General features: G+C 44.6%; 1 protein-coding gene across 4 annotated transcripts; it reads right to left on the reverse strand.

The window, feature by feature from the left end:
• Window positions 1-56225: 56225 nt before the first annotated feature.
• On the reverse strand, window positions 56226-113886 carry ST3GAL5 (ST3 beta-galactoside alpha-2,3-sialyltransferase 5). 4 transcript variants are annotated; one of them, XM_075261188.1, is made up of 7 exons: window positions 113816-113886; window positions 93080-93207; window positions 72752-72857; window positions 66804-67147; window positions 63399-63585; window positions 62187-62345; window positions 56226-61083 (listed from the first exon to the last, which is right to left on the reverse strand). In XM_075261188.1, the coding sequence occupies exons 2-7, from the start codon at window positions 93121-93123 to the stop codon at window positions 60799-60801; spliced, it is 1125 nt and encodes a 374-aa protein (XP_075117289.1). In that variant the 5' UTR covers window positions 93124-93207; window positions 113816-113886; the 3' UTR covers window positions 56226-60798. The 4 variants fall into 4 exon arrangements, with proteins under 4 accessions (XP_075117289.1, XP_075117280.1, XP_075117298.1 ...); XM_075261179.1 differs by lacking the exon at window positions 113816-113886 and adding an exon at window positions 94385-94598; XM_075261197.1 differs by lacking the exon at window positions 113816-113886 and adding an exon at window positions 94060-94324.
• Between the last annotated feature and the right edge of the window lie 30293 nt (window positions 113887-144179).

The raw sequence follows: 144179 nt of genomic DNA on the forward strand, positions 1-144179 counted from the left end.
ATGCAAGGCTTTACCTTGTAATAGGTGCAGACTCCTTAGTAATGTCTGCCATGGCAATGCCCAGGAGAGTCTCGCCACGTGATCTGGACTATGCGCCATATATGCAGCTTTGTTTAACTATCTTCTCAATAGAAGACAAATGTAGCATAGACCTACATAAGGAGAGGAGATGAGATTGGGTCCCATTATGATGCTGGGTCTTGTTACCCAGAATGGAAGGACCCCGTGTTTGATTTTGTCCTCATGTCCCTTCTATGACCTAGTTGATCAATATGTGATCAGGGCTTGGTATCCATGGATTCTGGTGGTTGAAAAGGCTGTAGCATTCAGGTGAACATTGCGGCCTCTTCACTGTTTACAGAGTACATTGCATAGGGACCGATGAGTATGATGTCATCAGTACAAGGAAGAGGCCGCAGCAATGGTGAGCTAGTGCAAAGAGTCCATAAGTGGGCCCCATTACCACTACTTAGACATGCTGCCTGACCACCGCTTCATTCAGAATGGGGAACGAAGGTCCCTAGTTCTCTTGATCAGTGGGGATTCAGTGGTTGGACCAGCACCGATCTGCAAGTTATACCATCCTATGGATAGGGGATCATTTGCTTTTATGGGAAAACCCCATTAAGATGGTCCATCACACAATAAGATGTCCCTCCAGTCCTAATAAAGCAAATAGAATTGACATTGGGAACCCACCAGCACTGTCCTACTTAAAGGGGGCTCAGTGCAAGTGCACCATTTGCCCTATAGTTAAAGTGACCCTGGTCCTGGGTGTACAGATTATCGCTGTGCTGACAAGATTAATAACGTAAGTACCGTAAATAATTTCAGAGAATTCTGTTATTTGGTACGCCAAAATAGTAGATGCAAAAACTGTAACTTGCCCAACAATAACCCAAATTTTCAGTGAATTTTCAATCAAACTCATTGTTTTGATGCAAAAGTTATTCGTTCTGGAATGGGGAGACCAAATAATGTTCTTTTGTATACTAATAGGTAAACTTTTTTTCAGGATTGGATATGCCATTAATTAAACCCCTTCAATGGGATTGAACGAAGACATTCTCTATCGATAGGATAGGCTCTAGCCACGTGATCATAGGGATCCAACTACTAGAAGCCATACCAATCTCGATAATGGGACTCTGGTTCTCCTGACGGAGAGGCACAGTGAGCATTGGCCCTACCTCTCTATTCATTATAGGATAGCTGAGTACAGGGGTCTACTATACCCATAACCTCCATGCAGAGTGCTATCAGGAAGGGAGAACCTGAGCCCCATTCTTGGGATTGTACGGTTCCAAGTGGGTGGACCTCCACCGATCATGAAGTTATCTTGTATCCTATCAATACAGCATAACTTCATATCTTGGCACAATCTCTTTAATTTTATATACAGGGTGGCCATAATATAACCTCAGGTGTTTGGAGTCGTGTGCAGGCTGACCCAATGGACGGAACTGCCTGCAAATTTGTATGTGTGCTAATCAAGGTATGGGGAAACGGACGGCATGAAAAAAAAAAAAAAAACACCTTAAAAATCATCACCAACTGCTTCCTCGTGACAATGACACCCACATGACATTTGCATTAATGTTTCTGGCCAGAGTGGAAGTGGATACCAATTGGCCATGGAATATCCTGTGGAGTGACGAAGTGCATTTTTACCTGAATGGAACGGTCAACACACAGAACTGTCGCATATGGGCAACCGAAAACCTGCATGCGCTCGAGGGGGTTCCGCTGCCTTCGCTGAAGGTGACCATTTGGTGTGGGTTCATCTCATCGTTCATGATCGGACCGTCCTTTTTCGAAGATTTGGGCCCAACTGGGGTTGCCACCTGTTCCGTCACAGCAGCGAGGTATCGGACAATGCTGGAAACAGTGGCCGTTCCCCAACTCCAACAGCGGCAGTGTCTGCAGACGATCACCTTCATGCAGGATGGAGCCCCTCCTCACATTGCAAATCCTGTGAAAAACGCTCTTCGTGCACATTTTCCCGATGACAGGATTTTGAGCCGTTCATTCCCTACAGTGTGGCCACCGCGCTCTCCGGATCTCACTCTTTGTGATTTCTGGTTGTGGGGACACTTGAAGGAGCGTGTTTATCAGGGGAATGTCGAAACCCTGCCTGACCTCAAAGACCGCATCATGTTGGAAGTGCGCAGCATCTCACCAGAGATGTTACACACAAGCATCGAGCATGTTCTGCATAGGATGACCATGCTCACCATGCATGATGGCGGCCACATTGAACAGTCATGCTAGTTGGTGGTCCAAATGGGACATCCCCAAGTATCGACAGACGGGTTTTGCGCCACGTACTCACTGTACAGCACCACATTATCCCCTGGTGGGGAGTTTTCGTATACAATTTTTTTTTTTTTTTTTCATGCCGTCCGTTTCCCCATGCATTGATTAGCACACATACAAATTTTCAGGCAGTTCCGTCCATTGGGTCAGCCTGCACACGACGCCAAACACCTGAGGTTATATTATGGCCACCCTGTACATCGGGGGTGGAGGCCGCCTAATGTGACCAGGTCCATCATCAGCATCCCTGAACCAGGTAAGTCACTTTAATCTCCCTGGACAACCCCTTTAAGGGGTATGTACATCTTATGGCATATTGGATGCCAGCAGACCCAGGAGTGACAAGGAATTCAGGGACAGGTAAGTATCTGTCCATCTGGTCTGGGGTCTTTAGTTTAGGGTTAGTACAGTTTATGTTTCTAATCGGCTGCCATTTATGGTTGTCTGCCTAAAGACCAGTCTATACTGCCCATAGAAACCAATCCTATTAAAGCTCTCATTTTTCCAAGGCAGGTTTTAAAATGAAAGCTACAAGCTGATTGGTCGCAATGTCTATGAGCCTACTAAGGACCAGCTACCCATAGTAACCAATCAGATTGCAGCTCTCTTTTTTCCAAGGCAGGTTTTAAAATGAAAGCGGAAAACTGATTGGTTGCAATGTTTCTGAGGCTACTTAGGAACCAATAAAATTTCTGGTCTCGTTTTTTAGGTTTGCAAATGGAAGCCGCAACCTCATTGGTTATTACAGTAACGCCATTGCTTTTCCATGGCAACTGTTTCTATAAATCACGGCTATAATACGCTGATAAGTCACACAAAGACTCTGTTGGCCTAGCTCCCACACGTCTCTATTGATCATCCCCCCCCCCCGCACGATTTATGATCAGGGACGGCCGCTTATATGCAAGGACAATAAACCTTTCTGACTTTCACTAAATCATTTCCACTTGAGTACGTTGCCAGGCGGTTTTTATTTCTGGCCATTGTGGTAACGAAAAAAATGCAATACGGCGATGTTTTTGCTTCATTTGTCAGAAATAAAACAAAAAAAACAGATGTGGGAGCGTTTACGACGGCAGATAACCGGATTCCTCGCAGGGATCATTTCGATCAAAGTTACTGCAAAAACAAGGAAAATGCCGGAGATATCTGGCACGCTGCTCGGCCGGAAAAAGCGGCTTTTCGAGGTCTCAGGAATATAAGAACTTGGATAAGGTTCGGCGCTCCTCTACGATATACGTGGAAAAATATTTTTTGAAGGGAAAATTAAACCTTTCCTTGAAATCCTGATAAAGACATTAACCCCTCAATGCCTGCACTATTTCGGGCCTTAAAGGGGGTTTCCCACTAGAAGCATTTATCTCTGATCTACAGGACAGAGGATCTGACTAGTGGGATCTCCAACCATTAGGAGAATGGGGTGCGTATGGTCTCTGGCTGAGATGAAAGTGAAAAGAGTGACACTTGGCAAAGAATTGAAAGGGGGATGGAATTAGAGCAAATATAGCCACACCCATTTCCACTTTGACTCCACCCATTCTCATCCGTTTTCTTTGTGCCCCCACAAAGTGTAACGCCTCTACACTGTCCCTGACATGGTATGCCCCCACATTATAATGACCCCCCTCCAGCTTCTCCTTAATATAAATTCCACCGCCTGGTGTGTACACAGTATATTGTCCCCCTCCAGTTGCCACCACAGTATAAAGTCCCCCTCCAGTTGCCCCCACAGATTAATGTCCCCTACAGCTGCCTCTACAACATAAAGTATGTCTCCTGCTGTGCCCATAGTATGATGACAATCTCCCCATTCCATACCTCCCAACCGTCCCGATTTCCACGGGACACTCACGATTTCGGTGTCCTGTCCCGTGGTCCCGATCGCCGGGAGGTATGTCCCGATTTCAAAGGGTGGAGAACGGCATGACACTGGGGCAGATGAAGTGGGGAGAACGGCATGACACTGGAGCAGATGAAGGAGGAGAACAGCATGACACTGGGGCAGATGAAGGGGGGAGAACAGCATGACACTGGGGAAGATGAAGGGGGGGAGAACGGCATGACACTGAGGCAGATGAAGGGGGGAGAACAGCATGACACTGGAGCAGATGAAGGGGAGAGAACGGCATGACACTGGGGCAGATGGAGGGGGGGAGAACGGCATGACACTAGGGTAGATGAGGGGGGGAGAACGGCATGACACTGGGGCAGATGAAGGGGGGGAATGGCATGACACTGGAGCAGATGAAGCGGGGGGAGAATGGCATGACACTGGGGCTGATGAAGGGGGGAGAACGGCATGACACTGGGGCAGAGACAGGGGGACATGAAACTGGGGGATATGAAACTGGGGACAGAGATGGAGGGGGGACATGAAACTAGGGGCAGATGAAGGGTGTATATGAAACTGGGGGAGAGATGGAGAGGGGACATAATTTACGGGTGACTGTAGGAGGATTATACTGTGCGGGAGCACATGAAAAATGAATGAGAATGGGCGGGGTCAACATAAAAGTGGGCGGAGCCAAGTTTGTCACATTTTGTCCCTCTTTCTGCTTTTCAAAAGTTGGGAGGTATGCCATTCCCCTGCTGTTCTCTACTGTCTCTGCTCCCAGAGGCTTCAGGGAGCAGCAGTGGCGGATCCAGGGTTTGTGGGGCCCTGGGCAATTGACTTTGGCGGGGCCCTATGCGCGGGGCCCTATCTCTGTCCCCAGTTTCATGCCATTCTCCCCCTTTATCTGCCCACAGTTTCATGTCCCCCCCCCCCCGTCTCTGCCCCAGTGTCATGCCGTTCTCCCCCCTTCATCTGCCCCAATGTCATGCCATTCTCCCCCCTTCATCTGCCCCAGTGTCATGCCATTCTCCCCCCCTTCATCTGCCCCTGTGTCATGCCATTCTCCCCCCCTTCATCTGCCCCAGTGTCATGCCATCCCCCCCTTCATCTGCCCCAGTATCATGCCATTCTCCCCCCTTCATCTGCCTAAGTGTCATGCCGTTCTCCCCCCCTTCATTTGCCCCAGTGTCATGCCGTTCTCTCCCCCTTCATTTGCCCCAGTGTCATGCCGTTCTCGCCCCTTCATCTGCCCCAGTGTCATGCCGTTCTCCCCCCTTCATCTGCCTCAGTGTGATGCCATTCTCCACCCCCCCTTCATTTGCCACAGTGTCATGCTGTTCTCTCCCCCTACATCTGCCCCAGTGTCATGCCGTTCTCCCCCCCTTCATCTGCCCCAGTGTCATGCTGTTCTCCCCCTCCATCTGCCCCAGTGTCATGCCGTTCTCCCCCCTTCATCTGCCCCAGTGTCATGCTGTTCTCCCCTCCTCCATCTGCCCCAGTGTCGTGCTGTTCTCCCCCCCTCCATCTGCCCCAGTGTCATGCCGTTCTCCCCCCTCCATCTGCCCCAGTGTCATGCCGTTCTCCCCCCTCCATCTGCCCCAGTGTCATGCCGTTCTCCCCCCCTCCATCTGCCCCAGTGTCATGCCGTTCTCCCCCCCTCCATCTGCCCCAGTGTCATGCTGTTCTCCCCCCCTCCATCTGCCCCAATGTCATGCTGTTCTCCCCCCTCCATCTGCCCCAGTGTCATGCTGTTCTCCCCCCCTCCACCTACCCCAGTGTCATGCCGTTCTCCCCCCTCCATCTGCCCCAGTGTCATGCTGTTCTCCCCCCCCCCTCCATCTGCCCCAGTGTCATGCTGTTTCCCCCTCCCCTTCATTTGCCCCCCAGTTTCTTTGGGCCCCCTCCATCTCTGTCCCCAGTTTCATGCCATTCTCTCCCCACCACCTTCATGTTCTCCAGTGTCATGCCGTTCCCCCCCTCCCCTTCATTTGCCCCCCAGTTTCATGGGCCCCCTTCATTATGTTCCACAGTAATATTTAATACAAAACAAACACTTACACTCACCTTCCATCACTCACCTTCCATCGTTCCCCCGACGCTCCTCTCGCTCACTCCAGTGCAGTCACATACGCGATGCAGGAGCTGTGACCTCAGCTCCTGCTTAGCTGCGGCCCGGCTTGCGTGTGTAAGCGTGATGTGATGACGTCATCGTGCCTACACACGCAAGCCGGGCCGCAGCTTTAAAGCAGGAGCTTATCTCACAGCTCCTGCATCGCGTATGTATTCCAGCTCATCGGCGGACGGACGCCGATGAGCTGAAATCGTGACAGGCAAGTGCCGGGGGGCCCCCAGAGGCTCTGTGGGCCCCGGCATTTTGCCCGACTATGCCGACTCCGAGGCTGACCGGGACCATTTTGTTAGGGCCGGGCCGCGGGGCCCCGCTAAGCGCGGGGCCCCGGGCGGTTGCCCGGCTCGCCCGGCCCTGGATCCGCCCCTGGGGAGCAGAGACAGGGCCTGAATGGTGAAACAGGGAGCAGACAGCTCCCTGCTTCACCATTGTATTCGATTTATATTTTACCTAAAAAAAAGTGCAATACACCTGATATTAATCCTATAGTAACTAGCGATGAAGAGACATTCAGTTTTACTGTAGACTGTAAAGGAGATGCTTTCTTTAGACTAGTCTACAGTGTAATCTGTTTGGCCACTAGATGTCAGCACATGTATAGGGATAAATAGTGTAGTACAGTGTTAGCTTCATTCATATACACTCACCGGCCACTTTATTAGGTACACCTGTCCAACTGCTCGTTAACACTTAATTTCTAATCAGCCAATCACATGGCGGCAACTCAGTGCATTTAGGCATGTAGACATGGTCAAGACAATCTCCTGTAGTTCAAACCGAGCATCAGTATGGGGAAGAAAGGTGATTTGAGTGCCTTTGAACGTGGCATGGTTGTTGGTGCCAGAAGGGCTGGTCTGAGTATTTCAGAAACTGCTGATCTACTGGGATTTTCACGCACAACCATCTCTAGGGTTTACAGAGAATGGTCCGAAAAAGAAAAAACATCCAGTGAGCGGCAGTTCTGTGGGCGGAAATGCGTTGTTGATGCCAGAGGTCAGAGGAGAATGGCCAGACTGGTTCGAGCTGATAGAAAGGCAACAGTGACTCAAATAGCCACCCGTTACAACCAAGGTAGCCAGAAGAGCATCTCTGAACGCACAGTACGTCGAACTTTGAGGCAGATGGGCTACAGCAGCAGAAGACCACACCGGGTGCCACTCCTTTCAGCTAAGAACAGGAAACTGAGGCTACAATTTGCACAAGCTCATCGAAATTGGACAATTGAAGATTGGAAAAACGTTGCCTGGTCTGATGAGTCTCGATTTCTGCTGCGACATTCGGATGGTAGGGTCAGAATTTGGCGTCAACAACATGAAAGCATGGATCCATCCTGCCTTGTATCAACGGTTCAGGCTGGTGGTGGTGGTGTCATGGTGTGGGGAATATTTTCTTGGCACTCTTTGGGCCCCTTGGTACCAATTGAGCATCGTTGCAACGCCAAAGCCTACCTGAGTATTGTTGCTGACCATGTCCATCCCTTTATGACCACAATGTACCCAACATCTGATGGCTACTTTCAGCAGGATAATGCAATGCCATGTCATAAAGCTGGAATCATCTCAGACTGGTTTCTTGAACATGACAATGAGTTCACTGTACTCCAATGGCCTCCACAGTCACCAGATCTCAATCCAATAGAGGAGCATCTTTGGGATGTGGTGGAACGGGAGATTCGCATCATGGATGTGCAGCCGACAAATCTGCGGCAACTGTGTGATGCCATCATGTCAATATGGACCAAAATCTCTGAGGAATGCTTCCAGCACCTTGTTGAATCTATGCCACGAAGAATTGAGGCAGTTCTGAAGGCAAAAGGGGGTCCAACCCGTTACTAGCATGGTGTACCTAATAAAGTGGCCGGTGAGTGTATAATGGAAAGCCCTATAATTGGGGGACCTCCCAACAAAAATGTGTCATCCAAAGTGGTCTGGAATTACGGCTAAGCTCAATCAAGGTAAATGGTGCTGAGCTGTAATACCATTTTCAACCTGTGGTCAGGTGTGGCGCTGTTTTTAGTACAAAGCAGTCTTTGATTAAGACTTCTGTCTACATCTAACAAGCAGAAAGACAGACTTGAATGGATGAGACACCTGAGTTGCAATCCTAGTAAATACATACCCCGTACCACTGAAGTCAATGCCTTCATCTGACCACTAGGAGGCCCCGCGTAATATATGGATCTAGTCTTAGATGCAGTAATGAATGGCCCTGGAGACTGCGCTCCGTCAGACAGTGTGTGGCCTGTTCTCAGTTGGCTCTGGTAGCAGAAACCATGTAAACCACACATATCTGGAAGCGGTTCAACCCCTTACAATTTTTCAAATTGGATCTGGAGCCGTAGAGGAAATACTATGATTCCTCCATATACACAGCCCTGTCTGAGCAGGGGTCGGTTCCCATGGATATGCAACACAGCAAACACAAGTCTACATTTCATCCCTGGAGCAGGAGACAGCTATAGAAGAACCCTGTAACACTGGGGTATAAGACGTTACAGTATGGTGAGGGACGGGGGACCATGACCTTACTATAGCAGTTACTGCACACAGATACACTAACCAGACAATGGGGGGAGGGGGCATATAGGAAGACAAGTATTCCTACACCAGTTTTAATAAAGGTTGCAAATGGCACAAGACACATCTGAATTATCAAGAGATTCTGGATTCCCCAGAACTGACGTCTACACCAGTCCAAACTACCATAGGTTTCCTGTAAAATGGATGCCAATTGGACGTCAGCATGGACGGCATGTGGAGGATATCTGTGGGCCTTCCCTGACCTCCACAGACCCATACATTTCATAGTCTGAGCCAGAAAAGGTACAAGAACACGGCCTGTCCTTAGTTTTGACACCGGGCTTACAGATTCCTACACAGACCCATGATAATTCAAGATGGTGTATATGTGGCCATAACAAAAGAATGGGTCAGCACGCTATCTGTTAAAAAAATCAGACTGACAAAGAGCACGGTCATCTGCATGGGGACTTATACTAGGTTGGAGGACCAGAGCAACTGATATGCATACTTCCCAAATGTCCAGATTCGGGATTCTGTCCTTCGGTCCCAGTCGGTGGGAGGTGTGTCCCAGATTCAACTCATCCATGTACAGAGAGGGTGCAGATGAGTTGAATACAGTGGTGACGCAGGAGTGGACAGCACTTGCTTCTCCACTGTTCCCCAGCGTGCTTCGACTCCAGGAGCTGTAGGCGCGATGTGATGACGACACTCACATCGTGCCTGCAGCTCCCTCAATACTGTGAGACAAGAGACCTGAGACAGAGCAGCAGGGGAGCGAGGAGAGGTAAGTACTAGTGTTTTTTATGTTAAAAATTGACATTAATGTCCCCTTCTAATTGCCCCCAGTTTATTGTCCCCCTCCACTTGCCGCCACAGTTTAAATTTGCCGTGGCATGCTATACTGCCCGCATATTTTGTCCCTGTTTCTGCCTTTTGAAAGTTGGAAGGTATATGTGTAACATACAGAGCCTGATGGACCCCAAAAAATTTGGACTGGTTTTGGTCCCACTGCGTCCGTTATTGTAATGTCCTAGTACTGCTCGTCCCTTTCTCTTTAATAGTCCTTGCAGAACAAGATGGTATGGATATTTCCATATGAAGTAAAGACGTATCTCCCCATTCCTTCCTATATATTTAACTAGCTGGTACCCGCAACTTCATCTGTGGTGATTGTAGCAGTGGGTATATACAGGCGCGGGTAAGGTTTTCGTACTGTGTATAAGGTATGGGATATGAAATGTAACTTTGTATCTTGGTTTTGCTGTAATTCTGAGAATACGTGAGACTTTTGTGATGAATATAATTTGTATTTCAGCTGCTATACTGTGTTGGTATAAACTGTACATAGTGTCTTTGGGACAGAAATATTTCAGGTTAATATACTTCAATATACGACATTAATAGCAATTAACCCCATCATGTCCCTCACATTAACCCTTGTGTAAGAGTTACTGATATGTGAGAGACTTGGAGGTAATAGTTAAGTATCTTCATTATTAAGGTTTTTTATTAGTCCCTCCATATGTCTCACATATTAGTAACCTTTATATGGGGCACACAGGGGTTAATATGAGGAACATGATGGGGTTTATTCCTATCAATGTGAGGCACACAGGGGTTAATATGAGGGACATGATGGGGTTTATTCCTATTAATATGAGGCACACAGGGGTTAATATGAGGGACATGATGGGGTTTATTCCTATTAATGTGAGGTACATGGAGTTACTAAGAGTAAACTAATAACCCCAAATGCCTGACATTAATGAGAACAGTAATCCTATGTATCTGTGTGTTTTTCAGTTTCACTTTGCTAGAAGCTTCCTCTCCTCCTCAGGGACGTTTGCAGGGTACAGACGGCAGGAGCTATCACTATAGCAGGCACAGACCTGAGTGATTAAGCTCCACCCCCTGGGTTTCCTGCACCCCTCTCAAAGGGTAGTGTCCTTATGCTTGAGCTCTAGCAGAGCACTTAAGGGACTTCATTTAACTCTTGCAGGTCCTGTGCTGCTGGTGTGCCAGTGAAATATGGCAGGAGTGCCACTCTTGGCATGCTGACCTCTGCTGTAGAGGGTAATATGAATTTTGTGGCTTGCTATGGTCCAAAGTGTGTGAGATTGCAGAAATAGTGATGTGAGTTTGGGTTTTGTGGGGGTCCTGGGAAAAACGTATGTGCGCTATTGTGACGAAAAGTAGCCTATTGCGCAATCGAGTGTAGTGACTATGTTTGTGGAAAATTTCAGCCAAATCGGTCGAGCGGGTTTTGCGTGATTGAGGAACAAACATCTAAACATCCAAACACACAAACCCACAAACATCCAAACTCACAAACTTTCACCTTTATAATATTAATAGGATATATAGTTATATATTTATTTCACAAGAGCCAGCACACATGGGGGTCTATTAATTCACCATCTTGTGGATGTTTTGTGAACTGCACCTGCCTATACTTTTCATTTTAATTCATGTCTATGATTGCATCATCCTAGTGTGTTAAAGAGGACCTTTCATGGTTTGGGGCACAGGCAGTTCTATATACTGGTGGAAAGCTGACTGCGCTGAATTCAGCGCACTGTTGGCTTTCCCAATCTGTGCCCTGGGTAAAGAGCAATCGGTCCCGGTATAATATAACGGCTACCCCCGAGATCTGGTTGTCATTGTCAGGTACCACATGGGGGCAGGAAGTCAGGGACATCAAAAAGGCTTCATTCACATTTGGGATCAAGGGCCTTTTTACAAGTCGGCCACATCTGACATAGTACCTGTGACATCTGTCCTGGCCCTCCTGAGTGTTGCATTATGATTAGCAGGTTATATTAAAAAAAACAAACAAAAAAAACCAATAACCTATGGTGCCCACTGGACTCTGAACCGCAGAGCACCCTGGTGTGAACAAGGCCTGACAGTTAATGTCACTGCCAGGCAACTACACCATCTGAGTACAAACGGAAACTAAATATACTCAAGTATAAGCCGAATTTTTAAGCACAGTTTTTGTGCTGAAAAAGCCCCCCTCGACTTATACTCAAGTCAAGCAAAAAAAATTTTTTAATTTTTAATTTTTATTTTTTTTTTGGGGGGGGGGAGGGTCTATCACCAGCCACAATAGTAGTGTATAGAATCTCCCATAAAATAGTGGGAAAAAAAAAGCTTTAAAAAATATAATAAAATAAATAAATAAATATAATAAAGTTGTAAATCCCTCCTTTCCCTAGAATACATATAAAAGTAGTAAATGACTGTGACACACAAACACATTAGGTATCCCTGTGTCTGACAGTGCCCGGCCTACTGAATATAGGGGATCTGCAGTGCTCCTGTTCTGTCAGGAAGGGGTTAATAGGAGCACTGCAGATCCCCTATAGTCAGCCAGGCTGAATTCCAAGTGGGGGGGAAAAAAACAGTCCTCAAGCTCAGGGAAGGGGCAGACAGACAACCAAAACACCCCCTCCCCTTCCCCTTCCCCAGCAACTACTGCACCCAAAAACCATTTTAATTTTTGAAATTTTCCAGGAGCTGCTGCATTTCCCCCCTCGGCTTTTACTCGAGTCAATAAGTTTTCCCAGTTTTTTGTGGTAAAATTAGGGGGGGGGGGGGTCGGCTTATATTCGGGTCGGCTTATACTCGAGTATATACGGTAAGTTATCTCCAAAACAGAGCAGCCACAACTAAATACAAAAGTCTTGCAATTAACCCACTGCAAGACAAACACAGCAACACCTGTGTGCTCCCAGTTACTATACTGAGCTGCACCCACCTGCTGTTGCCTGGATCCTCTTGTCCACAGGTGGTGCAGTGAATCTTGCAAATGTGCAGACCAGTCGATAGGACTCAGAATACTAGAAGAGGTTTCTCACTAGCACTGGGCACATTAGAAAGATATTTGGAGATGAAATCTAAAAAAAAAAAAACACAAAAACAACAAACAAAATTTTATTTAAAAAAATTGTTATTTGTTTGGGGAGATCTGACAAAGTATATTAACCCATAACGTATATAAACCCATATAGAGGGATTAGGGGTGTCCTTGTGTCATTCTGTTAGTGGCTCCCACAATAGGGGAGATTTACTACTCTATGCCAGTTGTCACAACTGGTGTTTTTTGGGCCTCCCACACCAGCAGAGGGTTCATCTCATTTATGAGGAGGACCGCTGACTCAGGGCATATGAAGACTGGTGTTGAAAACGCTTACATTAGAGATGAGCGAACACTAAAATGTTCGAGGTTCGAAATTCGATTCGAACAGCCGCTCACTGTTCGAGTGTTCGAATGGGTTTCGAACCCCATTATAGTCTATGGGGAACATATACTCGTTAAGGGGGAAACCCAAATCCGTGTCTGGAGGGTCACCAAGTCCACTATGACACCCCAGGAAATGATACCAACACCCTGGAATGACACTGGGACAGCAGGGGAAGCATGTCTGGGGGCATAAAAGTCACTTTATTTCATGGAAATCCCTGTCAGTTTGCGATTTTCGCAAGCTAACTTTTCCCCATAGAAATGCATTGGCCAGTGCTGATTGGACAGAGTACGGAACTCGACCAATCAGCGCTGGCTCTGCTGGAGGAGGCGGAGTCTAAGATCTCTCCACACCAGTCTCCATTCAGGTCCGACCTTAGACTCCGCCTCCTCCGGCAGAGCCAGCGCTGATTGGCCAAAGGCTGGCCAATGCATTCCTATGCGAATGCAGAGACTTAGCAGTGCTGAGCCAGTTCTGCTCAACTACACATCTGATGCACACTCGGCACTGCTACATCAGATGTAGCAATCTGATGTAGCAGAGCCGAGGGTGCACTAGAACCCCTGTGCAAACTCAGTTCACGCTAATAGAATGCATTGGCCAGCGCTGATTGGCCAATGCATTCTATTAGCCCGATGAAGTAGAGCTGAATGTGTGTGCTAAGCACACACATTCAGCTCTACTTCATCGAGCTAATAGAATGCATTGGCCAGCGCTGATTGGCCAGAGTACGGAACTCGACCAATCAGCGCTGGCTCTGCTGGAGGAGGCAGAGTCTAAGATCGCTCCACACCAGTCTCCATTCTGGTCCAACCTTAGACTCCGCCTCCTCCAGCAGAGCCAGCGCTGATTGGCCGAATTCCGTACTCTGGCCAATCAGTGCTGGCCAATGCATTCTATTGGTGTGATGAAGCAGTGCTGAATGTGTGTGTTTAGCTCAACTACACCGGTGGAGTAGTTGAGCTAAGCACACAGATTCAGCTCTGCTTCAATCAGCGCTGGCCAATGCATTCTATTAGCTTGATGAAGCAGAGTGTGCACAAGGGTTCAAGTGCACCCTCGGCTCTGATGTAGCAGAGCCGAGGCTGCACAAGGGTTCAAGCGCACCCTCGGCTCTGATGTAGCAGAGCCGAGGGTGCACAAGGGTTCAAGTGCACCCTCGGCTCTGCTACATCAGAGCCGAGGGTGCGCTTGAACCCTTGTGCACACTTGGCTCTGCTACATCAGAGTTGATGGTGCGCTTGAACCCTTGTGCACACTCTGCTTCATCAAGCTAATAGAATGCATTGGCCAGCGCTGATTGAAGCAGAGCTGAATCTGTGTACTTAGCTCAACTACTCCACCGGTGTAGTTGAGCTAAACACACACATTCAGCACTGCTTCATCACGCCAATACAATGCATTAGCCAGTGCTGATTGGCCAGAGTACGGAATTCGGCCAATCAGCGTTGGCTCGGCTGGAGGAGGCGGAGTCTAAGGTCGGACCAGAATGGAGACTGGTGTGGAGCAATCTTAGACTCCGCCTCCTCCAGCAGAGCCAGCGCTGATTGGCTGAATTCCGTACTCTGGCCAATCAGCGCTGGCCAGTGCATTCTATTGGCGTGATGAAGCAGTGCTGAATGTGTGTGCTTAGCTCAACTACACCGGTGGAGTAGTTGAGCTAAGCACACAGATTCAGCTCTGCTTCAATCAGCACTGGCCAATGCATTCTATTGGCGTGATGAAGCAGTGCTGAATGTGTGTGTTTAGCTCAACTACGCCGGTGGAGTAGTTGAGCTAAGCACACAGATTCAGCTCTGCTTCAATCAGCACTGGCCAATGCATTCTATTGGCGTGATGAAGCAGTGCTGAATCTGTGTGTTTAGCTCAACTACGCCGGTGGAGTAGTTGAGCTAAGCACACAGATTCAGCTCTGCTTCAATCAGCACTGGCCAATGCATTCTATTGGCGTGATGAAGCAGTGCTGAATGTGTGTGTTTAGCTCAACTACGCCGGTGGAGTACTTGAGCTAAGCACACAGATTCAGCTCTGCTTCAATCAGCACTGGCCAATGCATTCTATTGGCGTGATGAAGCAGTGCTGAATGTGTGTGTTTAGCTCAACTACGCCGGTGGAGTAGTTGAGCTAAACACACACATTCAGCACTGCTTCATCACGCCAATAGAATGCACTGGCCAGCGCTGATTGGCCAGAGTACGGAATTCGGCCAATCAGCGCTGGCTCTGCTGGAGGAGGCGGAGTCTAAGGTCAGACCAGAATGGAGACTGGTGTGGAGCGATCTTAGACTCCGCCTCCTCCAGCAGAGCCAGCGTTGATTGGCCAAAGTACGGAATTCGGCCAATCAGCGCTGGCCAATGCATCCCTATGGGAAAAAGTTTATCTCACAAAAATCACAATTACACACCCGATAGAGCCCCAAAAAGTTATTTTTAATAACATTCCCCCCTAAATAAAGGTTATCCCTAGCTATCCCTGCCTGTACAGCTATCCCTGTCTCATAGTCACAAAGTTCACATTCTCATATGACCCGGATTTGAAATCCACTATTCGTCTAAAATGGAGGTCACCTGATTTCGGCAGCCAATGACTTTTTCCAATTTTTTTCAATGCCCCCGGTGTCGTAGTTCCTGTCCCACCTCCCCTGCGCTGTTATTGGTGCAAAAAAGGCGCCAGGGAAGGTGGGAGGGGAATCGAATTTTGGCGCACTTTACCACGCGGTGTTCGATTCGATTCAAACATGGCGAACAGCCTGATATCCGATCGAACATGTGTTCGATAGAACACTGTTCGCTCATCTCTAGCTTACATAAGTCTCTCCCAATGAAGTTGCAGAGTACAGAGGAATGGCTCTGGTTGTCTAACAAAAGGCCCAGGGCTGTGGTCAAAAACACCCGATATCTTATAGGCTTTCAAAATGGAAATGTAGAATAGTGACACCCGGCAACAAATCAATTTTCTGCTTTTATTTTCCGAAGGACCCCTGAAAAATGAGAGCTGGAATTTGCCGGAATACGATGGAAGGCGACGCCGCTGTTCTGTGGTAGCAGCTTCTGATATTTACCTCAACTACTTCAAACATTCTTTATAGTGGAATAGAAATGACCAAAGACAAAAATTATACATGTAAGATATCTGTAAAGCTGTCACTTTCACACAGACACATCCGCGCACACATACACACATCTGTGCATGCACACAGACACGCGCACACACATACAGTATATGCAAACACACATATGCACACACATAATACGCACGCACGCAAGCACACACACATACGCACACACGTATACACAAACACACACAAAACAAAAGTAAAAAAAAGAAACACTAACGTATATATACTAAAAAAGTGCTAAAAACCACAATTAGTCCTGCAAAAACCAGGATTTCATACAGTCGGCTCTCCATCTTTGCTTCTCTTTCCTTACTTTTCTCTTTCCTTCTTTCTCTTTTTTCTGGCACTTCATTTCCATATTTTTGATTCTTTCTCTTCCTTTCTTCTTTCTATCCATCTTTTTTATGGTTGTTTTTCTTTCCATATTTTCCATTTTTCTTTTACTTTCGATCTTTATTTCTTTCTTATTTTCCATACTTTTCTCTTCCTTCCTCCTTTCCTCTTCCTTCCTTCCTTCCTTCCTTCCTTCCTTCCTTCCTTCCTTCCTTCCTTCCTTCCTTCCTTCCTTCCTTCCTTCCTTCCTTCCTTCCTTCCTTCCTTCCTTCCTTCCTTCCTTCCTTCCTTCCTTCCTTCCTTCCTTCCTTCCTTCCTTCCTTCCTTCCTTCCTTCCTTCCTTCCTTCCCACAATTCTTGTATGTACAGTCCTCAGGCTGCATAGGTGTTTGCACGACTCTTCACCAGTAGATGGCAAGCTTACACTTCCATAGTTTTGTTTTCCTAACTTTTCTGGTCCCTTTTGGGACAGAAATACTGACTTGCCAATTAAATCCACATTATGATTAAAAAGACTTTATAACTGAGTCATGCATGATGTTAAGGATGCTGCCCTCTATAGGGTGGCGTACAGAATGCACTGTTCTCCTAATTACATCCTGGAGAATAGATTTGCATATTTTTTTACCCAGAATCCCTAGCGGAGCAGGAATGACTAGTAGGCAAACACTCTCCCTGATGTGTACGATTATCCCCTAACTTTTCTGGCACAGAGATTGCAGTTGTGGTGACCTGGATGGTAATGGTAACATTCAGACTAAGAATACATACAGTATAACTCGTATACACCCTGATCAGCCATAGCATTACACCATACTGACAGGTGAAGTCATTGAATATTATTCTTTTTTTGTTTATCTTTGTCTTTCTTTCCTTCTTTCTTCCTTCCTTTCTTTCCATAATTCATTCTTCCTTCCTTCCTATAATTCATTCATTCTTTCTTTCTCTTTATTTTTCTTTCTTTTCTTTCTTTCCTTTCTTTCCTTCCTTTCTTTCTCTTTCTTTCATTCTTTCTTTCTCTTTCTTTTTCTTTCTTTCTTTCTTTCTTTCCTTCATTTTCTTTCTTTCTTTCTTTCTTTCTTTCTTTCTTTCTTTCTTTCTTTCTTTCTTTCTTTCTTTCTTTCTTTCTTTCACTTTCTTTCATTCTTTCTTTCTTTCTTTCTTTCTTTCTTTCTTTCTTTCTCTTTCTTTCCTTCATTCTCTTTCTTTCTTTCTTTCTTTCCTTCATTCTCTTTCTTTCTTTCTTTCTTTCTTTCTTTCTTTCTTTCTTTCTTTCTTTCTTTTTCTTATATTTCATTTTGTTCACAATCACAATTCTTTCTCAACAGTCTTCATTCTACATGGGTTTTTGTACAAGTAAAGACCAGTAGATGGCGAGCTTACACTTCAATAACAATATTAGGCTGGGTTCACACTACCGCCGCTGTTCGCCCCGGGGTTTCCATTGTAAACCCCGGGGAAACTAGACAGGGGACGGCTTGCCGGCGGGCAGTTTAAAAACCCATTCATTTGAATTTGTTTGTAAAGGTGACCTCCGGTGTCCATATGCGGCCTCTCTACCGTTTTTTGTGTCCGTGCAAAAAAAAAAATGGTTTCCAGGCGAAGAAGCCGCATACGGACACTGGCGGTCACTTTTAAAAACCCATTGAAATGAATGGGTTTTTAACCGTCCCCTGTTCAGTTTCCCCAGGGTTTACAATGGAAACCCCGGGGCGAACAGCAGCGGTAGTGTGAACCCAGCCTTATCCTAAGTTTCCTGGTACAGAAATTGCAGTTGTTGTACAGATGGAAGGTAAAACGGTTATGATTACAACAATTACATATATGCTAGTATACACATAGCCATAACATTAACCCACACTGACAGGTGAAGTGACGTGAGCGCAATCCACTCTAAGTATAACCATGTTGAAGTCCAAATTTGTACAAATGTTATATGTAGAGGATCAGAGAAACACGCAGTCATAATGTGCAAGTATGTGACCAATATGGATTCTGGTCTTTAATGGTGGATAGTGAGGTTTTTATACACTGTAAGCCTGCTTATACATTGTATATGGAAGGAGCGATTAGTATAATTAACATAACATGATTGGCTATAAAATTGTAACATAAGTTTTAGCACAAAAACTATTGGATAAGGCCCAGACAAGAAGTTTTATCCCATTGAAGATAACAGTTTTCTGCAAAGGAGGAGGACAAGCTCTAGGCAGCGCCTGAGAAAGGAATGTAAGATGGAGACAGGCACAGGCTGCTCCTCCACAGTGAATTACATCGCTTGTGCAAGTGTAAGAATCTGAGCAAATAGCAATGACTAGATGACTGAGTCCGAGCATCTCCACAATGCCTTGTAAGGTGTTCCCATTATGCAGTGGTTAGTACCTACCATACAGGAAGTGGTCCAAGGAAGGCCTATCCATGATCTGCAAAAAGCACAGGGTATTGGGGAGCTGACTCTCAATCACAAAACACAAGGGACCCCCTCAAAACTATATAAATAAAACATAACTTTTATTACTCAATGTTAAAACTCAGAATTTTCTTAAAAGTACGAACAGTGCCCAAGCACTAATTGTGTGATATTAATTTTGTAACCAGAGTTTCCAGCTATCACCAGTCAATATTAGTCACTGACCCTACAAGCAACTTACATTCACTCAACACACCAACCCAACCTCATTAGGTATATATATTGCTAGCGTGTTGGATATACAAATCGAAGTGCATTAAGTCAGGTCTGTGTTAATCGCTTGCTGTTTAATCAATGCTGGGACAGGATAAAATCTTGTGGCAGAGTGGTATGAGGAATCAGCTCATAGGGTGAGATTACTTCACTTAATAGGTCTGGTCAGCCCCATTCATACACTCCATGAAAACCCCACGTGAAGTCCTTCACAATGACCCAGTCTCTCCTCCAACTAACAAAAACCACCTAGTCTGCCCTCTCCTGCCCTTGTTATCTAGTCATTACATCCCTCAACGCGTTTCACCGAATTGGATCATCAGCAGGGTATCTACTACTGCACAAAAAGGTAGCGATTATATGCGATATTGATGTGCGGTGAAAACCGCAGTTCCCGGGGCCTTAGAGGTAGACCCCGGTACCAGTGTAGGCTACACAGTGCCAGAGTATTGGCACCCCTGCAAATCTGTCAGATAATACTAGCTTTTTTGCATAAAGCCTACCCTTTTTTTGCAAAAAAAAAAGCGACCGAAACAGCGAGGCTTTTTTTTCAGCCCATTCACTTTATGGGAGGGGAAAACAGCCTGGCTGTTTTTGAAGCTGTTTTTACAAAAAAAAAACTCAGGACCAAAATAAGCCACACGTAATTTATTTGTGAACTAACCCTAAAAAATCTTTCAGAAGACTGATATCACTGACTACAGCAGACACCATGGCTATACCAAACAAGTCATCACAACTGGCAGCTTCCATTGCCAGCCTCCAGGGAGTAGCATGACATGTGCGGAGTCTTGTATACGGATATAAAATATGTATACTCCTGAGACAGTCCTAAGGACCTCATTTAGAATAAGTGACATCATCATGCAGGTTAGGGAGCGTTGACACTACCGTCGGTGACCGACAGGTAGTGTCCGCTCCTAGTGTCCGCTCAAAATCTGGCACGGACATTAGGAGCGGACACTAGCTGTGTCCGTGACACCTGTCATTTATTTAAATGGCGATCAGGTGCGTTCTTTTGCACTCCGTGCCCTTCCTTCACTGTCCGCAAGTGAAGATGTCCGACTTCTCAAGCAGACAGAAGAACCCTACATGCTGGGTTTTTCTGTCCGCTTGAGAAGTCAGACATCTTCACTTGCGGACAGGGAAGGACAGGTACGGAGTGCAAAAGAACGCACCCGATGCCCATTTAAATGAATGACAGGTGTCACGGACACAGCTAGTGTCCGCTCCTAATGTCCGTGCCAGATTTTGAGCGGACACTACCTGTCGGACACCGACGGTAGTGTGAACGCCCCCTTAGAGTCCCTGAATCCTTGGATGTTGAGTAGGTCTTTCTTAGGATAGGACTGATTCCTGACAAGGTTAGTCGTGTGGTAGTTGTGCCCTTGGCTTTTTCAGCGTTTACCTTAGTTTGTCCACCTTAGTATAGCAGGGGTGCAGGATATTGTCGCCACTATGTAGGACATGCGGACGATCGGACTAAAGTAAGCTACAAATAGGCTGCTGTGCTTGTTTCCGGAGCTTTTCCCCTTCAAGCATCTGATCATTACTGGATAGCTGCCCCCCATCACAGGTAAACCATCAAAATGCTGGCCCCGGAAAAACCCTAAAAACACCTTGAGCACAATACTTGTCAGAGCTAAAGAGAAGCTTTGCCCAAAACAAGTGTGTGAGTGTTTTGGATGGTGACATTGGGGGCATTTCTTTAGTTGTGGGTCTAAATACTGTAAAATTCTTATTGTAAATCATTACGAGGTTCACATTGCCATTCCAGCATGTAAGCCAATACACTAACGCTATAAAAATGATATGATATGCCATAAAGGACAGCTCAGACACTATTCACACCTCATGCTGATGAGAACTTAAGCCAAAAAGTCTTGGTTTCTTCTGACCACAGAATCTTGTTCGTCACAGTCTGAAGGTCATTTGGGTGCAGTTTTGTAGATGGACCTTCATGTGTCTGAGAAGAGGCTTCTTTCTGGCCACTAAGCCCATACTGGTTGAGTCCTGCAGTGATAGTTGACCTGGAAGTTTCTCCCATCTCCACAGAGGATCTTTGGAGGTCAAGTCAGAGTGACCATTGGGTTCTTCACCAAGACTCTTTTTCCACAATGAGTTTGATGGGGCGGACAGCTGCTGGTTGTTCCAAAATTCTTCCATCTAAGAATTATGGATACCATTGTGCTCTTGAGAACTTTCAGTGCAGCCAAAAAAATGTCCCTTTTTCTCTACAAGTGGTTCTTTCCTCCTCATGGCTTGGTTTTAGCTCTGATAAGCATTGTGCTATTATATAGACAGGAGGTGTCTTTCTATATCATGTCCGATCAACTAAATTTGCTACCAATCAAGGTATAGAAACATCTCAAAGATGGTCAAGAGAAAATGGAGGATCCCATAGCTAATCTTCAAGTGTCCAAATGTCACATCAAAGGGTCTGAATACTTATGTCCATGTGTAATTTTAGGTTTTCTTTTTTAATACATTTGGAAAAATTTCTAAAACTCTGTTTTCTCATTCTCATTATGAGGTATTGGGCGTAGATTGATGGGAAATATTACAATTTTTTTTTAGATTTTAACACAAAAAAAGTGAAAGATTTTCCAAATGCATTGTACAATGCACATGTACACATACGCTCAGGAGTGTAGCTATAGGGGGTGCAGGGGTAGCAGTTGCACCAAATGTCCTTCTACAACACAAAATATACCACTGGGGCCCAGAGCTTCAAATACACCTTTGTACATGCTATATAACTATTTGTTCACATAGACCTTTTCAGACGTACTTAAAGGGGTATTCCCACGTCCAATACTCACCAGTCTTCGCTGCTGTAAAATCTTCTTTCTTCCTGGTTTCTTGCGTCATTTGGTGGGCGGGGTTTCATATGCAACCTGCAGTTTAGCTCCGCCCCAAATTACGGTGTAATGTAGCGTGATCCTATGGGACGGCTGAAGGGCCTGTGATGTCATCAAAGGTACTCAAAGAACACTATAATGTCTCTGGCCGGTCTCTGTCATAATTAACACAATTGAATTAGCTAACCTGATAACTGGGAGAACAGAAGATGAGTTCAGAAATGAAAGCAGCTCCTCTCCCCTATCTGACAGCAGGGAGCTAGGTCACACGTGGTGCAGACACAGGAATAGCTAGATACACAGGCTCGCTCCCGTGCACTTAGCCCCTCCTCCCTCCCCCCTGAGAGCAGCAGATACATCACTTGACTTTTGAGCAGATAAGTCAAGGGCTGTGTCAACAATGAATTGAATAAAGTAAGATAGTGGACAAACAAAGCAGTTTTTCTGAAGCAGTGTATTTAGGAAAAGTCTTACATCCACATTAACAAGCAGTATAGATAGGATCCTCGTGATGGGACAACCCCTTTAAACACGATCACATGTTGGTAGAGATTTACCATAAGGGGGATTAAAAGTGAGTTTTGCTGGAGTCTGTGTTGCTGAGGAAAAGGGTCCAAGGATTAGAGGAGTGCGGAGATAATGCCACTGCTGTGTGAAGAGACCTGAAAGTGGATTCTACAATTTATAAGAGATTGTGCCACCATGTTGTGTGACTGGAAGTGTAACCATTTCACTAATGAAGTAAAGCGTGCCGCAAGCTACACATGTTAAACTACCACAGATCTGCTGACTCAGTATTACTCCTTACATCAAGGACACTTCAACTTTCACCAGCCTGGAGAACGGCTCCGGTATTGTGCCTCGGGAAACAACCATCATCTTACTCACCAGTGCATCCTCCTCATCACGGTGCTGCCCTAGGGCCCTAGAATGAGTATAAGGGTTGCAGTTGTGATGGTGCCCAGATACCAAGAGGGCCTATAGGTCACTTTCAGCGCACTAGGACTAAACTACTTTGATCTCCTTTCTGTTTTTTTCTGATGGCTGACAGTCTGTGCATTGTAAATTTATGGCCCCTTGCACATGGGAGCCAAAACTAAGCCTGTGCACCAGGGCCTGTGAGCCTATAGTTAGGCCACTGGCCTAGGGCTTATAGGAGGTTTTGATGGAAAAGTAGTAGCCACAGTGGCCAAAAAGAAGACCAGCTGGTATCTTGGGTGTACTACTATTTCTGTCACTAATACCACACATCTGTATCTAGGACGCTTCATAACCATTTTACCAAAATGTTATGCTAGTGACCAAAAAGATAGCGGAGCTGAGATTAAATCTAGTACTAGCTAAGCAATTGTAAAAGAGGAGAACATCTAAGAAGCTGGAGAGAAGCAATGTCTGAAAGCAAATCATGGAAGCTAATTGGTAATCCGACCTACAGCAAGCCCTGGCGGCTACAAAACAAATGTGCTGCACAGAGGTAGGCAAAATAACATAAATGAAAATGATTACTTCTGAGCTATGGAGGCCTCAAAGAATATTCAGACAGATATAGCTGCATTTCTGTATTCCTATATGATTGGAAAACCCTTTAACATAAACAATTAGACATTTTCCAACAAGATACTTCAAATTTGTGGATTTCATTGCTAGTCTGCGCTAATTGAAAAAAGCAAACTTCTGCTGTGGAAAATTTTAAACTTCCCCAAGCTTTGCAACAGAGAGTCTGAAATGCAAATATTTCACTTTGCAGAATTTTATTATAAGAGTTCTTGTGATCTACTTCCTTTTATTTGATGTGACTCATATAACTCCTCACCAGCAGCTGCTATTGTCTCATCCAGCCTTGATCTGTTTAAAGACGACCTTTCATGGATTTGGGTACAGGCAGTTCTATATACTGCTGGAAAGCCGACAATGCGCTGAATGCAGCGCACTGTCAGCTTCCCCGGTCTGTGCCCCGGGTAAAGCGCTATCAGTGCCGGTACTGTAACTCTTTACAGTCAGAAGGGCGTTCCTGACAGTCAGTCAGGTACGTCCTTCTCCACAGCAGCGCCTATCGCACTGCACAGTGTGAGCGGGGAGGAATGCCCCCTCCCCTCCTGATAATACTCATCTATGGACGAGCACTGTGAGCAGAGGGAGGGGGGCGTTCCTTCCTCACATTACTACGCCTGTGTGGTGTAGCATACCTCCCAACCGTCCCGATTTCCGCGGGACAGTCACGATTTGGGTGACATGTCCCGCGGTCCCGGTTGGAGGGAGGTATGTCCCGATTTCAACTCAGATCTGCGTCTGAGTTGAACACATATGCGGCTGAAGCAAGGAGCTGACACAGGTCAGCTCCTCACTTCGCCGCTGCCCGCCTCTCTCCCTGACACATGCGGCTGAAGGAAGGAGCTGACACAGGTGATGTGACACATCGCGTCTACAAGCCAGGAGCCGGCGGCAGCAGCGAAGCGAGGAGCTGACACAGGTCAGCTCCTCGCTTCAGCCGCATGTGTCAGCGAGAGAGACACGCAGCGGCGAAGCGAGGAGCTGACCTGTGTCAGCTCCTTCCTTCAGCCGCATGTGTCAGCGAGAGAGGCCGGCAGAAGGCGGCGAGGGAGCGGAGGAGAAGGTAAGTTTAATGTGGAGGTGAAACGTGAATCTGGGGGCAGATGAAGGAGAGGACGGCATGACACTGGGGGCAGAGATGGAGAGGACGGCATGACAATGGGGCAGAGATGTGGGGACATGAATCTGGGAGTAGAGATGGAGAGGACATGAATCTGGGGGCAGAGATGGGGGGACATGAATCTGGGGGCAGAGATGGGGGACATGAATCTGGGGGCAGAGATGGAGGGGACATGAATCTGGGGGCAGAGATGGGGGGAAATGAATCTGGGGCAGAGATGGAGAGGACATGAATCTGGGGGCAGAGATGGAGGGGACATGAATCTGGGGCAGAGATGGAGGACATGAATCTGGGGGCAGAGATGGAGGGGACATGAATCTGGGGGCAGAGATGGAGGGGACATGAATCTGGGGGCAGAGATGGAGGGGACATGAATCTGGGGGCAGAGATGGAGGGGACATGAATCTGGGGGCAGAGATGGAGGGACATGAATCTGGGGGCAGAGATGGAAGAGGGACATGAAACTGGGGGCAGATGAAGGAGTATATGAAACTGGGGGAGAGATAGAGGGGGGACATATAATTTACGGGTGACTGTAGGAGGATTATATTGTGTGCGGGCACATGAAAAATTAATGAGTGGGCGGAGTCAACACAAAAGTGGGCGGGGCTAAATTTGCCGCAGCGCGCCGCACATTTTGTCCCTCTTTCAGTTCTTCAAAAGTTGGGAGGTATGGGTGTAGTATATAGAGCAGGGGTGCTCACACTTTTTCAGTGTGTGAGCTACTTTATTAGCCTGTGGGCGGGGTCGGATCGGGCCTATGGGCGGGACTGTGGGTGGGGTGTGCGTGTCTGTGGGTGGGGCTGATCATGTGGGCGGGCGCGGGCGTATCGTGAGAGCAGGAGACAGCGGCGTTCTGTGGCCACCCAGGGTTTCCCCAGTGTCTGTCTGTTCACAGCGTAGGCTGGGGCTGCGGCAGCCCCGCCTGCCAGTGTCCGGAGATGACTCTCAGCCTGCACTGTGAACAGACAGACACCGGGGATCCCTGCACCCCGCGATCGACCCGTACGTCCTCTGCGATCTACCAGTAGATCGCGATCGACGTATTGGGTACCCCTCATATAGAGGATATGTTTCCTGATATGACCCATAATATATATTTGTTGGGCTTCGTTGATCCAACCACACACCATTCCCTCGCTCCACTAACTTTTTTCCAAAACGATGTGAACATTAAAAAATTCTAAAAAGGCATACCAGTAATTTTTGGTGCAAAGACTGTATGTATTAAAGATTTTGCCTTCTCTGCAATCATATTACCCTCCACACTGTGAACATGAAGGAGGGGGTACGATGGTGGAAATGCAGAATGTACAAGTGATTTATGACAATGGTTATTGAGGCTGATGTTTCCCAGCTTGTCTTCCCTCAGTGGTGATGAAAGGTGCCGGGGACTGAATAAATATAATATAATATAAATGCTTCTTGTCATTTCAACACGCTTGTAAATCGACCGTTCCTGCCTATAGGGATCCACCTCTAACACAGTGTTTGGACAAATGTTAAAGCCTGCAGATAGTGCTCTAACCTAGGCGGAAAAGCATGAACAAGTACAATGAAGTGAGACGTCATCTCCTGTCCAGAAGGGAATGTCTCCTGTATGTAATATTAGTTGTATTTATTAGATGTGAGTCTGTGTATAAGGAATAATGGGGCAGATTTGTCAAGGCCGGCGTATTGTACACCAGTTTTGATGATCCTTGCAATGGCGGAGGAGCTGTCATGAGTCAAATACATCCTGTACCAGACTGTGTGCAGAAAGCGCATCTTTATCAATATATGCAGCTTTGTAAGAACCAGCATGGAAATTTTACCTGCGAGTCTGTTGTGTTTTTCCCATAGTGGAGACAAAAATACAAAACCCTGTTTACATTTCAGGGTGCTTATCTGTGCTGCATATCCTTGATATAGCTGAGTCCGCAGCAGGATAAATCACATTTCTGTGTCACCTCCGCATATTCCTACCACCTCATGGCTTTCCCTCACCTATTGCTGGAGCTGTTCACCACCCACTCCCTACATCTAACATTGTCTCCTGCTGTATATAATTATAATGTGCCGTACCGTAATAACAGAATCCTGCCATGTCTTCTATAACCTTATACACGCACCTGACACAACTATAGAGCCATAAGGGGATGTATATAAGCTATAAGTGTTTGCTCCACCTGAATGCTGAGGCTCAATTATATGTAACATCAGCCAATGGCCAGAAGAAGCCTGGAGACCACTTAAAGGGATTCTACCATTAAAAAACTTTTTTTTCTAGGTAACATGTCGGAATAGCCTTTAGAAAGGCTATTCGTCTCCTACCTTTGGAAGTGTTCTCCGCCGCGCCGTTCGTTCGAAATACCGGTTTATAGCCTTTCTAAAGGCTATTCCAACGTGTTACCTAGAAAAAAAAAGTTTTTTAATGGTAGAATCCCTTTAACACCTCAAGGATGCCCAGGAATGGTGAGATTATGGTGATAACGTCCATCCTTAGGGAGAGACCACCTTTTCAGGTGTGTGGAGACTTATACAGCCATAGTTGCTCCACTGCAAGGGAACAAGGGAGGAATATGCAAATCTGTCTCCCAAGATGTAAACAGGGAGACAGTGCCTCTGTTATGCTGCCCTCTATGGGAAGCACCCTGAACATCATGCCCGACTTTCCCAGAAGTCTTTACTGCATAATGCGGGGTTATAAGAGACAGATTTGCATTTTCCTCCCAGGAATGGTGAGACAAGGAGAGTATAATAAAACTTAACATTTAATTATTATTAGAATAAAATTGTCCAAAAGGTATTATCTTACCCAAAAAATATAATAAAGATGGAACCGTCTTACCCAGGTTAGTAGAGAAAGTAGAACTAGGGATCTGCTGTCAGATGGGTGGTCAATGTCAACGTTGAGGAGGGAGACCAGATAATGTCCCTATAACATATCCTAAAAACCCCCAGCAGAATTGACCCCCGCCCTTACAAGGCCAGTCCCACAGCTCGGCCTAAAATGACCGTGGGGCAACAAATTCTCCCTTGACTGGGACAAGGTCTGAGGTCTAATGAGATCCTAAAGTATAATAATAGCACTTGTAGTTCATCCCGAACAAGCTCGGCAGGAAAGTAACCAGAGGACTGCACCTCACAAATATTCAACAAAAAAAATCCCATGAGGCTCATCCATCTGCACACAGTACAATAACCTATCTGATCTCCCATTCCAATCAACTTATTGGAGGAAGCTTTCTTTTGCAGCAAGATACCTCTCAGCCACAATCAAATTTGCTCTGAAATGTGTAAGAAGCCATAATAATTGTACTTAACATTCATTCTTACTGTCTTTTAGGTCTATTGACAGTCCTTAATCCTATCCTATCCTATCATATATATTTATTTATTTTTATTTTTTTTATGATTTTATTATAAATGCGAAAGTTTGGATATTTGTTACTCAATCACGCAAAACGGCTGAATGGATTTCGCTGATATTTCGCACATAGATAGATAGGAACCCCGATTAAAATATCTCTATTAGCGAGAGTATGCTGAATATACAGATTGTCTGTAATGTACAAGGATCTGTCCAGTCATTATAACTTAGGTATACCATATGTGTCCATTATCATGACCAACATGTCCATGAAAACCATATACATCTGACAACAGGAGATGACTAATGGCAGGAACATTATAAATAACTCATGTCTTCTATGTAACTGATGTAGCCTTCACCATGGGATATATACTGTACATTGATCATCCATCCCATTAAAACAAGATAAGTAAATAACATTGATTATCCAGATTACAATGGCGCCTGCCATGGGATATATTAGGTAGCAAATGATCGGTCAGTTCTTGAAGTTGATGTGTTGAAAGCATATGAAGGATATAAGCGACAAGGGTTAAATTGTGGTGGTGAGATGAATGGATCAAAGCAACAACAAGAGGAAGGTGTTGTTGAGTGTTCCCAATATGCAGTGCTCAAAAATTGTCCAAAGGAGGACTACTGGTGAACCAGCAATGGGATCTTGGGTGCCCAAAGCTCATTGATGCATCTGGTCTGAAGAGTTACTGTACCCCCCTCCCCCCCCCAAAAAAAAAAACAAAAACAAAACAAAACGTTACTATTGACTATGATCAAAATGAGTCCAAAAGCATTGCCATTGTGTGTGACCCTGTATATCTGCTGCTGTAGTTCCATCATTAGCAGCAAATTGTAAAAAATATGGAAAAAACAGAAATAAAAGGTGTTGTCCACATTACTTCAATTCACGTCAATTCCTTAAGACAATTAAAATATTTCTAATATATTTTGAGCTGTGTAAGCGTCTACACATTACTAGACCAGACCAGTCTCTTTCTTAGGACATAACTGGTTCAGTCTCATGTTATGTTTGTTAGGAATTGCCAGGACAGCAGTTCCCCAGTGCTGCAGATGAACCCTGGAGGAAGGGGCACAAGAGACAGCGAACCCCAAGCTGAAGCCCCCCACTGTCCCCTCCTGCCTGCCTAGTCCCATCTTATGTAACAGGCGGCAACTTGGAGACGATCCCTCCCATATACACGAAACACAAAATGCAGACAAGACAAATAACAACAAAGGGAGGTCAGCCAGACGAGGGTCCAGCAACGGTCGAGCAACGCAGCGCCAAAATCGATATCCAAAAGAGTAGCCAACAGGGAAAGCCAGAGGTCAAGAATCAGAACAAAAGAATAAACAGCGAGAGGAAAGCCAGCACGCACAAGGCAATAGCAAGCACCAGTGTGAATGTGAGCCAGGAATAAATAGGGCGGAAGAACAATGGGAGGTGGATTCCGAGAGGAATCTGATCCGGATTCGGGGGCGAAATCCTCCCCCAAATCCGCAGCAAATTCTTCCATGTAAATTGACCCTTATAACACAGCACATTCTCTCGTAAAAAATATAAAACACCTAGTTACTGTAGGCAGCTCTTATCTTGGTTTTGTTATGATGATGGCCATAAATCTTATCTCCGGCGCACCTTTTCTAGAGATGACCTGTATACACAGTATACACTTAGTTTTTACAGTAGTTTTATAAACAATACTGGAAGCTTGTAAAAAATGTAATATTATACAGAATATTATTTTACTGCCACATCCGACATAAGCACAGGAAGCAGCACTCCCCGGGACACTACTAACCGGCTCCAGAGAGGATCATCTTCCCTGTTCATGACCCCACGCTTTCTTTGAATTTTATTACTTGCCGTGTTGAAAATCTTACGCTAGGTTCACACTGCCGGCAGAAGAAGGAAAGCAGTCAGAGCGGGTCCGGCTGTGAGACGTGGTGAGTGTTTTATGCTCTCCGCCGCAATACTGTTTTTTTTAAATCGGACACAGAGTACTGCATATCCGACTCTGTGTCCGATTTTAAAAAAACGGTTTAGCGGCGGAGAGCATAAAACGCTCACCGCCGCTCACGGCCGGACATCTTTCAAACCCATTCAAATGAATAGGTATGAAAGAGTCCTGCAGGTTTCTGTCTCCTGCCTCTGTTTTGTGCAGGAAACGGAAACCTGCAGAACGGAGACTGGGCGCAGATGTGAACGAGCCCTTATTGCGCTTTTTATGTCTGGCATTTCAATGTCTTGGAGAAACAATTAAAGGGGTTTTCCAGGGTTAGAAAACATGGCTGCTTTTTTCAGATACAGCTCCCCTTCCTCCCTTTTCAGGAAGTGACATCACAATCATTGATCACATGGCCATGCCCAGCTCATGAATGGGAATGAGCTGTAGCATGGTCAGGTGATCAACAGATATGATGTCACTTCCTGAGAAGAGGAAGTGGAGCTGTATTTGTAAAGAAAGTAGCCATGTTTTCTAATCCTGGAAAACCCCTTTAATTGTTTCCCCTTCTGTTATGGCCATATTCATGTATAGGATATACCGTTTTGGGTTGTTGAGGATGGGTCTAGAAGATGTGATGTAGTTTATAGGTTTTTCGATTTACTTTGCTATACATATATTTTTTTATTTTACACATTGTGACTCACAAGATCATAAAAGACCTTTGGACATCATGAGTAATAGGTGAAATGCAGCCGAGACACTGCTTAGGCCGATCTTAGTCTGGCTAAGGCCTAGCAGCAACTGCCCACTAGGCGATCACGTGATCACAGGAAGAGGAAGCATCATGGCATTTTCCTTATAGGAGTATACACGGAGTGCTCCTCAGAAAGACAAGGAGGGTAATAAACCATCTGTCTTCTCTATGGAGAGACATTCCTGTGCTAGATCACCATCAGGAGGAATAGCTAGTGGGGCCATGATGGAGTATGCTCATTATTGTCCTGTTAATAGATAATCCAGAAAGCTTTGTATATCAGATACAGAGACAAGACTTTATAGGAAGCTACTTATCTATTAGATACAAGAAGATACAAATGACAATATGATTGTGTCTAAACTTACAATATAGATAGACTATAGTCAACATGGGAAGAATATGCAAATCTGTCTTCCATGATGTAATTAGGAAGTCAGGTGCCTCAGTATTGCAAACCAATAGAGGGCACTCACTGGAATGTGCAAGCCTGTCTTCTCTGATGTAATTAGGAAGACAGAATCTCAGTGATATGGCCCAATAAAGGCTGCTCCCTTTAATCCCCCTATAGTCAACGTGTAACTGATGTCTGGTGACCGCAGTGAAGGGAGAAGGCGGCTTCTTAAGAGTTTTGTGCATATTTTTTTATTTATACATTTTATCACATCTGTGTCAGAGTCAGAATTCAGAAACTCCGTTGCAGTGTCTGCCAAAAATCATAGGACAAAATGTCCTGCAGCTTCAACTTTTTTTGTCCAACAATTTCAGTTAAAAAGAACGGAGAACTAATGGGCCCCATTATAGTTAGTGGCATCCCTCGGGTTACATTGGTGTCTTCAACTTGTGTATGTAACATTACGGTGTTTCTATCATTAGTGAATATAGTGTTGGTGTATGTATCATGAGTATAGTATAGTGAAAATGTTTCTTCATGCCATCAAGACCAGATATACTGCCAAGGAAGGTTTATTGCTTCACATCTTCTTGAGCAGTCAGATGTAAGAGTCTGACCAGCCATAGACCTCGGTGGAGTATCTCTCTTTGTAAGGCACAAATGAAACCAGCCATTTACCAGCTTGTGTAAGATATGGGATGGGACGGGGCACTTTTGCAGGAACTTCACATTACAAAGGACTGGGAATACCTTGGAACTTGTCACATCTTGGACCCAGCAATTAAGCTGGGTGTGCCCAGTCCATCAGAGATCCTACAATCTCCATGGAACCAAAAGGACTCTAGGTTCCCTGTTTTATTCTGTTTTTCTCTTTTTATTTTAAAACTGTTATGCTTGTTTGCCATCTTATTTGTCTCTTTTTTATATATATATATATATATTGCGCTGAACCCTTTGAGTATTGAATTAGTAACGGTAGTTTGTCTGTGCTCTATGAGTTATTACCTTTTGAAGTGCGTTTGCTTCATGACACTAGCCTAACAATATGCCCACACATTTTTGCAAGCATAGAAATTTCCACAGAAGCCCATTAGGTCATAATACAAGGATATCCATATGGGCATAAACAAGGCACAGCCCCATTAACCATTGTTAGATTATGTTTCACTGCAGGGCGAAGAGGTTAAAGTTTCTTTCCTTCACCCTCCATATCCAATCACGTTCATGTCATCTCCACCTCAAAAACATCTCCAGAATACGCCCTTTTCTTACCAGAGATACACTAAAGACACTTATTGTCTCTCTGATTCATTCTCGCCTTGACTACTGTAACTCCTTACTAATCAGTCTTCCCCTCACTAAACTCTCCCCTCTACAATCTATTCTGAATGCAGCGGCCAGGCTCATCTATCAGGCTAGACACTACAGCGATGCCTCGGGTCTGTGCCAGTCACTACATTGGCTGCCTATTCACTATTGAATACAATATAAACTTATCCCCCTCATCCACAAGGCTCTCCATAATGCTGCACCTCCCTACATTTCCTCCCTCATCTCACTGCCAAACCCATGTTCTCCGTTCACTCAATGACCTAACACTTACATCCTCTAGAACCTCCCACGCTCGTATACAAGACTTCTCCCGAGCTGCACCACTTCTCTGGAATTCTCTACCCCTGACAATCAGATTAACACATAAGACTGACCCCCATAATCACAGGCTTCAAGAAGGCGCTGAAGACTCAGGAATTCAGGAAGGCCTACAACCTCCAATAACACTATCACCGCACCACCATCTGTACAGTCTCCCCCTCTCCTTCTGTCTCTACCCCCCTTCCCTCATAGATTGTAAGCCCTCGCGGGCAGGGCCCTCTACCCCACTGTGCCAGTCAGTCATTGTTAGTATTATATCTACCTGTATATTCTGTGTACTGTATGTAACCCCCAAATGTAAAGCACCATGGAATTAATGGTGCTATATAAATAAATAATAATAATAACTCCCAATTTCTACAGCTTCAAGTGCAAACTAAAGACACATCTTTTCAGACAGGCCTATCACAATTCCTAATGTAAACCCTTCCGTTCCGGAATTAGAATCCCTAAGACACACCCTCCTATGTTTACATTCCCATATTAACCCACACGGTATGATACCGTATTGGACTAACTTTATATGTCCAGGCACCATCTGCACATTAAAGGACACAACTCGCGATGGCTCATACAGTTTTATGTTGGTGTAATGGGAGCAACCTCTATTACAAAATTGTCTGACCACTGTATAAGCAATGCTACCTCTGATGTCGCCCCTGCTACCTCTTGTGTCACCCCCTCTACCTCATAGAGTGTAAGCTCTTGTGAGCAGGGCCCTCACTCCTATTGTGTGAATTGACTATTTTTTGTAATTTATCTATTTTGTCTGTATTTGAACCCTATAAATTGTACAGCGCTGCGGAATATGTTGGCACTATATAAATAAAATTTATTATTATTATAATCAAAGAAGTCTGATCGGTGAGGGTCTGACTACTTGGGACCCTGCTAGTCATGTAAATGGGGGTGCTGTGTCCCTTTCGAGTGGCAGCCGAAAACATTCTATTAGAACTCTATTAGAATGTCAGAGCTAGCCAAAGTATGTTCTCAGCTACAGTGTATTAAAAAGGGGTGGACACAAGACCTCCGTTCTCATGATCGGGGAGGGTCCATCAGACATATCTCCTACTATTTGCTGTAGTTTTCGTCATACTCTATAGGCATTGTATAATAGCCTGGTATCGAATGGAAGCAGCACCTCTCCCAGTAACTAATACACCAGAGTACAACGTACTGCATAATCTCAATGAGTTAGTCTATCTGATGGGTGATCCTATAATCTGAAACCTCCGTACACCCCTTACTTTTAAGGGAGTTTCACATTGAATTATGATTTCATAGTAGGGAACCACTAAGAGAATGGCGGTGCATTGAGCAGGGGTGGACTACAACCACAACCGTGTACAAGAGTGTGTCTAGATATCTTAGGACAATGACCAAAACTGATCAGGAAAAGAGACCCCACGTGTAAAAGTTTTGCACTAGGCCCACAACTGATGAATTTACAAACAGCATCCTAGATCTCAGCTTCCTACGCCCCTGTTCATATGGTTTGGATAAGAATGGAGTATTGGGGATTACTTCGGTCTCAGCTGAATATGTTCCATTGTGGATCACTCCATGTAAAAGAGATCATTCCATTTTGGACGGCGTTACGCTTAAAAGCAAATTAAAAATAGAGAAATGTTATTTCTAATCCCGTGTCAGCGACCGTAAGCCAGGTGTAGATACAAGACCAGTGTACCATGACTGCTCAACATGATGAAAGCTTTTAACAATGCCTATGCAAACAGATGGGGAACAGAGATGCATCTGCCTTTGCTTGCACCAGTAAGATCTCCTTTCTTGTCTCTTTGGCAGCGACTGGAGATGAATACATCCTCTGTGCCCAATAATCCTAGGACAGATATCTTATGGATGTCATCTTTGTCCGGTACTTAATACTCATCCTTTAATTCTATGATACATAAGAGAATGCCATATTGTCTGCTGATAGATTAGTGTATAGTGTATCTATGTGTACACAACAGTATGAAACACTAGAATTGTGTAAGACACACACAATATAATACGTCCTACCCATTCACTCCCAAGAAGACTTGTATGCCAGAGTCATCGGATGCCAACATTTTGTGTTTGTTATTACTGCAGGGTGACGTTCGGTTCCAAGAAAGCGATTTTTACCAAGATCTACCAGGTGAAAAGTTCTGTAATGTACATCAAACATGTGAAAACCATTTATTATGATCTTACTTCTATGCCGAGATATCATCACTAGAAGTTATAGGCCCAAAACCTGGGGCTGCACTACTGTGAGATTCAGATTACAAGTCCCCTTTGGATTTCTATCTAGCTATCAGAGGTGTAACTTGAACCTCATGGGTCCCGAAGTCGAGAGAAACACCTCCAAAGATTTGTTTAGTTGTTGGGACGGCCCCCTTCCCGCAAGACCACACCCATTTTGGGGATTAGCGATGTCCACTTATTGTGACGTGTTCATCAGAATGTACTTGTCACCGCTATTTTTGTGATATGACCAGATGATCGAGAGCTGCCCAGGCTGGTAGGCCAGTCAGATCTTCTGGGAGTCCAGGAGGTCTCCCCTGATTTTTCGGAACCTCCCAGACATTCCAAGAGAGATGGCAAATAAGGTCAAAGAAATACTTCTATGTCCAGGGCCACTTTACTTACAGGGCTGTACTTGGCCCCCTTAAGGTCCTCTGCACCCTACCATATGTCCACTATCCACACTATATAGTGGTTACAGTGGTCAACTTATGACTGGGCCCCTAAGTTAGGGGCCTTGTAGACCCCCTTGCCATACTACTGCTGTCTGCTTTATTGAATAGCAAGTATCTAAATGGGGGGCACTATTACCTATAGGGGAACTAATACCTGCAGCAGGCATAATTAGGCCACTATTACCTATGTGGGGGGGGGGACTATAAGAGACTATTACTTCTGTGGTGGAGAAAGTACTGTCTGTAGGGGAGCACTATTAGAGCACTGTTACCTATGCGAGGGGTGCTATCACTTAAGAGACATTGGTCACACAATGGGTGTCATGGCCAAAGTTGTCTTGAAGCCCAAGCCCTCTCCAAACTTGTCACACACCATGTCAATAGTGGCCAGTCTGTCATGTCGCAGTAAATATTGATAGCATGTAATTTTAAAGGGGCATTCCAGTTCATTTTTATTGATGACTTATCCTCAGGATCAGTGAGGAATTTGACACCCAGGACCCCCACCAATTTCCCAAACGGGGTGAGGACCATTTTGGAGCGCCCTTTGTGCTCCATTGAAGCCAACTACAAAATGTTGACAAGTTTGGCTTAGCTGTACTTAGAACTCCCATAGCAGTGAACAGAGGGCGCTGCGCATGCGCTGACACCTCTTTATGCCCCAGCTGCAGCCAGGGGGGAAGGGGACCACCATTCTGGAGACAGATATGCGTCCAACCTCTAGGACTCACACATCAGACTGTGGTTGAGAGTACCCCTTTAACAGACTGTGCAGCTCACCTAATTTGCCCCTTTTAGTGAGGTTGTAGCTGCTTCGTCTATTGTGTACTTTACGATGAATAAGTAAAAATAAAGTCGTATTATGGGATAATTATAGTTGTGGGAGATGACAGATTGTGCAATATAGTATTTATATATAAACAGGATGTAAAAAACACAAGACTGAGACAAAGGTTCTCCATTACTGGCGGCTATACACAAAACCTGTTCACCTAGTAGACTCATTGAGAGGAATTTATTAAGACTTGTTATTCTAAAGCCTTAATATCTTAATGGTTTCCCCTACAGGCACATGACTGGCAAGAATTACTTAGAGGTCCCGGCGGCTTAGGAATTCCAGCACATATCAGGAACTGGTATGGCCGCTTGCACAGTAAGTAAGCGGCCATTTTCTTGTGGCCTGTGGGCGTGTGCAGTTGGCTCTGCCCAAGGCCTGCAAGTTTCACCACCTGCGCTGGAAGAAGACGCGTGAAGATGACATTCCTGAAGATGGAGGCAGCGCTGGAGAATTCTCTGGCAGCATTAGGGACGCCCCCAGTGCTGTTTGACCGCCTGGGACCGCCCCCAGTGCTGCAAGAGAATCATTTGCATACCGACGAAAACCAGGATTTCTACAGGTAGGAGAAGACTAGCCTTTCTTAAGGCTATTCCTATGTGTCAACCAGAAACAAAGTGTTTTAATAATAGAATCCCTTTAAGACATCTTTGGGATATCGGTCTTGAAAAATTGGGTCATAATCTAGTTTTTTTACTACTTTTCCAGACTAAACTTACTAAAATATAACAATTTGGTTTTGCGTTACCATTAGAGATGAGCGAACACTAAAATGTTCGAGGTTCGAAATTCGATTCGAACAGCCGCTCAATGTTCGTGTGTTCGAACGGGTTTCGAACCCCATTATAGTCTATGGGGAACAGATACTCGTTAAGGGGGAAACCCAAATCCGTGTCTGGAGGGTCACCAAGTCCACTATGACACCCCAGGAAATGATGCCAACACCTCTGGAATGACACTGGGACAGCAGGGGAAGCATGTCTGGGGGCATCTAACACACCAAAGACCCTCTATTACCCCAACATCACTGCCTAACAACTACACACTTTCCACATTCAAAAAAACCTCTATCAAAGTGGGAAAATACCTGGAAACCTTCTTTACTCCCCAAATGGATGGACACAAACCCCAATTTAAGCTCAACAAACAGTAACAACCACCCCTTTAAATCACGTTCCCCATGACAACCACAAATGGAATAGGCAATGGGAATTCCAAAAGCCCTCACCCTTAACTGTCATTTTGAGTGTGTGTGTGTGTGTGTGTGTGTGTGTGTGTGTGTGTGTGTGTGTGTGTGTGTGTGTGATGTGGTAAGACCTTCCAAAATTCACTTTTCTAGCCCTTAACATGAGCCCTTCCAAACAAAGTTACATGACCTTAAGCTGAGCTACCAGCAGAGATTGAGGCCCTTGGCATGAGTAGAGCCTTGCACCAGCAGTGTTTTTGGCACTTAGGGTGAGTTGAGCCTTGTACCAGCGTGTGTCCCTTAACATCAGGCGGGCCCTAAGTTCTGCGCTTTGCACAAAAGTTCCACATTAACTAGGCTGAATGGTACAAAGATTAGTAGGCCCGAGAACCAGGAACAGGTCTTGCAATGGCTGTCGGATAACGCTTAAAGCACATTGTCCACCAGCCAGTCAGCCTCTACCTCCTCTTACCCAACAGTCTTGTTCTCCTTCCACCCAAAATTCCCAATCTTCCCAGAACAATAACCCCAACTGTCCCTGCTCCCCAGAGCTGTTCTCCCTTCCTTTGACTGTACCGCAACCTGCCCCTCCATTTCGCGATTCCACGGACCTAACAGACGAGTATCTGTGTCCAGATGCTCAAACACTAGAGTCTCCTCCATTCCATCTCCGGTCGATTTGGTGGCGGATGACCAGCAACCCACCCTCATCGACGACGATGAGACGCAGTTGCTGTCAGGGCAGCCAGTTGACATGCGCATTGTGCAGGAGGAGGAGGCGAGACAGGAGTTGGAAGAGGAGGTGGTGGACGACGAGGACACCGACCCCACCTGGACAAGGCAGATGTCAAGCTGGGAAAGTAGTGTGGATGTTGAGGCAGGTGCAGCACCAAAAAGGGTAGCTAGAGGCAGAGACATGTCCAGAGGCAGAGGTCAGCTGCTTTGCCGAAGCCAGGCCAGACCCGGAATGTCCGAAGATGTTCCCTTTTGTACCCAGCCCAGAAAAACTCCCCCATCGAGGGCACGTTTCTTGAAGGTGTAGAGTTTTTTCAAGGAATGCGCCGAGGACAGATATAGTGTCGTCTACACAATTTGCCTCTCGAAATCGAGTAGGGGCCCTGAGAAGAGCAACCTGTCCACCACTTCAATGCACCGTCATTTGGAATCCAAGCAATGGAATCAGTGGCAGGCAGCAACGGCAGGACAAACGTCGCCCGCCGTTCATGCCACTGCCTCTGCTCACAGTGCTGGCGATGCACTCCAGAGGACGAGCCAGGACATCACTTCATCTGCCTCCGCCACTTTGTTGACTTCTCCCTCATCCTCCCCTGTTTCTGTCTTATCTCCTTCTCCTGCACCATCAAAGGCACCATCAGGCGCTTCTTTGCAACAACCCACCATCTCTCAGACATTGGAGCGCCGGCAGAAATACACCGCTAACCACCCACCCACGCAAGCCTAGAACGCCAACATCGCTAAACTTCTGGCCCAGGAGAGGTTGGCGTTCCGGCTTGTTGAAACTCCCGCCTTCCCGGACCTGATGGCAACTGTGGCACCTCACTATGCCGTCCCTAGCCGTCTCAACTTCTCCCGGTGTGGCGTCCCCGCCTTGCACCAGCACGTGTCACTCAACATCAGGTGGGCCCTTAGTTCCGCGCTTTGCTGCAAGGTCCACTTGACCACCGACACTTGGACAAGCGCCTGTGGTCAGGGATGCTGCAGTGCTTATCTTTAATGACAGGCAGGGTGAATGTGGTGGAGTCTGTTCCCCGGGTGCAAACTGGGGTGGCCTATCTCCTCTCCCAGGCCAAAATTCATGGCAGGAGTAGACTGAAACCCTACGACGCTGCAACCTCCACCACAGCTACTAGCGGCAAACGCTAAAACACTGGTGTGGGGAGACGTCAGCAGGCGGTGCTGAAGCTCATCAGCTTGGGGGACAGACAGCACAGTGCCTCCGAGGTCAGGGATGCCATCCTGGCTGAGATGGCATTTTTTTTTCCCTGCTACACCTGGGGCCTGGCATTTTTACGCCTGTGATAATGGCTGGAACCTGGTAGCGGCTCTGGAGCTTGCCAGCCTCCAACACGTTCCATGTTTGGCCCACGTCTAACCTAGTGGTGCAAAGTTTTTTAAAAACATACCCAAATGTACCGAAGCTACTGTTGAAAATGCGGCGCTTGTGCGCCCACTTTTGCAAGTGCACAGGAGTCGCTGCTAGCCTAAAAACACTCTAGCAAGGCCTACATCTGTCCAAACACAGGCTGTTGTCCGTCATTCACACACGCTGAAACCCTACAATACCATATCTTGAGCAGGGTGTGTGAGCTGCACAGACCTTTGATGGAGTTCCATCTACAAAACCCAAGGGTTCCTCAAAGTCAGCAACCAAAGTTTCTGCACCATGAGTTTCCAGGGGTGGCAGAGTTATGGCTAGGGGAAGAGGCATGGATAGGGATGATGTCTAGGGGCAAAAGCAGTGTGGATGTGGAGGCAAGCTAAGCAGGAAAAACTGGGGGTACAAGCTAAGGCATGGACTGGGGTGATGTCTAGGGGCAAAAGCAGTGTGGATGTGGAGGCAAGCTAAGCAGGAAAAACTGGGGGTACAAGCTAAGGCATGGACTGGGGTGATGTCTAGGGGCAAAAGCAGTGTGGATGTGGAGGCAAGCTAAGCAGGAAAAACTGGGGGTACAAGCTAAGGCATGGACTGGGGTGATGTCTAGGGGCAAAAGCAGTGTGGATGTGGAGGCAAGCTAAGCAGGAAAAACTGGGGGTACAAGCTAAGGCATGGACTGGGGTGATGTCTAGGGGCAAAAGCAGTGTGGATGTGGAGGCAAGCTAAGCAGGAAAAACTGGGGGTACAAGCTAAGGCATGGACTGGGGTGATGTCTAGGGGCAAAAGCAGTGTGGATGTGGAGGCAAGCTAAGCAGGAAAAACTGGGGGTACAAGCTAAGGCATGGACTGGGGTGATGTCTAGGGGCAAAAGCAGTGTGGATGTGGAGGCAAGCAAAGCAGGGAAAATGGTGGCTAGAGGCAAAGGGATGTCCATAGGCAGCAAGGGCAAAGATGCAAAACTCTCCCGTTTCAAGAATTTTCCTGACTTGTTTCCCCACAAAACATTCCTGGGAGGAGGGCTGAAACACCACCCTCCTCCTCCTCCGCTGTTAGATTGACCCCAGCTACGAGCTGAAAACGCTGCAACACTGGTGTGGGGAGACGTCAGCAGGCTGGGCTGAAGCTCATCAGCTTGGGAGACGGACAGCACATTGCCTCTGAGGTCAGGGATGCCATCCTGGATGAGATGGCAATTTGTTTATCCCCGCTGCCCCTGGGGCCAGGCTTTTTTGTCTTGTTGGAGGGCTCTGGAGCTTGCCAGCCTCCAACACGTTCCATGCCTGGCCCACATGTTCAATGTAGTGGTGCAATGATTTTTAAAAACATACCCCAAATTAGCTGAGCTAAGGGTGAAAGTGCGGCACTTGGACACCCACTTTCCCAAGTCTACAGTACCTGGAGCTAGCCGCAATACACTCCAGCAAGGCCTACATCTGCCTGAAGCACCTACTGTTGTGCGAGGTCACCACACGCTCTAACCCTAGATACCCTATGTTCAGCAGGGTGTGTGAGCTGCAGAGACCTTTGATGGAGTACCAGCTACAAAACCCAAGGGTTCCTCAGAGTCAGCTCCCTCACTTTCTGCACCATGAGTTTCCATGGGTGGCAGACTTATGGCTAGAGGCACAGGCATGGATAGGGGTGATGTGTAGGGGCAAAAGCAGTGTGGATGTGGAGGCAAGCTAAGCAGCAAAAACTGGGGGTACAAGCAGCCGGTGACATCATCACTGACAAGCACAGCTGTCTGTCAGCTGACAGGCTGACTTTCACCAAAATGAACAGACAATGGATAGACTCATCATATACATGTCAGTTACATGACAAATTTAGTGCAATTTGCAAGTCCAAGATGGTTTGGAGATCTGCGGAGAGGAATCTCACCACCTCTTGCGGGTGCCATCATTTGGAAGGCAAGCCCTGGGCTCAGTGGGTGAGAGCAAGCGCAGGATAATCGTCGTTTGGCCTGGCGGCCACTGCCTCTTCCACTGTTGACAGGGCTGGCGCTGCAGTCCAGACCAGGAGCCAGGACACCTCCACATCTGCCTCTGACACTTTGGGGAGTTCACCCTTATCCTCACCTTTTCCTGCCATTTCTCCTTTTGCCCGCGCCATCATGCGCCTCTTCCCAGCAACTCCCCATCTCCCAAGCCTTTCATTTCATGCTAAAGTACAGCGCAACCCACCCACATGCCCAAGGCTTCAACGGCCTCATCTCAAGAAATCTGGCCCAGGAGATGTTGGAATCCCGGCTGGGGGACACTCTGCCCTTTTTGGGCAGAGTGTCTACTGCGCCACCGCACTGTGCCGTCCACACCAGCACTTTCCCCCAAACATGAGGCGGTCCCTAAATTCAGCGCTTAGCCCTAAAGTTCCATGTGACCAGTTACGAATGGACAAGTGCATGCGGACAGGGACGCTACCTTTCAATTTGGGCACAGTGGTTGAATGTAGTTGAGGCGTGGACCGGGTCGCAAAATGTGGTGGCCTGACTTGTCTCCCCACACAACATTCCTGGGAGGAGGGCTGAAACACCACCCTCCTCCGCTGTTAAATTGACCCCAGCTACGAGCTGGAAACGCTGCAACACTGGTGTGGGGAGACGTCAGCGGGCCGTGCTGAAGCTCATCAGCTTGGGGGCCAGACAGCACACTGCCTACAAAGTGAGTCATGCCATCCTCGATGAGACGGCAATGTGGTTTTTGCCACTGCACCTGGGCCCAGGCATGTTGTCATGTGTGATAATGGCCGTAACCTGGGATTGGCTCTGTAGCTTGGCAGCCTGCAACATATTCCATGCCTGGGCCACGTTTTTAACTCATTGCTGCTAATCTTTTGAAAAAGGTACCCCAATGTTCCTGAGCTACTGGTGAAAGTGTGGCGCTTGTGCGGATAGTTTTTAAAGTGTATAGTTGCCGCTGCTAGCCTCTATGCACTCCTACAACGCCTGTACCTGCTGGAACAACGGCTGTTGTGCGACGTCTCCACACTGCTGGCACTAAACATATCATGTGTTGAGCAGAGTGTGTGAGCAGCACAGACCTTTGATGTAGTTCCAACTCCAAAACCCTCGGGTTCGTCAAAGTCAACTCCCTCAGTTGCTCAACCATGAGTGGCCATGGGTGGCAGACTTATGTGAAATCCCATCCCATCCATTGCACTGGACACGAAACATTAGCATGCGCTCAGCACAACTTCGGATATGGCAGATGCGTTAAGCAGGGTGCAGGGTACAACACAGACCAGGCCCGAGCACCAGGAACAGGTGTTAGAAATACTGCAGCATCTGCCATTTCCTTCCAATTTTGGGGTTTTGGACCCGCCACCGACTTGTCTGGACCTAAGTGGGGATCATGAGACACAGTTGCCATCAAGGCAAGCTGTGGTCATGTGCGGTTTGCAGTAAGGGGGCAGTGCGCATTTGGAAGAGGAGTTGGTGGATGACGAGGCCACCGACCCCACATGGACAGGGGTGATGTCTAGGGGCTAAAGCAGTGTAGATGTAGAGGGAAGCTAAATCAACAAAAAACCTGGGTAGAAGCAAAGGCATAAACTGGGGTGATGTTTAGGGGTGAAAGCAGAGTAGATGTGGAGGGAAGCTAAGCAGCAAAAACAGTGGGTAGAAGCAAAGGCATGCAAAACTCTACCCTGTTGGAAGACTTATTCCTAGGTCTGGAACACGTTAATGGCCCCCCTGGACAAATTACTGCCACTCAGGGGCCTAGTGTCACCAGGAGGGACAAGTATAGGCGCATGTTGTGGGAATACCTGGCCGACACCAGCTCTGTCCTCTCCGATCCCTCTGTGCTCTACAGCCTAAACTTATTTTCTCATCTTTTTTTCTGAACTGCACATCTCTTGCCTGCTTCCTTTGGGATCTTACAAGTGGTGGTCCACTTCCACAGATGGTAACTTCAATAGACAGTGTAACGGGAGTAGGTGAGGGATCGCTGTCTTAACCACTTTTTGGCACAAAATTAACTTCCAAAGCCAAATATGGTGCAAGTATATGATGCAAGGACACCTACACACCTATCTCTGACACATTGGGGAGTTCACCCTCATGCACCCTTTTGGCCTGCACCATCATGCGCCTCTTCCCAGCCACTCCACATTTCCCAAGCTTTTCATTGCAGGCAGAAGTACAATACAACCCACCCCCATGCCCAAGCCTGTAACAGCCTCATCGATAAACTGCTGGCCCTGGAGATGTTGGTGTTTGTTTATGCTTCTGGAGACCCAGGCCTTCCGTCAGCAGATGGCAGCTGGGGCACCTCCCTATGCTGGGCCTAGCCGTTACTACTTCTCTTGGTGTGCTGTCTCTGCCTTGCGCCTGCATGTGTCCCATAACATCAGTCGGGCCCAGAGCTCTGCGCTTTGCTGCAAGGTCCACTTGACCACCGACACATGGACAAGCGCCTGTGGTCAGGGATGCTGCAGTGCTTATCTTTAATGACAGGCAGGGTGAATGTGGTGGAGTCTGTTCCCCGGGTGCAAACTGGGGTGGCCTATCTCCTCTCCCAGGCCAAAATTCATGGCAGGAGTAGACTGAAACCCTACGAAGCTGCAACCTCCACCCCAGCTACTAGCGGAAAACACTGTAACACTGGCATGGGGAGATGTCAGCAGGCCGTGCTGAAACTGATCAGCTTGGGGGACAGACAGCACAGTGCCTCCGAGGTCAGGGATGCCATCCTGGCTGAGATGGCATTTTTTTTTCCCTGCTACACCTGGGGCCTGGCATTTTTGCGCCTGTGATAATGGCTGGAACCTGGTAGCAGATCTGGAGCTTGCCAGACTCAAACACGGTCCACGCATGGCCCACATTTTCCAACTTGTTGGTGCCATGTTTCTTTGAAACCTACACCATTGTGCCTGATATACAGGTCAAAGTGGGGCCATTTTCGTAAGTGAGAACTAGCCTCTGCTAGGCAGAAAACATTCAGAGCACACTCCTCTCATCTTCGCACCGTTGGCTGGCGGAGGAAGACGAGGGGGTTGGAGTGGCATCTGATGTCCCTATCCCACACGAGGCTAGAGGGTGCACTTCAGTGCATCCCATTGCTTCACCACAAATGGTGTGAAGGGGAGTGGAAAATGGAGGAAATGGAGAGTGACCCTTACAGTTGGGGCCAGCAAAGGCATGCCAAGTAACACACTGGCACACATGGCTGACTTCATCTTGGGTTGCTTTTCAACACATATTTCACATCATGAAGAACAAATAATACTGGATTTTTTCAAGCCTCGAACCCCGGTCTAGGTCTAATGTCTGTTCCTTTCTTATATTAGGGGAGAGGGAAAAAAAATTACTTCAGTGATACGTTTAGCGTACATAGACTGACTATTAATGTGTATCCCACTTAGTGTTGTTAGGGTTACACACCGTCACAACCTGGCTAAAGCTTCTATAGCTGTTAATAAAGTCAACATAACTTTACGGTATCCAAAAAGACAGCTGGTACCGACAGAGAGCAAGACAAATGTCACCCAAAGCTGTGAGCTCTGAACACCCACAGTGACTTTGGCGTCATCATCATTATAAGGGAGCGGGTGGTAATAAATAACTTGGCAGTGCCTAAAACCCAAAAAGCTTATACAACTATATTTACATTAAGATACACAAATGAAACTTTTCAGTAGCATGTCATGAGACAAGCTGATAAGCTCTTCCTTTGTGCAGTGCTATTTGAAAGTTAAACGCTGCCTTTATTTTAATTCTGGAGAAGGTGCAGACATTAGATTTAGAACATGTTGTCTTCATTGTCCAAATCCTCTATATAGGTAACGTGTTTTTCGGGCCGAGCTGTCTGGGAACGAGCTGGTGCAGCACTGACAACCTGGGTGAATATGGCAAGAGCCTGAGATGTAGGGTGAATGAATCCCCAAATTATTTGTGGAATTCCCAGTGAGACAATGGCACTGTATACCAGTAGCAAAAATTGTGGGTGCACGTAACCCCCATATATTCTTTGAATTCCCAGTCAGACAATGGCACTACATACCAGTAGTAAAAATTGTGGGTGCACATAACCCCCATATATTCTTTGAATTCCCAGTCAGACAATGGCACTATATACCAGTATTAAAAATTGTGGGTGCACATAACCCCCATATATTCTTTGAATTCCCAGTCAGACAATGGCACTGTATACCAGTATTAAAAATTGTGGGTGCACATAACCCCCATATATTCTTTGAATTCCCAGTCAGACAATGGCACTGTATACCATTAGTAAAAATTGTGGGTGCACATAACCCCCATATATTCTTTGAATTCCCAGTCAGGCAATGGCACTGTATACCAGTATTAAAAATTGTGGGTGCACATAACCCCCATATATTCTTTGAATTCCCAGTCAGACAATGGCACTGCATACCAGTAGTAAAAATTGTGGGGTGCACATAACCCCCATATATTCTTTAAATTCCCAGTCAGACAATGGCACTGTATACCAGTATTAAAAATTGTGGGTGCACATAACCCCCATATATTCTTTGAATTCCCAGTCAGACAATGGCACTGTATACCAGTATTAAAAATTGTGGGTGCACATAACCCCCATATATTCTTTGAATTCCCAGTCAGACAATGGCACTGTATACCAGTAGTAAAAATTGTGGGTGCACATAACCCCCATATATTCTTTGAATTCCCAGTCAGACAATGGCACTGTATACCAGTATTAAAAATTGTGGGTGCACATAACCCCCATATATTCTTTGAATTCCCAGTCAGACAATGGCACTGTATACCAGTAGTAAAAATTGTGGGTGCACATAACCCCCATATATTCTTTGAATTCCCAGTCAGACAATGGCACTGTATACCAGTATTAAAAATTGTGGGTGCACATAACCCCCATATATTCTTTGAATTCCCAGTCAGACAATGGCACTGTATACCAGTATTAAAAATTGTGGGTGCACATAACCCCCATATATTCTTTGAATTCCCAGTCAGACAATGGCACTATATACCAGTATTAAAAATTGTGGGTGCACATAACCCCCATATATTCTTTGAATTCCCAGTCAGACAATGGCACTGTATACCAGTATTAAAAATTGTGGGTGCACATAACCCCCATATATTCTTTGAATTCCCAGTCAGACAATGGCACTGTATACCAGTATTAAAAATTGTGGGTGCACATAACCCCCATATATTCTTTGAATTCCCAGTCAGACAATGGCACTGTATACCATTAGTAAAAATTGTGGGTGCACATAACCCCCATATATTCTTTGAATTCCCAGTCAGGCAATGGCACTGTATACCAGTATTAAAAATTGTGGGTGCACATAACCCCCATATATTCTTTGAATTCCCAGTCAGACAATGGCACTGCATACCAGTAGTAAAAATTGTGGGGTGCACATAACCCCCATATATTCTTTAAATTCCCAGTCAGACAATGGCACTGTATACCAGTATTAAAAATTGTGGGTGCACATAACCCCCATATATTCTTTGAATTCCCAGTCAGACAATGGCACTGTATACCAGTATTAAAAATTGTGGGTGCACATAACCCCCATATATTCTTTGAATTCCCAGTCAGACAATGGCACTGTATACCAGTAGTAAAAATTGTGGGTGCACATAACCCCCATATATTCTTTGAATTCCCAGTCAGACAATGGCACTGTATACCAGTATTAAAAATTGTGGGTGCACATAACCCCCATATATTCTTTGAATTCCCAGTCAGACAATGGCACTGTATACCAGTAGTAAAAATTGTGGGTGCACATAACCCCCATATATTCTTTGAATTCCCAGTCAGACAATGGCACTGTATACCAGTATTAAAAATTGTGGGTGCACATAACCCCCATATATTCTTTGAATTCCCAGTCAGACAATGGCACTGTATACCAGTATTAAAAATTGTGGGTGCACATAACCCCCATATATTCTTTGAATTCCCAGTCAGACAATGGCACTGTATACCAGTAGTAAAAATTGTGGGTGCACATAACCCCCATATATTCTTTGAATTCCCAGTCAGACAATGGCACTATATACCAGTAGTAAAAATTGTGGGTGCACATAACCCCCATATATTCTTTGAATTCCCAGTCAGACAATGGCACTGTATACCAGTATTAAAAATTGTGGGTGCACATAACCCCCATATATTCTTTGAATTCCCAGTCAGACAATGGCACTGTATACCAGTATTAAAAATTGTGGGTGCACATAACCCCCATATATTCTTTGAATTCCCAGTCAGACAATGGCACTGTATACCAGTAGTAAAAATTGTGGGTGCACATAACCCCCATATATTCTTTGAATTCCCAGTCAGACAATGGCACTGTATACCAGTATTAAAAATTGTGGGTGCACATAACCCCCATATATTCTTTGAATTCCCAGTCAGACAATGGCACTGTATACCAGTAGTAAAAATTGTGGGTGCACATAACCCCCATATATTCTTTGAATTCCCAGTCAGACAATGGCACTGTATACCAGTATTAAAAATTGTGGGTGCACATAACCCCCATATATTCTTTGAATTCCCAGTCAGACAATGGCACTGTATACCAGTATTAAAAATTGTGGGTGCACATAACCCCCATATATTCTTTGAATTCCCAGTCAGACAATGGCACTGTATACCAGTAGTAAAAATTGTGGGTGCACATAACCCCCATATATTCTTTGAATTCCCAGTCAGACAATGGCACTGTATACCAGTATTAAAAATTGTGGGTGCACATAACCCCCATATATTCTTTGAATTCCCAGTCAGACAATGGCACTGTATACCAGTATTAAAAATTGTGGGTGCACATAACCCCCATATATTCTTTGAATTCCCAGTCAGACAATGGCACTGTATACCAGTATTAAAAATTGTGGGTGCACATAACCCCCATATATTCTTTGAATTCCCAGTCAGACAATGGCACTGTATACCAGTAGTAAAAATTGTGGGTGCACATAACCCCCATATATTCTTTGAATTCCCAGTCAGACAATGGCACTGTATACCAGTATTAAAAATTGTGGGTGCACATAACCCCCATATATTCTTTGAATTCCCAGTCAGACAATGGCACTATATACCAGTAGTAAAAATTGTGGGTGCACATAACCCCCATATATTCTTTGAATTCCCAGTCAGACAATGGCACTGTATACCAGTAGTAAAAATTGTGGGTGCACATAAACCCCATATATTCTTTGAATTCCCAGTCAGACAATGGCACTGTATACCAGTAGTAAAAATTGTGGGTGCACATAACCCCCATATATTCTTTGAATTCCCAGTCAGACAATGGCACTATATACCAGTAGTAAAAATTGTGGGTGCACATAACCCCCATATATTCTTTGAATTCCCAGTCAGACAATGGCACTGTATACCAGTATTAAAAATTGTGGGTGCACATAACCCCCATATATTCTTTGAATTCCCAGTCAGACAATGGCACTGTATACCAGTATTAAAAATTGTGGGTGCACATAACCCCCATATATTCTTTGAATTCCCAGTCAGACAATGGCACTGTATACCAGTAGTAAAAATTGTGGGTGCACATAACCCCAATATATTCTTTGAATTCCCAGTGAGACAATGGCACTGTATACCAGTAGTAAAAATTGTGGGTGCACATAACCCCCATATATTCTTTGAATTCCCAGTGAGACAATGGCACTGTATACCAGTATTAAAAATTGTGGGTGCACATAACCCCCATATATTCTTTGAATTCCCAGTCAGACAATGGCACTGTATACCAGTAGTAAAAATTGTGGGTGCACATAACCCCCATATATTCTTTGAATTCCCAGTGAGACAATGGCACTGTATACCAGTAGTAAAAATTGTGGGTGCACATAACCCCAATATATTCTATGAATTCCCAGTCAGACAATGGCACTGTATACCAGTAGTAAAAATTGTGGGTGCACATAACCCCCATATATTCTTTGAATTCCCAGTCAGACAATGGCACTATATACCAGTAGTAAAAATTGTGGGTGCACATAACCCCCATATATTCTTTGAATTCCCAGTCAGACAATGGCACTGTATACCAGTATTAAAAATTGTGGGTGCACATAACCCCCATATATTCTTTGAATTCCCAGTCAGACAATGGCACTGTATACCAGTATTAAAAATTGTGGGTGCACATAACCCCCATATATTCTTTGAATTCCCAGTCAGACAATGGCACTGTATACCAGTATTAAAAATTGTGGGTGCACATAACCCCCATATATTCTTTGAATTCCCAGTCAGACAATGGCACTGTATACCAGTAGTAAAAATTGTGGGTGCACATAACCCCCATATATTCTTTGAATTCCCAGTCAGACAATGGCACTGTATACCAGTATTAAAAATTGTGGGTGCACATAACCCCCATATATTCTTTGAATTCCCAGTCAGACAATGGCACTATATACCAGTAGTAAAAATTGTGGGTGCACATAACCCCCATATATTCTTTGAATTCCCAGTCAGACAATGGCACTGTATACCAGTAGTAAAAATTGTGGGTGCACATAACCCCCATATATTCTTTGAATTCCCAGTCAGACAATGGCACTATATACCAGTAGTAAAAATTGTGGGTGCACATAACCCCCATATATTCTTTGAATTCCCAGTCAGACAATGGCACTATATACCAGTAGTAAAAATTGTGGGTGCACATAAACCCCATATATTCTTTGAATTCCCAGTCAGACAATGGCACTATATACCAGTAGTAAAAATTGTGGGTGCACATAACCCCCATATATTCTTTGAATTCCCAGTCAGACAATGGCACTGTATACCAGTATTAAAAATTGTGGGTGCACATAACCCCCATATATTCTTTGAATTCCCAGTCAGACAATGGCACTGTATACCAGTATTAAAAATTGTGGGTGCACATAACCCCCATATATTCTTTGAATTCCCAGTCAGACAATGGCACTGTATACCAGTAGTAAAAATTGTGGGTGCACATAACCCCAATATATTCTTTGAATTCCCAGTGAGACAATGGCACTGTATACCAGTAGTAAAAATTGTGGGTGCACATAACCCCCATATATTCTTTGAATTCCCAGTGAGACAATGGCACTGTATACCAGTATTAAAAATTGTGGGTGCACATAACCCCCATATATTCTTTGAATTCCCAGTCAGACAATGGCACTGTATACCAGTAGTAAAAATTGTGGGTGCACATAACCCCCATATATTCTTTGAATTCCCAGTGAGACAATGGCACTGTATACCAGTAGTAAAAATTGTGGGTGCACATAACCCCAATATATTCTTTGAATTCCCAGTCAGACAATGGCACTGTATACCAGTAGTAAAAATTGTGGGTGCACATAACCCCCATATATTCTTTGAATTCCCAGTCAGACAATGGCACTATATACCAGTAGTAAAAATTGTGGGTGCACATAACCCCCATATATTCTTTGAATTCCCAGTCAGACAATGGCACTGTATACCAGTATTAAAAATTGTGGGTGCACATAACCCCCATATATTCTTTGAATTCCCAGTCAGACAATGGCACTGTATACCAGTAGTAAAAATTGTGGGTGCACATAACCCCCATATATTCTTTGAATTCCCAGTCAGACAATGGCACTGTATACCAGTATTAAAAATTGTGGGTGCACATAACCCCCATATATTCTTTGAATTCCCAGTCAGACAATGGCACTGTATACCAGTATTAAAAATTGTGGGTGCACGTAACCCCCATATATTCTTTGAATTCCCAGTGAGACAATGGCACTGTATACCAGTAGTAAAAATTGTGGGTGCACATAACCCCAATATATTCTTTGAATTCCCAGTCAGACAATGGCACTGTATACCAGTATTAAAAATTGTGGGTGCACATAACCCCCATATATTCTTTGAATTCCCAGTGAGACAATGGCACTGTATACCAGTAGTAAAAATTGTGGGTGCACATAACCCCAATATATTCTTTGAATTCCCAGTCAGACAATGGCACTGTATACCAGTATTAAAAATTGTGGGTGCACATAACCCCCATATATTCTTTGAATTCCCAGTCAGACAATGGCACTGTATACCAGTAGTAAAAATTGTGGGTGCACATAACCCCAATATATTCTTTGAATTCCCAGTCAGACAATGGCACTGTATACCAGTATTAAAAATTGTGGGTGCACATAACCCCCATATATTCTTTGAATTCCCAGTGAGACAATGGCACTGTATACCAGTAGTAAAAATTGTGGGTGCACATAACCCCCATATATTCTTTGAATTCCCAGTGAGACAATGGCACTGTATACCAGTATTAAAAATTGTGGGTGCACATAACCCCCATATATTCTTTGAATTCCCAGTCAGACAATGGCACTGTATACCAGTAGTAAAAATTGTGGGTGCACATAACCCCCATATATTCTTTGAATTCCCAGTCAGACAATGGCACTGTATACCAGTATTAAAAATTGTGGGTGCACATAACCCCCATATATTCTTTGAATTCCCAGTCAGACAATGGCACTGTATACCAGTAGTAAAAATTGTGGGTGCACATAACCCCCATATATTCTTTGAATTCCCAGTCAGACAATGGCACTGTATACCAGTATTAAAAATTGTGGGTGCACGTAACCCCCATATATTCTTTGAATTCCCAGTGAGACAATGGCACTGTATACCAGTAGTAAAAATTGTGGGTGCACATAACCCCCATATATTCTTTGAATTCCCAGTGAGACAATGGCACTGTATACCAGTAGTAAAAATTGTGGGTGCACATAACCCCCATATATTCTTTGAATTCCCAGTGAGACAATGGCACTGTATACCAGTAGTAAAAATTGTGGGTGCACATAACCCCAATATATTCTTTGAATTCCCAGTCAGACAATGGCACTGTATACCAGTATTAAAAATTGTGGGTGCACATAACCCCCATATATTCTTTGAATTCCCAGTGAGACAATGGCACTGTATAGCAGTAGCAAAAATTGTGGGTGCACGTCACCCCAATATATTCTTTGAATTCCCAGTCAGACAATGGCACTGTATACCAGTAGTAAAAATTGTGGGTGCACATAACCCCCATATATTCTTTAAATTCCCAGTCAGACAATGGCACTGTATACCAGTATTAAAAATTGTGGGTGCACATAACCCCAATATATTCTTTGAATTCCCAGTCAGACAATGGCACTGTATACCAGTATTAAAAATTGTGGGTGCACATAACCCCCATATATTCTTTGAATTCCCAGTGAGACAATGGCACTGTATACCAGTAGTAAAAATTGTGGGTGCACATAACCCCCATATATTCTTTGAATTCCCAGTGAGACAATGGCACTGTATACCAGTATTAAAAATTGTGGGTGCACATAACCCCCATATATTCTTTGAATTCCCAGTCAGACAATGGCACTGTATACCAGTAGTAAAAATTGTGGGTGCACATAACCCCCATATATTCTTTGAATTCCCAGTCAGACAATGGCACAGTATACCAGTATTAAAAATTGTGGGTGCACATAACCCCCATATATTCTTTGTATTCCCAGTCAGACAATGGCACTGTATACCAGTAGTAAAAATTGTGGGTGCACATAACCCCCATATATTCTTTGAATTCCCAGTCAGACAATGGCACTGTATACCAGTATTAAAAATTGTGGGTGCACATAACCCCCATATATTCTTTGAATTCCCAGTCAGACAATGGCACTGTATACCAGTAGTAAAAATTGTGGGTGCACATAACCCCCATATATTCTTTGAATTCCCAGTCAGACAATGGCACTGTATACCAGTAGTAAAAATTGTGGGTGCACATAACCCCCATATATTCTTTGAATTCCCAGTCAGACAATGGCACTGTATACCAGTATTAAAAATTGTGGGTGCACATAACCCCCATATATTCTTTGAATTCCCAGTGAGACAATGGCACTGTATACCAGTAGTAAAAATTGTGGGTGCACATAACCCCCATATATTCTTTGAATTCCCAGTCAGACAATGGCACTGTATACCAGTATTAAAAATTGTGGGTGCACTTAACCCCCATATATTCTTTGAATTCCCAGTCAGACAATGGCACTGTATACCAGTAGTAAAAATTGTGGGTGCACATAACCCCAATATATTCTTTGAATTCCCAGTCAGACAATGGCACTGTATACCAGTATTAAAAATTGTGGGTGCACATAACCCCCATATATTCTTTGAATTCCCAGTGAGACAATGGCACTGTATACCAGTAGTAAAAATTGTGGGTGCACATAACCCCAATATATTCTTTGAATTCCCAGTCAGACAATGGCACTGTATACCAGTATTAAAAATTGTGGGTGCACATAACCCCCATATATTCTTTGAATTCCCAGTGAGACAATGGCACTGTATACCAGTAGTAAAAATTGTGGGTGCACATAACCCCCGTATATTCTTTGAATTCCCAGTCAGACAATGGCACTGTATACCAGTAGTAAAAATTGTGGGTGCACATAACCCCAATATATTCTTTGAATTCCCAGTCAGACAATGGCACTGTATACCAGTATTAAAAATTGTGGGTGCACATAACCCCAATATATTCTTTGAATTCCCAGTCAGACAATGGCACTGTATACCAGTATTAAAAATTGTGGGTGCACATAACCCCCATATATTCTTTGAATTCCCAGTCAGACAATGGCACTGTATAGCAGTAGCAAAAATTGTGGGTGCACGTCACCCCAATATATTCTTTGAATTCCCAGTCAGACAATGGCACTATATACCAGTAGCAAAAATTGTGGGTGTATATAGCCCCAATTCTATTGCTAGGGGACTTGCAGGGTATTTCTGAGGTGAAGGTGGGGGGGGGGCACACCGTTGGAACGGGGATTTGGGGTGTATATATGGGGTATACGGGAATACACTGTCAGTGTGTTCCATTCAGGATCCTGGGAAAGCTGGGTTGCGGCGATTGAGCCCGTCAGTGCCACGTTACACTGACAAGCTTCTCCCTGGAATTGAAGTTATATGTAAGCCCAATATATTCTTTGAATTCCCAGTGAGACAATGGCACTATATGGCAGTAGCAAAAATAGTGGGTGTATATAGCCCCAATTCTATTGCTAGGGGACTTGCAGGGTATTTCTGGGGTGAAGGTGGGGGGGCACACCGTTGGAACGGGTATCGGGGGTATATATCGGGTATAGGGGAATACACTGACAGTGTATTCCATTCAGGATCCTGGGAAAGCTGGGTTGCGGCGATTGAGCCCGTCAGTGCCACGTTACACTGACAAGCTTCTCCCTGGAATTTAGCTCTTACAAGAGCTGTTGGTTGTCTTCTCCTTCCTATCCTAGCCTGTCCCTGCCTACCCAGAATCTAAGCCCTAGCTAGCTGGACGGAAACCTCCGTCCTCGGTGAATTGCAAGCTCAGAATGACGCGAAGCTGGGCGGCGCTGTTCTTTTAAATTAGAGGTCACATGTTTTCGGCAGCCAATGGGTTTTGCCTACTTTTTTCAATGCCCCCAGTGTCGTAGTTCCTGTCCCACCTACCCTGCGCTGTTATTGGAGCAAAAAAGGCGCCAGGGAAGGTGGGAGGGGAATCGAGTAATGGCGCACTTTACCACGCGGTGTTCGATTCGATTCGAACATGCCGAACAGCCTAATATCCGATCGAACATGAGTTCGATAGAACACTGTTCGCTCATCTCTAGTTACCATACATTTTTGTAATTCTGTGATGTTTTCATACAATTATATGGTGCATAAAACTTTTTGATAACTTTTTAGATTCTGGCATAGCTTCTGAGTAGGGCCATCTGGCAAATTTGGCCGCTATCATGTCACCCTGCGATTCCTTCACTCAAGTTACTGAATGAATGGCGTTGCATTGCAACCCTGAGGGTGCCGCAACTGTTGCCAAAAAGTTGAGCCACCCTAGTCACAATGTGACTCCATTCACTGACAGGACTAAAGAGTTGCAGGGTGACCTGACTATCTTTGGTCACGGTGTAGCCCTAGCAGGGGTGTAACTTGGAAGGGTGAAGTTGCATTGGGGCCCAGGGAAGCAATCGCATTAGTATTGAGATTGCAGCTTCCATCTGACCCATAAGCCAAGGACACGCACAGATTTCCCTAACCATACTAAGGATGATTAAACTCCTTAGTACCCGTAACCATCACGATCAAGAATTCACTGTAGGGATGTGGTAGGGAGCACCGGACAAAGGTTGCACCGGGGCCCACAAGACTTTAGTTACGCCACTGAGCCCTAGCCGTACCATTCGGTCCAGTGGTAGGGTTTTATAGACATATGTACAAGGCAAGTCTGGCCATTGTAAGGCACCTAGCAGCCCATCAGCCCCATGATCCAATTGCTGGGGTCAAAGGGACGACAAAAGGAGTCCCCTCCCCCGGCCATTAGATATCATGGTCATTATTTACCACAATATCCAAAATTAACCCCATTACCTTTTTGTTGACCCAGAGCTGGTCGTCCCTAACACTTCTGAGATTACCAATACCAGTAAGAAAGGACAAATCCAGATACAATGACATAATACAAAACAGCTTCATTTTATTTTTGAACTGATTTATTTGGTTTATTTGGTGGTGGTGGTGGGGCAACAAAAAATTCCCAAAAATATACATCTGAATTGGAAAGGACTCAAAACATCACTTTAAGGGAAAATAAGAACATAATAATAAAAATGATGAATAAATACAATAAAAAGTGAACCCTGCGATTTCTGGAACATACAACCACAGGCATCCATTGCTACTCCGCCCACTTGTATAACAAACTAAATAAATAATTCTTGCAAAATTTCAAAAACCTAAACAAAAATTATTGCAAATATTGATAAGAAAACCAGTTCACACCTAATGTTCCTGAGTATTTAGGCAAACCAGCCATCTACTATGTGACACCAGAATATACGAGGTTCAGGGAGGGTAAATCTGAATTTTTTGGGCAGCCATTGTCAAGTTAAAAAACGTTTGGGTAAATTTAGTCAAATTATCCATGACTTAAAGGGGAATTCCGTCATATGGAAAGGTTCTCATATTCTTCAAGTGTCCTTATGTATGATCATTGGTGAGTGCCCTTTACCCATAACCCTATGTCTGATTGTCTCAAGGTCAAGACCCTCTTGGCGCTGGTCAGGTTGGATTAAGATCTTGTCATGTGTAATTGCTGTACCAGTCACAGCGCTGTCCGTTCATAGTGGCTGTGCCTGGTACTACACATAGTCCATTTCATTTAAGTGGGACAGACCGGCAGTACTAGGTACAGCTACAATGTAGAAGAGACCATTGGGGGGGGTCAATATAAGGACTTATGTGCATGACCAGGCCATAACATAAGGAAAGCTTCATTGCTTTCACTGCATTCATGTCAGGTGAACATAACTTCTTAAATTTTTGTCTAATTCCCAAGAAAATTGATTTCTTGATATGTCTTTATAGCAGTTTTTCTGACACAGACCTACAAATCCTCTCTATAGACATAGGGGGTAGTTATTATGGGGTCTTCCAGGACTTGGTTATCGATGACCTTGCGGGTGTCTGACCCAGAGCTCCACAGATCAGACTGGAGAGGGCTTGGATGGGCACTGCAGCCTCTTCCCTTAATACTAAGCACAGCTCAATACTCAGCATAGTGGCTGTGTTTGGGTATTGCAGCTTACACTTGAATGGGACTGAACTTCTTCTGTACTATATGACCGACCAACTTGACATCATGGATAAAGGGTGCAGCACCTGTGAGGGCCACGGCGTGTCCGGGTGTCAGACCCACCACCGATCACCTATTGATGGTCTATCCTAAGGACAGGTCATCTGAGTGCAAGTCCCAGAAAACCCCTTTAAGACTAGCGTCTCCTACACCAGTCTTAACACCACAATGGCGCAAGCTGCTCCAGAATTATTAAGACGCTCCTTTCCCGACAGGCCAAGGCATCCTCGCCCAGCTCAGTCTACTTTCTTAAAAAGTGGCAAGTGGTGCTGTAAAGTGCACATATTATACTATAGTTCTACCTATAGTTAAAGGCAATGTATCACCAGATTTATTAAAACCAAATATTAAAAATATATAATGTTTTATTCATCGGTTTTTATTTGCAGATTATAGTATTTTTCATTCTATTTTCTGTACGTGATTTTGGGGGCGGCCATCTTGCCTGAGCTTCTCATCTGTTCTCTTAACAGCATTTAGTGATGTGCTTTACAGCATAGTCTTGGCCATAGGTAGCAATAGACTGATTGAGGTCAGTAGTGGATGTAATTATGGGTCTGTGGTGTTATCTATAGATGTTATCTATTGGCCCTCTGTTATCTATAGGTGTTCTCTATCATGATCTTGTCTGTGATGTAAATAAGGTGACTGCAGCAAAGTCTATTAGGGCTAGACCGGGAGGGAAAAACCGCCTGGCGTTTTCTGAAGCAGGTTTTATGCTCCAAAAAATGCCTCAAGATCCAAAAACCGCTTCCTAATTACGAAGCGTTTTTTTTTCCAGACCAAATTTCGCCACACGTAATTCATGTGTGAACTTAGGCTTAGTGGGCAGAGTGAAAATTTCTTAAATATATTTAGTGACATCAAAAAAATGTATTTTCAAAATTGTCTAAAAAAAAAATATATATTTAACATAAAAAAAAAAATTTGTTTAATAAAAAAAATAAGTACTTTTCTGATGACTCATTCCCTTTAAATAAAAATTCTCGCAGCTTTCATATACTGCAGGGGGTAGCTTACTGTATACAGTCTATACCTAATTAATAACGCAATACGTAGAGCTCTCTCTAGTGGTGGCTAGAATAAGACGGAATATCATTAGTGGGATTTACAGATCTGTATCAGTAAAATGGTCTTCCTTCATCTCTATAGGTTATCTTTGGAATATTCTTTACACTGCACATACACATACATATATTAATCCGCTTGCTCTGGCGGACTAAAGGCACAGGTTTCCATGACCTGGCGACGCCCAGAGCGTAATACTGGTATAAAATAATACAGAAAATCCCATTGCCAGCAATGGATAGAACACACGATATTACATACACAGTACAGTCCGTTAAACAGCATCTTTCTAAAATAAAAACTTCTGCACTGCATAGAAATTGCTGCATAAAAAAATATGAAGCTAAAATCCACCAAAAATTATACTCAAGTCGTTAGCCTGGTTTCTAGGAAAGCTGGGTGACAACGCATGCTCACGAAAAAGCTGTCACTACGCTTTGCTGATCTGATCAGCAAATCTAGATGGATCCCTGTATACATGGATTATTTGTGTTTCAGGGTGCCAGTAAAGTTGGGCGACAACCTCTGCTAGCACCGGACATGTGGACATTATGATCGTCATCCAGCTTATTAGCACTTAGAGGATTTGGATTTGGGGCGTCAATGCTCTTTCAATGTGTAGTTTTAGAAATTTTAGCTCCAGGTGCACAATGTAAACCAAGGCAAGTACAGGGGATCGCGGGGGATGTCCTGAGTTAAAGGGGTTGCCTCGGATTAAAAAAACATGGCAGCTACCAGAAGCAGCGATGCAGCTGTCCATGCAGTTGAGCTTGAGGTGACTAATTTTGGGCTACAATATCAACTAGAGACGAACGAGCCTCTTCTTCATGGCTTGGACTTGTTACAAATGTTCAAAAAATTGGGGGTTTGGCCTAAAATTTTTGGTGTTCGCCACTAAGAAATCATTATTACACTCCGGGGTCTCTTCAGACTGCAGAGCATAATTGGTGGGCTGGGAAAGAGGGGGATGCAGCCCCAGGTTACAGACGAGGCCTATGATTAGGCTTGAGCTGTCAAGTTGGGGGTCATCATGATGATTGGGTCTTAACCCCATGATGTCTACATCCTCCATGTGACTGCAGTGACCCGGGGCTGATAACGTCACAGAAGAGGCCCTAAGATCCCTGGGAAAGAACATCGGACACAGTGGCTGAGCTCATGAGAGGTAAGAGAAGCATATGAGCATTTATTATTTTGTCCGCACCTCCCCTGGGCCTCAGATTATTATACTTTGGTTTAGACTGAACTTGAAACTTGTGTGCGAACCTTGCAAATATGCAAAACAAAACGTGTGAGGTTCTCCCATCACTACACACAACTTGTGGACAGATGTGAGGTTTCAAAAAAAAAAAAAAAAAAAAAATAAGGCATCCATGTTTTTCTAATCCTGGGCAACTCCTTTGATGGCGGATGTAGGAAGATCTGCAGAGGCACATACTGTGACAATATGGCGTTCGGTCATCCTCCTAAACAGTCAAGTGGTTTTGTGATATTTACACAGCGCCTTTAAGACATTGCAGCAGACGGCATCAAGGAGCGAGCACTATATATATAGCAACACTTCAAGTCACTACCCAGGAGTAGGGGGACACCTCTAAATGAACATTTCCGCAATCTTGGGTCTCCATAAACATATATCATTGATGTCATGTGACCAGAACACACCATGATCTATATTGTCTGCATCCTATACGTATAACCCACCCAGCTGACATCACCATCCAGGCAAGGTTGTCTGGGGGGCAATTACTTTTGTACTCCAGTAATGGGGGCTGCCGGACCTGTTGCGGATTAAGATAAAAAGGCATGATAAGTGAAAATGATTGAAAGTGGTGATACTACAAGTCCAATGCAGTCTTGAGTTTTCTGAAGTGACCATTAGATCCAGACAATGTCCACATCCTGGTGAAGAAAATGTCTACTGTTGCGAAGGTGGCGCATGCGCCACAATATCCAGTGGTTTTCAATCTTGCTGCATGCTTTTCAGGATTCCCAGGTAGGAGAATTTATCAGTATGTCCTTTGGAGTGTGGAAGGAAATCCATGCAAATACAGGGAGAACATATAAACTCCTTGCAGATATTGTCCTTGGTTGGATTTGAATCCAGGACTCCAGCGTTGCAAGGGTGCACTGCTAAGCACTGAGCCACCAAGTAGGAGAATTTATGTGTTTCCTGTATATCTCAAAACTCCCATTGTGGTCGGAGCGCCGACATCCTGATTTTCCAAAGTGTCACGGAGATGACTCCCAATGCAGCGTCAAGCATTAATATAATGAATACTCCACAGGAGGCAGGTAGGCTAGTATATCACTTGAAGGAACGTTCCTTCATGATATGACAAATCAAAAAAAAATCCCAAATATCTATTAAGTAGTGGCGAGATCTTCAGTCTGATAAGAGGGGCAGAATTCACAATGGAGTCCACCACTTAAGTCTTTCACCAGGCCTTTCCGCACCAGAGTCTGCAGCAGTTTCCTCTCCTTGCTGACGTCGTGCATCGGTTGACGGGCCATTATGTTCATGCACAGGTTATCATAGTAATGTAAGGGTATATCCGGCTGACTGAGGTCATATCCGAAGCCGGCAATACTCACTTCATCACATAAATGGGTGGCCAGGACCACGGCTATGGCTCCAATGGTGGGAACGTTCTAGATGGAAAACAAGAGCAAAGTTAAAGACGTTACTATGGAGGAACCCATTTGTTTTGTTGCTTGAACTGTCTAAAGAGGGTTAGCAAGAGTTAAACATTGAGTCACTTATAACTGATGTGTGATGGCCCAATACGCAGGACACCCACACATCAGGTGTTTGGAGTGGCAAGAGTCACTTCTACTTCATTGACCAGAGACACCACATTCATTCCATTGTATGGGGCTGAGATGCATTACCAAGTACAACCTCTACACAATGTATGGCACTGTGCTTGGTATTCAGTAATGAGACTGCCGCCCAATGTGTCCACCATGACCGTTTCATCAGCTTCATAAACAGGGCTCAAAAAAGATTGGGCTGTTGGCTAGCGACAGGTGGCTATGGTCAGTGTACAGCGGCAATGAGGACTGAAGTAGTCACCCGTCAGGTAACTAAAGATGGCAGAACCCCCAATTCTCATGTATCGCTATAGTGTTCACCTACAAGCTTAATAATGAGTAGAGATGAGTGAACACTGTTCGGATCAGCCGATCCGAACAGCACGCACCCATAGAAATGAATGGAAGCATCTGTGACACTGACTTTGCCGGCGTCCGGCCGGCGTCACAGGTGCTTCCATTCATTTCTATGGGAGCGTGCTGTTCGGATCGGCTGATTCGAACAGTGTTCGCTCATCTCTATTAATGAGTAATGGGATGACAGCGCCACCACATCATCTGTTGTCAGGCCGTCTGACGGTCTAGTAATGTAGTCTGCCTCCTATATTACATAGGTTTTCTTAAACCAGCTGACAACTCCTTAAGAAGCTGCAATGGAATCCATGTTGGTAGCTGCCCAGGAACAGAAATAATCCCAGAATATTTTAAGGATTTGTCAGATGAATCAGAAATCTCAATTACTGTTGTTAACATATCTGCCGCTACTTGTAAGGACACCCACGCCTGAGTCAACATGAGGCCGAGCAGCTGAAAACAGAGAGTGTATAAATAGTATATAGGAGGAGGTGGGCACAGTGTCACCACGGGGCCGAGGGGTGGGCAAGCCTTGCAAGAAGCCGATCATTACTGTCTATTACTTCCTACACAGTCAGTCAGTATACCTTGTCCCAGCCCCACCACTTCTGCCGAGGTGGGACGAATTGCAGGATATCCATGGCCGTCTCTTTGACTATGAGTGGATTCAGGATTCGGATCTGATGAGATTTAAGAGGTAGCTTTTCTATGACGCTCTTCCAGAAAAATAACTTGTTCCAGGAGGACTGTGGAGTAAAGCAGAGAGTGATGGTTATATGGAGAACGCTCCCAAGGTGCAGCACTAGACCTTGTTTGTAGAGTGGGGCGAGGCGGACAATGATTGCATCCATATTATATCTAATAAAACACGTCTAACATTTATCACACAGGTGTCCCCTGAGCGCATAGAGAGCTCATAATGTACTGGCATGGCCGAATAAAATATAATAGGGAAGTGGCCAACTACAGGGAGATGGGTGTACTGCTACTATGGGAAATGTGGGGGTTTGGAGAGTCCTTCATGGGAAACAATGCTGTCTGACTAATGGGATGTTGGCAGCTTACCATTACTGACTGTTGAGGGAGGGTGGTCATGACGTGACTACGGGGGATGTTGGTAGGACCTGCTCTGACTACTGGGGGGAGTGTGAGTTACAGTGCCTACTGACCAAGGAGTCCTGATTTATTTGACCTTTTTAACGCCTTTGTTTGGTATTTTATACATACTTCCCAACTATGGGTACGTTCACATTTTAGTCCACCAGCCTGCAAGAATGAATTTTTCATGCTGCAATATTATGGACCAAACAATGGATACTGAATGGTTGATGGACCCCATTACAACCCATGTGTCCCATTGGGATCCATTTTTGTCCATCATTAGATGGATTCGTCTTTACCGTTTACCCTGCACTTTTGGTCCTACAACGGATTTAGAAAGCACTGTAGTGAATGTAGCCATTATTCCGAAGGTCAGGGAGTTGACAAATTTCACGGTTGCTGCAGAAGTCTTCTAGAACCTCCACAAATTAGCGCCCCCTAATGTTTTTTTGTCTGTGTTGCCAGGATGTTGTGTCATCGGACTCAACCCTGGCATCTAAACACACATTCAAGGAGTGATGCAGCAAACAGGTAAAGGGGTCAAGCCTGTAAAATGGGGCATTCCATATTAAAAAGGATCATACCAATGAATTAAAAAAAAAAAAAAAAAAAAAAATTCTGTAGTGCACAAAACATTTTCCATCTTTGGTTTTGCCAGGGCAAGTTTATAAGGGTTGGAATGTACATCACACACTCACCAGAGTCTCATTTTTCAGAATGGCCTGAAGCCACAAGAAGTCCGCATGTTTGAAGATGACGGTGACAAAAAGACTGTTACTGAAATACTCCAGCTCCGAGACTGGTGCCCCCTCTGGGTAGGTCATCCTAATGGTGGTTTTGCTCCCAACATCCTGCTCATAGCCATGAACTGGGGCATTGTTCAATCTAGGTTTAATAAAAAGAAATCATCTTAGTGCATATGAGAAGACAGAAAGATCCTTGTAGATCAGAACGTGAAGGTTATATATGTCATATCACAGTCTGGAGATGGTGGAGGTTATACATGGTAGATAAGGGTGGAGATGGTGGAGGTTGTACATAGCAGATCAGAGTCTGGAGAGGGTGGAGGTTGTACATGGTAGATCAGGGTGGAGGTTGTACATGGTAGATAAGGGTAGAGGGTGTACATGGTAGATCAGGGTGGAGCTTGTACATGGTAGATCAGGGTGGAGCTTGTACATGGTAGATCAGGGTGGAGCTTGTACATGGTAGATCAGGGTGGAGCTTGTACATGGTAGATCAGGGTGGAGCTTGTACATGGTAGATCAGGGTGGAGCTTGTACATGGTAGATCAGGGTGGAGCTTGTACATGGTAGATCAGGGTGGAGCTTGTACATGGTAGATCAGGGTGGAGGTTGTACATGGTAGATCAGGGTGGAGGTTGTACATGGTAGATCAGGGTGGAAGTAGTACAAGGTAGATCAGGTTGGAGGTAGTACAAGGTAGATCAGGGTGGAGGTAGTACATGGTAGATCAGGGTGGAGGTTGTACATGGTAGATCAGGGTGGAGGTAGTACATGGTAGATCAGGGTGGAGGTTGTACATGTAGATCAGGTTGGAGGTAGTACAAGGTAGATCAGGGTGGAGGTAGTACATGGTAGATCAGGGTGGAGGTAGTACAAGGTAGATCAGGGTGGAGGTAGTACATGGTAGATCAGGGTGGAGGTTGTACATGGTAGATCAGGGTGGAGGTAGTACATGGTAGATCAGGGTGGAGGTAGTACATGGTAGATCAGGGTGGAGGTTGTACATGGTAGATCAGGGTGGAGGTAGTACATGGTAGATCAGGGTGGAGGTAGTACATGGTAGATCAGGGTGGAGGTTGTACATGGTAGATCAGGTTGGAGGTAGTACAAGGTAGATCAGGGTGGAGGTAGTACATGGTAGATCAGGGTGGAGGGTGTACATGGTAGATCAGGGTGGAGGTTGTACATGGTAGATCAGGGTGGAGGTAGTACATGGTAGATCAGGGTGGAGGTTGTACATGGTAGATCAGGGTGGAGGTTGTACATGGTAGATCAGGTTGGAGGTAGTACAAGGTAGATCAGGGTGGAGGTAGTACATGGTAGATCAGGGTGGAGGGTGTACATGGTAGATCAGGGTGGAGGTTGTACAAGGTAGATCAGGGTGGAGGTTGTACATGGTAGATCAGGGTGGAGGTTGTACAAGGCAGATCAGGGTGGAGGTTGTACATGGTAGATCAGGGTGGAGGTTGTACAAGGCAGATCAGAGTCTGAAGAGGGTGGAGGTTGTACAAGGTAAATCAGGGTGGAGGTTGTACATGGCAGATCAGGGTGGAGGTTGTACATGGCAGATCAGGGTGGAGGTTGTACATGGCAGATCAGGGTGGAGGTTGTACATGGCAGATCAGGGTGGAGGTTGTACATGGTAGATCAGGGTGGAGGTTGTACATGGTAGATCAGGGTGGAGGTTGTACATGGCAGATCCTCCTGACATAAGACTCTAATTCACTAAGTGTCCCAAGGCTCTTTACTGAAGCCTGTAGGTGTCAGGAGGACATACTGAGGATGGTTTTTATGCCTATGGGATTATACAACAGCGTTTCCATTCACTGACAGCAAACAAGATCTTGAAATGTATGACGGTTTATGATAAAGTATTTTCCTAATAAACGTGGTGTTGGTGTAGTCAGAGACTGCAGATGGTTACATCAGGACCATATGTTGTTCCTCCAAATTATTATATACACAATGGACAAAGAGAGATTGCAAACAAATCCACCAGCGTTTGGAAACAATCTGCAATGTGTTTGTTTCTGAAAGTTTCTAATTTCTACATGGAATCCAGCTTAAATAGAAGGCATGCTAGATAGCTGAACTTGTGACTACAATGGTATATGTGTTGATTAGCATTCAGTGACAACCCTGGTATCAGATGTCTCAGTAGTGCAGCCTCAGGCTACCAAATGTACGTGCAGCAGTCTGTACTACATGGGCCATAATACACGTCACCAGCTAGGGTGAATCACTTTCTTGATCTCAGTCCAAATAAGGGAGACATCACCCTTGTTCAGTTCACCACCACAGGTGAACACATGCGTTGTGGTTTTGTCTTTGACTTAAGCCTGGGCCATGCTTAAAATTACTGTCAGTCATGGGTTCACCGTGGTGGTGAATAGATCAGGGGAGAATTTTTGTAAAAGTAACATCTGTGAGCGGTTGCCATCTCTAACAATAATTGTAACCTCAGGTAGTGATACCTCAGCTATTCCTTTCATGCTGAATGATACTCTGCCACCACCAAGATTCCTTCCAAACCACGTATGTGCCATTCTGGGTGCAGGTAGCGAAATAGCGGAAATACTTTTATGTGTCAAAGTGCAAACTTGCTGCCGAGAAACAGCTCAAGACTTACGGAAATATTGGTTTTCTCAGTAGTAAAAATGCAGTTTGACACATAAAAGGCACATTCACTAGAACTGCACTTACAACAGCATAGTTGTGGTCTAGAAGAGATATTAGACTTCCTTTAATATACACCTGTGTATCTTTCTTTCCATCTATCTCAAACCTGTGTATCTAACTCATAACTATCTATCTATCCATCCATCTCATACCCATCTCTCTCACATTTCTCTCATCCATCTATCCATCCATCCATCCATCCATCTCATACCCATCTCTCTCACATTTCTCTCATCCATCTATCCATCCATCCATCTCATACCCATCTCTCTCACATTTCTCTCATCCATCCATCCATCCATCCATCCATCTCATACCCATCTCTCTCACATTTCTCTCATCCATCTATCCATCCATCCATCTCATACCCATCTCTCTCACATTTCTCTCATCCATCCATCCATCCATCCATCCATCTCATACCCATCTCTCTCACATTTCTCTCATCCATCTATCCATCCATCCATCTCATACCCATCTCTCTCACATTTCTCTCATCCATCCATCCCATACCCATCTCTCTCACATTTCTCTCATCCATCCATCCATCCCATACCCATCTCTCTCACATTTCTCTCATCCATCCATCCATCCATCCATCCATCCATCTTTATTGCAGAGAACTATCCCTACTGACCAATCCTCTTTATGATGTTCATCTCATCTAGTTTCACCTACCTGATGACAACATCATATTTGTCGATGGCACTTCCCAGTTGCAGACCATGAAGGATTCCACCACTCCCAATGACAATACAACGCTTGCAGTCTTTTGCGCTTGGTCCCTTGGGGAGACCATCATCAGTTATCATGTCCAAAATTTCACCAAGTTCCTTGAGGTATTGGCGGAAGCCAAAGGGAGGGCCATACATGTACAATGACTCGTTCAGGTCCTTGCTTTTCTTCACGAAGCTCTCCAGGTCCATGTTGTATTTATTACGAAACAAGCGGTCCATTTCCATTCTTGCAAATGCCGGCCTGCACTTGGCCTCCATGACGTTCCTGGCAAACTCATGGGCTTTCTGAGGAGAAAGACGACACTCTGTTAGAACATTAGACTGAAAGTACCCGCAGGGTGTTCTCTATAAGTGACTATGGATACACATTACACAAACAGAACTGCTTGCTTAAAGGGGCTGTCCAGGTTTTAACAATCCCTCGTTATTAACAGGATTCTGCTAATGGAAACTCTTAAATTTGTAGGCATCTTGGCAGCTAGTGTTCTCATTCCCCACAGCGCCACCATAGGGGGCATTACACAGTTCTCATAGAAATCAATGGGCTGGGTGTATAACACAGGGCAGGTCGGTCCTCCAAAGAGAGAGATGCTCTTCATTGAATGGGGTACCCTCTTCTAAATTAGACAATCCCTTTAATAAGGTACAATAAGTTAAGATAAGATAAGATAATCCTTTAATAGTCCCACAGTGGGATTGACCACTAGAATAAGAGCACATCTTCACATCCATCATATAGACTTCTGGAAGGCAACGGTCTGCAATGATCTACCATCCCATTCATTGCTATAGGTGCACTTGTGGACATCTTAGCTACCCCTTTGGGTATATTTCTCCCTTTAAATGTCTCTATACTACAGGTGACCGTACATACAAGTAAAGTGGGCTTTATTACAATATGGAACCACTGACCCATAGTTTATGACTTAACCCCTCACTCTCAAGAGCCCCGCATCTGCAAACTGGTAGGACTAAGTCAAGTGTAACCATATCCTAGGTCATGTAAAGATGGAAAAGCAGCAGATATCATTACACACACTCAGTAGTAGTGTTATATTGTTCTCAGCTACCGCACCGGCGAACACAAAGAACACACACCTAGCAACTACACAGCCGACACTATTCCCTTCCATCATATACCAGGACAATGCAAATGTGACTGTAAGCAAATGAGACCAACTTACTCATTCTGACAATGCAGAAAATTCTTAGCACTGCCCTGAACCAAAACCTATCCAATGGCTATAGATATGAGATTAGCAACCAGGAAGAACATGATATGCACTGTAACAAGATCAGAACCTGCCCGATGTCATCCTGGGCCACATGGGAGCGTGAATACACCTCCCTCCATATAGCTAGGGACAGTCAGGACCATGCTTACTCTGGTGCTTTGCTGAGGTTGGCACATGCTTGCAGGTCTGGTTATCATCAGCATTTTACTAAGACTGTGTTAACACTACCATCATCTCAGTCCGCTGCAGTCTTCCATTTTAGGAGGACAGCAATGGAAACTAAAGTGTCTGTTGTGTTTTTTACTCAATGCAGATGTTCACCGGACGGAGGGGGCTTCATCATCACTATATGGACACAATAATGGTAGTGTGAACCCACCCTATGGTGGTGGCATCTACCATCCAAGTATGGTCTTAGGCGAGAGACTGTGACAAGGTCCTTGCTCGCAATGGTGTGCGTTATGTACTGGTTATGTGCATACGTTCTGTTGGTGCATTGCAACTTTGGGGTATTCTACTGTGTATACTTATGCCTTTCTGGATAGAGGGCGGAGCAATGATTCTTTCAAAAGGGCGCAACCAGATTGCGCCATTGACCTTGCAGCGGGCGGTGTAGTTCTGATGCTTTGCACCTTGTAGTCTTATCGGGTGGGAAGGTTTTTCTGTGTCTTCTGTTCGGAGTTCTGTTTCTGACCATTCATGTGCTTTTAAACAGTGTCACCTGTAGGATGCCCATATAACAGGCACTGTGCTACAATCTCAGCAATGTCAACCAGCCATCAACATCAGTGGTGCAGTGGTGCAGTGTCAGGGAAGCCATGTTTATCAGGGGCATCTCTAGAGCTCCTGACAAGGTTTTCCTTCCTAGTCTACCCTTGAAACACTGGGCATGAATGTGCAAATGAACCCAGTAAGCATAGCCGGGACCCTCGGAGGCAGGTCAGCATCACCTTGTAAAATTGTATCAACTGCTGTACCAGCCTTGGCAAAAAGGGCAAGATGGTCATAGACATCAAGATGGTCTTATTGACTAGATTTATGCCATTTTGATAGTATGGGGAAGATAACCAACCTATAAACCAATAAATGCTGGCAATTTTTATCGAAATTGGCAACCAATGGACGACACTGGACAGGGCCCAGATGACACGCTGTCCATTTGCTCCTTCTTTCTAGCAGATATAATGAGTGTAAGATAAAAGGATCGCTTCCTCTAAGAATTTGTACTTGGAAAGATGCACAGTCTTCGGTTTCACACAGAAAGGGCGCAGTTTCACTTCTCATACCTTACAAAACCCATTAGCCACGGCATAAGAATCTAGAGTCCCAAAAGTGAGATCGGAGCGGTCAGAATCTTACAAAATATAAGGTTCAGTTTCCAGATTACATGTTATACTTTTTAGGTCTCGTGGGTAGTCTAGTTGGAAAACATACAGCGCACTTGACACCAATTTCCCCAATCCTATAGCACTTGTATTTCTTTCTTAGGATATCCTGACCTTATAGAAATGTTGTCATACCATATAAACTGACTGTCACCACAGAAATAACCCTGTCTAAGCCTCTCACCTCTACCAGGTTAGTCTACTCCGGGCTGACGAGATGCAATAACATTGAAACGGCCGTCCTCGGTTGAGAGACTATACCTGGTAATAATCCCAGCGTCATTGCAAAACAAAGGCCTCTTGGAAGGTCGAGCATGATGTTAAAGGGAGAAGCCTCTATTGGGCTATAATCACTGAGATTCTGTCTTCCTAATTACATCAGGGAAGACAGGCTTGCACATTCCAGTGAGCGCCCTCTATTGGTTTGCAACACTGAGGCACCTGACTTCCTAATTACATCATGGAAGACAGATTTGCATATTCTTCCCACAGAAATAAGTAACAGGATATCACTACACAGTATTTGTTGAGCCCCTGACCCTGACAATACAAAGCTATTCTCCATATCGGACCTGTACCCAAAGTTACTCCCCAGTTTACAAGAAGCGGTCATCGATTCATGCCAAATTCTGACTATTGGCGGATGTGGTTTGCTTCTATTGTTTTTTTCATGTATTATCACTAGACAGTTATTTTACTCAATGAAAAAAAGAAAAGGAGAAAGAGGAAGTTGTGGTTTGGCTATTGTCAGGTCATTTTAGTCATTTTCGCCCGCACCTTCCGTATGAGCGCGAGACAAAATCTTGAATAATGTAAACGGTGTCACAAAAGGATTTCACAAGATGAATCCTGTACATAGCAAATCAAAGTCATTCTGTGAAACAAAAAATTGATTTTGTCCAGACAAAAATGGTTTCTGTGATTACAAATGTCAATTCTGTGCGACAAAAAAAGAATTCTAAGATCTCAAAATTCATTTTGTGATCCAGGGCCCATTTCTTGTCACAAAACACACTGTGGACAAAAGGCATCTTATACAGTGAAGAGGTTACGGTTTCTCAGGTAATGCATGTCTGGGATTCACCTCGCTGAGATTTACCCTGAGGTTAAGAGGTAAGCCATTGTCCCAGGCAGAATATAAGGTTACGTATCCAATGATATGGCATCATGAAATCCAAAGATTACCTAAGTATTTTGGGGCTCAATGTAGGGCCCAGTGTCTGAAAGCTGAGTTTGCATCCAAGGGCATGGGTCTTGCAGTAGGACAATGACCCCAAATATACTTCAAGAAGCCCCCAGAATTGGATGGAAACAAAGCACTGGAGAATTCTGCAGTGGCCATCAATGAGTCTGGATCAAAATTCCATTGAACACTTGTGGGGAGATCTTAAAATTGCTGTTGGGATGAGGGCACCCTTCTAATATTGAGAGACCTGGAGCAGTTTGCAAAAAAAGGGGTCCAAAATTCCAGTGAGAGATGTAAGAATCTTGATGATTAAAGGGATCATATCTTACAAAGCTTTTTTTTCTGAGTAACACGTCGGAATTGCCTTAAGAAAGGCTATTTTTCTCCTACCTTTCGTTGTCTTCTCCGCGCCACCGTTCCGTAGGAATCCCGGGTTTTGTCGGTATGCAAATGAGTTCTCTCGCAGCACTGGGGGCGGGCCCCAGTGCTCAAACAGTGCTCGTCAGCGCGTCCTCTTCATCCTCTTCTTCCGGCGCAGCTTTCAGACTTCTACGCCTCGGGCAGAACAGACTGTGCATGCCCACAGGCCACGAGAAAATGGTCGCTTACAATGCTGGAGGCGGCGCTGGAGAGAGTTCTCTCGCAACATTGGGGACGCCCCCAGTGCTGTTTGAGTGCTGGAGCCCACCCCCAGTGCTGCGAGAGAACTCATTTGCATACCGACAAAAACCAGGATTCCTGCAGAACGGTGGCGCAGAGAAGACATCTAAAGGTAGAAGAATAGCCTTTCTTAAGGCTATTCTGATGTGTTACTCAGAGAAAAAAAAGTGTTTGAAAGATAGGATCCCTTTAAAGTAAGCGATTTACTTCAGTTATTTTTTTCATAGGATGTACAACCAAATATTATGTTGAGGGTACCAGTAATTTCCAGCCCAATTTAGGAGTTTTGCGTATAATTATATAATTTTTGGCTTTCCTTTTTTTGTGTTGTTCCAATACACATAAAGGAAATAAACGTGTATAAGAAAACATTTGGGAGAAATACTTCATTATCTGGAAAAAATTCAGGGGTGCCAACACTTACAACCATGAACGTATGTGTTTTTTGTCTTAGAGAAAAAAACAAAAACACAAAACACTTTGAAAAGGAGACGGCCTTATCCGGAGACACACTGACTGCCCCCGGGGAGAATCATCTAAAAACATCAGTTCCAGTCCAATGGTATTCCAAGTATGTGCTTTCCCTGTTTAGATGTTCACCTGCCTGAGTTCACTAAAACCATGAGTTTTTGCACAATTCTCCATTGTCATTTAAGTCCTCCATACTGCGACAACATCAAGGGCACCCCCAATCACAACCAGACTCCGGGAGACCGACTACAGCGAGTGCCCTAAGGGAAGCTATTACTTCTACAGGCCCCATCATCGTCATTGCGCCAGCTCCTGTGGAGTACTAGAAGTCTAGAGGGGCCAAATAGCACCCCTACAAGTCCAACTCTGAACAATGTGGGAAGGTGACAGGCAGAGTGTTGGAATCCCGCTATATCAGCCCCAGGGTTCTGACCTATGTGTGGTTCAGGGCGGTTCTGGTGTAGGCTTCAGCCCTGGTGTGCGTTATAGTATCATTACTGGCCCATAACAGGCTAAAGAGCCTGCACTTCAGAGCAAATCCAGGGAGTGAGAGGCGGCATCTGGGTCTGTTCTGTTAGTAAGCCACATGTATAGTTAGTTTATTATTATTATTTCATTGAGAGCTCGGACGAGCAGGATTTTGCTTCATATAGTTTCTTTTGCTTGAAGTTAAAGCTGTATTTTATTTTGCTCATTTTTTGCCTGAAGTGCAGGTTTATTTATTTTCTTGTTTTTTTCTAAATAAGACTGTTTGCTGCATATTTTGGGTCCCTGTCTTTGACTGGTTGGGTCCAGACCATTGCTGCTACTGAGCTACCTTCCCCACACCAACAAAACAACTCCCACCTTCCCTGCCTTCCCCCACTGAGTTGCTGTATTACTCTTACTTGCAAGAGCTTGAGCACAAATCCCCAATAATAAGCATAACAACACAATATAAACAGCATCCAACCTTTATGTGGTTGGGGTCCACGGCCCGGAGGTCACATGTCTCTGCGTCCAGTCCCACTTTGCACACGTACAAGAGGCATACGGTGAAGCTGATGATCAATAAAGTCCTACAGAAAAAAAGAAGAGGAAAATGCAATAATTAATGTAATGTAGTAAACTGCAATAATACTAGAGGTTAAGACAGAATACTTAATGGCTATTAGCCCCAATTTTAATTAAATTAAAGGGACGATAACCAATTTCAGATTGCTGTGCATGTCTTCTGCAGTCAGGGATGGAGCGAGCGGAGGAGATAGGCGATGCACTGGGAATTATATCTGCACACTATTTCCAGGTCCTTCCTCCATTTGATAAATGCACATATTGCAAAGTCAGACAAAAAAACCATGCCAGTCACAGACTCCTCTGTAACACTACCCTGATCAGGATAAGGACCAGTGACTCCCATCCTCCCCATGTGACACTGTATCCTGCCCTTGGGGATGGCTTGTTTGTTATCTCGGAGCCAGATCTGAGCTCACGGACAGATGTATTACCTGGGGAGACGTCTAATGTGAAACAGTACGTTCTTCATTGTTAACTATATATATAGAAATATATATATAGATATGTACTCGTGTATGAGGCTGGTGCAGAAGCTTTTAAAGAGGACTTTTTACCACCACCCACTCCAGTTATGTACACTATGTGATCAAAAGTATCCGGGCACCTGGCTGAAAATGACTTACAAGTTGGTGGTGTCCTCCATTGGTAATGCTGGAATTCAATATGGTGTTGGCCCACCCTTAGCCTTGATGACAGCTTTCACTCTCGCAGGCAGACATTTAATCAGGTGCTGGAAGGTTTCTTGGGGAATGGCAGCCCATTCTTCATGGAGTGCTGCATTGAGGAGAGGTATCGATGTAGGTCGGTGAGGCCTGGCACAAAGTCCGTGTTCCAAAACATCCCCAAGGTGTTCTATAGGATTCAAGTCAAGACTGTGTGCAGGCCAGTCCATTACAGAGATGTTATTGTGGTGTAACCACTCCGCCACAGGCCGTGCAGTATGAACAGGTGCTCGATAGTGTTGAAAGATGCAATCGCCATCCCCAAATTGCTTTTCAACAGTGGGAAGCAAGAAGGTGTTTAAAACATCAATGTAGGCCTGTGCTGTGATAGTGCCACGCAAAACAACAAGAGGTGCAAGCCCCCTCCATGAAAAACACGACCACACCATAACACCACCGCCTCCGAATTTTACTGTTGGCACTACACACGCTGGCAGGTGACGTTCACCGGGTGTTCGCCATCGAACACCCTGCCAACACCCTGCCATCGGATCGCCGCATTGTGTACTGTGATTCGTCACTCCACACAACATTTTTCCACTCTTCAATCGTCCAAGGTTTATGCTCCTTACACCAAGCGAGGCGTCGTTTGGCATTGACCTGCGTGATGTGTGGCACCCAATCACCTGACCACGTTCAAAGTCCGTGAGTTCCGCGGAGCGCCCCATTCTGCTCTCTCACGATGTCTAATGTCTACTGAGGTCGCAGATATGGAGTACCTGGCAGTAGGTGGCAGCACAGTGCACCTAATATGAAAAACGTATGTTTTTGGGGGTGTCTGGATACTTTTGATCACATAGTGTATATCCTATTATAGTTGCTGCTCCACCGATTCTGGTACGGTAGGATTTTTTTCTCTAGCCCCCACTGTTCCCGAGCAATCAGTCCTGTTAGTTTTGGTGCCCAATATAACCAGCCTCTCAATGTCAAGAGGGCGGTGTTAGGCAAGAGCAGACAAGGGGGTGTGATTCAGACCATCAATCAGAAGAAGCCATTGTCAGAGTTCTAAACCACACCCACTTGTCTACTCTTGTCTGACACCGCCCTCTTGACTACAAACATATGTTTTCGCCTCCACTTTTCAGGTAGAGATACTTTCTATATTTTAATCTATGAGTAGGTAGAAAGGAGCTATAAAAGGTCCTCAAATAATTGCTACTCGTACACTCCGCTACTCTGTAAGCTTTTAACACTGCTAGGTTTGTAGATAAGAGGGTGACAGTGCACAGAATGAGGTGATAAATCAGTTATCTAGGCTCCACCTCTCCCTTCTCCATCGAGCTCCATGTGTGAGGCAGAATATGGAGAAGAATCTTATGTAAACAGGCAATCAGGAGCAGGAAAACTGCCTAATAAGTGGTGAAGGAACCATCTTCTTAATAAGATATATTACAGAGTTTATTTATAAGGTGTATAACTGATGTGGAGTGGGGTTTGCTGGCAGACACTTCTTTACAGAGAGAAGAACAGAGGAGACAAGAATCATGGCGAGAGGACATGTATTGTACAATTTGTTCCTTAAAGCGGGCAGAAACCTGTTTTAGTGTTTTATTTTCAACCAAGTCTTATATTTGCTCTCTCGGTTGGCCCTGGGGCCTTGGTTGAGGCATTGTTTAGTCTTCAAGTCCCAAAGGATTTGAGGGCAGGGAGTCAGTGTATATTTAACCTTCATTGTTGAAGAGGATAGATGCACACAGTATATATCCTGTATCCTTCAGGCTGTCAAGCTGAAGTCTTCAACATGTTGTAAGGGGTATAACTATAGGGGGTGCAGGGTAGCAACAAGGACCTGGTGCCTGATGGGACCCAAATTCATCTATCACTACCACATAAGGCGGCACCAGTGTTATAAATGGCACATGGCAGGTGTGGGCCCTGGTACGGATTTTGCATTGCAACCCAGTAGTTACCCCTCTGCCAAGGACAGACTTAAAGGGAACATATCACCAGAAAATGGCCTATTTTTTTTAGCCAAGTTTCCATCTTACACATATGTTTTAGGAATTTTTGATAATATGTTAAAGATTTTTTCATGTCAACTATTTTTTTAATTCATTTATTTTTAAATTATAAAAACTTGCAATTTTAATTCTGACCGCTAAACATAATAAGCTGATACTTGCACATTCTGCAGAGGTTTTTCTTACAGCACCTCATTTACATCACAATAGAAGGTCACACGTCTACAAATACACCCATAGTGACCCATTATAGCATTCACTACTGACAATGTATGACCCCCTTAATGAGTTGGCTTCAGTCTATTGTTGCCTATGGCTAGGACTTTTAGGTAAAGCTTATCACTAATTGCAGAACAGAGGCGAATCGCAGGCAAGATGGCTGCCCCTATAATCATGTACAGAAAATAGAATTTGACCAAAAAAAAAAAAATCAAATAGAAAATCAGAAAATGAAAACATATGGCAGTGGGGGGCAGTCGGTAGACGCCCCCCATACCCATTAGATCGAGTGTGCATGACCAACTAAAACGTTAGCAGCCCAAGTGCTTTCCCTTTGCACAAACCTTGCGTTCTCATACTGTAAAGCTCACCATACACATAAGATGGCGGTCAAACACTTGGCCATCTTCCCTCCCAAAACCTCTACTTGTGCCTCTTCTAAGCCCAACCATTCTTCCCCCATCATTCATGGTCAGCGAGGCTGCCCCCATACACATTAGACTGCCTCAATGCTCTCAACATGAATCTAATGTGTATGGACTACTTGAGGTCAGGACCAGGCAAGAGGGGAGATAAGGCAGAGGGGAAAATATTTTCAGATAAAGAAAACTGTCAAATAAGTGTGAATGATGGGAAAATCTACAGTAATATTTTTGTACTACTTTTACTGTAATATTAGCTGGGTATATACAAACATAATTTCACCATTTGCTGGTCAACTGGTTTCCTCATATGAGGCAGAGTGATATTTTGGGTGACCTCTACACCTCTTATGGTTACTGTGAAGGATACCACCTTACCAAGCTGCTTGGCACACCTGGCAATCAACCTTCTTCCTTACTTTCCACTCGCTCCCCGCTGGTGTGCCCAGGTCTTATAGGATAAAACGAAATAAGCTTTCTAAATTTGATATATTTATTAACCCTGAATGGGTCAGTACTAGCCACTTAACATATACAGAAATATATATATATCAGTGGATAAGCAAATACAGTTACAGCACAATACAATACAGAAAATAAAAGGGAATAAAAGATAGAAAGAAATACCAAATGAATCTCTGAAGCCTATCTCCTAGGCTTCAGGGCACTTGCTTCAGTACATAGCTTCAACCTGCTCCTCACATGGCTTGCAGAAGTAGAACACCCATTGTCTCCTTATGAGAAACAAAACATCTCTTCCCAATCTCCTCCCATCCGGTCATTAGGGAGGAAGACCAACCCTCCATCCTTGAACTCAGTCATAATTTCTTGCCATATGATCAGACCAGTGGTATGATGGGGTTCGTAGTGAGGTCCCCATCGTGTAAACACCAAGGATGACACCCCAATCCCTTTGGGGTAAGGAGTTCAGCGTCTGGACCTTTCCCCTTCTCTCAACACTAGTAAGTTTGGACTTGGAGTGTTCGGGTCCAAATGGCACACCCAAGGAATTTACTAGTGCACCTGTGGCATGTCCTTCTAGGCAAATATTACCAGAATACCATATCTCCTTTGAAGTCTGAGTCAGAAACAACCCATCTAGGGAATGTGGATGGAAAGAGTTTTGAATTTGGAACTCCAGGATGCCCCTGTGCTGGGACAATGAGGCTAGCACAGGTATGCTAATAGAGTCATAGAGATGGTCAGGACACAACAAGAAGCTGTGTTTACAGAGCGAACGAGCCTCCTTCCTCAAATGAAACAGGTTTTGTTTACCGGTACCCTTTGCATAACAAGTCTTGCCAGGTAGCAACTCGCCAAGGCCAAATACATAAAATACATAGCTGGGAGTCTCTTATCCTCACAGTTACACCCTTTGATCGGAGAGACATCTCACCAGTCATAGGTGCCACGAACATCATAGCTATAACCATGACTACATATTGCTAATTTAAGCCTCTACGAGTAGGAATTACCTACACAGATATTTTGGGAGTGTCTCAGGATTTTGATCACAATGGATCCCTCCATTACGCAGGGTGTTGCAGGTTTTCACCCATCCAAAGATGATATTTGTTGAATAATTGCCATTGTTATCTTTGTAGATTAGTGCAGGTAGAGGGAGGGAAATATGACAACTAAGAACTTCCAGAGACATTTATATGTGAGAAATACTAGATGCTTGTAACACCCGTAATCCTACAAGAAGCTACATGCTACATGCTCATTTGCTGCATCCCTCTTTTTAAACTGACATCCATTCTGAAATTTCTGCAGATTTTTTTTTTGCTACAGCAAGGGTGATAACATTTGCAGACTAATGAAGACTAGAAGTCTATTGAGACTTAAGGGTAAGAAGAGTGAGCTAGGAGAGACAGACACAGACAGATGCTATTGGAGCTAAATAGGAAGTTTCTATCTCATCCCAAGTGCTTTATTCACATCAATACAGATCACTATTTTGCTATGATGCTACTGATTTTTCTGAGAGAGTTATGGAGCAGATTCTGTTCTACTTTCTGTATGCAGTGCCTAGCAGACATGACATGAAAGAAGTTACTCTCCAGTCTCCAGTTCAAGAAGAATAGAAAGTTAGAGATGTATTCTGCAATTTTTCCCTGTGCAGGCTATAAGTCTATTCAGTATTAAGGGGTAAAATTGTGAGTGAGAGTGTGAGAGACACTAGTCTCCAGCCACCAGCTAAAGAACTACTGACATTTCGAGATAAAGGCTGCAATGGGGGGAATTGCAGAGTACAAGTCACATCATGGCCATGAATATTGTTACTCCTCTTGTACACACTGTACTACTATCGATTCATGCAAAGTCTATGGAAAGTTAGATATGCTTTAATGCTCCTTTAGGGTGCATTCACACTGAGTAAACGCTAGCTTATTCTGAACGTAAAACACGTTCAGAATAAGCGGCGTCTAAAGCAGCTCCATTCATTTCTATGGGAGCGGGGATACGAGCGCTCCCCATAGAAATGAATGGGCTGCTTCTTTCACTCCGTGCAGTCCCATTGAAGTGAATGGGGAGTGCCGGCGTATACGGCAAGCTCTGCTCATGCCGGAGCGTACACGCCGGCACTCCCCATTCACTTCAATGGGACTGCACGGAGTGAAAGAAGCAGCCCATTCATTTCTATGGGGAGCGCTCGTATCCCCGCTCCCATAGAAATGAATGGAGCTGCTTTAGACGCCGCTTATTCTGAACGTGTTTTACGTTCAGAATAAGCTAGCGTTTACTCAGTGTGAATGCACCCTTAAAGGAAATCCATCATGCTAGATGCTAATACATTGAACTCAAGATACATATTCTATGCAAATAATTGTACCTTGTGGCCCCGCTGGGCAAGAGGCACTACATGTCCACTATAGAAAAACATTGTTGAGATTATGCAAATAAGGCCATGCAATGCAATTCCAACAGAAGCAATTCTAGGACCTGATAATGCTGGAACATGAGACATTTGCCCTCTCCTTATCACGCAATGCTATACTGCAACACTTTGGACTGGCCTTAGAAAATCCCATGACAATAAGCTAGTCACGTATGGGGCAGCATGGTGCCTCAATGGTTAGCACTGCAGCCTTGCAATGCTGGAGGCCTGGGTTCGAATCTGGCCAGGAACAACATCTGCAAGGAGTTTGTATGTTCTCCCTGTTTTTGAGTGGATTTCCTCTCCTACTTCAAAGACCAGTACTTTCCCTACTCCGATAGGGAAAATGTAGATTGTGAGCCCTATATGGGGTACAATTTTGAGTCTACAGTTGCTATGTATTTCGTATATGAGCAGGACGTAAGGGTCAGACAGAAGAGAGTAGGACTGCTGCGGGATCAGACTACACAGGGTTTGATTGTTGTCTGTTACCTTGGAGATACGAGTCTGCATAGCAGCTGTAGACAAGACGGTAGGACATTTTTAAAGAAGATTATTTGAGGGCAGATTCTTTTTCAGAAATGTGGTTGTGACATTAGGTATAGCCTGGGAACGGTTAAATGATTAGAGATGAGCGAACAGTGTTCTATCGAACTCATGTTCGATCGGATATTAGGCTGTTCGGCATGTTCGAATCGAATCGAACACCGCGTGGTAAAGTGCGCCATTACTCGATTCCCCTCCCACCTTCCCTGGCGCCTTTTTTGCTCCAATAACAGCGCAGGGTAGGTGGGACAGGAACTACGACACCGGTGACGTTGAAAAAAGTAGGCAAAACCCACTGGCTGCCGAAAACATGTGACCTCTAATTTAAAAGAACAGCGCCGCCCAGGTTCGCGTCATTCTGAGCTTGCAATTCACCGGGGACGGAGGTTTCCGTCCAGCTAGCTAGGGCTTAGATTCTGGGTAGGCAGGGACAGGCTAGGATAGGAAGGAGAAGACAACCACAACAGCTCTTATAAGAGCTAAATTCCAGGGAGAAGCTTGTCAGTGTAACGTGGCACTGACGGGCTCAATCGCCGCAACCCAGCTTTCCCAGGATCCTGAATGGAATACACTGTCAGTGTATTCCCGTATACCCGATATATACCCCCGATACCCGTTCCAACGGTGTGCCCCCCCACCTTCACCCCAGAAATACCCTGCAAGTCCCCTAGCAATAGGATTGGGGCTATATACACCCACTATTTTTGCTACTGCCATATGGTGCCATTGTCTGACTGGGAATTCAAAGAATATATTGGGCTTACATATAACTTCAATTCCAGGGAGAAGCTTGTCAGTGTAACGTGGCACTGACGGGCTCAATCGCCGCAACCCAGCTTTCCCAGGATCCTGAATGGAACACACTGACAGTGTATTCCCGTATACCCCATATATACACCCCAAATCCCCGTTCCAACGGTGTGCCCCCCCACCTTCACCTCAGAAATACCCTGCAAGTCCCCTAGCAATAGAATTGGGGCTATATACACCCACAATTTTTGCTACTGGTATATAGTGCCATTGTCTGACTGGGAATTCAAAGAATATATTGGGGTGACGTGCACCCACAATTTTTGCTACTGCTATACAGTGCCATTGTCTCACTGGGAATTCAAAGAATATATTGGGGTTACGTGCACCCACAATTTTTACTACTGGTATACAGTGCCAGTTTCTGACTGGGAATTCAAAGAATATATTGGGGTTATAAATACCCTCATTTCTTGCTACTGCCATATAGTGCCAGTTTCTGACTGGTAATTCAAAGAATATATTGGGGTTATGTACACCCACAATTTTTACTACTGGTATACAGTGCCAGTTTCTGACTGGGAATTCAAAGAATATATTGGGGTTATAAATACCCTCATTTCTTGCTACTGCCATATAGTGCCAGTTTCTGACTGGGAATTCAAAGAATATATTGGGGTTATAAATACCCTCATTTCTTGCTACTGGTATATAGTGCCATTGTCTGACTGGGAATTCAAAGAATATATGGGGGTTATGTACACCCACAATTTTTAATACTGGTATACAGTGCCATTGTCTGACTGGGAATTCAAAGAATATATTGGGGTTATGTGCACCCACAATTTTTACTACTGGTATACAGTGCCATTGTCTGACTGGGAATTCAAAGAATATATGGGGGTTACGTGCACCCACAATTTTTGCTACTGCTATACAGTGCCATTGTCTCACTGGGAATTCAAAGAATATATTGGGGTTATGTGCACCCACAATTTTTACTACTGGTATATAGTGCCATTGTCTGACTGGGAATTCAAAGAATATATGGGGGTTACGTGCACCCACAATTTTTGCTACTGCTATACAGTGCCATTGTCTGACTGGGAATTCAAAGAATATATTGGGGTTATGTGCACCCACTATTTTTACTACTGGTATATAGTGCCATTGTCTGACTGGGAATTCAAAGAATATATGGGGGTTATGTGCACCCACAATTTTTACTACTGGTATATAGTGCCATTGTCTGACCGGGAATTCAAAGAATATATGGGGGTTATGTGCACCCACAATTTTTACTACTGGTATATAGTGCCATTGTCTGACTGGGAATTCAAAGAATATATGGGGGTTATGTGCACCCACAATTTTTAATACTGGTATACAGTGCCATTGTCTGACTGGGAATTCAAAGAATATATTGGGGTTACGTGCACCCACAATTTTTACTACTGGTATACAGTGCCATTGTCTGACTGGGAATTCAAAGAATATATGGGGGTTACGTGCACCCACAATTTTTACTACTGGTATACAGTGCCATTGTCTGACTGGGAATTCAAAGAATATATTGGGGTTATGTGCACCCACAATTTTTACTACTGGTATACAGTGCCATTGTCTGACTGGGAATTCAAAGAATATATGGGCGTTACGTGCACCCACAATTTTTACTACTGGTATACAGTGCCATTGTCTGACTGGGAATTCAAAGAATATATTGGGGTTATGTGCACCCACTATTTTTAATACTGGTATACAGTGCCATTGTCTGACTGGGAATTCAAAGAATATATGGGGGTTACGTGCACCCACAATTTTTACTACTGGTATACAGTGCCATTGTCTGACTGGGAATTCAAAGAATATATGGGGGTTACGTGCACCCACAATTTTTGCTACTGCTATACAGTGCCATTGTCTGACTGGGAATTCAAAGAATATATTGGGGTTATGTGCACCCACTATTTTTACTACTGGTATACAGTGCCATTGTCTGACTGGGAATTCAAAGAATATATGGGGGTTACGTGCACCCACAATTTTTGCTACTGGTATACAGTGCCATTGTCTCACTGGGAATTCCACAAATAATTTGGGGATTCATTCACCCTACATCTCAGGCTCTTGCCATATTCACCCAGGTTGTCAGTGCTGCACCAGCTCGTTCCCAGACAGCTCGGCCCGAAAAACACGTTACCTATATAGAGGATTTGGACAATGAAGACAACATGTTCTAAATCTAATGTCTGCACCTTCTCCAGAATTAAAATAAAGGCAGCGTTTAACTTTCAAATAGCACTGCACAAAGGAAGAGCTTATCAGCTTGTCTCATGACATGCTACTGAAAAGTTTCATTTGTGTATCTTAATGTAAATATAGTTGTATAAGCTTTTTGGGTTTTAGGCACTGCCAAGTTATTTATTACCACCCGCTCCCTTATAATGATGATGACGCCAAAGTCACTGTGGGTGTTCAGAGCTCACAGCTTTGGGTGACATTTGTCTTGCTCTCTGTCGGTACCAGCTGTCTTTTTGGATACCGTAAAGTTATGTTGACTTTATTAACAGCTATAGAAGCTTTAGCCAGGTTGTGACGGTGTGTAACCCTAACAACACTAAGTGGGATACACATTAATAGTCAGTCTATGTACGCTAAACGTATCACTGAAGTAATTTTTTTTCCCTCTCCCCTAATATAAGAAAGGAACAGACATTAGACCTAGACCGGGGTTCGAGGCTTGAAAAAATCCAGTATTATTTGTTCTTCATGATGTGAAATATGTGTTGAAAAGCAACCCAAGATGAAGTCAGCCATGTGTGCCAGTGTGTTACTTGGCATGCCTTTGCTGGCCCCAACTGTAAGGGTCACTCTCCATTTCCTCCATTTTCCACTCCCCTTCACACCATTTGTGGTGAAGCAATGGGATGCACTGAAGTGCACCCTCTAGCCTCGTGTGGGACAGGGACATCAGATGCCACTCCAACCCCCTCGTCTTCCTCCGCCAGCCAACGGTGCGAAGATGAGAGGAGTGTGCTCTGAATGTTTTCTGCCTAGCAGAGGCTAGTTCTCACTTACGAAAATGGCCCCACTTTGACCTGTATATCAGGCACAATGGTGTAGGTTTCAAAGAAACATGGCACCAACAAGTTGGAAAACGTGGGCCATGCGTGGACCGTGTTTGAGTCTGGCAAGCTCCAGATCTGCTACCAGGTTCCAGCCATTATCACAGGCGCAAAAATGCCAGGCCCCAGGTGTAGCAGGGAAAAAAAAATGCCATCTCAGCCAGGATGGCATCCCTGACCTCGGAGGCACTGTGCTGTCTGTCCCCCAAGCTGATCAGTTTCAGCACGGCCTGCTGACATCTCCCCATGCCAGTGTTACAGTGTTTTCCGCTAGTAGCTGGGGTGGAGGTTGCAGCTTCGTAGGGTTTCAGTCTACTCCTGCCATGAATTTTGGCCTGGGAGAGGAGATAGGCCACCCCAGTTTGCACCCGGGGAACAGACTCCACCACATTCACCCTGCCTGTCATTAAAGATAAGCACTGCAGCATCCCTGACCACAGGCGCTTGTCCATGTGTCGGTGGTCAAGTGGACCTTGCAGCAAAGCGCAGAGCTCTGGGCCCGACTGATGTTATGGGACACATGCAGGCGCAAGGCAGAGACAGCACACCAAGAGAAGTAGTAACGGCTAGGCCCAGCATAGGGAGGTGCCCCAGCTGCCATCTGCTGACGGAAGGCCTGGGTCTCCAGAAGCATAAACAAACACCAACATCTCCAGGGCCAGCAGTTTATCGATGAGGCTGTTACAGGCTTGGGCATGGGGGTGGGTTGTATTGTACTTCTGCCTGCAATGAAAAGCTTGGGAAATGTGGAGTGGCTGGGAAGAGGCGCATGATGGTGCAGGCCAAAAGGGCGCATGAGGGTGAACTCCCCAATGTGTCAGAGATAGGTGTGTAGGTGTCCTTGCATCATATACTTGCACCATATTTGGCTTTGGAAGTTAATTTTGTGCCAAAAAGTGGTTAAGACAGCGATCCCTCAGCTACTCCCGTTACACTGTCTATTGAAGTTACCATCTGTGGAAGTGGACCACCATTTCTAAGATCCCAAAGGAAGCAGGCAAGAGATGTGCAGTTCAGAAAAAAAGATGAGAAAATAAGTTTAGGCTGTAGAGCACAGAGGGATCGGAGAGGACAGAGCTGGTGTCGGCCAGGTATTCCCACAACATGCGCCTATACTTGTCCCTCCTGGTGACACTAGGCCCCTGAGTGGCAGTAATTTGTCCAGGGGGGCCATTAACGTGTTCCAGACCTAGGAATAAGTCTTCCAACAGGGTAGAGTTTTGCATGCCTTTGCTTCTACCCACTGTTTTTGCTGCTTAGCTTCCCTCCACATCTACTCTGCTTTCACCCCTAAACATCACCCCAGTTTATGCCTTTGCTTCTACCCAGGTTTTTTGTTGATTTAGCTTCCCTCTACATCTACACTGCTTTAGCCCCTAGACATCACCCCTGTCCATGTGGGGTCGGTGGCCTCGTCATCCACCAACTCCTCTTCCAATTGCGCACTGCCCCCTTACTGCAAACCGCACATGACCACAGCTTGCCTTGATGGCAACTGTGTCTCATGATCCCCACTTAGGTCCAGACAAGTCGGTGGCGGGTCCAAAACCCCAAAATTGGAAGGAAATGGCAGATGCTGCAGTATTTCTAACACCTGTTCCTGGTGCTCGGGCCTGGTCTGTGTTGTACCCTGCACCCTGCTTAACGCATCTGCCATATCCGAAGTTGTGCTGAGCGCATGCTAATGTTTCGTGTCCAGTGCAATGGATGGGATGGGATTTCACATAAGTCTGCCACCCATGGCCACTCATGGTTGAGCAACTGAGGGAGTTGACTTTGACGAACCCGAGGGTTTTGGAGTTGGAACTACATCAAAGGTCTGTGCTGCTCACACACTCTGCTCAACACATGATATGTTTAGTGCCAGCAGTGTGGAGACGTCGCACAACAGCCGTTGTTCCAGCAGGTACAGGCGTTGTAGGAGTGCATAGAGGCTAGCAGCGGCAACTATACACTTTAAAAACTATCCGCACAAGCGCCACACTTTCACCAGTAGCTCAGGAACATTGGGGTACCTTTTTCAAAAGATTAGCAGCAATGAGTTAAAAACGTGGCCCAGGCATGGAATATGTTGCAGGCTGCCAAGCTACAGAGCCAATCCCAGGTTACGGCCATTATCACACATGACAACATGCCTGGGCCCAGGTGCAGTGGCAAAAACCACATTGCCGTCTCATCGAGGATGGCATGACTCACTTTGTAGGCAGTGTGCTGTCTGGCCCCCAAGCTGATGAGCTTCAGCACGGCCCGCTGACGTCTCCCCACACCAGTGTTGCAGCGTTTCCAGCTCGTAGCTGGGGTCAATTTAACAGCGGAGGAGGGTGGTGTTTCAGCCCTCCTCCCAGGAATGTTGTGTGGGGAGACAAGTCAGGCCACCACATTTTGCGACCCGGTCCACGCCTCAACTACATTCAACCACTGTGCCCAAATTGAAAGGTAGCGTCCCTGTCCGCATGCACTTGTCCATTCGTAACTGGTCACATGGAACTTTAGGGCTAAGCGCTGAATTTAGGGACCGCCTCATGTTTGGGGGAAAGTGCTGGTGTGGACGGCACAGTGCGGTGGCGCAGTAGACACTCTGCCCAAAAAGGGCAGAGTGTCCCCCAGCCGGGATTCCAACATCTCCTGGGCCAGATTTCTTGAGATGAGGCCGTTGAAGCCTTGGGCATGTGGGTGGGTTGCGCTGTACTTTAGCATGAAATGAAAGGCTTGGGAGATGGGGAGTTGCTGGGAAGAGGCGCATGATGGCGCGGGCAAAAGGAGAAATGGCAGGAAAAGGTGAGGATAAGGGTGAACTCCCCAAAGTGTCAGAGGCAGATGTGGAGGTGTCCTGGCTCCTGGTCTGGACTGCAGCGCCAGCCCTGTCAACAGTGGAAGAGGCAGTGGCCGCCAGGCCAAACGACGATTATCCTGCGCTTGCTCTCACCCACTGAGCCCAGGGCTTGCCTTCCAAATGATGGCACCCGCAAGAGGTGGTGAGATTCCTCTCCGCAGATCTCCAAACCATCTTGGACTTGCAAATTGCACTAAATTTGTCATGTAACTGACATGTATATGATGAGTCTATCCATTGTCTGTTCATTTTGGTGAAAGTCAGCCTGTCAGCTGACAGACAGCTGTGCTTGTCAGTGATGATGTCACCGGCTGCTTGTACCCCCAGTTTTTGCTGCTTAGCTTGCCTCCACATCCACACTGCTTTTGCCCCTACACATCACCCCTATCCATGCCTGTGCCTCTAGCCATAAGTCTGCCACCCATGGAAACTCATGGTGCAGAAAGTGAGGGAGCTGACTCTGAGGAACCCTTGGGTTTTGTAGCTGGTACTCCATCAAAGGTCTCTGCAGCTCACACACCCTGCTGAACATACGGTATCTAGGGTTAGAGCGTGTGGTGACCTCGCACAACAGTAGGTGCTTCAGGCAGATGTAGGCCTTGCTGGAGTGTATTGCGGCTAGCTCCAGGTACTGTAGACTTGGGAAAGTGGGTGTCCAAGTGCCGCACTTTCACCCTTAGCTCAGCTAATTTGGGGTATGTTTTTAAAAATCATTGCACCACTACATTGAACATGTGGGCCAGGCATGGAACGTGTTGGAGGCTGGCAAGCTCCAGAGCCCTCCAACAAGCTAAAAAACCTGGCCCCAGGGGCAGCGGGGATAAACAAATTGCCATCTCATCCAGGATGGCATCCCTGACCTCAGAGGCAGTGTGCTGTCCGTCTCCCAAGCTGATGAGCTTCAGCCCAGCCTGCTGACGTCTCCCCACACCAGTGTTGCAGCGTTTTCAGCTCGTAGCTGGGGTCAATCTAACAGCGGAGGAGGAGGAGGGTGGTGTTTCAGCCCTCCTCCCAGGAATGTTTTGTGGGGAAACAAGTCAGGAAAATTCTTGAAACGGGAGAGTTTTGCATCTTTGCCCTTGCTGCCTATGGACATCCCTTTGCCTCTAGCCACCATTTTCCCTGCTTTGCTTGCCTCCACATCCACACTGCTTTTGCCCCTAGACATCACCCCAGTCCATGCCTTAGCTTGTACCCCCAGTTTTTCCTGCTTAGCTTGCCTCCACATCCACACTGCTTTTGCCCCTAGACATCACCCCAGTCCATGCCTTAGCTTGTACCCCCAGTTTTTCCTGCTTAGCTTGCCTCCACATCCACACTGCTTTTGCCCCTAGACATCACCCCAGTCCATGCCTTAGCTTGTACCCCCAGTTTTTCCTGCTTAGCTTGCCTCCACATCCACACTGCTTTTGCCCCTAGACATCATCCCTATCCATGCCTCTTCCCCTAGCCATAACTCTGCCACCCCTGGAAACTCATGGTGCAGAAACTTTGGTTGCTGACTTTGAGGAACCCTTGGGTTTTGTAGATGGAACTCCATCAAAGGTCTGTGCAGCTCACACACCCTGCTCAAGATATGGTATTGTAGGGTTTCAGCGTGTGTGAATGACGGACAACAGCCTGTGTTTGGACAGATGTAGGCCTTGCTAGAGTGTTTTTAGGCTAGCAGCGACTCCTGTGCACTTGCAAAAGTGGGCGCACAAGCGCCGCATTTTCAACAGTAGCTTCGGTACATTTGGGTATGTTTTTAAAAAACTTTGCACCACTAGGTTAGACGTGGGCCAAACATGGAACGTGTTGGAGGCTGGCAAGCTCCAGAGCCGCTACCAGGTTCCAGCCATTATCACAGGCGTAAAAATGCCAGGCCCCAGGTGTAGCAGGGAAAAAAAAATGCCATCTCAGCCAGGATGGCATCCCTGACCTCGGAGGCACTGTGCTGTCTGTCCCCCAAGCTGATGAGCTTCAGCACCGCCTGCTGACGTCTCCCCACACCAGTGTTTTAGCGTTTGCCGCTAGTAGCTGTGGTGGAGGTTGCAGCGTCGTAGGGTTTCAGTCTACTCCTGCCATGAATTTTGGCCTGGGAGAGGAGATAGGCCACCCCAGTTTGCACCCGGGGAACAGACTCCACCACATTCACCCTGCCTGTCATTAAAGATAAGCACTGCAGCATCCCTGACCACAGGCGCTTGTCCAAGTGTCGGTGGTCAAGTGGACCTTGCAGCAAAGCGCGGAACTAAGGGCCCACCTGATGTTGAGTGACACGTGCTGGTGCAAGGCGGGGACGCCACACCGGGAGAAGTTGAGACGGCTAGGGACGGCATAGTGAGGTGCCACAGTTGCCATCAGGTCCGGGAAGGCGGGAGTTTCAACAAGCCGGAACGCCAACCTCTCCTGGGCCAGCAGTTTAGCGATGTTGGCGTTCTAGGCTTGCGTGGGTGGGTGGTTAGCGGTGTATTTCTGCCGGCGCTCCAATGTCTGAGAGATGGTGGGTTGTTGTAAAGAAGCGCCTGATGGTGCCTTTGATGGTGCAGGAGAAGGAGATAAGACAGAAACAGGGGAGGATGAGGGAGAAGTCAACAAAGTGGCGGAGGCAGATGAAGTGATGTCCTGGCTCGTCCTCTGGAGTGCATCGCCAGCACTGTGAGCAGAGGCAGTGGCATGAACGGCGGGCGACGTTTGTCCTGCCGTTGCTGCCTGCCACTGATTCCATTGCTTGGATTCCAAATGACGGTGCATTGAAGTGGTGGACAGGTTGCTCTTCTCAGGGCCCCTACTCGATTTCGAGAGGCAAATTGTGTAGACGACACTATATCTGTCCTCGGCGCATTCCTTGAAAAAACTCTACACCTTCAAGAAACGTGCCCTCGATGGGGGAGTTTTTCTGGGCTGGGTACAAAAGGGAACATCTTCGGACATTCCGGGTCTGGCCTGGCTTCGGCAAAGCAGCTGACCTCTGCCTCTGGACATGTCTCTGCCTCTAGCTACCCTTTTTGGTGCTGCACCTGCCTCAACATCCACACTACTTTCCCAGCTTGACATCTGCCTTGTCCAGGTGGGGTCGGTGTCCTCGTCGTCCACCACCTCCTCTTCCAACTCCTGTCTCGCCTCCTCCTCCTGCACAATGCGCATGTCAACTGGCTGCCCTGACAGCAACTGCGTCTCATCGTCGTCGATGAGGGTGGGTTGCTGGTCATCCGCCACCAAATCGACCGGAGATGGAATGGAGGAGACTCTAGTGTTTGAGCATCTGGACACAGATACTCGTCTGTTAGGTCCGTGGAATCGCGAAATGGAGGGGCAGGTTGCGGTACAGTCAAAGGAAGGGAGAACAGCTCTGGGGAGCAGGGACAGTTGGGGTTATTGTTCTGGGAAGATTGGGAATTTTGGGTGGAAGGAGAACAAGACTGTTGGGTAAGAGGAGGTAGAGGCTGCCTGGCTGGTGGACAATGTGCTTTAAGCGTTATCCGACAGCCATTGCAAGACCTGTTCCTGGTTCTCGGGCCTACTAATCTTTGTACCATTCAGCCTAGTTAATGTGGAACTTTTGTGCAAAGCGCAGAACTTAGGGCCCGCCTGATGTTAAGGGACACACGCTGGTACAAGGCTCAACTCACCCTAAGTGCCAAAAACACTGCTGGTGCAAGGCTCTACTCATGCCAAGGGCCTCAATCTCTGCTGGTAGCTCAGCTTAAGGTCATGTAACTTTGTTTGGAAGGGCTCATGTTAAGGGCTAGAAAAGTGAATTTTGGAAGGTCTTACCACATCACGCACACACACACACACACACACACACACACACACACACACACACACACTCAAAATGACAGTTAAGGGTGAGGGCTTTTGGATTTCCCATTGCCTATTCCATTTGTGGTTGTCATGGGGAACGTGATTTAAAGGGGTGGTTGTTACTGTTTGTTGAGCTTAAATTGGGGTTTGTGTCCATCCATTTGGGGAGTAAAGAAGGTTTCCAGGTATTTTCCCACTTTGATAGAGGTTTTTTTGAATGTGGAAAGTGTGTAGTTGTTAGGCTGTGATGTTGGGGTAATAGAGGGTCTTTGGTGTGTTAGATGCCCCCAGACATGCTTCCCCTGCTGTCCCAGTGTCATTCCAGAGGTGTTGGCATCATTTCCTGGGGTGTCATAGTGGACTTGGTGACCCTCCAGACACGGATTTGGGTTTCCCCCTTAACGAGTATCTGTTCCCCATAGACTATAATGGGGTTCGAAACCCATTCGAACACACGAACATTGAGCGGCTGTTCGATTCGAATTTCGAACCTCGAACATTTTAGTGTTCGCTCATGTCTATTAAATGACACTCATGAGAAGTTTATGTGGCCCAAAGCAGTCATGTATCTTTTGCACAATTTTATCGCCACTTCTCAGCAGTGCAGATGAGAAAGTGGGAAAATCACAAGATCAAGGTCATCCATCCAGTTATACTGCATGCTCCAAGGCGCTGCTCAACTAGTTTTGCTTTCTGGAAGTTGCTCTTGTTATATGATATTAGAAGGGGCTAAAGCTGGACACGCATCTGCAATAGTTGTTTGGGGGGGGGGGATCAGCCACCTTTGGCTCTCCAGCTGCTGTGAAACTACAACTCCCAGCATGCTCCATTCACTTCCATGGGAGCTCGAAGAACAACAGAGCAGTATGCATGCTCAGCTTGTCCAAGCATGCATGTGTTCTGAACAGGGAGAAGGGAGTAAGTTGCTTCCAGACACCTGGGGGGGGGGGGATTATCTCCTAAGAGGACATCTATTAAATCATGTGTCAGAGCAGAAGCAGTTTAGCACAGGGCGTTTGCTACTTTACAACAGAAGTCAATGGACAACATATGCAACTATGTATCACCCTGCAGGCTAAAGGGGTTGCCCACTATGGAAAATCCTTTTTGGTTAAGTTTAACCTGCTGGACCACCTGAAGCATTGCGCTTTGAATCAATGGTCCATTCATGTAATGCATGGATATGCCAGGTCCTGCAGGGTCACAGATGCCACTCACCAGTATCCAAGGCTCAGAGTTATTCTTTCACCCCTGAAAATAACTCAATGAGACGGCAGATACATGGGATATGCAACTAGTATTTACACTTACTGTAGAAGGCATTAAATGAGAAGGCGATGGATTGGACTTCTATCTTAAGTAGTCTATATTTATGCCTTGCAGTATGTCTATGTAAAATAAGAATTTAAAGGGGCTGCTCATATGTCTTTATGGGACTCCTCACTGGACTGTATTCTCCACCCTGAAGAAGGGGTCAAACCACATTTCTAATAATTACAACACTGCATGACAATCAGCCTCCAGACTGCGCCCTGCAGGCATGATATTGTGTGTGTCATTGCTTTCAAGATATTGACAGTATCTTACATTGCAAGGCAACTAGACAAGAAATGCAAGCTCTGTGCTTACAAATAAGCAGGTTTCAGGAGTCCTGCAACGCTCGCACATTTCACCTATGGAAAGAGCTGAGTCTACAAGAGATTACGCTGAATCTGTCCCTGTTTACTGCAAATGTGTCAAACAACCAGAAAAGAGAAATTCTGCAACTTCCTAAGATAGCTTGTGCTTCAATTTTTCACCATTTCAAGATCTCTGCCTTCCAGCAATAAATGGCAGCATTACGGTGCACATACAGAGGCTGTAAAACCCAGTCCTACTAAACACGGCCGCACAAATGTCTCCCCTGTTCTGATAGTTTACTACAATGGCTAACCTGAATAAGTTGTTGCAGCATGAAATCTTATCGCAGAGGACAACAAAAACCAAGGAAACGTCACTGAAAAATTACAGACGTTCAGTTTAAATCTGCTACAAGTCTATAGAAGAAGAAAGCTAAATCCAAAAACAAAAAGTTTCCAAACGTTGCAGAACTTATTACGCAGTTACTCTAAGGCATACATGTATACATAGCAAGGCTATGGTGGCTGTGTGACCTCTAGTATAGTTGAGTAACACACTCAAGAAAAAATGGGAATAGAAACCCATGCGCAGATGTGAACCGATTCAAAGCTAAAGGGATTTTATTCAAGGATACATGCACACAATCAGGATTTACATGCAAAGTATCTGCACCAAAATCCACATCTATACATTCGGAAAATGGCACTGGCTTGGATTTTGATGCAGTTTTTTTTAAATCCAAACTAAAAAAAAAAAAATTAAAAAAGTTAACATTTGCAAAGTTCAATTTCTGTGTGTGATATAAATTCACATGCTGTACATTACATAAATAATCTTGTTGACTTGTGTAGATTTTCCATATTGAAATCCATACCAAAAAATCCCCACGTGATCCCGAGATTGACCTTGAGATTGGTAGATATGGAGAATAGAACTAAGGCTATCTTGATTTCGGCTGAGAGGCGACCTTCTGAATCAGAAACCTCCTCCAGTAATCTATCAACAACAAAGACCAAGCAAACACTAAACCCCTTCTCTCCCGGCACAGTCTAGGGGGTCCAGGACGGCCAATTGTTGTCTATTTCTAGGGCTTGCAGAACTTTATTAATTTCTCATCCAATTCTAGATTTATTGCCCCTTTAAGGATATAAACTCCTGACACCACCTTGCCACGGGTTACACAATTCACCGCTGCAGGCGTTCGGTAGGCTTATAGCTATAGCAACCAGCATACGGGAACATCAGTGATAGAGGGAAGAGATGTAGCATTAACCCCGCGTTGTCCATCCCCAAGGAGCTTAATACAATTATACGCTCAAGAAAATTTTGCAAGAGAAGTTGCAAAGTACTGACCTGAAAAAGAATCTGAAGCAACATTTACAGGTCGGCCTTTTCATCTTCTGGCCCTCTGATGGACATCACAGGCAGGTTAGAGGGCGCTACACGGAGGACAGACCTTCTTCTACGCTTACACGGCAGACCTGCAGGCGACACAAGTTAGGGATAAATATGAGATGTAACCTTGGGGAGAATCATCCAATGACGGTATAGGCAGGAGATTCTTATACCGGGGGTACGAAGGGGTTAACTAGGTGACCTGCGCCTTTAGCTCATTGTCCCTGCTTGTGGGTACAAGTAAAGTCACATTCAGGAAGCTGTAGCCGCTTATGGTGGATTCTTTAGACACCCCAACAATAAACCAAGAAATCCTGAAGTAGCAGAGGCGAGGTGGTCACTTGGCACTGGCAAACTTCTCTCTACTACTGGTATTGAACTCTGCTAACACGAAACGTCGACTTCCGCCTCGGCCATCGCAGCTGCATCGTGGTTTTCCGCTATACAGAGGAAACCACTTCGAATATTCTGGGCACGAAAAATAGTAGCGAACAACCAGTGAAACCAACATGTCCCCGGGGAAGAAAGTTCCACCTTAATTTGTACCTATCTATCTGCCTTTCTTGCAGATGCTGTCACATCTCATGAAGAAAATGGCGCAGAATTGCGTAAAACTTAATGCTATAATGGAAACCAATGGACACCACTATAAGTCAAAGGGATCACCACGTTTTCTGCACCGCACCATCAGTGCCCACCAGATCCTACAGTCGTGTGAATAGATCCATTACATTTAAAGAGCCATGTGATATCCCGATACTAGACTGCCCTGTCATGTGAATAAGCCCTTAAGGGTCTCATGGCTTCCACTGCAAGGTCGGTCTTTTAGATGGTAAAAATAACACAGCGTGTAGAACTATTCTTAACATGAAAGACAACTTAATCTGCGACTAAGTCAACATAGTTACACTCCGTCCTGCAAAGCCCCAACCACTCACCCTAGCCGCGCTCAGCTCAACACACTCAGCTCTGCTACATCCCATTTCCACACATCCATATTTAACCTCATTAGCACGCTCAGCATTGACCATGAACTTTCTGGAATACATGACTTTCCAAATCCTCAAGACGCTGCAGTGCAGGACTGGAAGAAGTAATACGGCGACCTCCCAGGACTGGGAAATGTTGTAATAAGGGCACAGTATGAATAAAACATCCGTCATATCAGCCCCACTGTGATGAACTAGACAGCAGCCACTTTACAAATCCTTATGCGAGGAATCAAAAATAGAAATCCAAGACGCTGGTGCCAAAACGCGTTACCTTATCCGCTACCATGCCATGATCCGCGCTCTTTGAAGGAGTCGGGGTGTAGAATTTCTGGGATGGATGGAGACAATCACACGTTGTCCGGGCTGAACATTTCTCCATGTTGAGAAGTGTCAGAATTCACCTAGCTGTGGCTACTGCATATTTGCTGGGAGCTATGTGGCGGCGCTCCGCCTCGCTCCACATGTATTCTGCTGTGTAAGAGTCATGAGAAGGATCAGATGATTGTAAGAGGAGAGGGGAGGTGGAGAGAGGCCGGTGCTGGAGGCAGGACCACCGCTCACATTCTGCTATGGGCTTGTGTTACTGCTTGGCCAGCTGTGACTCTGCTCGGATGTCTGGCACAGCTAGATAGAGTTCCGTTGCTTGTATAGCGCCAACATATTCCATGGCGTTGTACATCAGCTCCAGCACCCAGTCCTGAATCCCCATAAACAAGTGATGAACATACAATCTTCACGCAGGGTCTGACCCAATATGATACGACTCAGCTTTCCCTAGTACAGAAAGGCATCCCTTTGCTCATTTTTTTTTTTATATCTGTTTCAGGGAAAGTTGGGTGAGAACCAATAGGGCAGTCATTATAGGTTACTTGGGTCTTTCCCAGGTCTGACCAGTTGGGGCAAGTTCACACAATGATTTAAGTGGATGGAAGCAGAATAGTAATAGCGAGGCCTGGCCACCGTATAGTCTGGGACCCATCTGCTCCTGGCACTGTATTCTCGAGGCTGCAACAGCTGATCAGTGGGGGTGCCAAGTGCAGGATGGCCACTAGAGATAGGTGAACTAAGACTCTTTTCGGGTTTGGATGGCGCGGGTCCAGATTTGTGTCAGGATATACAAGTTTGGATAGAGCCGGAAGTGAAATTATTATACGCTGGGGTTTAGCTCAAAAACCAAACAGTTTGGGATATTCGGCTCAAACCCGGATCGCACCCTCTTCAACGGCCCTAATCTGATGATCCTAAGGATGGCCAGTCAATAGCTATTCTTGGACAGCCCCTTTAAGGTTCATGCACATAGTCAGGAGTTACATATATCAGTATGTATACGCATTGTGTGGATTTTTGTGCGGATTTTCATACAAGTACATGCAGATTTTGGTGTGGATTTTGGCACGTAGATTTTGAAGCCATTTCTTTTTTGCATGCATGTTGTAAAATAAGAAATACATTGAAATGCTGCAGACTTTACAATCCATACCATAGATCCAGACCATACAGAACAAAATCTGCATCATCTACATCAGATATACTATTTCCCATGGACTTTAATGCTGACGGATTGAAATCAGCACCGAAAATCCGTACGTGACCTTGCTTGTGTACATGTACTCCTAAAGGGGTTGTCCAGCCATAGCAAGATACCTCCTTTGTAACTGCAAACAAGATTTGCTGTTCTGCCCTCTGTGACCCAGTTGGACGCGGGTACAAAGTAGCTTCATATACAAATGTCTGCGCACAACAGTACAGCTCTGTTCTGGGAATCTGGCACACAGTCAGGAGCTCGGTATTGTTCATGGCATTAGGGCTTTAATCTGTACTTGAGAGCACGAAGATGCCTTACAAGTCTCCTTATGTAAACTGGAGGAGAAACGTCTCCGGCATCAACCATCAATGGAAGCCATATGGCGCTCAATTCTGCCCTTACATTCAGGTAATCAAATCTCATTTTTTTATATCCATACAATCTTGTCACAAACATCTCTATCATATCCGTACAATGTAATCCCACATGTTTTTGCCATATCCATACAACGCACACGTTACACCTGACGGCATATGACTCGGCAAGCATTGTGGCACACCTTCCTCTTCGTGACAGCTCAGGTTGCACCAGTGTATTCTGGCAGTCTATTGTCAAGCTGACTACTCATAACATAGGGGCAACTGAGGTTACCCTGTACAAGGGCTCCACTGCAAAATACATTTCTGCACCCCTGAAGTGCAATGAGGTCACATTTGTGGAATATAAGAAAAAATAAAAGTTGTATAAGATTAAGAGAGGAGGTCTACTTTACTCCAAAAACAGCGCCAATCGCGTCCCGAGCGTGTGCCTGGCATTGCAGCATTCACTTGAATGGGACTGAACTGCATGAACAAGAGCGGTGCTATTTATTGGGATAGAAAGTGGAGCCCTATTTTTATCCCGCACAGCCCAGCAATAATCCCCCAAATAATGAATCCATATATTTTTATACTTTCTTTCAGTTGGCCCCATGCAAAAGATCCTGTAATACCAGACTCATAGACACGCCGCCATCACATACCACACCTTACATATTCATCTCGATACTCAAGGTTTAAGCTTTAGGTTTGGCTCACTGGGAACTTCCCCCGTGTAAAGTCACTTCTTCAGGTAACTGAGTGGACGAGACCGGCGGTGACTAGAACAGTATACCTGTATAGAGTAATGTTACAGGGCAAAGGCAAGGGTGTAGTAGAGGTAACACCCAAGCCCTGTCACCTGAGGGACCCGAGGGGTCCTACACTACTGGCTCTTAACTTTTCAAGCACCCAATAGTAAGAAAACATCCCAACTGAGCACCTCTAAAGGATCTCGTAAATGTTATCAAAATAAGACTTCATTTGGAGTCTCAGTTACGAAATGACTCCCTCAGTGCCCCTATATGTAATATAATGTCTCCCTCAGTGCCCTAAACAGTCCCTTCAGTGCACTCACATATAATGGTCCCCCCACTGCCCCTATGTAATATAATAACTCCCATAATACTCCCCTCAGTGCCCCAACATGTAGTATAATGGCACCCACACTCAGTAGAATGTCCTCCTCAGTGCCAACATAATGGTCCCCTCAGTGTCCTCTCATAATATAATGACCTCCAGTGACCTACACATAATAAAATGGCCCCCACAAAGCCCCCATGTAGTATAATGACTCCCATAGTGCCTCTATATATAAAATAATAACCACCACATATAAAGAGGAAATAGAAAGAAAAGGCTCAGCACATATAATGGCTCCTACAGTGTCCCCTGGGCCGGCAGAGAGGGGAGCAGCGCGGTGACATCTGAAGCTCCTCAGGATGGCAGTAACTGCGTTGAGCGCCCCCTTCAGTACTGATAGAAGTGCTCATTGCACTTGTAAAGTAAGGATGACATCCGTGGCAGTGCACAGACATTCATCCTTGGTGTGGGAGCCAGTGGTATAGACCGAGGCATTGCAGGGCATAAATGTACTCCTGGTTGGGAGCCACTGATCTAGACTGTGTAATAAACAACAGTAATATAAATGGTATATAGCATGTGGGGGAGGGGGAAGCTTCAGTCACCTACTCCCGTATGCACACTCACCTACTGGCACCAGATGGATTCACATGAATATAATACATCGAAGCATTAGCCAAATGTCCAACAAACTGGGCAGCCATTATTACAGAGGATGCAGAGGTAGAAGTATACAGCGTCTTATCTATAAGGGGCCCAAAGCTTGTCTGCCGCATAAGACAGTGACACATAAAGATCTATGATGGTTGCAAGAGAAGGGGAAGCAGTGGTCTACTGTCACCGACTGCCGGATGACAAAAATCTCTCAATTTAGAAACAGGGACATTTGCTGTGTGCAACTTGGTTTTGCAATGTGGACAGAACTGAATTTTTCCAGCACTGGGAGAAGGAGTTTTGTGCCAACAACACCCTCATTATATGGCGTCCCAGCTGAGATGCTGAAACAATCATGGGCACAGCGCAAGGAATGAGTTCAGCGGCAGGCCAGCTTCACAGCTGCCGAAAGGCAGGAGCAGGCGAATTATCGACGCCAACAATACGCTCATTATATGGTGTCCCAGCGAGCTGCTGAGATGCCGGAATAATCACAGGCACGGTGTGAGGAACAAGGTCAGCAGCAGGACCTACACAAAGAGAATTTAACAACGGTGCTCATCCAAAGGAGTGACGGGAGTAACATTCAGATGAGAGATAATGGTATTCGGCTATTGTTATTCTGTCTGTAAAATACATATAATAATATAATACATGGTCATGTAAATAGAGAGTAGAGATTCCCCAAGATGGTTATGTATCTTGTGAGGCCTGTTCACCGTACTAGAGGATTCTTAGACCATAATAGCCGCAGGCTCGCCTTGTGCTGCACTCCCTGACCTGTAGGGTTAATCTAGTAATACACAGCTCAGTCATAGTATACAGTCATAGTATATATCCATTAAGGCAAGGAGATATCTAGTACCACTTACCTGCAGGCAATGAAAAGTTAGATGGGATAGAATCCAACCTAATCCAATCTTGGTTCCCCCAGGAATCCTTATAACTGAGCCTGTAGCTATTATATTCAAGGCAAACTGCCTAAAAATAGTGGCATGTGTTACAATTGTCTATGTCCTATGGCCGGTATTACATGTTGCAGAGTGAAGATGTTCACATTATCATTTCTCGGTTGTAGAGACAGAAACCTTCTTAGATCTGTTTTCCAGCATCGCTTGCGGTTCCCTTTCTTTCCGACACTTACTGTAAGTCAATTAGAGAAATTCTCCTATATAAGGTGCCCGGTGGAAATGACTCCTGTAATAAACAGGAGTGAGCAATTAATACCCTGCAAGAAGATGGAGAGACTCTAGTGCTCTTTGGGAACTTTGCAACTCATGACCCATACTTAGGATTGGTGGGGGCCTGAATCCTGGCACCCCACAATCTGCTGGTTGAAGAGGTCATGCACTGCAGTCTTATTAACAGGCACAATTGTACAGTGGCTGTGCTGTACTACACAGTAACACAGTAAGCTGCACTACGTGGTATAGCCACTACAAAAGGATGGCGCTGTGCCTGGTAAACTATGAAGAGGCTGCAGCACTGGACCAAAAACCCCAACAGTAGAATCAAAGTATTACACAATTTCAATCAAGTAGCTGTCTGTGTAATACATGGATGTGTTGAGTCCTCCAAAGTATGTGCGGCTCTTGTAGCTATTCTCTGCCGATAAATGATGGTCCGGACTGGGGGAAGCTTTTTTTTTTTTTTTAATACTGAAAATGGGTTCCTGCGTGCAGTATGTGTGAACTATCCCTCATTTCCTTTCACCCCATGGCTCATGTTCTTCAGCCAGGCTGTAATAAACAATATAGTAAGGTGTGAAAGTCAACTACCTCAAGTCCCATAGGGAATAGGTCCCCATCATGTCCACTAGACCATTTAATACCTATTATTACTGTCACTGCAGAAAGCAGGCTCTATATCCTCCACTTACTCTGTGTCTTACGTTAGATTGTCCTGGACATTGGGATATAGTCATTCATTTACAAGGGTCTATGCGCCAATTCACTTTTTTTTACTATTGTGTAGGGAGAGTTTTGTTGGACATTTTTGGAATATATTTTATTAACCTATTTTACTTCCTTTCAATAGAACACAGGCTCTTAAGTTCTCCCTAGAAACGCAAAGTGCTGCCAGGGGAATTCTGTACACAATGGGGCAGATCTATTAATAGGTCTTAAAGGAAAACCTGTCTTTGTTGCCCATAGCAAGAGAGAGGTGATGTGACTGGTTGCTGCTCAGTGTCTATGGACTCTCCCTGGCAGCACACAGAGCCTTGCTAGGGATAACTTTGGAGCTTTTTTTCTATTAAAAATCGGTCAATGCAATCTATTACAAAAACATTCACCAACCCCCCCCCCCCCTTTACACACTAACATTAAAAAAAGGGAAATAAATACAGTTCAATGGTCTTCCTGGCATAATGAAATAAATAATAGATCTATACCCATGATGATCACCTGCTAGACACCATCACTCTCTTTGTCCTGCTGGACACCCAAGAAACAGCAAATCTGGTGCAAGCAGTGGCCGAGGAAGCAAGGAACATACAGGACCTGGTGACTATTGGCACAGCAGCAGCTAGGGGTTGGTCGATGTGAGGATCACTGTTATTTACTTACTTATTCCTTGCTGATCATTCAGCAAACAAAAGTTCTCCCGGACAACACCTTTAATATACAATCTCACTATACAGAGCACAATATTAGGGATTATGCACCCTTCCTGGTGAAGACAGGCTAACAATTGGAAACTTCAATACTGTAAACCCTTGGCTCTATGCCGGAACTTACGAGAAGCCATACATTCCTATGTCATGTGGTCACTGACTGGTCACATTATTAATACCTATGGGGTAGAAAGAAACTGCCAAGCACCGCACTCCTCTGTCTGTCAGTTTAATAGACTTTCACTGGGACAGTCTATGTACATGCTCGACCAACAATCTCGACTGCACGGTGAGGGCTTGGGACCTCCAGATTAAGAAAAGATAAGATAATCCTTTAATAGTCCCACAGTGGGGAAATTTCAGTATGTTACAGCAGCAAAGTAATACAGATACAGGATAATACACAGTAATATATTACAGAAGGAGACACACATAAACTGAGAAGAGAAGATATACTAGGAGTCCATAGCAGCTAAGGAACAGAAGAAAGAAGGAAGACTTCATAGTCATTAGTGATCCATGTACAGCCTATTGACAAGTGTCTCTGGGATAGGAATAAAAAGCAAACTGTTCTTTTCATATAACATTCAGCCGACCCTAAAGAAACCATTTATGAATAAAACTAGAAAAATTTTAATTTACGATTTTCACCTTTAAGGTCCTGTTCTCATGGTGGAATTTGGCACAGATTTTGGCACATCAAAATCAAATTCCATCCTGAATCTGCCTCGCATTGTTTTCAATGGGAAGTAGAGATCAAAGCAGAGCGGTGAAAAAACAAGTGTCCTCCTCCTTCTGTGATGGATTCAGATGGAGAACACTAGACACGTGACATTGTGCTGACTATCCCCATTCATCGGAGACTAATTAATGGGGAAAAGTTGGAGTGGAAATGGAAGATGAATTTGAGGCAGAAGTTCACTTCAAAGTCCTCTTCCATTTCCAACATGAGAACATACCCTAAGAAAAGCCTTCTACCTTGGACTTGGAGACCTCTACTGTCCTTGAGCCACATTCTTCTGAACTTACCAATTTGGGCAGACCAGGGGAAAATTTTATGAGCGTGGCGTCTCCTAACTCTCCTCCGTGAGATGACGTCAGGTAAGGACACGATGGATCCAATTATTAAGAGATACGGCTCCAGTAAAGTAATCTGGACTTTATTCCCTCTCTTGGTACAAAGCAGATCACCCTTGACTGAAGCAAGCATGCACCTTTATGGTGGAAAGGGTGGTGGACAAATCTGTAGCAGAGCCCTCCACCCATCATGTGACATTTATATAGGGTAATATCAGCCATACACATGTAGCTTCGACCCATCACAGATGAAGATTTCCAACCTGGTCAACCACATTTTTGTTCACAAAAGTTCTCTGTTCGCCATAAAAAAAAAAAAAAAAAAAAAAAAAAAAAAAATCACACTCATTCAGTTGGCTGAAATTTTGGCCGACTTATCATGGGTATGCAGCATTACACATCTCCTTGGTGGTTTGCTACACATATGGACTTGTGTAATCTTATCTAGTACATACAGATGGCTTGGCGTCCCAGGATCATGGAGAACAGAATATACCCATCTATGAAGATAAGGTGCAGAAATCAGCAAGGCTCAGCAATGTCTGCTCTGCCAGCTCCAGATCTGCTCCACATCCTACATAACATGCACTTTCCACAACTAAGCACTTTCCATTCACACATCACCAGTCACAACTTGCTGTTTTTTAATCTTTAAAGCATAGCTTTTCTGTCTCAATACGGGTAATTATACAGAACAAAGCTGTAATGTAATATGTAGCCTACCGTATACCACTGCGTTGATTAACCCTACATATATGGGAGGGGGGTGCAGATTGTCCATGAATACATAATAATGGCTTAAGTCATCAATATCAGATTGGTGAGGGTCCAACACCCAGAAACCAATCATCTCATATTTGTACAATGTAAGGAGCCAGAAGCAGATGCCTCCATATACTGTGCAATGACCATGCCGTACTATTGCAGTTGTGCTCCCTCCAACCACTAGGACAAGGGTCTCGAATGGGTCAGTTATCTCTCTTCGCTCTGTGGCTTCAATCATAGTACAGTATGGCACCAACAAAAACAGCCACCTTCATGTTTGTAGATACTATAGGGGTCAAGCCGAGATATCCCCTATTGAGCTATGGTGCTCCCATATAGGGTGCGTTCTTGGTCTTCCACTCCTGTTCTTGGGATTGGTGGAAGTCCCACCTATCGACGGGGGATAACTTCATAATTTGGTACAACCCCATTCTAGTGATTGTAGTCTCTCCATGACCAGATATTGATCACTCTAGAAGACCTCAGCATTAAAAGCTGAAGGGGTATGGTGCATGGAAACCCACGTGTCTTTCGTTCTAATGACTAATGGGTGTCCTCATGCACCTTGAAGGCGTTTCACCTCCTCAGACCTCTGCCAAATCAGTTGATCGAAGGGGCTAAGGCGATGTTTAGACACAGCGCCATACATTTACTGGTGACGTTTCCTCTGTCTCATTCACTTGTATGAAGATAATACCAGATAGGCCATTAAAATTATAGCACTGGAAACCCTTGCACTATACGTTGATTCTCGGATTGTTACAACAGTATTAGGAAGCTCAGCACAACCAATGCAGGTTTTCCTGGAATAACCACAAGAGTACATTTTCCGAGAAGAAAGCTTCAATTACAGAAAAGTGGTTTTTTTCCCCATTAAAAACCCACTCAATTAGAAAATCGTTTTAAATTATTCCCGAACTTGTTCCCATCTTCTCTTCGGTATCAGATCGGTAGCCGTCTGACACATGGACTCTAGAACAATCTTCTAGTGCAGGCCACCTCTGGTGCCGGAACCAAAACGGAGTCAGAAACAGAAGGCTCCGTCCACTGTAGAGCAGGGGTGCCGGAGAACAGCAGCCACTGCCGCTATAGAGTGGACAGAGCTTTCTAGTTCCAGCTCTGTCCTCTGTATAAGTTTCAGAACCAGAAACTGCCCAGAACAGCTGATCATTGTAGGGTCGGGTGTTCATACCGAGGGATAGGTCATTAGGATCAAAGATTCCCCCCTCCAACATGAAAAATCCCTTTCACCCCCCAAAACAAAATATAGTCTAAGACTGGACATGCTGAAGTCCACCTTGTTCCATCCTTCTTCCCTTGCCAACATCTGCCTTCAGAGTTCTAATATCCATATACCGCCATTAGATGTTTGGTGGGTCTTGCCAAAACTTGTAGGAGGGTTGACCAACAATCTTCTAATGTGTATCACCATCTTATGTGCTCTGTATGGCCACGAGACTCATCTTACACCTCTGTATGGCCACAAGCATCAAAAGCACTCACAATAGATCACCTATGGTCTCCAAACGTTTCTGGGAAACACAATTATCCAAAAATCTAGATTTCATCCATTCCAATTCTAAAATTGGATTTTTTTTTAAGTACATTTCATCTTCGATTATAAGTGGTACCAGATGGGGGTCTTGTGGACACCTCTCCCCTTCCTTATTGAAAGTTCCTATATGCACAGAAATATCAAGGTTAGTAATAGTCAGCCACGCCTGGCTGTTCACATACATATTAGATTGTGGGGTTTCCAAATTGGGAGTCTAGCAGATGACACACTGGTGGCTTATCCTTGCCCAAAACCTTTCATTGAAACCAGTCATTGCAAATCAAGTGAGTACAGCAAATAGAAGTGGCTAAAAAACTCATGTGTAGACCCAACCCAAGACGTATGGTTTCATTGATGATTTTGAAGACCCAGTGGATCATCTTACATTTATATAGCGTCCTGGACTTTCTTCTGAAGGAAATTGTCAGGCACAAAACAAAGGGTCAGAATGATGGATTTCCACAAGGTTGGTGGTTTGATATGTGATAAAATGTACTTCACTCTCCCACATCACAATACAGGCATGCTAGATAAGGCCAAGGAGATCAGAAGGAACAGCTGTATGCTGAACAAGCAAACCAGCTACAAACATCAGTAGTCTCTCGTGCCGCCATCCCTTCATCAGCAAACAGCCTATGTGTGACAGCTACATATGGTTGTGTAATGGTTAATGTATCACTGAGGTCAAAGACTCAGACTAGATCCTTCTGAATAGTAAACCATTCCCTACAGGGGGATAAACTGCTTGGCCGAGCTGAGTGTGCAAGTGGATAGGGAACACAGACATAGGCAGTATTATAGTAGTTATATTCTTGTACATAGGAGCAGTATTATAGTAGTTATATTCTTGTACATAGGAGCAGTATTATAGTAGTTATATTCTTGTACATAGGAGCAGTATTATAGTAGTTATATTCTTGTACATAGGAGCAGTATTATAGTAGTTATATTCTTGTACATAGGACTTAGTATTATAGTAGTTATATTCTTGTACATAGGAGCAGTATTAAAGTAGTTATATTCTTGTACATAGGAGTAGTATTATAGTAGTTATATTCTTGTACATAGGAGCAGTATTATAGTAGTTATATTCTAGTACATAGGACGTAGTATTATAGTAGTTATATTCTTGTACATAGGGGCAGTATTATAGTAGTTATATTCTTGTACATAGGAGCAGTATTATAGTAGTTATATTCTTGTACATAGGAGCAGTATTATAGTAGTTATATTCTTGTACATAGGAGCAGTATTATAGTAGTTATATTCTTGTACATAGGACGTAGTATTATAGTAGTTATATTCTTGTACATAGGAGGCAGTATTATAGTAGTTATATTCTTGTACATAGGAGTAATATTAGAGTAGTTATATTCTTGTACATAGGAGCAGTATTATAGTAGTTATATTCTTGTACATAGGAGCAGTATTATAGTAGTTATATTCTTGTACATAGGAGCAGTATTATAGTAGTTATATTCTTGTATATAGGAGCAGTATTATGGTAGTTATATTCTTGTACATAGGAGTGGTATTATAGTAGTTATATTCTTGTACATAGGAGCGGTATTATAGTAGTTATATTCTTGTACATAGGGGCAGTATTATACTAGTTATATTCTTGTACATAGGAGGCAGTATTATAGTAGTTATATACTTGTACATAGGGGGAAGTATTATAGTAGTTATATTCTTGTACATAGGAGTAATATTAGAGTAGTTATATTCTTGTACATAGGGGGAAGTATTATAGTAGTTATATTCTTGTACATAGGAGTAATATTATAGTAGTTATATTCTTGTAGATAGGGGCTGTATTATAGTAGTTATATTCTTGTACATAGTGGTAGTATTTAGAGATGAGCAAACAGTGTTCTATCGAACACATGTTCGATCGGATATCGGGCTGTTCAATGTGTTCGATTCGAATCGAACATCACGTGGCAAACTCCAAAAAAATTTGATTCCCCTCCCACCTTCCCTGGCGCTTTTTTTGCACCAATAACAGCGCAGGGGAGGTGGGACAGGAACTACGACACTGGAGGCATCGGAAAAAATCGGAAAAAGTCATTGGCTGCCGAAATCAGGTGACCTCCATTTTAGACGAATAGTGGATTTCAAATCCGGGTCATATGAGAATGTGAACTTTGTGACTAAGAGACAGGGATAGCTGTACAGGCAGGGATAGCTAGGGATAACCTTTATTTAGGTAGGAATGTTATTAAAAATAACTTTTTGGGGCTCTATCGGGTGTGTAATTGTAATTTTTGTACATAAACTTTTTCCCATAGGAATGCATTGGCCAGCGCTGATTGGCCAGAGTACGGAATTCAACCAATCACCGCTGGCTCTGCTGGAGGAGGCGGAGTCTAAGATCGCTCCACACCAGTCTCCATTCAGGTCCGACCTTAGACTCCGCCTCCTCCGGCAGAGCCAGCGCTGATTGGCCGAAGGCTGGCCAATGCATTCCTATTGGTAGCAGTGCTGAGCCAGTTCTGCTCAACTACACCGTGTGCCGGTCAGCCCATCTGATATAGCAGAGCCGAGTCTGCACACTCGGCTCTGCTACATCTGATGTAGCAGAGCCAAGTGTGCATAAGGGTTCTAGTGCACCCTCGGCTCTGCTACATCAGATGGGCTGACCGGCACACGGTGTAGTTGAGCAGAACTGGCTCAGCACTGCTACCAATAGGAATGCATTGGCCAGCCTTCAGCCAATCAGCGCTGGCTCTGCCGGAGGAGGCGGAGTCTAAGGTCGGACCTGAATGGAGACTGGTGTGGAGCGATCTTAGACTCCGCCTCCTCCAGCAGAGCCAGCGGTGATTGGTCGAATTCCGTACTCTGGCCAATCAGCGCTGGCCAATGCATTCCTATGGGGAAAAGTTAGCTTGCGAAAATCGCAAGCTGACAGGGATTTCCATGAAATAAAGTGACTTTTATGCCCCCAGACATGCTTCCCCAGTGTCATTTCAGGGTGTTGGTATCATTTCCTGGGGTGTCATAGTGGACTTGGTGACCCTCCAGACACGGATTTGGGTTTCCCCCTTAACGAGTATATGTTCCCCATAGACTATAATGGGGTTCGAAACCCGTTCGAACACTCGAACGGTGAGCGGCTGTTCGAATCGAATTTCGAACCTCGAACATTTTAGTGTTCGCTCATCTCTAGTAGTATTATATTAGTTATATTCTTGTACGTAGGAGTAATATTATGGTAGTTATATTATTGTACATAGGAGCAGTATTATAGTAGTTATATTCTTGTACATAGGAGCAGTATTATAGTAGTTATATTCTTGTACATAGGTGTATTATAGTAGTTATATTCTTGTACATAGGAGTAGTATTATAGTAGTTATATTATTGTACATAGGAGTAGTATTATAGTAGTTATATTTTTCTACATAGGAGCAGTATTATAGTAGTTATATTCTTGTACATAGGAGTAGTATTATAGTAGTTATATTCTTGTACATAGGGGCAGTATTATAGTAGTTCTATTCTTGTACATAGGAGTAGTATTATAGTAGTTATATTCTTGTACATAGGAGTAGTATTATAGTAGTTATATTATTGTACATAGGAGTAGTATTATAGTAGTTATATTTTTCTACATAGGAGCAGTATTATAGTAGTTATATTCTTGTACATAGGAGTAGTATTATAGTAGTTATATTCTTGTACATAGGGGCAGTATTATAGTAGTTCTATTCTTGTACATAGGAGTAGTATTATAGTAGTTCTATTATTGTACATAGGAGTAGTATTATAGTAGTTATATTCTTGTACATAGGAGTAGTATTATAGTAGTTATATTCTTGTACATAGGAGCAGTATTATAGTAGTTATATTCTTGTACATAGGAGCAGTATTATAGTAGTTGTATTCTGAAGCATTGATGGCAGAATTATAGTGTATTTTAGTAAGTATGGGACAGTATTCTAATAGCCGACTACCTGGACTTGTAAATGAATATGTACATTTTTAGACCTTTCTGAACTCTATATACCTATCCTTCAGCCCAGAACAAGAAACTATAACAATGGCGCTCACCCTGAAGCATGATAGGAGTAACATTCAGAATAGAAAAAAAGGCATTTTGCTATTTGTAAAATGCTTCCGTCATTCACAATAGACAGTTTTGTATACAATACCTGACCATGCAAACAGAGAGCGGAGTTTCCCAAGTTATGTATCCTGTAGGGCCTGTTCAGCCTACTAGAGGTGTCTTAGAATATACTAGCCTCGGGCAGTAAGTCATGTGCCAATGAGTAGACTTCAGAGCACGCCTTGGGCTGCGCGTCAAATCCTATAAGGTTAACTTAGAGATACACCTTAGAGTAATAGTATATATCCATTAAGGCAGGGACATATCTAGCACCACATACCTTCAGGGGATGAAAAGTTGGATGGGACTTAATCCTCAAGGAATTCTTGTAAGTGAGCCAAAGGCAAATGACCCAGAAATAGTGGGATTTATTACAATGACCTGCACCCTATGGCCAGTACTAGGCTGGATTTACATATTCGTATTCGAGCAATGCTTTGATCTTAAAGAGACATACACCAGACAGAGATCTGTGACATGGGGAATGCTCTTCTATTTGTAAAAGCATGTAGGGATTAAGTGCAGCGACCAGAGAGCACCTGCAGGCGTATACTGTGTGTCTGCACTAAACCACTACACAAACATAAAAGTCTACCATATAGTGACATGCAGTCAGGCGCATCCTGCTGTGTTTAGAATGGAGGCCGAGGTCAGTGCAAGTCATGGACCTCCTGATCCCAGGCACACAACATGTGGATATCACATGCTGGAGGTCACATCAAACTGGCCCAATATTATGTGAGCCTAAGGCTAGGGAATACAAGAGGAGCACTGTAAAGAGGCGAGAATCCTATTACTGGCCGGGGGTAGAGACAGACTAATTATATAGTGCATTTATAGCACCGACATATACTGCAGCGCTGTGTGCAGATCGCACGCATCAGTTCCTGTCCCTAAATAGCCAATAACAGGATTAATTTCATTGGAAACCATATAAACTCTTCGCCTAATATTCAATATTGGTGACAATTACTTTCTCTGGTTGCTTGGCCAGCTTTAGACCTCCGTCAGATAATTGTATCCTCTGGGTGAACCCAGCAGCAAGTATTCAATTCTCCCTACAGCGCCTCTACAGGAAAAATGAAGCATTACACAGTGACCATTAAAATCAATTTTAACCCCTTCCCGCCGATGGCACTTTTTGACTTCCTGATTAAGCTCGATTTTTCAAAACTGACATGTGTCACTTTATGTGGCAATAACTTTGGAACGCTTTAACTTACCAAAGTGATTTTAAGATTTTTTTTCGTAACACATTGTACTTCATGTTAGTGGTAAATTTTGGTTGATATGTTTTGTGTTTAATTATAAAAAAAATTGGAAATTTGGTGGAAATTTTGAAAAATATGCATTTTATAAAGTTTGAAATGATGTGCATTACATACAGATAGTCAGACCGCCAAAATTATATCATAAATCTCATGTCCCAGATCTCTGCTTTATGTCGGCATCAAACTTTAGTCACCCTTTTAATTTTTACGGACATTATAAGATTTACAAGTGAAACAACAATATTCAAAATTTTCAAGAAATTTCCAAAACCCATTTTTTAAAGGGCCTAATCCAGTTATGAAAGCGTTTTGAAAGACCCTTGTATTAAAGCCCCCCATAAATCACCCCATTTTCAAAACTGCACCCCTTAAATAAGCCAAAACAACATATACCTAGTAATTTAACCCTATAAGTGCTTAACAGGAATTAATACAAAATGGAGGTGAAATTTTCAAATTTGAATTTATTTTACTAATATTTTCGTTTAGCCCTAGAATTTGCACATTCACAAGGGCTTAAAGGAGAAAACGCATCCCACAATTTGTTGTGCAAGTTCTCCCGACTACCATAGTACCCCACTTGTGGGTGTAAACTAATATATGGACGCACAGCGAGACGCAGGAGGGAAGGCGCGCCAAAGAGCTTTTAGAGGGCAGATCTGGCTGTGATCAGTTTCAGGAACCATGTCGCATTTACAAAGTCCTTGAGGAGTCAAAACAGTGGAAACCTCTAGAAAGTGACCCCATTTTGAAAACTGCCCCCCTCAAAGAATTTATCAAGTCATGTAGTAGCATTAGTAACCCCGAAGTGAATATGTAAGCTGTGCGGAGTAAATTGGGTACACCAAATCCCATTCTATTTTCCCACTAGCTCCTATGACACGGACGGGGAAGAGGGGCATTCTGGGGGATCAGCGCTGGTGTCTTCTCGCTCTAAATATGGGGGGTCCCCTGAAAACGCTCGCACCGCTTACACATTTCCTTCTAGTCGCAGCCACTTATGTCCTAATGATTTGGCGACTTTTGGGGTTTTTGTCTTCACATTGTACAAGGTAGATTTTTATTCTTATTTTCTGGCAATGTGGCCATATGAGGGCTTGGTGTTTGCGGTATTAGATGAGCTTCTCAATGCCACCGTTTTTGGGCCTGTAACTTATTGACTACATTTTATTAACTCTTTCTGGGTGGGATGTAAAAGGAAACATCAATTCTGGCATTGCTTTTTAGCATTTTTTTTTTTATGCAGCGTACAGCATAAGTAACATGTTACTTTTATTCTGCGGGTCAGTACAGTTACGGCGATACCTCATTTATATTATTTTTTAATGCGTTGCTATTTGTGCAGAATAGAATTCAATTTAGGGAAAAAAATCTATTGTTTTTGCATCGCCATCTTCTGAAAGGCATAACGTTTTTATTTTTCGCTAGACAGAGCTGGTTGAGGGCTTATTTTTTGCGGGAAGACCTCTTCTTTTTATTGGTACCATTTTGGTTTTCATCTGACCATTTGATTACTTTTTATTGAACATTTTGTAAGGGAAAGGTGGTGAATAATCATTATTTTGTGCGGTTTTCTACGTTTTTTTTTTTACGACATTCGCCGTTCGGGTTAAATAATGTTTTAATTTTATTGTTCAGGTTATTACGGACGCGGCGATACCAAATATGTAATGTTTTTTTCTATTTTTCTTTATTTTACATAAAACATTTTATATGGGGAAAAAGGGATTTTTGGGGCTTTATTTATTTATAATTTATTTTAAACTTATTTAAACTTTTTTATTTTTACTTTTTTTTCACTTTTTTTTTTCTGTCCCCATGGGGGATTGAAGCAGTGATCGGCTGATCACTGCTTCAATAGAGATACGCTGCAATACACGTGTTACACGTGTATTGCATTGTATAGGAAGCTGTCAGCATGTGTAGATGCACAGGCTGACAGCTTCATTTACGGCAGGATCGGCCAGGCGCAAGGACGGGGTAAGTGAAGGGGCAGACCCGGGGTCACTGATCAGACCCCGGGCTGCCCCCTACGAACACCGGCACCCCCCGAAACCGGCGCGGGGGGTGCCGATCGGCACCATATGACACTGTAACCCCGGAGGTGCCGGTGGTCATGTTGATCACCGGCATCTCAGGGGTTAACACCCGTGATCGGACCCGGTTCTGACCGCGGGTGTTACGGGGCATTGTCAGCCGTGTATTACGGCTGACACCCGCTGTGCATGGTGCGCACACAGTTTCTGTGTGCGCACCATGCATCCGCAGTAATAGTACGGCGGTTTGCGGGAAGCCCTTCCCTGCAGCGCCGTACTATTACGGCGAATGTCGGGAAGGGGTTAATGGTGACTTTTAATCAACGGACCCCATACACTGTAATGGGGTCTGTGTGCTTTCCGCACGGTATCCGCACGAGTCATGTAGAGAGGAAAGTAGATCATGAATTACCTTCCTCTCCACATGACACACTGACCCCATTATAGTCTACGGGGTGCGTCTGCTTTCATTGCTCACCACTTGTCAATGCGTTCAGTATTCCCAACAGAGTACCGAATGCAGATGTGAACCAGGCCTTAGTGTTTGTTCTATATTGTCAGGTTTTCCTGTATCGTTTCTGTAATACTGGAGAAATATGATAAAATAAATAAAGCCAATGTGCGCGTGTGAACAATGCAAACAGGGAATATGCATTTTTAAACTGAAAAAAAAAATAAAAAATCAAGCCCTGAATTTCCGAATTCTGGAGTCAAAAAGTTACAGCGTAGAGTTTTTGTCTGCAGTGGGGGGAAAAACGCAGCATTTCAAAGTGTGTGAGGTTTTGTTTAATCTCATCCCCACACTACGGAAAGGCTGCATTTTTGCTACGGAATTGCGTGCATTTTCCCTATGTATTTAATAGCGGAAGAAAAAAAAGCTGTAAAAACTCCAAAGCACATGCTTGGGGACATAAAGCAGCCCGTTTTTGCTGTATCTATTTTTTTTACACCGTTTTTTTAGTTGTGATTCGCTATGTGGGGGCCTTAACCGAAAAACAATGTCAATGTGGATCATGAGCGCAAAGACGAAAAAAAAAAGTTTTTGATCAATGAAAACTCTTATAGATGACAAGGGAAATAACTGCGCCTATGTGTGCCCACCTCTCCACCCCGCATGGGGTCTCCGCTCTCACTATTGTTGGGGGTCCCTTTCCTATAACACATTCATAACCTATCCTGTGATTGTCTCTGCAGTCCTACACAAGGCTGAGATATTACAGCTGTGCCACATTACAAACACAGCTCTGCTAAATGTCAAAGATACAGTAACACAACTATGTAAAAGTCTACACAAATGTCCCACTCACTCGATGACCCGAGTCAAGTTAAATCCTAGCGGATGATATTTGCACAGGAAGGAGTCTATGGAAATGTTACCTTAGTATTAGTAGCTGGTGACATTATTACCATGGACTTGTTACATTGTATCCAATCCTCATGTCTATAATAGATTCTTACTATATTGTGTATATCAAATATACAGGGAATACATGAAACACAGGCAGAGAGAGAGCAGAGTGTACAAGGGGTCAGACATAGCAGAGATGTCTTTGCAGTATTGCACTACGCGCTGACATAACACAGCACTTCTTATGTTCACAGTTACATTGCGGTTTCTAGACAGAATGGAAATTGTGACTCGTTGCCAGATTTGTTGCACAACAGATACAACCAGAATCAAGCAGACGCTATGACTTAGTTGCAGTCCTATGTAAAGCCACATGTCGCCAGGAATAAAAGCCGCGCTGCACCTGACAAACTCAGCTCTGCTGCATCAGACTTCAAGCACACAAATGGAACAAACCTGCCAGGCATTTGCACCTTTTTTTGTTTTTTTGGTACATGTACAAAATTATTCATTTGCACCTGTTGTTTTAGCGATATCGCACCTCTCACCATATCGCGGTTTTGTCGGGAATCGGGGACATGGTCTATTTTCAGTAACTTTTTTAAATAAAATTTCCCAGTTCTAAAATCCTTTCCAATACCTGGACGGCGTAAAATAAAGCCGTCATGTCAGAATCATCATTCCAATACTGTCTATGTTGCGAATTTTGTGCAAGGTTTATGACGCAAGTGCGACTGTTCATACATTAGGCTCATGTACTGATAACATGGAAAAAGGTGCGAATTCTCTCCAGTACCTGGACCGCGTAACGTAAAGCGGTCAGGTCACACGGCGCTGGAATCATGACTATGTGGCGAATTCTATGCAGGGTTTATGACGCAAGTACAACAGTTAATACATTAGGATCATGTACGGTAAAAGGTGCAAGCAATAAAGAGCGCCATTGATAAGCAGCCGCTAACGTAAAGGGGCTATTTACATGACGTATTTATGACATTATAAGCTAGGTCCCATCTTTGCCCATTTTCACGGACCCCTCTGAAGATTAAACGGCACTGCTTTATCCATTCTCTCTGCAATTGTGTGAGCTCAACCCAGCTGAAGTCGACAAACTCAAGCCCGCTACAGCACCAGACATATTCCACTCTGCTGCATCCAACAAACTCAGCCCCGCTACATCTCTACTTTGTAGATAAACATCCATACACCAACCACATGTCCTAGACAGAACCTTCCAACCATGGCACAGGAATGCAGAGACCACCCTAGCCCCCAACCCAGGCAAAACCAAAGACCACCAGGAGACTTACATGGCTGAGGAGAGGGTCTTCCAAGGCTTCACCTCCAGCTATGAGGACAATGAGGTGGCAGTAGACTGGTATGAGTGGAAGTCTTAGAGGAAGAGAACAGACTGAGCTCCACAAGTCCCATCCCAGGAAACATGCGGCTCCTGGTCATAGAGCAGGATGAGCTATACAGGGGGAGGGGAGATGTAAGGCGGGTGGGGGGCCGGGTAGTCACAAGGCTGGAACTCAGGGATAGAAACAAAGTTCTGGAGGAGGAAGAGCCCAAACAATGGGAGCAGGAAGGGCCCTCCACTGGGGTGTGAGGGGTCGCACTGAGGGAATACTAAGGGTAGTGTCTCATCTAAGAGCTCATTCACACTGCTGTGCAAAAGTAGATTTTCAAGTGTACACCTGAGGGTAAGACGAGTTCATTGAGACTGAGGAATCCGAGAAATTATCATTATGAGTTAGCCATTAAAAAAAGGTATCACCTACTGAAGACTTGCAAGTTTTTTGTTTTTTATATTTCATACCCGCTGGCTAACACGGTACAAAAAAACAAACATTTTCCTTTCTCAGATCGGTCACACGGATCATTAACCCCTTCCTGCCGCGGGCATATTTCGATTTTCGTTTTTGACTCGCCTCCTTCTAAACCCCATAACTTTTTCATGTCTCCGTTCTCAGAACCATATGAGATCTTAATGTTTGCGGGACAAATTGTTCTTCATGACGCCGCCATTATTTATTCTGTACAATGTACTGGGAAGCTGGAAACAAATTCAGAATGGGGTGGACTTGAAAAAAAAAGTGCATATGTGTAATTTTCTTTCGGGCTTCATTTTTATGACGTTTACTGTGCCGCCAAAATGACATGTCCCCTGTATTCTGTATTCTACCAAATTTATATGGTTTTATTTACATTTTAACTCCAAAACTGTGCCATAATTTTTTTTTTTCTTAAAGTCGCCATATTCTGACACCTGTAACTTTTTTATACTAACATGTACGGGAATATATAGGGCATCTTTTTTTTTTTTTGCAGGACTGGCTGTACTTTTTAATTTTATCCTTTTGTGGAATTGCTATTACACATAAAAACCTCTTGGCTTATTTTGGTCCAGACAAAAAACGCTTCCTAATTTGGGCGATTTTGGAGCATTTTCTGGAGCAGTTTTTGGTAAAAAAAAAAAAAAAACTGCTGTTTTGGTAAAAACTGCTTCAGAAAATGCCAGGAGGTTTTCCCTCCCCTAAAGTGAATGGACCGTAAAAAAAATGCGACGCATTTTCGGTTGCGTTTTTCACCTCCCGTTCACTTCTATTGCTTTCCTCAGGCGGAATCCGCCTGAAGAAAGGTCATGTCGCTTCTTTTTTTCTGCTAGCAGCAAAAAACTGCTAGCAGAAAAACGAAAACTAGCAGTCTCCATAGACCACCATTGTATGGAGGCAGATTTTGAGGCGAAATCCGCTGTCAAAATCTGCCTCATTGCCCCCGTGTGAACGAGCCCTTAGAGTTTCCATTAAATTTGCCATTCCTTCTGTAGCCACTCCTGGGTTTAGCTCTAAAAAAGGGTCCATTCACACGGAGGAAAATGGCGCTGAATTTTCAGCGCTGAAAAAAAAAATCCGCTAGCGGAAAAAAAAGCTAGCAGAACCCATTGAAATCAATGGGAGGCTTTTTTCAGCACTTAAAGAGGACCTTTCATGGGTTTGGGCCGAGGCAGTTTTATATACTGCTGGAAAGCTTACAGTGCGCTGAATTCTGTCTGCAAAGACCCCCGAGTATAATGATAGTGTTTGTGGGGCCCGCGGTGTCACTTGCCGATCCCAGCCCAGCCAGGATCGGCAAGTGAATAGGGCCCGTAATGGTCTATTTAAAAAAAAAAAAAAAAAATGCAGCGGTAACAGCTGTCACCGGGCCCCCTAATGGCCCGGGCCCTGTGGCAGCCACCTCCGTTGCCTCTATGGTACCGTATTTTTCGGACTATAAGACGCACCTAGGTTTTAGAGGAGGAAAATAGGGGAAAAAAATTTTGAAGCAAAAAATGGTAAAATATATAATATATGGGAGTTGTAGTTTTGCAACAGCTGCAAGGCCACATTGACAGGTGACCCTGCAGCAGTACGGGGACGTATAGAGTGGTTTTTTTTTTGCGGGGCCAGAAGTACTTTTTAGTTATACCATTTTGGGGAATATCTATCGCTTAGATCACCTTGTATTGAAAAAAAACCCGGTGGTTTATGATATATGATTTCCTACTTTTATATATATATTCTAGGGACAGGAGGTGATTTAGAACTTTTATTTATTTCATATTTTTATTATATATTTTTAAAGCTTTTTTTTTTTTTTTTTTACTATTTTATTCCCCCCCGGGGGCTTGAACCTGCGGTCATTTGATTGCAAGTCCCATAGACGGCAATACAACTGTATTGCCGTCTATGGGACATTCTGTATATTAGTATTACGGCTGGTCATAGACCCAGCCGCAATACTAATATATAGCCGTGACAGGCCTGGGAGCCTCATTAGGCTCCCGGCTGTCACCCGAACAGGTCGGCTCCTGCGATATCGCCGCGCAGGAGCCGGCCTGCAACTTTACAGGTACGGGGCCGGTGGGGACCGGCCCCGGGGGAGAAGGGGCCACCGATACTGACCCGGCATCCGCTGTACTAGAGAGGCGGATGCCGGCGAGGGATAGACGCTGGCACAGGTGCCGGGGCCTGAGACATCGCTACGCTCCTCTGCCCTGCATGAAGCCAGCGGCGGGGGGACGGAGGAGCGGAATAGCATCACCCCTGCCGCTGCTGGCTTCATGCAGGACAGGGGAGCGCAGCGATGTCTCAGGCCCCGGCACCTGCATCTATCTCTTGCCGGCATCCGCCTCTCTATTACGGCGGATGCCAGGCGCCACATTCGGACTATAAGACGCACCCTTCTTTTCCCCCCAAATTTGGGGGAAAAAAAGTGCGTCTTATAGTCCGAAAAATACGGTAGTTACGCCACTGGCAGAATTGTTGCAGAAATCTCTGCGATTGCTCCTTTTATCTAAATGGAGTTGTCTTGGTGTCAAACCCCATTCTAAAGAATAGGACAATGAACTTTCTGCAACAAACCTGCTGCGTGTAAAGTCTACTTTGCGTGTTGTATGTGACCCCATACGTATCTGATAACCAAGAGGTTATTTACCTTAGCAAAGCGCAGATATATTACCTCTGGGGATTGCATTACCATGACAACTAATAACATACGTTATTGTTATATTATACTACCGGAGCTATCATTTTTACACCTTATATAATGGATCCATTGTCATCAATTCTTTTCCACCAACTTTTATTAATGTAATGCAATAGGAATCATAAGTAAATGTACAGAAACTCGACCTCAGAACTCCTCCAAAAGGTGCAAATTCCCTGTAGGTTTAGGAGAATTCCGTTCTAACATGATGTTTCCTGCCCAGAGACTGGGACAAGTAGTAACCGGCTAGTAGCAGCCTCTGGGTCTCATTGGTGACCTATGACATGGCCAGTACTGAGGGTAGATCTTGTCTCTTGTGAGGGTCCATTCACACGGAGGAAAATGGCGCTTTATTTGGCGCTGAATTTTCAGTACTGAAAAAAAGCCTCCCATTGATATCAATGGGTTCTGCTAGCTTTTTTTCCCACTAGTAGAAAATTCCGCTAGTGGAAAAAAAAGCTAGCGGAACTCATTGATATCATTGAAAATTCAGCACCAAATAAAGTGCCATTTTCCTCCGTGTGAATGGACCCTCATATGGTTTGCTGGAATCTGCACGTTAGGCCAACATTAACGCATGCTAAACAAATTTCTGACACTTTCTCTGCTATGCCTGACAAGGGGATGGACTACCGTATATACTCGAGTATAAGCCGACCCGAGTATAAGCCGAGGCCCCTAATTTTACCACAAAAAACTGGGAAAACTTATTGACTCGAGTATAAGCCGAGGGGGGGGGAAATGCAGCAGCTACTGGAAAATTTCAAAAATTAAAATGGTCAGAGTTTTTGGGAGCAGTAGTTACTGGGGAAGGGGAGGGGGTGTTTTGGTTGTCTGTCTGCCCCTTCCCTGAGCTTGAGGACTGGTTTTCTTCCCCCACTTGTAATTCAGTCTGGCTGACTATAGGGTATCTGCAGTGCTCCTATTAACCCCTTCCTGACAGAACAGGAGCACTGCAGATCCCCTATATTCAGTAGACCGGGCACTGTCAGACACAGGGATATCTAATGTGTTTGTGTTTCACAGTAATTTTCTACTTTTATATGTATTCTAGGGAAAGGAGGGATTGACAACTTTTATTTATTTTATTTTATTTTTATTATATTATTTTAAAGCTTCTTTTTTATCACTATTTTATGGGAGATTCTATACATTACTATTGTGGCTGGTCTTAGACACCCCTCCCCCCCCCAAAAAAAATTAATAAATAAATAAGTTTTTTTTTTTTTTTTTTTTGCTTGACTCGAGTATAAGCCGAGGGGGGCTTTTTCAACACAAAAACTGTGCTGAAAAATTCGACTTATACTCGAGTATATACGGTAATAATAAAAGGGTTTACACTGTCTTACCTTTATACAATTTTTGTAAATTTTCCATAATGTGTTAAATAAATAAGTTTTATCTTATGAAGGTCTCAAAAATGGCATGTTATAAACCCCACACCCAACCTATACCTATAACCCTATATAAAATTATTCCCTTTATGAATTTTAATGGTGGACAATGTGGAAAAAAATTAATGTTATTGATTTCATTCCTTCCTCCATTATTAAAAAAAAATTATGTAAATTGAGCACTACAATGTATACATCCAAAATGATGACCAAAAAAATCTCATGCCCCTGGAAAACAAGGTCTGAAGTTCTTGGCTGACAGAAGAAGATGCGTCCTTCTGATCCTAAGCACATTCCCAAACGGACAAGAAATGAAATTCCTTATGAAGGTAAGGGCATTTAACCCTTTCATGTTAATGCTTAGCCCAACTCCATTTATAGCACGGGCTAAGACTAGATTGACATGAAAGTGGTCCAAAACACTTCTATATTACTTTACAGATTTTTTTCCCACTCCTGCCTAAAACTTTTGTCAGTTTTGTATGTATGTGAAGCTACACACCTCCAAGTACGGCTTGAACAATTATACAATACTAGCTTCTGCCTGCGACTTCATCTGCGTGTTGTTGCCGTTGATGATCCGCCTATATTCAGCAAATTGCTGCTGTGAATGGTTTGCCTGCTCTGGCATTTTGGCAGCTCGCAAGCTGCTCTGCTGCTGACCTTGTTCCTCACACCGTGCCTGTGATTGTTCCAGCATCTCAGCAGCTCGCTGGGATGCCAAATAATGAGCATGTTGTTGGTGTTGATGATTCACCTTCTCCAGCGTTTCTGCAGCTGTCAAGCTGGTCTGCTGCTGAATGCGTTCCTCGCGCTGTGCCCGTGATTGTTCCGGCATCTCAGCAGCTCGCGACGCAATGTAATGCATATGTTGTTGGCGTTGATGATCCTTCTCAGCTGCGCTTGAGGAGAACTATGAGACTTTTGGCTTCCTTCATAGTTGTTGTTGTTTGCGACAAATTAGATTCTCTTTTTCCAGGCATGTTGAAAATTAGCAAACTGCCAATTTGGATTAAAGATGTCACTTTGTCTGCACTGGAGCAGATCAGATAACAAGCAAATGTGTATACACACTGAGAGTTAGTGTGTGTTTACACACAGAAATAACAGCCCCGGCTTTCTCAGAAGTTGAGATAAAAGCAGTGTAAGGGTGCATTCACACTGAGTAAACGCTAGCTTATTCTGAACGTAAAACACGTTCAGAATAAGCGGCGTCTAAAGCAGCTCCATTCATTTCTATGGGAGCGGGGATACGAGCGCTCCCCATAGAAATGAATGGGCTGCTTCTTTCACTCCGTGCAGTCCCATTGAAGTGAATGGGGAGTGCCGGCGTGTACGCTCCGGCATGAGCAGAGCTTGCCGTATACGCCGGCACTCCCCATTCACTTCAATGGGACTGCACGGAGTGAAAGAAGCAGCCCATTCATTTCTATGGGGAGCGCTCGTATCCCCGCTCCCATAGAAATGAATGGAGCTGCTTTAGACGCCGCTTATTCTGAGCGTGTTTTACGTTCAGAATAAGCTAGCGTTTACTCAGTGTGAATTCACCCTAATATAGTATGTGAACATAAATTCAGAACAGTCATGAAGCCATGTCATTTACCTATGTTTTAATTGAGGTTACATACTATCTATGTGCCAAATTTCATTCAAATCCATTCAGCCGTTTTTGCGTGATTGAAGAACAAACATACAAACATACAAACTTTCACATATATAATATTAGTAGGATAGGATAGGATGTAGGGAGATGTTCCAGAAACAAGAATACTCATCTATGCATAGACAATACCTAAAACCATTATTGGTCAGAAGAAGAGTAACCTATGACATTCGGAGATCTCTTATTGAGGTCCTTCTCTTTTTTCCTTCATCCTGACCAAACCTCTGCAATGTATTCTTCTAGTTACAACTGAACTTTGCAACTTTTACAGAACGTCCCCACCCTGTAAACATTGACTAGGGATGAGAAGCATTGGAGTTCATGCCATGTAATGATGGGTCAAGAAACTTTTGGACAGTGACAGAAGGTTTTTTTTTTAATGTATCTTCTATACACCTCCTCTTTGGATTTGAAGCCACCAAGATGTGATCGAAGTGTAGACTTTCTACTTTGATTAAGGCTACAGTCACATCTTCACCGGAATCTCTGTTGGAGTCTCTGTCACAGAGTCCACCAAAAACTGCAGAGGAAAAAGTCCTGCATGGAGGACTTTTTCCTCCACCAGTTTCAGTTTAAAAACAATGGGCGCCTGATGGACTCCATTATAGTTAATGGGGTCTTCCGGGATCCATGTATAACCACTGTTTTAGCATTTCACCTCTCTAGTGTTTGGGTCCATCGGAGGGAAACCGCCCTAGTGTGAACCTAGCATCAAGGGATTTTGCAAAAATATTTCTCAAAATGTTTAGGGATTACAGTTATATTTTTACACAGTTCACCCAAAAATAATAGGACGAAGTAAAATGATACATCCAAGCGATAGCTTTAATATTTCTAAGTAAGTCCTTTGTGGTCAATGACTGGCTGAAGTCACGAACACATGGACAACACCAAATACCGAACTTCCCTTGAGAAGCTTTACCAGACCATTCTGTTGCTGATTCTTTATGGGTCCTTCAGTTTTGTCTTCAGGAAGTGTAAAGCATGCTCAGTTGGGTTAAGATCAAGTGATCTGTTGGCCAGAGAAGAATATTCAATTACATTGCCTTAAGCTCTCGGGATACTTTTGCGGTATGTTATGCCATTATCCTTCGGTTTTGTTATGTATCAATTTTTCAAACTCATCTAACTCACATATATATACTGTATATTCTGTTTGTATGTCTGCCCATCTCTCTGTTCTTTATGCGTGACCAAATGACTGGACCGATCCTCACCAAATTTGGCAAACAGATACATCAGGTGTCCAGGAAGGTTTTAGACCAGATCCCAGCTCTCTAAGATTTACTGTTCCTGAGATATAGTATTCCCAAAACAATGGCCTGCCCATACAAACCTGCAAGTCTTCCACTCATATTCCAACTGCCATACACACAGTCACATGTCCCTTATCAGTCTATAGAAGCTCACTGGCATTTAGTCTCCACATGCACACAGCTTTACTCCAGGTTTCCATAACAACCCAGCCATTTTCTTCACTGCTGTAGGTCAGCTTTAAATGGGCAAGGCACTGTAGATGACACTGTTACACAATGTCACATACACACAGCCTTACTCCAGGTTTCCATAACAACCAATCTTTTTACTCCAGGTATCCTTAACAACTGATCACAGGTTTTTCACTGATATCCAAACTGAGATACACATGATCACGTGACACTCATGGACCAATGGGAACTCACAGGTTCATCAGTCTTCACATACACACAGCTTTACACTAGATTTCCATAGCAACCAACCAATGGGGCCACTACACAAACAAAAAATAAAATATACCCATGCAAAGCCAGGTCCTCCTTCTAGTCATTACTAAACACAAGTGATCTAGTTCCATTGAAAAGACAGATCTTGGCTTCCTGCAACCTACTATTGGGAGAAGTGTCATTCTCAAATTTATAAAGGAGTTCTACTTTAATGTCACTCTAGTACATACATGTTTCTATCTTTGTTTTACAGTGTATTATGGACTGGGATAACAATAAGCCTAACATCTTAAGCACTTAACATCTTCATGTAATTGTACCTTTCCCACGGTTATGGGTCAGGATATACTAGTTGTACAGTTCTATACAAGGCAGAGAAAACAATTGTCAAGCAAGGAAAATACCATGATGATGGCTGCATTTTTTTTTTTGCTATGTACATCCTGTTTCGATTGAGATTATAGATTTTGCTGCTGCATTGTTGTAGCAACAATTTGCAAAGCATCCTAGATGTCTTTTTAAAAGAAGATATCCCAAGCTATTCTGTTTACAGGTGGAATTTGCTAAATGAAGTCAGGAAGGAATGTATTATGGAGTTATTACTTAAGCAATATCCTGATATGTAGCTGGTAAGGGATAGGATCAAAAGACTGCAAGAAAAAAAAAACTACCTATAATCTAACAATGCTCCAGTTAAAGAGGGACTTCTACCACCTTCATCTATTCAAGATCTGAGCATCTTTTTATAGGCTGCACTTCACTGATTCTAGCACAGTTGGAATTTTCTCTCTAGCCCCCAGCGTTCCTGAACAACAAGCCCAGGAATTTTGGTGCCTGATGTGCTATTTGAGCTCTGTAATATCAGGTGGGCGGTGTCATGCAGGGGGTGTGATTCAGAGCTCCAATCAGAGGCAGCCAATGTCAGAGCTCAGAATCACACCCCTTGTCTGCTCCTGCCTGACACCGCCCTCCTGACAGTACAGAGTCTAAATAGTATATCAGGCACCAAAACTAACAGCATTGATTGCTCAGGAATGGTAGGGGCTAGAGAAAAAATTCCAACTGTATCATAATCGATGAAGCAATGTCTAGCAATTGATGTAAAGAGCTAGACTTGTTGGAGATGGTAAAGCAAAGTCTAAGGCTACTCCAAGGGATTCACCAGACCCTGCTGCAAGGTAGGATGGACTTGACTGCTCTGGATCCAGGTGGAACAACATGATATAAAATAGATATACTAAAGCTGGGTTCACACAGGGTTTTTTTGGGCTGGATTTTTATGCGCAAAATTTGCTCCAAAAAACCTCTCCTGTAGCTAGTCGCAACTGTATGATGGTGCAGTGCACACAGAGTTTTCTGGCAACCAGTCACAGCATACCACTCCGGATTAGGCCCAAATGAATGAGCCTAGTCGGGAGGGAGTCGTGCGCCGCGGATTCCGAGGTTGAATCAGAGAAAGGGCAGGTTGCTTTTTTTTCTGCTTGCAGAAAAAGGAACCCATTGAATTCAATGGGAGGCGGTTTTTTGGAATGGATTCTGAGGCGGATTCCACGTCAATATCCGGATCAAAAAATACTGTGTGAACCTGGCTTTACAGGGTAAGGACCAAACAAGGAAACCTATGTCAGGCAGAAAATGTAATACAATATTTGGGGACAAAAAACAGGAAAATATAGAAATAGCGAAAATGAAAGCAGAGGCGTACCCAATAGTCAAGACCACATTCAAGTCCAGAAGTTGTCAGATAAATCCAAATCACGATCTACTTTTCTGTTCGCATGTTCTGTGCGGAGAGCACACAGACCCCATTATAGTCTATGGGGTCCATGTGCTTTCACTGTACACCGCTTGAACAGATTACCAAACGCAGATGTGAACTAACATTACGGCTGAGTTCACACAGGGTATTTTGGTCAGGATTTTGAGGCTGGATTCGCCCCAAAATCCTGACCAAAAAGACGGCTCCCATTGAAATCCTGGTTCACATCTGCATTCAGGTTTCCGTTCGGAGAGTCTGCTTGGACACTCCCCAAACAGAAACCTATATGCACCCCCTTGCGTCATACCTTCAAACCGCCCCGTCTTGCTTGCGCTCCGAAACTTCCTCTTACTCTCTCCCTGTAACCGCCTCCAGCGTCTCTCATCACCGTTTCTTGCGTGCTTTCTTTGTCTGTCCACAAGAAAATGGCGCTCGGGCATGTGCAGTAGCGCTCAGAAGGGAGTGTTACTGCACGTGCCTGAAATTTCAATGTATAGGAGTGAGATGAGAGACGCTGGAGGCGGTCACAGGGGGAGAGGAGGAGGAATTTTCGGCGTGCAAGCTAAAGAGGGTCCGGTTTCAAGGTATGACACAGGGGGGTGCACGGTGGCTTGGAAGAACGCCCCGGGTGCACAGACAGGCTCATTTACATATCGGTTTTACTGGTATGTTATAAAAACAGGGGGGGGACCTTTAAAAAAGGAGTATCAGCGTCCCTCTGCAACCACTATTATGTCCCACAGTGGCTATGGAGCATAATAGAGTTGGGTGGGCAACTGTGGGACATAATAGAGGTTTCAGGGGGCCACTGTGGGACATAATATATATAGACGCACACCCTTCCCCCGCTACCTGATGCGGACGATCAAAAGAAAAACCAATCAAGGTTTTACTAATAGACATGCTGTATAAAATCTGTACCGTTCTGCTGGAAAGCCACAACAAAAAACAATGCACAAAGTTTTTGGGTTTTTTTGCCAAAATGATTGTCATCAGATCTCACCCCAGATTTATGTGCCTCAAAATGTTTGTACTAAAAAACACAGCAAAATAATTCCTAGAAAAACCTGTTTGTTATTCCATGAAATGTGCTATTACTGTGTCTCAAAATTGTACAATTTTGGTAAAGGTGCCCTGATTCCAGTGATATTTGTTTAATTTCGAGGTTCATTTCAGTAAAGTGTTAATGAATACACAAGCTTAGAATAGATTCCTCTGATACTGGTCGTGTTCTGCAGACAGCGGTCAGACCTGACTCTTCTATTGTTGACTCTAAATAGAAATTTGGGTCAATTCTGTCCGTCTTGACCAGATAAAACTTGCTGATCAACAACAAACAGAACAGATGAGCTTTCTGAATTTTTCCAGCATCATAATGAGCGCCATTGTCAGTCCAACCTATTGATCTGAAGGTTTATGTTGCGGAGCCCCTGGTGAGTCTGAGCGAGACTCAAGTGGTGAATCATGGATGGAAGCAGAACAGGTGAAATTAGACAGTTGGCTAGAATCAGCCATATGCTTGACTTTGGACCTTAAAGAGGACCTTTCACTTCCTGGGGCACTTGCGGTGTAATATACCGTTAGAAAGCCGTCAGCGCACTATTGGCTTTCCCATTCTGTGCCCCCGGTAAAGAGCTATTGGTGCTGTTACTGTAGCTCTTCACTGTCAGAAGGGCGTTTCTGACAGTCAGTCAGGAACTCCCTTCCTTACAGTAACGTCTGGTGCGCTGTACTGTGAGAGGAGGCATTCCTTAGCATTCAGAGCCAGAAGATGCTGCGAGGCGCTGCAAGGAGAAGACTTCTCGGAGGATCCAGCCCGTCCCTCACTCGTGGACTAGGTAAGTATAATTTGATCGAATGTTGCCTACCCCTGAAATGAGCATTTTCCCCCCATAGACTATAATAGGGTTTGATATTCGATTCAAGTAGTCGAATATTGAGGGGCTACTCGAAACAAATATCGAACCTCAAACATTTTACTGTTCACTCATCTCTAATGATAACGGCAACGATAGCTCTTCACCGGGGGCACAGAACGGGAAATTCAGCGCATTGTTGGTTTTTTAGCAATGTATTACACTGCATGTACCCCAGGAGGTGTAAGGTCCTCTTTAATCACACGTCCATCTTTGTTCTCCCCAGACAGGACACAGTCTGATTGATTTAAAGGCGTTCTCCAGATAAAAATCAAAACGCATGGGCCGCCAGGTTGGGTGTAAAAGAAAAAAAACTTTCAAAAAGCAAAATCACTGATCCTACCACTCCATTGTACAGCCCTGATCTCTGTTCTCTCCGCTCAGACCAGAAGTGGAGAGGCCAACACGACGATGACCAGACAGAGGGAATCAGGAATGGGACTGTGTAACGTAGCACTGGGGTTAGGTATGACTTTTTACTTTTAAGAGAACCTTTCATGTCCTCATGCACATGCGGTTTTATATACCACTAGAAAACCAATAGCGCGCTCAATTCAGTGCACTGTCAACTTTCCTGTTCTGTGCCCCAGGGCTGGAGATATCGGTGCCGTTATTTTCGGCACTAATCTCTGCCCACTGTCAGAAGGGCGTTCCTCATAGCTCAGCGCCATTACTATGAACGAGTACTGTCAGGGCAGGGTATTCCTACAACCCAGCTAGACTGCCAGGATTGCCGTTCTGACAGTGGGCAGGGATCAGTGCCAAAACTAACAGCACCGATTTCTCCAGCCCTGGGGCACAGAACGGGAAAGTTGACATTGCACTGAATTCAGTGAAACGTCCTCCTTAGTTCCTCACCTCCTTCCCGGCAGCTGCTGGGTTTCAGCTTATTCCTAGAGGGTTGTTCCAAGTTCCTAGCAAAACACAGTTTTTTTCCGCAACATTTTTCATTGTATTTTCGCAGAGTTTTCCTATCGATATGAAAAACACCAGCAGATATAATTGACATGCTGCGATTTACAGAAACGGGAGTGTTTTTGAAAACATAGCCTTTCTGCTGCGGAATTTTTTTTGCAATGTGTGGATGGGATTAGGCAGAATCCCATCCACTTTGCAGGTACAATAAAATGCTGCATTTTTTGTCGCAACATGGGGCTTCAGCCTTAAGGATGTCTTTTGTCCATGGTTGATCCGATTTTCACTCACACAACCATTTTTCTTAACATCTTGCCATACTTTTCAAGGTATTGAGTCCGTGTAAAATGGAGAGCCCACCGACCCTTGACTTCATGGAAAATGGAGAGCCCACCGACCCTTGACTTCATGGAAAATGGAGAGCCCACCGACCATTGACTCCATGGAAAATGGAGAGCCCACCGACCATTGACTCCATGGAAAATGGAGAGCCCACAGACCATTGACTCCATGGAAAATAGAGAGCCCACCGACCATTGACTCCATGGAAAATAGAGAGCCCACCGACCATTGACTCCATGGAAAATGGAGAGCCCACCGACCATTGACTCCATGGAAAATGGAGAGCCCACAGACCATTGACTCCATGGAAAATGGAGAGCCCACCGACCATTGACTCCATGGAAAATGGAGAGCCCACAGACCATTGACTCCATGGAAAATAGAGAGCCCACCGACCATTGACTCCATGGAAAATAGAGAGCCCACCGACCATTGACTCCATGGAAAATGGAGAGCCCACCGACCATTGACTCCATGGAAAATGGAGAGCCCACAGACCATTGACTCCATGGAAAATGGAGAGCCCACCGACCATTGACTCCATGGAAAATAGAGAGCCCACAGACCATTGACTCCATGGAAAATGGAGAGCCCACCGACCATTGACTCCATGGAAAATGGAGAGCCCACCGACCATTGACTCCATGGAAAATGGAGAGCCCACCGACCATTGACTCCATGGAAAATGGAGAGCCCACCGACCATTGACTCCATGGAAAATGGAGAGCCCACAGACCACATGGGCTGTAAACTATTCTCTTTGGGAGAGATACCCTCAAAGACCCTTTTTTTAATGCAAATTTAGTTGCTTGGTTCATAAAAGTTTTGACCTTATTCACACATCCATTTTTCACAGGTGTGTACGGTTTATATTTTCCATGGACAGCATAAAATCCTACAGATTTTTTGGCTATGTTTTGTCCATGGTTGATGCGTTTTTCACATTAACCATTTTTTAATATAATTATTATCTTACAATGCCTGGATGACTCCATGTTCTGTCTGTGATTTTCATGGCCCATAACTATTAATAATACCGCCAAATGGGCCAAAATAGAGCATGCCTCCATTTATTTTTCTCTGACCACCATGAACAAATGGTGTGAAACGCACATTAAGGCCAGGGCCCCCATGGGACAGAAACGCCGCAATTTACTTGCGTCAGAAACGCTGAGAGTAAATTTGTGGCTTTTTACAGTACAGGCAAAGTTTATGAGATTCTAGCAAATCCCATGCCCACTCTGCCGTAAAAACCACTGTGCGGACGCACCGCTATTTCCAAAACTGGCGCGGTTTTGGAAATCACAGCATGTCAATTACACCTATGGAAACGCCGGTGGTTTCCCCATAGGTATAATTGTAACCGAAAGTCCTCAGAGGAAAACTCCACAATCTTTCTGATTAAAGCGCTGTGGGAAGAACCACGTGCGTTGCTGCCGCATTTTTTCCCGCAGCACTTTTTTTCTGCCGGGTCATCCTGTGGGGCCTTAGCCTTAAAATCAAGGGTCATGTGGAGAAAACAGACAGCACACGTTGGCAAAAAAACATATGTGTGAATGAGACCTTAATCAGAGTAATTTCGTTTGGGTATGTGCACCATGGATGAATACACGGTGGATTTTCTATTTGGTTTTTCAGGCAGGATATTGGCAGTATATTACAGTAGCAGGAAAGTGGGTGAGATTTCAACGGATCAAGGTTGCAAAAAAATTATACTGCAGATTTCAGCCTTTGTAACGCAAAGGGGATCTGACCCTATTAATTTATGTGAACGTCGACTGCATTAAAATTCATTCATGTGAATGAGGACTAGTCATATGACCAATATTTTACCAGACCATCAATACATATAAAACACATGTTCTCGATGAACCCTTTTTCACGGATCCCTCCATACAACGAAGGATCTGTGAGTATGGGACAAATGGCCAATATGAATAATTTTTATATTGCTTACTTATATGGCGCCATTATATCCAGACATTGTCAATCACTGTCGCATATAGGGCTCTCAATCCAGGTTCCCTACCAGTATGTCGGATAGACACGTAGCAGTCTAGTAGTTCTCCTTGCTCAGTCTGAAAATCCGTCTTTCCTTTGCAGTTCGGCGCAGACCTCTTACCTTATCAGACAGTGGATCAAAGAGACGTCTCTGTAATAATTCCATGAATGGCTTATAATGTAATATAAAAACAGGTTGTTAAGTCATTTAAGAGATGAGTGAAGAATTGTAAGAGCCGTATGGGAAAAGAATGTTCCTCTGGGCAGTCAGTTGTGTTCGCGATGGGCCCCCTGCCACGCTAATGGAGTTAGTCATTTAGAGGATCTCCGCAGCGAAAACATCCTGACTGCCAATAATGTAGGAACCACGTGTGTACGGCGGAGAGAAATGGCCTGGAGGGACTCTAGAGTTAGATGAGATCAGAAAAGACAACGAGTATTGTAAGTCTGAAAACGCTCGAGGGACAGAGACATAAGATTCTAGATAACTGGTCCCGGCACAAATATCTATGAGCCTAGCAGGCTATAGTAAAAATCAAAATGACACAGACGGCAGTGAACCCCGCCAGCCATCAGCGGATGGAAAAACGCTGTAGATAGTGTTACTCCATAGGAGCTGAGGCTCGGATCCGGTGCAAGAACTGATGCGTCTTGTACCCGAATCGATCCCATTGAAAGCTATGGGATATCTGATAATAAGGCCGTACATATGTAATAGTGCCCCATATTAGATAAGACCCAGTGAAAACTGACTTGTATTGAACATTTCTCTTATACTTCCATTAGGGAGCCTTCACACGGAGTAAACACGCGTGTATTTTTGCAAAATATACGTGTAAAAATAAGACTCCCATTGACTTCAATGACATTTTACAGGTGTATTTTTACATGTGTAAAAAATATAATTGAAGTCAATGGGAGTCTTATTTTTACATATGTATTTTGCAAAAATACACGCGCGTTTACTCCGTGTGAAGGCTCCCTTAGGGTGAATTCACACTGAGTAAACGCTAGCTTATTCTGAACGTAAAACACGTTCAGAATAAGCGGCGTCTAAAGCAGCTCCATTCATCTTTATGGGAGCCGGCATACGAGCGCTCCCCATAGAAATGAATGGGATGCTGCTTTCACTCCGAGCAGTCCCATTGAAGTGAATGGGGAGTGCCGGCGTGTACGCTCCGGCATGAGCAGAGCTTACCGTACACGCCGGCACTCCCCATTCACTTCAATGGGACTGCTCGGAGTGAAAGCAGCATCCCATTCATTTCTATGGGGAGCGCTCGTATGCCGGCTCCCATAGAAATGAATGGAGCTGCTTTAGACGCCGCTTATTCTGAACGTGTTTTACGTTCAGAATAAGCTAGCGTTTACTCAGTGTGAATTCACCCTTAGTCTGTTTTTAGAACAATAGAAGTCAATGTGTACAGGTACACGTGTTTTAACATCAGTTATAAAGGACAGGTCCTATTCTGTCTATTTCTCTGGCCTTACGGACCTATTGCGAGTCTATGGGCCAGTTTTAAGCAACGGTTTTTGGGTTATGTGTCAGCACATGAGTGGGTTTGGTGAAAATTAAGACCAAAAAGGTTAATCCATACTTTTAACTGATAGACAAATTTTTGCAAAATGGAGGCTAAACGCCGTCTTATGTTCGTTATTTTCTCAGTTTTGTGCATGAGGCCTAAGGGCTTTAAGTATGTTTGTTTAGTTATGAAAACACTAAATTTATGAGTTTGCCTCCATTGCTTGTTGCCCTGGGCCCCATTTCCTATATACCTGACCTTCACTGCACTACAGTAGCGATGTCTATCTGCCATGTTTATGGCGGTAGTTTACTGCTTTATGACATACAAGTACATACAACATAGTTGTATACTGTGACTGTGTGTCAGAAGCGCTGCCTTCACCTGCTCAGTTGTATCACGTGCTGTGTGTCAGCTCGAGGCGTCAGCTGTCATGTGTTGTCTCAGGTTATACCTCGGGTTACACAGCTGGAAACCTCACAGAACAGGATCAGACGTAGTCGCCTCTCACCCGAAGTAAAAGGAGACGTTCTGTTGTTGTGGAAACACAAAGGGTTAATTAAGAAGGTAAAACAGGCACACGAGGTAAGGTGCAACCTGTAAATATTGGTTGTGTGAACCCGACCATTAAAAAGATCGCCTGCTATAGAATAATAACATAGATGGACAGCCTGGAGCGGCTAAAAATCTTCCATATTTATGAAGGTCCACACAACAGATTCATAAACATGTCTAACACTATGAATGGGATGGTATTGATAAACGGGCCCCCTTGAGCGTAGAAGTGAACTGATTCTGTTGGATAGACGAGTGATGGTGGATTATCTGAATAAATATGAAGAGGTGAAGACAGCAATGCATCATGGCTCGCAGCTCAGACTCGTAAGGGAATAGGAAAGTAGACGTATGAACCAAGTGTATAGAAAAACAGGGCTGCTGCAGATAGATAGGTTAGGGTCACCGGAACCAAACAAGATCTCCCTCTTCTGAATCGGGGGCTCCGTTGCTGAGATATCACTGTTTTTATCAATATACAGATGAGATCTTTGCATACCTCCCAACCCTCCCGATTTCCGCGGGACATTCACGAATTCGATGTCCTGTCCCGTGGTCCCGGTCGGTGGGAGGTATGTCCCGATTTCAACTTATCGGCGTCCAACATTGTTAAACATTGAGGGGTACATAATGTAGGGGGCCTATGAAACTTGGGGTATATGGGGGAGCGAGAACGGCATGACACTGGGGCAAATTAAGGGGGTAGAGATGGCATGACACGGGCAGATGAAGGGGGGAGAATGGCATGACATGGCACTGGGGCAGATGAAGGGGGGGAAAACGGCATGGCACTGGGGCAGGTGAAGGGGGGGAGAACGGCATGGCATGGCACTGGGGCAGGTGAAGGGGGGGAGAACGGCATGACACTGGGGCAGATGAAGAGGGAAACGGCATGACACTGGAGCAGATGAGGAGGGGGAGTACAGCATGACGCTGGGGCAGATGAAGGGGGGAGACATGAATCTGGGGGCAGAGATGGGGGGACATTAATCTGGGGGCAGAAATGGGGGGACATGAAACTGGGGGCAGAGATAGAGGGGGGACATGAAACTGGGGGCAGAGATAGAGGGGGGACATGAAACTGGGGGCAGATAAAGGGGTTATATGAAGCTGGCAGAGATGGAGGGGGGAAATATAATTTACAGGTGACTGTAGGAAGATTATACTGTGTGGGGGCACATGAAAAATGAATGAGAATGGCTCAACAAAAGTGGGCGGAGCTACGTTTGCCACGGCGCGTACATTGGGGAGGTATGATCTTTAGAGTAATGAAGGTGTCGTCATTGCTCCAAAGAGCTTTAGCATATTGACAAAAATGGCGATCTCAGCAACAACGACATTGGTTCACAAGGGGAAAATCGTTTTTTGATCCAGATGACCTGACAAATCTATCCACCTGCTGACAGACTCCCTTCAAATCTACGACTAAATCTACTCCACTAACAGATTTGATGGATTAATCCAAATTTCCTGAACTCTTCACATCTTTCTTTTCTCGACAATAAGATCAAATCTATATCTGTGAACATATACACTGAATGACAGGACTTGGCATCTGGTACCTTCCTACTCACTTTCCTGCGCCCTCTACATAGTCTCTCATATTAAAATTAGAAAAAAATTGAAGGGTCAAAATGGCATAAAAATAGCGTTCTTTTATTTTATGTATTTACAACCTTGAAAAAAATTAAAATAATAATAATAAAATATAACGTCTCAAGTAAATGATAGACATGATGGCCGTTCTTGTCTTGTTCTTAATTCTCTTAGGCCCTTGTTTCCCTCCATTAACTTCTTCTCTGCATCATATAACTCCAATAATGCATTTTATTTATTTTCCATAAATCAATAGTGTGTGCAAAGGTAATAACCTTCATCATAAAGGATTATCTTATCTCATATATGTCACTGACTCATTCCATATGGTGTAGGGATCAGGGATAGGACCTGCTCTATAATCATCCATGTTATTAGAATCTCTGAATCTTCCATGGGCGTGAATACATAACGGAATACACTCAGATATCACTTTGAATATCATCCATGTGCATTCTGCTGCAAACTCGGCCCCACACTGGGTGCGCACGTACTTGTGTGCATGGGGTCTAAGTCTTATTAAGGTCATCTATTACATACGGGGTTAAGATGGCTGCATTGAGCAGGGTGGAATTGAACAATCAATATATAGCTGGTTATCTTATCACAGCTTCCAGGAATCTTGTCCTTGACATCATTTCTAATCTATATGGAAATAAGACATCAGCTTTTACACAATGTAAGCTTCCAGGTGAAAGTGCATGACTTCTGAGCTTTACCCCTTAAAGAGGTTATTTGAAGCACAAAATTAAAGGGATTGTCTAGGATTTTTTTCTTGACATAGACCACAAATACCTGACAGCCAACTGGACGATATGGGGTCCATTGAGCCTTCTGTATGCTGGGGTCTCACGTAGCGTAAACACTAGAGATGAGCGAACACTGTTCGGATCAGCCGATCCGAACAGCACGCTCCCATAGAAATGAATGGAAGCACCTGTGATGCTGACTTTGTCGGCGGCCGGCCAGCGTCACAGGTGCTTCCATTCATTTCTATGGGAGCGTGCTGTTCGGATCGGCTAATCCGAACAGTGTTCGCTCATATCTAGTAAACACCAAAATTTTTTTGCGGCGCAAAAACCACAACATTTTATAGTACCTGGTTAAACCCATCCACACATTGTAGAAAAAAATCTGCAGCGCACATGTTGTAATTTCAAATAATGTCACATTTTTATAAATCTAAGTATGACAATTATATTTACGGTATTTGGCTGTGGTCCATTATGTGGGGCCTTGGACTTAAAATTTTTGGTCAGAGTATCTGCACTGTACTAAAACCTCACAGACCCCTTCATCGTCAATGGTCTGTTAGTATCCATTTGGAGGTCTTGGGCAGGGCTGGTTTAGACAAACTGTGGCCTTCAATGGAAAGAGACTCCACAGTCATGTGACCAAAATGGCGGCTGGAACTAGATGGTATCTAGTATATAAAATTTATTAGTAGTAGTAGTAGTACCGGCTGATCATGTGACCTTAGGTCACGTGACTGTGGAGTCTCGTTCCATTGAGTTTTTCCTATTATGAATTACGCACTGTGGACCTTGGAGTTGGTATTCAGCATCCGGACAATTTACGGGGAAGCGGTCTACTCACCTTTAACTGATGAATCTTTGCATCCGGATACGGGATTTATTCTTGTGATATTATAACTTACCTTTCACTGATGATTCTTGTATCCAAACACTGGATCCATTTTTACGGTATTATTGTAATTTCATATACGTAACATCGGGGTAAATGAAGTGTTTTATTATTGGCAGTGCCATTGGAGCTCACATAAAGTACGTTTCTATGCATTTTGATGAATTATGGAGTAATGTTATTTCTATTAATTCTAGTCAAAGCACCACATAGGGCTAATAAACTTTTTGTAGGTTGTTTTTGCAGATGAAATTTTTTTTTTTCTTTTCTCTTTCTCTTCCTTTAATAAAAAGAAGGATACTAGTTTATCTGGTTTTCTTTTATTGCTATTATAATGCGCTACTGTATAAGTGCAATTGTGTATTCACACCAGTGGAAGTTTTCTTTTAATTTGTATGTTTTTCATTAAGACCTAGATTGTGGGGTTAATTAGTGGGAGTATATATCCCAGCATGTGAGATCATTTCAACATCGCTATGAGATGCAGTCGCATCGAAATGCGTACGCTCCTTTTTTTCCAACTGGTGCTCTACACAACCGCACACTTCATAATAGGAAAAACTCAATGGAACGAGACTCCACAGTCATGTGACCAAAGGTCACATGATCGGCCGGTACTAGATACTAACATATCAGTCGCATCCAAACGCGTAGGCTCCTTTTTTTCCAACTGGTTCTCTACACAACCGCATACTACGAAAATCATGAGAGTTTTTTCTCTCTCTGGCTGAATCTCTATTGTTGCATCGGGTGAATTTTTTCTTTTTTTGTTTTATGGACATGAATTAAAAGTTATATTTTATTCATTGTGCTGAAATTTTTATTGCATTTATTAGTACAAATAACATCCTTTGTTCCGGACACTTGGATGGATCCTGCTTCTGCTGTTTGGTGCAAATTGGAGCTCTATAGATAATCTTCTGTAAAAGCAATACTTCTAGAATCTAGACAATAGGTTGTATTAAATGTAGAATATGACGGGACTAATGAATTTTCCTGAACTTTCTCCATTGTGAGATCTTTGGAAACTAATTGCCGTTTGGTCATGGAAGATCTGTGTTCGTTTATTGGAAATAGTAGATTTTGTCCCCCATATGAGAGTCCGTCATTGCTTATATTCTTATATCATTACTTTATTATTTATCATTCTTTATTTTAGTAATATAACTTTTTTGTTCTCACTGTCCTTAGAACCCACCATAAACATTTTGGTACATTGAAGAATTAGTACTTACTGGTAATTCAGTTTCTGGTAAGTCCTCCATGACAGCACCATAGGAGATGAATCTCCACCCACTATTAGGGACAGGAAAAGCACACAAGAGGTTAAATAGCCCCTCAACTTCCTCCCTCTTCAGTGTATTCCAGATGACCACTATTAGCATAACCTAAACCGAATATAGTCTAGTCAATGGGAGGGAATGTCAGGGTGCTGTCGTGGAGGGCTTTAGACAAAATAACTGTGAACAACCGCTTCCGGTAACCATCAATGAGTTTCTTACAAGGCTCTGCTGGAATTTTAGTGTGGGTCATTGTCCTGCTGGAAGACCCATGACCTCTGAGGGAGACCCAGCTTTGTCACACTGAGCCCTACATTATGCTGCACAATGTGTTGGTAGTCTTCAGACTTCATAATGCCATGCACACGGTCAAGCAGTCCAGTGCCAGAGGCAGCAAAGCAACCCCAAAACATCAGGGAACCTCCGCCATGTCTGACTGTAGGGACCGTGTTCTTTTCTTTGAAGGCCTCTTTTTTTTCCTGTAAACTCTATGTTGATGCCTTTTCCTACTTTTGTCTCCTCTGACCAGAGAACATTCTTCCAGAACGTTTTTGGCTTTCTCAGGTAAGTTTTGGTAAACTCCAGCCTGGTTTTTTTATGTCTCTGGGTAAGAAGTGGGGTCTTCCTGGGTCTCCTACCATACAGTTCCTTTTCATTCAGACGCAGACGGATAGTAGGGGGTGACACTGTTGTACCCTCAGACTGTAGGGCAGCTTGAACTTGTTTGGATGTTAGTCGAGGTTCTTTATCCACCATCCGCACAATCTTGCGTTGAAATCTCTCATCAATGTTTCTTTTCCGTCCACATCTAGGGAGGTTAACCACAGTGCCATGGGCTTTAAACTTCTTGATGACACTGCGCACGGTAGACACAGGAACATTCAGGTCTTTGGAGATGGACTTGTAGCCTTGAGATTGCTCATGCTTCCTCACAATTTTGCTTCTCAAGTCCTCAGACAGTTCTTTGGTCTTCTTTCTTTTCTCCATGCTCAATGTGGTACACACAAGGACACAGGACAGAGGTTGAGTCAACTTTAATCCATTTCAACTGGCTGCAAGTGTGATTTAGTTATTGCCACCACCTGTTAGGTGCCTCAGGTAAGTAACAGGTGCTGTTAATTGCAAAAATTAGAGAAGCATCACAAGATTTTTCAAACTGTGCCAATACTTTTGTCCACCTCCTTTTTTATGTTTGCTGTGGAATTATATCCAATTTGGCTTTTTGACAATTCTTTTTGTGGTTTTCCATTGAAGACAAATTAAATGAAGATAATACCAAAGAATTTGTGCTTGCAATCATGAAAATGAGTATTATCTGACAGAATTGCAGGGGTGCCAATTCTTTTGGCCAACACTGTATATCGCTGATCCAAACAGTAGGTAGGGCAGAGATAATAAGTACAAAATATGACCTTAGATCAGCCGATCCTATGAACTGTAGTGAACTCTACTGAGGAAGTTCTCTCGAAAACTCTATCTCCAATTATGCTTCTAAATCTAAACCAAAGAAAGCTACTCAGCTTACTGCGGAGGGCTGCCCATGCACATGAGATACCTGTCTAGTCAAAGCTCCTGCAAAACACTTCTGGCAACAACCCATCAGCCCAAGAACAAAAATAGGCAAGCGTGACACCTGCTTAGACAACGCTTGTAAAAGTGGCCCAAAGCCAAACTGTTTGGGTAGCACAGCGGGTCCACAAGTCACTGTCCATCACACAAACACATCCTATGGTGGGGCTGAATGCCTGAACTCATAGAGCATCATGTCCACCACTAAACAGATGTAAATGATCATAATTCTGACCCTGACCTCTTATAGGAATTTATGAAAGCAAAACTTTTTCATATCTGGTACATCAAAAAATTGTGGATTTCCTGATGTGTTTTGGGGAGTGGTGGCAGAGGCACACTCTGCTTCATTAAAGGGATCCTATCATTAAAACTCAATTTTTTGACCCTAACATGTAGGAATATCCTGAAGAAAGGCTATTCTTCTCCTACCTTTTGATGTCTTCTTCGCGCCGCCATTTGGTAGAAATCCTGGTTTTGTCGATATGCAAATGAGTTCTCTCGCAGCACTGGGGGCGTCCCCAATGCTACGAGAGAACTCTCCAGCGCCGCCTCCATCTTCTTCAGGAAAGGGCTCTCTTCGCGGCTTCTTCCGGCGGTGGCTTCAAACTTCTAGGCCTCGGGCAGCCGACTGCGCATGCCTGCCAGCCACAACAAAATACTAGCGGCCATTTCATTGTGGCCGGCGGGCATGCGCAGTCGGCTTTGTAATGGATATTTGGCTTACAAAGGGTTACATTTTAACAGGGGGTTGAGTTTTGTTTTCTATCCTTTGCAGGCAGCTGAAGTCACTGAGCTCCCTGTATACTGTGATGGTTAGCATCTGTGAGTGCGCAGAGCCGGTTTCACTTGACATGGTGCCTATCTCTTAGATGGCTGTTTATTTGGATTAGGTCTGTTTTGACATGCAATATGTTTGTGTCATGCAGTCTGTTGGCCTCTTATCTGCTTCCCATTCATAATATACAACCCAACAGTCCTGAGAACCTGATACCGAAATTCCCAGCAAATGGGGCACAGGGGGCTTTATAGTACTACTTACGGTGCAAATATCATCTCTATGCCGAATTAACCTTTGACTTGTAAAGTCTATTAAAACGCATCGACATCTTAATAAATTTTTTGCATATTTACTTTTGCACCTGAGAAGTTTAGCGGTCAGTAGGGGGTCGATGTGTGCTATAATGTGCCCCACTTTCTATCATAAATTATAGTAAATCTGTCAACTCCTTCCAATTCTGGTCACTGTTTGAAAAGTAGCAACTGGGGAAACTGTAACATGATGCAAATTTTTATGCAAAAACAGATCGATCGGGGTCGATCAGAAGCTGATAAGTTATGTTTCCTAGCAAGGTAGGATTTCAGCGGTGCTTCTAATAAATTTTTGGCAACTCCCATTGATTGCAGTACCAGCACCAGGCCACTATACAGGGCACTGGCTCTATGTGGAATGGTAGCCCTTAAAGTGAATAACGAAAAGGGCAGAGACTATGTTTTTTTTTTTAGGTAACTGCTGCCTTATGTTTTGTTTTAAATGACACCTCCCCTTTGTTGGTTTTTGAAATAGCTTACCTCACCTTGCCCTCCCCCGTTTGCCTTTCCCGCGTCAATTTCGCGCCTTTTAGGTGTTGAGGGGCGGGGGAGGGGAGGTGGAGTCAGGGGGTATTACCAGACGGAACAGAGTTTACTTATCTGGGGTACGTGGGCGGAGTCAGCACCTTCTTCCCCAGCATCGGCGAGAGGAACTCCCTCCCACCCTACCCTTGCGGTTTTGCCTGTTTTTGGTTTCCTTTTTTGCTTTTCTGTTTTTTCTTTCTTGCAGTTGTTGCAGCGTGGCGGAAGGCCATGCCCCGCGGTGGGAAGGAGTTTGTCAACAAGTCCACTGTTCACCAGTGGGCAACCTCTGGAGAAGTCGTACAGGAAGAAGGCGGGGCATGAAGGGGTTTTTTGTTTTGTAAATGTTGTTGTTAAAATGTTAAATTATAATTAAATACGCTGTGGCCAATCACAGTTTAAACCACATCAAAGGCCTGCGTGTTTTATTTATAGGAGGTGTCAGAAGTTGGTAATTGGTTAAAAAAAGGTTTACACATCCCAATAGTCTATATGTCACTGTGTATAGTAATATTATATCATGGTGGTCTGAGCTAGTTGGAAAAGAAAAGGCAAGGGAATGACTGCAATAGAAAGGACATTGCTTGCGAGTCTATGAATGTCATTGTTTGCTCTGCCTCTGGCCATGTCTGAACAGGGCTGGATTTCTCTGTATGTTTTTATTGATTTAGATTACAGAAGATCTTTTATTATCATTGCTCCTAAGTACAAAAGTCAGGAATGGAAAATTACCATGATATAACCAGTCAGTGTCGCTACATTCTGGATACAGCTCATACATTATAATCTGCGGATAAGTGTGACAGGTAGAGACAGACTGCAGCCATGATGTAAAATCATCCAGCACCTGTGGAGTTAAAGCTCTAACAAGAGACACAGGAAGTGGTCACTGACACAGCAGGGTGTGCTGGGAGGGAGACAGTGATCCAGGGGAGTAAATAGGGAAAGGGAAGAGACACCATGTTGGTCCTGAAGCAAAGCTAGAAACCTGGGACTGTAGAACAGAACAGTGAGAACAGAAGGGAGTTTAGCTGAGCAGCTGAAGGCCAGAACTGATAGAGACATCCATCTTTCCCAGTGATAAGTACAACTGCCAGTATACAGTGATATCTGTTATGAAAGACTCATGTACTGTATGTGATAGCTGTGGAGACTGTGTGAAGAGAAGAGAAGTAAAACCTTAACAACAGCTGCTGTCTGGGATTGTCCCTTCGTCTAAGCTCTCTAATATCCAAGAACTCATATACACTATGTCCTACCTCGCCCCGCTGTGAGACGGACATACGACATTGGTGGCCCGTACGGGGATATTTAGAGACAAGATCAGACTGCCAGCAGTGGGATTCTGGGTAAAGACTGCCACAACAATTAAAGACTCAGTATCATAAAGACAGCTATGGATGTTGAGACACGGCTTAACAGCATCAGTAAGTTGCTCCTTCAATTGACTTATGAGGAACTGGGCGCTGTAGCTGCACATGTGAAAGTGTCAGAAGAACAGGTCTCTAAGACATGCAACCACAGACAGCTCTTAACAGCCATCAACAAGCAGATGGATGAGCTAGGGGATAGTGAGGAGGAGGATGTCTTGTGCACATTCCTTAATGATTTAATGAAGTTCATCACCAGCTTGAGACCGGGGTGTAAAGAGGCAGTGCAAGACACTGAGAGTGAGAAATCCCTCCCACAGACTGAGCTGCAGGAATTAAAAGAGCAATTGGTAGCATTGAAGAGAGCTGTGCAAGAATCAACCAAAACCCCTGAACGAGCAGCAGAACCCAGTAGAACTCTTAGCCCACCCAGGTTAGGGAAGTCAAGACAACAGACCTCTCTAGCATCACAAATCACCATCAGGAAAGATTTCAAGATCCTGGGACAGATTGGAGAACGTGAACAAAAAGAGAAACTGTCTTACACAAACCTGATGCACCAGATAGAGGCAGGATTGCAGAAAGGCTATCTGCCGGAAGAAATTATCGAGGCAGTGGTAAAAGCTATCAGCCCAGGACTGAATTTGCGGAACATGCTAGAAATGAAAAGTCACTTGACCTTACCACAACTGAAAATGATCTTAAAAGGGCACTACAAAGAAGAAAACACCTCAGAGCTGTTCCATAGACTCATCAACATCTCTCAAGATACCAAGGAATCTCCTCAAAGCTTCTTGTTCAGAGCCATAGAACTCAAAGACAAGCTGTTGTTTGCATCAAGTGAAGTAGATGCAGAGGAAAGGTTTGATGCAGGACTAGTACAGAAGAAGTTTTTGAGATCTTTAGGAACCGGGTTAATAAGTAAAGACAAAGTTACAAATGAAGCAGTACCTGGAAGATCCTAACATTCCAGATGAAACCTTAATTGAGAAGATGAACGAGGCAGCTAGCTTGGAGTCTGAGAGTGAACAAAAATTAAAGAAGGGCTCTATAACTAAAATGACCAAGCTGGGCCAGCTGAAAATGAATATGCCTAGCGATCAGCCGGAAGGTAGGCGAGAAGATTCTCCTACACATCCACTTGCTGTGCACACCAAATCATCTTTGACAGAGAAAACAGCCGACATTAATTGGGAGAAAGCATTTGGGGAACTCCGAGCTGAATTAGCGGAAGTGAAAAAGTTGATTCGCGTTAAACCAGAGCCAAGACCAGTCAGATCTGGAGGGGGTTTTCAGAACAGAAGACGACCTGCTTGTGAAGTATGTCGAGTGTCAAATCGAAGTGCCGCCTGTGTCCATTGTTGGGGGTGTGGTGAAGAAGGATATTATGCCAGTGGATGTCCAAAGTCACAATCCTCTAAGCAGATGAAGTCCCAAACACAAACACCACCCCTCCCCAGAACAGCTTCAGATATACAGAAGTTGTATCAGTCTTATCCCCAGGTGTGTGATCGTCTCTAACAGTTACAGCAAGGCGGACAGGGGCATCAACCACTCGGCGATCAGTGTGATAGTCTGATCAGGCATCCCCAAGGGCAAGGACAGTTCTCAGGTAGTGAAGACAGACTCATTAGCCTAATTAGTGAGAAATGCGACAAAGCATGAAGTGAGGCTGAACCCCAAGACTGTGTTAGGCCATCTAGAAACCATTAACACTGTGTATCCTGCCAATGTGAGACCAGCGCAGTTCTCTTCCATGAATTCGGTGGTACAACCCAGTAACAATGGTGGTCCAGTCGAAAGACCTGTACAAACTACACCAGAACTGTGGGATCCCCCAGTACCTCTGGAACAGCTGAGTGCTGAAGAACTGCCGGTAGTGAAACAGATGCTGAGGGAAGAATGCCATGCATTCTCTAAAGATGACTCTGACATAGGCTGTATACCCTCATTGAACCTGAAGATCAATTTGAGAGACACTACCCCAGTAACTAAAAGTTATATGTCTATACCTAAACCATTACACCAAGAAGTGAAAGAATATCTGCAGGATCTAATCAACAGGGGATGGATCCAAAAGTCTAAATCATCCTATTCCTCCCTGATCGTATGTGTCAGGAAGAAAGATGGTACATTGAGACTCTGTTGTGACTACAGGGAACTGAATAGGAAGTCAATCCCTGACCGGCACCCAATCCCTAAAATTCAAGACATGCTGGATAACTTATCAGGAAGTACCTGGTTCTCTGTTCTTGACCAAGGGAAGGCCTATCACCAAGGTTTTGTGAAAGAGTCCAGCCGACATTTAACAGCCTTCATCACACCATGGGGACTGTATGAGTGGATCCGTATACCGTTTGGGCTTAGTTCTGCTCCTGCAGAATTCCAGAAGAGTATGGAAACATGTTTAGAAGGATTAAGAGTAGAGATGAGCGAACAGTGTTCTATCGAACACATGTTCGATCGGATATCAGGGTGTTCGCCATGTTCGAATCGAATCGAACACCGCGTGGTAAAGTGCGCCAAAATTCGATTCCCCTCCCACCTTCCCTGGCGCCTTTTTTGCACCAATAACAGCGCAGGGGAGGTGGGACAGGAACTACGACACCGGGGGCATTGAAAAAAATTGGAAAAAGTCATTGGCTGCCGAAATCAGGTGACCTCCATTTTAGACGAATAGTGGATTTCAAATCCGGGTCATATGAGAATGTGAACTTTGTGACTATGAGACAGGGATAGCTGTACAGGCAGGGATAGCTAGGGATAACCTTTATTTAGGGGGGAATGTTATTAAAAATAACTTTTTGGGGCTCTATCGGGTGTGTAATTGTGATTTTTGTGAGATAAACTTTTTCCCATAGGGATGCATTGGCCAGCGCTGATTGGCCAGAGTACGGAACTCGACCAATCAGCGCTGGCTCTGCTGGAGGAGGCGGAGTCTAAGATCGCTCCACACCAGTCTCCATTCAGGTCCGACCTTAGACTCCGCCTCCTCCAGCAGAGCCAGCGCTGATTGGCCGAATTCCGTACTCTGGCCAATCAGCACTGGCTAATGCATTGTATTGGCGTGATGAAGCAGTGCTGAATGTGTGTGCTTAGCACACACATTCAGCTCTACTTCATCGGGCTAATAGAATGCATTGGCCAATCAGCGCTGGCCAATGCATTCTATTAGCTTGATGAAGCAGAGTGTGCACAAGGGTTCAAGCGCACCCTCGGCTCTGATGTAGCAGAGCCGAGGGTGCACTTGAACCCTTGTGCACCCTCGGCTCTGCTACATCAGCGCCGAGGGTGCGCTTGAACCCTTGTGCACCCTCGGCTCTGCTACATCAGAGCCGAGGGTGCGCTTGAACCCTTGTGCACACTCTGCTTCATCAAGCTAATAGAATGCATTGGCCAGCGCTGATTGGCCAATGCATTCTATTAGCCCGATGAAGTAGAGCTGAATGTGTGTGCTAAGCACACACATTCAGCACTGCTTCATCACGCCAATACAATGCATTAGCCAGTGCTGATTGGCCAGAGTACGGAATTCGGCCAATCAGCGCTGGCTCTGCTGGAGGAGGCGGAGTCTAAGGTCGGACCTGGATGGAGACTGGTGTGGAGCGATCTTAGACTCCGCCTCCTCCAGCAGAGCCAGCGCTGATTGGTCGAGTTCCGTACTCTGGCCAATCAGCGCTGGCCAATGCATTCTATTAGCCCGATGAAGTAGAGCTGAATGTGTGTGCTTAGCACACACATTCAGCTCTACTTCACCGGGCTAATAGAATGCATTGGCCAATCAGCGCTGGCCAATGCATTCTATTAGCGTGAACTGAGTTTGCACAGGGGTTCTAGTGCACCCTCGGCTCTGCTACATCAGATTGCTACATCTGATGTAGCAGTGCCGAGTGTGCATCAGATGTGTAGTTGAGCAAAACTGACTCAGCACTGCTAAGTCTCTGCATTCGCATAGGAATGCATTGGCCAGCCTTTGGCCAATCAGCGCTGGCTCTGCCGGAGGAGGCGGAGTCTAAGGTCGGACCTGAATGGAGACTGGTGTGGAGCGATCTTAGACTCCGCCTCCTCCAGCAGAGCCAGCGCTGATTGGTCGAGTTCCGTACTCTGGCCAATCAGCGCTGGCCAATGCATTCTATTAGCCCGATGAAGTAGAGCTGAATGTGTGTGCTAAGCACACACATTCAGCACTGCTTCATCACGCCAATACAATGCATTAGCCAGTGCTGATTGGCCAGAGTACGGAATTCGGCCAATCAGCGCTGGCTCTGCTGGAGGAGGCGGAGTCTAAGGTCGGACCTGAATG

This window comes from Leptodactylus fuscus, chromosome 1, assembly GCF_031893055.1.
Source record: "Leptodactylus fuscus isolate aLepFus1 chromosome 1, aLepFus1.hap2, whole genome shotgun sequence".
Lineage (NCBI taxonomy): Eukaryota > Metazoa > Chordata > Amphibia > Anura > Leptodactylidae > Leptodactylus > Leptodactylus fuscus.

Excerpts from the sequence above, each read along its gene's own strand:
- ST3GAL5 (XM_075261188.1), bottom strand. The coding sequence starts at position 93,123 with ATGAAAAGGCCGACCTGTAAATGTTGCTTCAGATTCTTTTTCAG. Across the intron at positions 72,858-93,079 it reads TGCTTCAGATTCTTTTTCAG|GACTTTATTGATCATCAGCT; the intron begins GTCAGTACTTTG and ends TTTTTTCTGTAG. Across the intron at positions 61,084-62,186 it reads AGTGGTGGGGCTGGGACAAG|AACGTTCCCACCATTGGAGC; the intron begins GTATACTGACTG and ends TTTTCCATCTAG.